At 32.8% G+C, this 132,965-nt stretch overlaps 8 protein-coding genes and 4 long non-coding RNA genes across 39 annotated transcripts; 8 read left to right on the top strand and 4 right to left on the bottom strand.

Moving 5' to 3' along the window:
* Window positions 1-7,991: 7,991 nt before the first annotated feature.
* Window positions 7,992-12,707, top strand: LOC110807294 (ARM repeat superfamily protein). Of its 3 annotated transcripts, none has more exons than XM_022032381.2 (7): window positions 7,992-8,248; window positions 8,835-8,911; window positions 9,188-9,224; window positions 10,698-10,771; window positions 10,894-10,987; window positions 11,132-11,214; window positions 12,286-12,707. In XM_022032381.2, the coding sequence occupies exons 2-7, from the start codon at window positions 8,840-8,842 to the stop codon at window positions 12,460-12,462; spliced, it is 537 nt and encodes a 178-aa protein (XP_021888073.1). In that variant the 5' UTR covers window positions 7,992-8,248; window positions 8,835-8,839; the 3' UTR covers window positions 12,463-12,707. The 3 variants fall into 3 exon arrangements, with proteins under 3 accessions (XP_021888073.1, XP_021888072.1, XP_021888071.1); XM_022032380.2 differs by having other exon boundaries at window positions 8,814-8,911; XM_022032379.2 differs by having other exon boundaries at window positions 7,993-8,248; window positions 8,830-8,911.
* Window positions 12,708-14,729: 2,022 nt separating this feature from the next.
* CICDH (cytosolic NADP+-dependent isocitrate dehydrogenase) lies at window positions 14,730-20,779 on the top strand. The gene is made up of 16 exons (XM_022032377.2): window positions 14,730-14,951; window positions 16,215-16,258; window positions 16,360-16,469; window positions 16,713-16,750; window positions 16,861-16,938; window positions 17,035-17,088; window positions 17,171-17,272; window positions 17,404-17,495; window positions 17,590-17,693; window positions 17,826-17,894; window positions 17,979-18,094; window positions 18,253-18,287; window positions 18,792-18,934; window positions 19,018-19,140; window positions 19,237-19,322; window positions 20,491-20,779. Exons 1-15 carry the CDS (start codon window positions 14,903-14,905, stop codon window positions 19,316-19,318), a joined length of 1,239 nt encoding a protein of 412 aa, XP_021888069.1. The 5' UTR covers window positions 14,730-14,902; the 3' UTR covers window positions 19,319-19,322; window positions 20,491-20,779.
* A 1,164-nt stretch (window positions 20,780-21,943) lies between these two features.
* Window positions 21,944-36,885, bottom strand: LOC110807281 (Protein kinase superfamily protein). 7 transcript variants are annotated; one of them, XM_088213389.1, is made up of 17 exons: window positions 36,241-36,884; window positions 36,078-36,161; window positions 35,691-35,831; window positions 35,515-35,585; window positions 33,444-33,537; window positions 32,621-32,698; window positions 31,705-31,771; window positions 28,810-28,895; window positions 28,623-28,673; window positions 27,651-27,698; window positions 26,393-26,513; window positions 26,108-26,288; window positions 22,882-23,019; window positions 22,695-22,807; window positions 22,372-22,434; window positions 22,216-22,315; window positions 21,944-22,090 (listed from the first exon to the last, which is right to left on the bottom strand). In XM_088213389.1, the coding sequence occupies exons 1-17, from the start codon at window positions 36,439-36,441 to the stop codon at window positions 22,081-22,083; spliced, it is 1,647 nt and encodes a 548-aa protein (XP_088069515.1). In that variant the 5' UTR covers window positions 36,442-36,884; the 3' UTR covers window positions 21,944-22,080. The 7 variants fall into 7 exon arrangements, with proteins under 7 accessions (XP_088069515.1, XP_021888054.2, XP_021888056.2 ...); XM_022032362.2 differs by having other exon boundaries at window positions 22,216-22,312; XM_022032364.2 differs by having other exon boundaries at window positions 22,216-22,297; window positions 36,241-36,881.
* Window positions 36,886-37,059: 174 nt separating this feature from the next.
* On the top strand, window positions 37,060-38,230 carry LOC148269074 (uncharacterized). The gene is made up of 3 exons (XR_015817045.1): window positions 37,060-37,584; window positions 37,682-37,757; window positions 37,974-38,230. It is a non-coding gene; the product is annotated as an uncharacterized LOC148269074 (long non-coding RNA).
* Window positions 38,231-38,545: 315 nt separating this feature from the next.
* On the top strand, window positions 38,546-67,313 carry LOC110807278 (uncharacterized). Of its 9 annotated transcripts, none has more exons than XR_015817023.1 (16): window positions 38,546-43,699; window positions 44,252-44,314; window positions 44,438-44,597; window positions 45,249-50,412; window positions 51,079-51,145; window positions 51,225-51,338; window positions 52,396-52,515; window positions 52,792-52,838; window positions 56,020-56,562; window positions 56,842-56,968; window positions 60,138-60,200; window positions 61,017-61,083; window positions 61,222-64,807; window positions 65,150-65,212; window positions 65,287-66,661; window positions 66,757-67,313. It is a non-coding gene; the product is annotated as an uncharacterized LOC110807278 (long non-coding RNA). The 9 variants fall into 9 exon arrangements; XR_015817024.1 differs by lacking the exon at window positions 38,546-43,699 and having other exon boundaries at window positions 43,706-44,314; window positions 45,249-45,315; window positions 45,490-50,412; XR_015817016.1 differs by lacking the exon at window positions 38,546-43,699 and having other exon boundaries at window positions 43,706-44,314; window positions 56,020-56,081; window positions 56,521-56,562.
* A 271-nt stretch (window positions 67,314-67,584) lies between these two features.
* On the top strand, window positions 67,585-73,518 carry LOC148269073 (uncharacterized). 2 transcript variants are annotated; one of them, XR_015817002.1, is made up of 3 exons: window positions 67,585-70,606; window positions 70,686-70,799; window positions 71,870-73,518. It is a non-coding gene; the product is annotated as an uncharacterized LOC148269073 (long non-coding RNA). The 2 variants fall into 2 exon arrangements; XR_015817001.1 differs by having other exon boundaries at window positions 67,587-70,606; window positions 70,686-70,794.
* Window positions 73,519-73,859: 341 nt separating this feature from the next.
* On the top strand, window positions 73,860-85,544 carry LOC148269072 (uncharacterized). Of its 3 annotated transcripts, none has more exons than XR_015816997.1 (5): window positions 73,860-79,649; window positions 79,724-79,883; window positions 80,535-80,597; window positions 80,776-84,645; window positions 85,369-85,544. It is a non-coding gene; the product is annotated as an uncharacterized LOC148269072 (long non-coding RNA). The 3 variants fall into 3 exon arrangements; XR_015816992.1 differs by having other exon boundaries at window positions 80,535-80,601; XR_015816990.1 differs by having other exon boundaries at window positions 80,535-84,645.
* Window positions 85,545-90,148: 4,604 nt separating this feature from the next.
* Window positions 90,149-100,243, top strand: LOC110825384 (glutamate decarboxylase). The gene is made up of 7 exons (XM_088213340.1): window positions 90,149-90,308; window positions 90,450-90,654; window positions 97,575-97,775; window positions 98,010-98,224; window positions 98,729-98,982; window positions 99,109-99,161; window positions 99,521-100,243. The coding sequence occupies exons 1-7, from the start codon at window positions 90,223-90,225 to the stop codon at window positions 99,986-99,988; spliced, it is 1,482 nt and encodes a 493-aa protein (XP_088069466.1). The 5' UTR covers window positions 90,149-90,222; the 3' UTR covers window positions 99,989-100,243.
* Window positions 100,244-102,120: 1,877 nt separating this feature from the next.
* LOC110807272 (Endomembrane protein 70 protein family) lies at window positions 102,121-106,673 on the top strand. Of its 2 annotated transcripts, none has more exons than XM_022032355.2 (8): window positions 102,121-102,499; window positions 103,261-103,301; window positions 103,377-103,962; window positions 104,055-104,192; window positions 104,294-104,450; window positions 105,036-105,520; window positions 105,940-106,191; window positions 106,429-106,673. In XM_022032355.2, exons 1-7 carry the CDS (start codon window positions 102,345-102,347, stop codon window positions 106,157-106,159), a joined length of 1,782 nt encoding a protein of 593 aa, XP_021888047.1. In that variant the 5' UTR covers window positions 102,121-102,344; the 3' UTR covers window positions 106,160-106,191; window positions 106,429-106,673. The 2 variants fall into 2 exon arrangements, with proteins under 2 accessions (XP_021888047.1, XP_088069423.1); XM_088213297.1 differs by having other exon boundaries at window positions 106,419-106,673.
* A 1,028-nt stretch (window positions 106,674-107,701) lies between these two features.
* LOC110807268 (ZPR1 zinc-finger domain protein) lies at window positions 107,702-121,317 on the bottom strand. Of its 5 annotated transcripts, XR_015816977.1 has the most exons (16): window positions 120,988-121,317; window positions 120,461-120,505; window positions 120,163-120,203; window positions 119,974-120,055; window positions 119,288-119,332; window positions 118,955-119,011; window positions 117,484-117,764; window positions 115,466-115,733; window positions 115,291-115,357; window positions 114,853-114,923; window positions 114,605-114,694; window positions 113,746-113,854; window positions 112,089-112,950; window positions 111,927-112,002; window positions 111,245-111,336; window positions 110,329-110,391 (listed from the first exon to the last, which is right to left on the bottom strand). XR_015816977.1 is itself a non-coding variant. In XM_088213304.1 (15 exons), exons 1-15 carry the CDS (start codon window positions 121,111-121,113, stop codon window positions 107,965-107,967), a joined length of 1,605 nt encoding a protein of 534 aa, XP_088069430.1. In that variant the 5' UTR covers window positions 121,114-121,317; the 3' UTR covers window positions 107,702-107,964. The 5 variants fall into 5 exon arrangements, 1 of the variants encoding a protein (XP_088069430.1); XM_088213304.1 differs by lacking the exons at window positions 111,927-112,002; window positions 112,089-112,950 and adding an exon at window positions 107,702-108,089 and having other exon boundaries at window positions 110,286-110,391; XR_015816975.1 differs by having other exon boundaries at window positions 111,828-112,950.
* A 665-nt stretch (window positions 121,318-121,982) lies between these two features.
* On the bottom strand, window positions 121,983-128,781 carry ATSRL1 (PRP38 family protein). Of its 4 annotated transcripts, XM_088213325.1 has the most exons (6): window positions 128,625-128,780; window positions 128,238-128,468; window positions 127,588-127,942; window positions 126,401-126,481; window positions 124,236-124,307; window positions 121,983-123,195 (listed from the first exon to the last, which is right to left on the bottom strand). In XM_088213325.1, the coding sequence occupies exons 3-6, from the start codon at window positions 127,873-127,875 to the stop codon at window positions 122,269-122,271; spliced, it is 1,368 nt and encodes a 455-aa protein (XP_088069451.1). In that variant the 5' UTR covers window positions 127,876-127,942; window positions 128,238-128,468; window positions 128,625-128,780; the 3' UTR covers window positions 121,983-122,268. The 4 variants fall into 4 exon arrangements, with proteins under 4 accessions (XP_088069451.1, XP_021888042.2, XP_088069458.1 ...); XM_022032350.2 differs by lacking the exon at window positions 128,238-128,468 and having other exon boundaries at window positions 128,625-128,781; XM_088213332.1 differs by lacking the exons at window positions 127,588-127,942; window positions 128,238-128,468; window positions 128,625-128,780 and adding an exon at window positions 125,151-125,212.
* A 1,159-nt stretch (window positions 128,782-129,940) lies between these two features.
* LOC110807295 (TPX2 (targeting protein for Xklp2) protein family) lies at window positions 129,941-132,495 on the bottom strand. The gene is made up of 7 exons (XM_022032383.2): window positions 132,377-132,495; window positions 132,117-132,176; window positions 131,557-131,607; window positions 131,276-131,377; window positions 131,064-131,123; window positions 130,579-130,673; window positions 129,941-130,302 (listed from the first exon to the last, which is right to left on the bottom strand). The coding sequence occupies exons 1-7, from the start codon at window positions 132,407-132,409 to the stop codon at window positions 130,185-130,187; spliced, it is 519 nt and encodes a 172-aa protein (XP_021888075.1). The 5' UTR covers window positions 132,410-132,495; the 3' UTR covers window positions 129,941-130,184.
* Window positions 132,496-132,965: the final 470 nt, after the last annotated feature.

Here is a 132,965-nt window from a genome sequence, read left to right as displayed (position 1 = left end):
GTTTGAGTCCTCTTGTTTTGAAACCAGAACTTGACTTGTTTAAGTTCTAGTCCAAGTTCCCTACTGAGTTGACGTCTTTGGTTTTCATCAGGGTGAGGACAATCCTTGTAAAATCTTCAAAGACCCAACAAGTTAGATGAGTTAGAATTTCCCATTATAGACTGAATGACATATGTATGTATATGAATTACAAAAAAAATCAATCACAATGATCCATCATTCGACATAAATTAAGATCAAAGTACCGAAAAAAACTAATAAAAGGAAACCCATGAGTTGCAATTAACATAATCATTATAAAATTAAGATCGTACCTAACTGATTTAATTAAAAATTCATAAATGAGAATTTTCCATTATAAACTGAATGAGATATGTACGTATATAAGCTAGAAATCCATTGATAACATCAACATAAATTAAGATCGAATTACCTAAAAAAAAACTAGTAAAAAAAATCTATGAATTACGATCAAATTTATCAATATAACCTAAAATCGTACGTAAAATTAAAAAATTACCAAATCATGTCGATCCGAGTAAAAATTAATTTTAAAATACATTCATCGTTACTTTTATAAAATAGGTACTTACAATTCGAGTTGTTCTATTTGGCTATTGGTATGACGATGGTAAGGCCTCTTCTCTGAACTACTGCGATTCGAATTTTCTTGTTGATCATTTGAATTGTTAGTACCACTGCTTCCTATCACAATATCCATTGTCGCACTCTAACTCTCAACAAGTAAAATGTCTATGAACTTGAATATGTGAATTGGATACTCTTAATAATGACTTTATACCCAAAAGAAGAGAGAGAGAGAGAGAAAGAGAAAGAGAGGGAGATAGAGAGAGAGGGGGAGATGCATCACATGTATATGATGACTAATCTTCTTATTTGGTCAAATTCAAAAAAGGATAAAATCAAAACTAGCGTTACAAAAAAGATTTGTCTGAATCCGTTTCATGTTTGTGATATGATTTTTGGATTTTCTTTTAATTTATTCTAACATTCCTTTTTATAAAATTTTCCCCTTTTTTATTTTAAATGTTTAGCCAAATTAAGATTTTGATTTTAAAATAAAAATACATATAAAGAATGTGACACTGAAAATCAACATAAATCTGAGCAAAAAAAAGCTATAAAATATTCCTTATATATACAAAAAAAAAAAAAAAAGATCGTTTATGGATTTTTGAAAATATTTGAGAAGGTATTAATGGGTTGAAGAAATTAAATGTCTATGACCACATTCAAATTATTTCCTTCCAAGTATAAGGAAATAAAAATGTTAATGCTTATCTGAAAAATATAATTTTTTATTGAAAAATGGTAAATTTGAATTGTAACCGTTGGATAAATTCACCATTGCGGACCCCACTGTAATGAGTGCTTCAATTCAGAAAAAAACAAATAACTATTCAAAATTTGGTAAAAATAATAATTTTTTAATTTAATTTCTTCATATATTTTCAATAGTGTTAAGGATAAAATAATATACTAAATTTCGAACAATGTGTCATTTTGTCATTTATAATTATGTAAATAAATATTATATAATATTTGACATAATATAAATAATTAATATAAATTAATTCAACATGTCTACATATTAAAAAAATAAAAAATAAATTAATGTAGACTTTCTCCCTCTCTTTTTCCTATTTTAAAAACTAAAATTTTTATTTAAATTTTTTTATTTTATTTAACTTCTTCTTTCGAATTCTAACCTCTCAATGTTTATAAAAATCTCATAAGACCTCTCTTTTATCTCACGAAAATATGCAATATTCTTTTCATTTACATTTCAAGGCCTCAACCTCCTTTGCTTTGATTTCACCATCTACAATTGTCTCATCGTCTTTTTCTTCAGTCCTATCTTTTCACTATGTTCTCTATGTTCTTTATCGCTTCTCAGCAGTTGTTGCAATCATTTATATGCATCTTCTTTACAGTGTTAACCTATATCTAATGAAAAGAGGCAACTAAACAACAAAGAAGAAAGATAAGAGAGAGGAAGTGAGAATAGAAGAAGAATTTAGAACTTGTAGGTATTTTTTTTTATTATGTAGACCAATTTGGACATGCCAACATTAATTTTTTTTATGCCATATGTAACGACCCCGGAAATATTAAAATGGAATGAGTATTTAAATATATCAAATGCGGAAGCGAGATCAAAATTTCAGTTAACATCCCTTACACGAAAACCAAAAACGTACTTAAAATATAAAAGATTAAACTAACTAAAAGAGAAACTCGAAAATAAAGCTATGAGTATGACTACAGAGTCTCTAGGCATCCCTTTCGTCGTCCTCCTGCGTCTTCCTGATCTGAAATGGTTAAATAAGGAGTGAGCTACACTAGCCCAGTAAGAACATCACGATATCTCACCGTCACGGAGGTAAAGGTGGGTAGAAAACGCAAAGGACCCATGGAGCATGTTTTACAACAAATCCTTTTATTTATGATAAAACCTTTACCATCCACTTACCTCGGTGGAATTTATGAAACAATATAAGAAAAACAATAACATTATCATAATCATGGAATAATATAAGCTGTAAAACATAACACTTATCACGCCTCTTGTAATTCAATCATTATACAACATATCTTTTTCTCATTTACCAGCCTACTAGTATCCGTGGGGGTCCATAGGGGTCCCGCTACCCGTTAACCTTTAACGTTCATAATCAGTTTCCAGGGCCGTCCCCATACCCCGTCCGGTATGGGCGCCAAAACCATAAACCTCAATACCCCGTCCGATACGAGGGTGAAACGGGCCGTCCCCATACCCCGTCCGGTATGGGCGCCAAAACCATAAGATCTCCATACCCCGTCCGGCATGTGAGACCACAATCCCGGTAGGGTTCCCTACGGACCCAGTCCGTCCACCATCTCCCAGGATATCTAGTCAGGCTGACCCCATAATACAATTATCAGTCTACACAATCTTTTATTTTTCTTTTCCTCAGTCAGCATCATCAATTCACATTTAAACAAGCAAATCGTAATTCATGCCAAACAGACAACATACAGTATCAGTTTTTCAGTCATTCAACCCATAATTAATAAAAACGTAGTATATGCACACAAATCTGTAAAATGAACACATCAAACCTTATTTTGCATTTAAAGCTGTAAACAGGCCAAATAACAGTAAATCACTAATCACACTAGACTCGGGCTCCATTAGCCACCTTAAGCAATTTCACACATTCGTTAATTCAAGAAATACCGTTTTATCATTTTGAACTTTAATACCGTGATAGGAAATAGGGTGAGGGGTCCTTACCTGTTTTCGGGATTCGAATACGATTCACAGTGCGCCTACAGGCTGTTCCTAATTTTCTCTGAATTTTTTCCGGGGAACTGAAACGCACTAACGGTACCTGCACGTGTTCCAAAAAATCTCAAATTAGGCTCAGGGCCCATTTTTGGCCAATATCGCAACTCCGGCACGGCGGCTCCGCCGTGCTCCGGCGACGGCGCCGCCGCTTGCAGCGGCGATTCGCCTCGGGTTGGCTGTTTTCGGCCGAATTCGGCCACACTCGCATCGGTCCCTACGAGAAAACAACCCTAGGGCCCTCGGGGGGCCAAAAAATCACGGAAAAACGGAGCTTACCGGCGGCGGCGCTCTCGGGTGCGGCGGCTCTCCGGCAAGGTTCGTGTTTTGGTGATTCGGCTCTGGTCAACCTGTAGAGAAAAGAATGGTGATCACGGTGATATAAAAATTGCATCAAACGGAGGCCGGGAAGGGCCTCGTCGGAGGCAAAAACCGAGAAGGGGCGCGGCGGCGCCGCTGGTCTTCGGCCGCGTATTCCGGCCGTTTGGCCGGGATTTTGGCTCTGATTTGGCCACAAGAGGAATCAGCGTGGAAAAACGAGTCGGGGGTATGAAATTTACCTCGATCGGCGGTCGGAAATTTCCCCGGCGGGTGGCGGCGGCGGGTGGCGGCGGCCGGCTTCTGGTTTGTCTTCTCCGGCGAGCGGCAGGCGGCTAGGGTTTGTGGTCTGGTGTGGGGGTTCTATTTATAACCCCTTGCCTTTTGATCTCAGCCGTCCATTTTGTTTTAATCTGGGCCGTTCGTTTTTTATTGAATCTGAGCCGTTCGTGCGATTGCATCTGGGCCGTCCGATCGCGCTCACGCGGATCGCCAACGTGGCCCGTTCTGGAGTGACGTGGTCTTGCCACGTGGCAGGCCCCGGTTGGCCGGGATTGCTGACCGGGCCTGCTGATGTGGCTGCCGACGTGGCTTTTTTTTTTTTGGCTCCTTTTCTCCGGGCGCTACACCATACCTGACATAGTATTTAATTATACAATTCAAATGTGAAGATACATCGTGTTTTAGATTTGATATCTGATACAATCTTTAATATATTTAATATAAAGTTGAGAAAAGAAATTACGTCAGAAAATTTTTAGAAATATAAGGATTTATTTGATCAAAATTTAAGAGTTGAATTAATTTAAATAAAAAAATTACATGGAGTATTTGTTATTTTTGCCTCCAAAATTTTAAATACCTTAGCTTTGGTGGTGTATTTTTTTGTTTAATCGATTGAAGATTTGAGTTTTTTGAGATGTGTCTTTGATATAATGTACAATTTATTAAAAAAATTATCTAAAAATTTTAATTAAAATTTGTCCGATTAATTTTTTTTTTTAAATTAATCCATTATTATAAATTAAAAATAAAATTAATTATTATAAAATATTTATATATTTCAAAAACGTAATTAATTCACTGCATAAACCTAAATTAATTCATCCATTATAAAATATTACTAGTCTATCATCTCATCATTATTTAAGAATTCATACTATTTTACTTTATAAATATTACAAAAAAAGGTAACAAACTTGCATTCCGAAAAAAAAAAATAATAATTTAACTAATTTTTAGTATTTAGTATAAGAGCAAAATATTATACTTTCAATTATGCAAACTAATATTAGGACCACTATAATTTATGTTATAAATTTTAAAAATATTATTAAAATAATTAATTATTATTATTTTTAAAATATATTTAATAAAAATAATTGTAGTATATATTTAAAAAAATTGAATTGAGTATTTAATGAAATTGACTTTTAAAAATTGTTTAGATATAAATTTTTAATAAGAGTCTTTTGGCTTTGACTTTTGCTAAAAATACCATATATTTATCTGTCTTCATGTACAAATATTTTTGAAACGTCTAGGTTAAAACTAAAAACTAACTCAAACGTATCTAAGAATGACTAATTACTGGTTGAATGTAACACCCCGTTTTTTTTTTTCTTAATGGCATAAGATAAAGTACTCCTACGACTCAACATGCAAATCTCATGTCATTCCAATTATGCATAAGAGAAACTTGTCAACAGCTCATTATTCCAAACCAAATGTACATACAATTCCACCTCTACATCACATGGCAATACAATATCATACATTTCCAGAAATTAATATCCATACTAAGACACTTTTTACAAACTACTTTACGCCACAAATAAAACTTGTGCCCTATGGCACTACAGACTGGGCTTCGTTACCAGCAGCTCGGATCCCGGCTCCGTTCTTACTCCATCTGTAAATGATGAGAAATGAGTTCACATAACTCAATACGATAAAAATCAAGTTGCAGGTGTAGTATGCAGTGACCAAAAATTCAGAAATGTATATATGCAATTATCCTACCCAACCCAAAACAAATTATAGAACTACCCTACAACTAGCCATCAAGATCCCACCCCAAAGGAACAATTCGGGCAATCAATAGCACACACACAACAACAATCCAACACCTCACATCATCAACATCGGCTACCCCCACTCACCACGCTACTTCACAACCTTATTAGGCCACCCACACACACAAGTATCATTAGCTCACGTCACCAACATCGGCAACTCATACTCTCTCCTCCATCGCTCGACCTCATGAGGCCACGCACACACATAAGTACCTTCATTTCACGTCACCAATATCGGCGACTCATATTCTCTCCTCCACCTCTCGATCTAAGTAGGCCACGCACACACACAAGTATCATCATCTCACGTCACTAACATCGGCGACTCATACTCACTCCTTCACTTCTCGACCTCATTAGGCCACACACACACACAAGTACCATCATCTCACGTCACCAACATCGGCGATTCATACTCACTCCTCCACCTCTCGACCTCATTACGCCACACATACACGCAAGTATCATCATCTCACATCACCAACATCGGTGACTCATACTCTTTCCTCCACCTCTCGACCTCATTAGACCACGCACACACACAAGTGCTATCATCTCACGTCATTAACATCGGCGACTCATACTCTCTCCTCCACCTATTGACCTCATCAGGCCACGCACTCACACAAGTACCACCATCTCACATCACCAACATCGGCGACTCACACTACACCTCACCAACATGCCCCTACTCTCCCATCCTAAACCACACGTTACCATCTACTCTTGCGCCATTCTAATTCCAAGCAACTACACTCTCCGCCCCCCTGCAACTTACCTCCCTCTACTGTTATGTTACACCTCCTCCCTCATCCGAACCTCATCACTCCCCGATTCCTATATAGTAGTCCTCTCCACCGTACAATCCAGTACTCTTCTCTCACCCACCACCCTCACGCTCCACTTCCCCTATCCTTCTGCCTCCTCCCGCTTCCTTTATACTTTTGCCTCCCTAGGGCGGTTAGAAACCTCTCGACTCACTCTGTCTCAATCCGTACACTCACCCCTTCCACTGTACGCTCACTAAATACGTCGCCTTCCCCTCGCGACTCCCTCCGCGCCTCCACCTACGCACACACCTCTTTCTATTATCTCAGATTTCCCCCCCTACACTCACTAGATTTCTCACTCACTCTTCCTCCCATTGGTCCTCCCTATGTGCTACTCGCACAACCTCCATTTTCCCCCACGGTTCCCCGTACGCCCCAAACATCGCCATCCTCTCGCTTCCCCCTGCCTCCTCCGCGAACGTGCGGAATAATCCCACACTCTATCGCCTACCTCCACCTCTCAGCTCCGTCACACCACCTACGGACTCCGCAACCTGCAAAAAGTTCATAACTCACACCACACCAAAGCAATTGAAATTTTCACCGTACCTCCCGTTTCCATCTTCCTTCCTTCTGCCGGTATCGTCGTCCGTCCACGGCCTTCTTCTCTCTCCCTTCTCGCTCCCCTCCGCTCCGACTCTCTTTTCTCTCCTTCTAGAACCTTCATTCCCTTCTTCTTTTCCTCCTTCCCGCTCTCTTCCTTCTCTCATTTTCTCTTTTTTTTTTCTTCCCTCTTCTCCCTTTCCCGACCTCTCTTTATACCCTACCAGCTTACTCAAAACGTTGTCGTTTTCCTCCATCCCAAAACGACGTCGTTTTTTTCCCCTCTTTAAAACGGCGTCGTTTCCTACCTATATTTTTTTTATATTTTTTTATTTTTATTTTTTATTTCTAGTCACTACATTGAAAGTCAACTCTTTATGTTTTCAATATAAGTAATGATTGATGCATATGATTTAATAAAATATAATTATTTGCAAGTCAACGAAGCAAAACTGTGTTTGGGATATATAAATTCAAATGCAATGTAATTTATAATTACATAAACACTTATGTTATTTAATGTTTTATTTTATGTTCTAAAGTTAAGATTTATAAAATTAATTATATTTTTTAATTGACTACGTAAACTTAATTATTCATTATCATTGGTAAATAAAATTTGTAGAAAATACAAGAGCTGTTAACGTAGAAATAAAAAATAAACAAAAGCAAATTATTTACTTGTTAATACTGTTGGATATTTTAATTTTTTGTGAGGTGATAATCTGACCAATAAGAGTTTGACACGAATCTAATTTGTCCTCAAAATTTTTGAATTTCTTAAAAAAAATTAAAAAGATAAAAAATAAGAGCGCCTAAGGAAAGTACAATGAATTTTTATTTTTTAGTTTTTTTTTTAATAAAAAAATATTGGGCTTAATTCAAATCGGGCTTAATTCGTGAATATCATTGACTCTAGCAACGCTCACCGCCGCCGCTACCCGCCGCCCGGTTTCTCATTTTCGCGCCAAGTCAATCCAGCCATCAGCCATAGTCACCGGAACTTCTGCCTTCTCCTCTTTCTATCCTCGCCGTATCCTCGTCTTTCGGTTTTCCTTTTTCCGGTCCTTTAATATTCGCGCAGTTTAGGTCTTTCCTTGGGTTGCGTGGAAGGATACGGCGGACACCAGGTATTTCTCTTCTCTATCTCATGGCATTTATTTGTGTAATTGAACTTGCCAATGAATCTTCTTGCTAGTTAATTTTCTTGTGGTTAGTGAAGGTGGAGTAGATTGATTGCTGGTATGTGATCCATTTTTCGCATAAAATTTTCAAAAAATGTAGCATTGGTTCATTGTGTTGTCGAGATTGAAGGCGGAATGCGCTGTTTTAACTGGATTTTTGTGGGTGGAAATGAAGTATTGAATTTTGGTGGGAGTTAGATAAATGATAATAGAAGTTTTTTTAGTGCTAGTTGAAATTTTGTTTAGGCACATATTTTGAAATTTTAGTACAATTAGGGTAATTGGATACCATGCTGAAAATAGGTTTGTGATGTTTATCACCGAAGCAAAATTGTCCCTTCGATTTTTTCTTTTCTTATTTAGTAGGATATTTTTTCTCCCTAAAGATAGAAATTAGGAATGCTTTTATTAGATTAAGTAGTTGCTTAGTATATATGTTTCTACACTCTGCAATGGGCAATATAAATTTGTAATGATGGCAGATTTGTTGGATGGTTCTTTATGTTTCTAGTTCAATTTTTTACTAGAAAAGCCTACATGTTTACCAATCATCGAAGGCAAGAAGAACGTACTGGGAAATATGGAACCCCTAGGATGCAATATCTGCAGGTACTACACTCTGTTTCTGATTTTATTGCTTTAACGAGGAGTCCTTTTAGCTTTGTTGGACTATAAGTTAGATAAAGAGCTACAACAAACGTAAAAATGCCAGCAAAATGAATGTTTCCTTCTTTCTCTTTATTTGACCAAGAAGGCTATTTTTATCCTTATTTTTGCAATACAAATTTTAAGACCTTGCAAAAAGCTGGTTGATGTGTCTTTTGTGTCAAATTGCAAAGATACTCCACTTAAGGATACTGAGGTCTATTTCCTGTTTGGTTCTAGGAATTGGTGAGTCAGTTTCAGAATGCAACTGATGAAGGTATGCTGCTCTTAAATTAGAGTATTATATCTTTAACTGTTAAATTATGCTCCAAACATTTTTCTTTCCATTGCATAAATTTCTACTTTGTTGCTGGTTTGGTACAAGGAACTCACACCAGCGGTAACCTATTTCTCTGAATTGTGGACAAAAATTTTAGTAGTTTCAGCTATTCTCATTTTTCTTATTGTGTTGTCTTAGCTTGCTATGTGGACATGTTATTTCCAGCAAACACCAAACGTTGCTGTGTTTTTAGTGTTTTATTTTCATTTGTTTTTAGTGTCTTGAATCAGAGTATGGGCCGAGATAAACACTGAATTCTAATCTGGAAGGAAATGCTTGGAACAAGTGATATAAGGAAAAAGTTCTTTTTGAAGGACAATGACTTAAACTGAAGAGAGTCAATCTTGTTGGACGTTAGGTTCTATAATGGAGTGGAATTTTAGTTTTTAATCATTGAGTTAACCATACTCTTGTTATTGGGGCAAGTGCTTTTCATGGCCTCTGTATGGGTTAAGGCACTTGAGTTCTTTCAGGCATTACCTTTATGCACTTTGCAAAGAAAATGGTAGGCTATATTACCAGTGCCTTTTCCTCTTTTGTTCTTTCTTGATTTTTTTTTCTTTCTGTGTGAGGTCATCTTATCCTCATTCTTTCTATTGTCTTTCCTTGATAATATAGACATGTTTGTGTGTGTGTCTATTTTTCTATTAAAAAAATGAAAATTGCAAGGAGAGAGCATGTATCCTAATTGTTGAGCTGTGGCTCATTTTCAGAGAATTTACTACTTACTAAGAACTTATTGTTGAGTTGTTGGGGCCTGGTGTGCAATATGTTCCCTCTTCCTCCCTCAGATTTGACTTTAATATATCTGTGTTGCTTTGCAACAGCAATAATTCCCTGTTAAGAAAGAAGCTAGATTTTGTTTGAGTTTCCTTTTCTTCTTCTTGATGGTTGTGCCTATTTGGCCAAGCCTCAAGATGATGGCACTTACTGAAACCAAAAGGTGTCAACAGGGGACCATTACTCGTTTGGAAATTTGTAGATGTTACATAATTTCTATAGATAATGTAAAAGTGCGAATAATAATCTAATTGAGAAAAAGGATTTCTAGATTACTGCTTACCTTTTTTTGCTTATAAAATGAGTTAATGGTATATCATGTTACTATTTCAATATGTTTTCCATGTCATGTCACTATATATATCTATATTTTTTTTTCTTGTTGCTTTGGCTGGAAAACAAATTCATATCTGCATAAGATGTTTGATTAGATGATAGCTTTTGCCATTTCAAATGGTAGAATTCCCGCAATTGAAACATTGTAGCTTCAAATCTGGGTTCTGCTCGATGTACAACTGACAATGGGCAGAGACACAATTTCATTTATTTTTGCTTTCTTTTTTTTTGTGGTATTAAAGTATTCGTCCTGATTCCATGTTATTAATAAACTAATTGATTTTCTATTTGCAGAAACAAAAGACAAGATTGTTGCAAATCTAGCAAACTTTGCTTATGATCCCTACAACTATTCATTCTTACGGCAGGTTGAAAACATTTATTTTGTGTTATTTGCAGAGCCGAACGTTTTTCGTGAAATTTTGTGTAGTCTTTGAAGTGCTAAACTTATGTGCATGTTTGTATCTTCTTTTCTTTTATTTTTAAACAGCTAAATGTTTTGGAACTTTTCCTAGACTGCATAACAGAACCAAATGAGAAACTAGTTGAATTTGGGATTGGAGGCATCTGCAACTCTTGTGCTGGTAAGTCCACCTAGTTCTTGTAGACTTCAAGGTTAGTGTATATATACAAAATTCTTTTTTGGCATTTTTCCATTTTAATTATGAGCAACTAGTCTCCATTGCATCAATATATTCTTATTCCTTCTCTGTTTCCCATTATTTCAGATCCAGTGAATGTCGCGGTTGTCATCCAGTGTGGTGGAATTCCTCTAGTTATAAATTGTTTGTCAAGCCCAGTTAGAAACACTGTAAGTGGTGTTGTTTTGGTCTTTCTTTTAGCCCTAGATTTTGGTTCTTGGGGATTTAACTTTATCAACTTCAATATTTGACAGAAACTATAGGTTGACTTCTTGTACTAGAGGCATTTCTATCAAAGAAAATGAGCAAGATTATTATAACCAGAAGTATAATTCTATATGAGCGTTGGCTTGTTAGTGAGAATATGACCACTAAACCCCAAACCTAGGGTCAACATCCCTAGCACTCGCTTGTTAGTGAGACTATGACCAATAAACCCCCAAACTTAAGGTCAACATCCCTATGACAAGGGGTGTCCTGAGTTGTTCCTTCTAAAGCTCTCTGTTAAGGATGGAAATGAGCCAAGTTGATTTGAATATCCAATCACTTGAGTTTATTTTTTCAAGTATCAACCTTGACTTAAACTGGAAGAGTAATTGGAACTTTAAAATTGGTTTTCTTCTAAAGAAGCAAAGAGTTCGAACTTGCCTCAAAAATAGTTAGGTAAGAAGTCTAGCCTAAATGAGCTCGACTTTGAGTTCAAATAATATTAAACCTTACAAAATCAAACTTGACAAACTTTTGTTTAATATCTATATCTTTTATCATGTAAAATATTAGTAAATTTTTATGAAACTGTACATAATATATTTAACTTATTAGTTGGATAACAAGCACTTTCATGGGCTTTTGAACAAAATATCTTCGTGCTCAAGTTCATCTTATTTAGTTAATTGAAAATTTCACGCTCGAATTCAGTTTTGATTGAACTCGAACTGAGTTTGACTGGCCAAATTCAGAAGAATTCAAGGAAGTGTTTTTGGCCTGTTGCTGTGGCTACTCTTTGCTTCATCTCCTTCTAGTTGACTTAAACAATGGACTAAGCACTCTTGCTGGAATCTTGTTTTTGGCCAGCTCGACAAACTAAAACTACTTGCATGCATGTGCTAAAACTATCTCATGTTTGCTAGGTAAATTATGCTCGTGGTGTTATTTGTGTAACAAATCAAGCAAAGAGGATATTCTGAACAGACAGAAATAATACATATGTGTACATTTTAAATTTTTTTCGTGATTGCTAGGTAAACTATGCTCTTGGGGCTCTTTATTATCTGTGTAACGAATCGAGCAGAGAGGATATTTTGAAGCAGGAAGTGGTCGATGTTATTGAAAAATATGCTGCTGCTGAATCCGTAAGTGTGAGCTTCAGTAATCTGGCCAAAGCATTTCTGGACAAGTACGTCTACGGAAAGGACTGAGATCAGATAAGGTCTACTTCCTAGTAAGAGTTTATTAAACTGATATTTCCTTCTCCCGGCTATCTCTATTACTTCTCACTTTAATCCATCTTTAATCTGGTAATAATTCGGATCAGTAAGTATACAGAAAGAGGCAACTGTGTTGAATTTTTGCCCCTTCGTTTTCACACACACAGATTTTCTGGGTATAGAGATTGTCAAAATGTATAGGCTAGGAATCAATGAAAATATTTGGACTTATCGAACTGAGTCATCAATACGAAAATGTCGATCTCCTTTCTTTATTTAAAAAAAATATATCATTTCATATGCTCTAGTATATATATATATGTAAATACGAAAAAGAATCTTATGTAATAACACAATTGATTTGATATGAAGATGTTAATTCACATACAAGATTTTTACGCATCTATCACTAACTTTTATATAGAGTACAAAGTATGATCTAATAACAAAAAATCAAAGAGTAATCAAAATCATTATCCTCTTTAATTTTACCCTTTGGAAGGCTTTTACATTTCTCTCCTTTCAAAACACCGAAAAAATTGTGATCAATAATTTTTTTTACATATAATATATATTCAGAATATGAGGAGGGGATACTTTTGGATTGGGGATATTTTTGTTAATGGATAGAGCATGTGAACCCATAACCACTGACGAGGACGGGTGGGAAGCAGAGATTTGAATGTAGTTTTCCCCTGGGTTAGTCGGACAAGAAATGCCAGTTCCCAAATTTGATTGTGCAGCCCTCTATGCCCTGGGGTAATATAATAAGGAACCTTCTAGAAAACTCCGACTTGTCTTCATCAATTTCGGCGGCTACTTCCTTTGTAGAAAGTCTTTTAAAATATATATATATATAATTAAATATTTTAAAATCTATTTTTCATAATTTTTAATAAAAGTTTAAAGTGAAGATGCTTATCTAGGATCTAATATTTGGTTGAATTTATTAATAATTTTTGAAAAATATTTAATTAATAAATTTATTTATTATCCACTATTTGATGGATGATATTCTCAAGAGATCCAATTATTATCGAACATAATGGTTCGTAAAACTTCTCTACTACTTAAAAAAAAAGCAGTCATATGTTTGTCAAAAAAAATAATTATTATTTTTAAGAATATGAAAAATTAATATACTTAACAAAAAAAATATTTTATTATTGATCCGATAAATTAGAATATAATATCTAAATTTAATTTATAATAAAAATAAATAAATCTCAATAATGGATCTAATTTATTCTAAAAAACTGTTATATTTTTTATTTTAAAAACAGAATAAGACTTTTTTTAATTTTAAATTTTTTTTTTAACAGTATGTTAATTTTACACTGAGTTAAAAGTAAAAAACTTAAAGTTTTAATATAAAATAAAATGAATAATCATTGAAATAAAATTTATTACTCAAACAACTTATTTAACTAAAAGATTAAAACAAAATATCATAAACAATCCAATTAAAAAAACTCAGTCACCACGTGATTTTGTATAACGTCAAAAATTGCAAACAAGGCTCGGTGAATTGGAGATATTTTTTAAAGGGGGTAGTTGGAGGGATTTTCTTCCAAATGCTACCATATAATTTCATGCGGAGTTAGGTGAGGGGGCCCGGGTTGGCGAACATGAACGCGAACACGATCCGGTTATGATCTCACCTTTGACCAAAATTCTTTGACCTCCAAATTTTAACTTAATTACAATATTGCCATTATAGACCGGAATGAATATTTTTAATATTTTAATATTTAAAAACATGCAATTTCAAACTCATTATATCAAACTTTTCTTAATAAATTATTTTTTTTTTCAGTTGATGTTTGTTAAAATTAACTGAAATTTTTGCATTCTCACTATATTATACAAAATTAAATTACAAAATATAACAATAAATTTTTTATATAATAGTTATGCATTAATGTTTATAATAATTTTATTAGTAGCTTTCTAAAAATATAAATATTGAGTATTTTTAAGTCAATTTGTACTAAATTATTTAATATTATATATTTATTTTAAAATATAATTTATTCTTAGGGAAACATAAAAACAATTTATTAATTTAATTTTTTTAGATATTATCTTATTTTAATTCTAACTTACATATATTATAAATAAACAAGTTACTAAATGCTGGAGGTTGTGTTGGCATTTTCGTAAATTTTATGAAATCCGTGGATAAAAAGTAAAGGGGTGTAATGGCAATATGCAAATGTACAATATACCGTACACAATCAATATAAAAAGGGAAGATTCAATCCTCAACTCTCTTCTCGACAGTCAGCCAATTTCCCTATCGCCTGATTTGCGCAAATCGGCGGAGAACTTCGCACCATCTCTGACTATCTCTTTTTCTTTCTGCTAACCTACAGAGGCTACTCAAATTAGTAGCAGCAGAAACAGATAGTTAGAGAGATATCCCGCGAAAATGGCATTTGAGAAGATCAAGGTTGCCAATCCCATCGTCGAGATGGACGGTGAGACTATTTCTCTCTGTATCTTCCAATAACAGTTTCATGAATCCGGTCTCATCGTTTTAACTCATCGATTCACAGATCTGTACTTGTTTTTTTTAATCGCCGATAACATTTCAAAACTCACAAGATCCTGATCGGTCTGTAACGTGGAAAAGTGAGAATAGCTTTTTAAGATCCTAGGATCGAAACAGAATATCTCTGTTTGTATATTGAATTGGATTTTTTTTTTGGTTAGAGGACCTATTTACTTCAACGAATTTATTACTTTGTCGTCGATTTGCCGCATGAGATCTGTTTGATAATTTATTTTTTGGTTCCAGTTTGACCTTGGTTCTCCATACGAATTCATAGGTTTGACTTGTTTAATCTTATAGTTAGTGAGTTTTTTTATGAAATCTGGATTTGGAGCAAAGTTTCTCGAAAGGTATTATTTTAAGATCAATATGATTACTTCGCCGTTCGTAGTTGTATTAACAGAATGTATAAGCATTTCGTTTACAAATCTTAAACATGCTCTCCAATGGAATATATACTTTCATTGACCAGTTCAATGGACCATTTTTTAATCATTTAATACTAGGAAGCTGTCTCTCTAATGAAGCTGACTTAAGCTTTTTATTTTAAATTGGATAAAACTAACTTGCAGATGGTGTCTTATTGTTCTATTTTTGAAATCTCTTCTCTCATGCTAAAAGTAATGTTTTATTGTCTCTCTCAAAAAGTAGTTTTGATTTAATACTAGGAAGCTTTCTCTCTGATGAAGCTGACTAGAGCTTTTTATTTTAAATTGGATAAAACTAACTTGCAGATGGTGCCTTATTGTTTTATTTTTAAAATCTCTTTTCTCGTACTACAAATAATTTTTAATTTCTATCAAAAGGTAGTTTGGTTCTGATGCACCTCAAGATTGAATTTTAAAGTTCCATATCGATTGTGCTAGCTTTCCTTTTTTTTTTTTAAATTTCATGTGATTCTAATATTTTTCCAGTTTAACTTTGTTTTAAGATGTAGAACATATACAAATTTTGTTTGCTCTCAGTGAAACTGGAAATAGGTCTTTTGTTGGCAGCACTCATTTTTTGTTGGACCACAATGGATATGAAAGAGGATCATTATGCAAGGCCTAACTCATTGTAGTGGGGTTTTCCTAGCAATGCTAGCATCTTAAATGGAACTATTGTGCTTTGTACTGAGACTGTTAGCCAAATGCATCTTTTAGTGGAATGCTTTTTCTCATAATGTAATTCTTTGTTCATGTAACAGGAGATGAAATGACTCGAGTTTTCTGGAAATCAATCAAAGATAAGGTGATGTGGGAAATAAATCATCTGCAATCAAATGTGCTCTTTTTTGTCAAAAGTTTTGACACTGTTGCTTATATGCATAAATGGCCTTGATATTTCTACAGCTTATTTTCCCCTTTTTGGAGTTGGACATTAAGTACTTTGATCTTGGCCTTCCAAATCGTGATGCAACTGATGACAAAGTCACAATTGAAAGTGCAGAAGCTACTCGCAAGTATGTGTTTTACGCTTACCGATCATGCATCTGTGCTTGTTGAACCTTTTCACTTGACAATTACTATTTTTGCATTTTGATTATGCTGAAATAATTTGGTTTGCCATGCTTTTCTTCCTTTTTAGCGGAGATCTTATTCTTAGTTTGAATATGGTGTTTCTTATACATTGCAGTCTTTTGCTTATCTGGTTACTGAAGAAGTTTGCGTTGTATTTAACTATGGCAATCCAATTCTTCTTTTAGGTACAATGTTGCAATCAAGTGTGCTACAATTACTCCAGGTATATATGGATGAATTTGATCTCAAAGTACTTCTTGAGTTGGTTGAAGATTTATATTTTTGCTGCTACAATAAACTTCTCAATAACAGTACAAATTTGGTGATAAACAGATGAAGCTCGTGTGAAGGAGTTTAATTTGAAGTACATGTGGAAAAGTCCAAATGGGACCATTAGGAATATTCTAAATGGTCAGTAACAACTTCACCTTATCATTTTCATCTAACCCTGTTGCATGCATTACAAGCTGGTTCATGATGAGGTTTGGTGGTTGGTATTATTCCCAGGTACTGTCTTTAGAGAACCAATTATTTGCAAAAATGTTCCCCGGCTTGTCCCAGGTACTTTTTTTTGGTGACATTATTGCTGTTCATTCCTTTGTGCCGGTCTGAAGTTATACCATGCTGATAATTATATTGTCAGGTTGGACAAAGCCCATATGCATTGGAAGACATGCTTTTGGAGATCAGTATCGTGCCACTGATACAGTCATCAAAGGGGCTGGGAAACTTAAGTTGGTTTTTGGTAAATTTTTATGGTTTCAGAGATTTGCTTTTAGTATTCTATTTTAATATTTAAAAATGCCACTTCTTGACCTTCTTTGTCTGTGGAATGGGTTATAACTTATAGGACTTCAATATGTAAATTGCTTGCAGTTCCAGAAGGACAAGATGAGAAGACAGAGTTGGAGGTTTTCAACTTTACTGGTGCTGGGGGAGTAGCGTTGTCCATGTATAACACTGATGAGGTTTGGTTCTGCTACTTTCTTGTCCCTTAGCATTGGATTCAGTGTTGTTGCAACTGACTGATTTTGTTAAATTATATCTGAAACATGAATGCAGTCTATCTGTTCTTTTGCCGAGGCTTCAATGGCAACTGCTTACCAGAAAAAGTGGCCACTTTATCTTAGCACCAAAAATACTATTCTTAAGAAATATGATGGAAGGTGTGTTTACTTGGTTGACCTGGCTTCTAAACTCATTCTTTTACTGTATTGCTCTTCTGGTACTTCGTTGAAAATATGCTTTTAGCCTCGTGCTTCAATATATTTTAAGTTATATCTGTTTGTATGATGAAGATTTAAGGATATATTTCAAGAAGTTTATGAGGCTGAATGGAAATCTAAGTTTGAGGCTGCCGGGATATGGTGAGTTCTTGCCTACTTTTGTCAGAATTGTAATTACTGCTGCTTCACTGTGTTTTTCTCTAACCTGTATGATTAAATTTGAAGGTATGAACACCGTCTTATTGACGATATGGTGGCTTATGCTCTCAAGAGTGAAGGGGGATATGTGTGGGCTTGCAAGAACTATGATGGGGATGTACAAAGTGATTTCTTAGCCCAAGGTATGCATAACAAGCTGCTGGTGAATGTAAAATTTAACATAAGGATTAGAGACTTGTTTTTTGTGTTTTAACTTTGAAGGTTTCTGAAGAAAGTAGATGAAACATCCATTTCCCTCTAGTGAAAGCTGAATCACTAACTTATAATTGTTTTCATGTAGGTTTCGGATCTCTTGGATTGATGACATCTGTCCTGGTACATCTCAAATCAATTTGTGAAGTTTTCAATTTACTATGGGTGGTGGCATGTTTTTCTCTCTCTCAGTAGTTAATATAAATTTCAATAAAATATGTATAATTACTATTTAATAAAGGCATGTAACCGTATTAGCTTAGTGGCTTTACTAAAAAAAAAAAAAAAAAATTCATATTAGCTTTGCAGAAGATTTCGATTATTAGTATTTTCCAGGTATTCTTCCTTAACCTAACATATTGCATGAGATGACCTTTTTATCTTGTGATAGTTGCAACTTATTAAATTTCTATTATTATTACCAAACAGAAAAGAGTATTCCACACTTCACAATAGGAATAGCAAAGTGAAATAAAAAATAGTAATGCTATATGTGCTAATACTTCCAGTGGAACCTCTATTGAAGCTTTAATGACATTTCTCTCAACCCTTGCATGCATGATCATTTCAGCTAATTCCACTGTGTTTATTTACTTTTGACTTGCTAATTTGTGAAATTTGGTTCAGGTCTGCCCTGATGGGAAGACAATAGAAGCAGAAGCAGCCCATGGTACAGTTACGAGACATTACAGGGTTCATCAGAAAGGTGGTGAAACTAGCACAAACAGCATAGCATCTATCTTTGCATGGTCACGAGGACTTGCACACAGGTACCTTGAAGTTACAGCTTTTGATCTGTTGATTATTTGAAAGTTCATATTGGGTGCTAATTTGGTATACTCTTTTCTGGCAGGGCAAAGTTGGATGAGAATGCCAGACTGTTGGATTTTACCGAGAAACTAGAAGCTGCTTGTATTGGAGTTGTAGAATCTGGGAAGATGACAAAAGATCTTGCACTTCTTATCCATGGACCAAAGTGAGTACCTCGAAAAAAACCTCAAATGTGTTTGGTCTTGGCCTCTATGTGATTTCTTTTATTGATGTTTTATTCATCACATATTCGCTATTTAAGGGTTACACGGGACCAATATCTGAACACCGAGGGGTTCATTGATGCCGTGGCAGAGGAGCTGAGAGCAAGACTGAAAGCTTAACTTTGTAAGTTGACTCTAACTAGTTCAAGTTTTAAGATGTTTGCTAATTTTTTAGAAAATTTCTGAATATATAGTGTGGAGCTTTCCTGGTGTTTGGAAGTCTTCTGCTCTCTCTTGTTTCCCTCTTTAAAAAATTGGTAGACTGTTTTTCGAACAATGGAACCTACTGTATATGGTATCCAATTTTCCAAATGGTAGAATTCAGTCCAAATTACCCATTTAATTCTAGAAGTATGAGTTATGTTGCAATTGCATTGTAAAACTTTTTCCCTCTTATAAATTAGTTATTGAACTTTACAAAGTTGTTTGGAAATATTATAATTTTTTACAAAAATAGCAGAAGTTCCTTATCACTTGGGTTAACATAAAAGATGACTTCAAAAACATAATTTTTTTTTGAATATTTATTATTATCATCTGTATAACTTTAATAAAATTAATTAATTGTTTTTCTTAAAGATAATTTTTAGTTATGATTTTCAAACTAACAAAAAGGGACAAAATAGATAATATTTCTGTTATTTTCTGATAAAGCTTTTGCAAGTGTATAAAACTATCATGAATTTGAAACAATTCATAAAATATTTTTAGAGCTAACACAGTAACTTCTCCTAGAATTTACTTAAAAATGAATTATATTTATGTTTGAATCTTATTAAGTTTGATGATCAAAAATGAACTTCAAAGTTTGGTGCAAAAAGCTTTAAAAAAATCTTTTGTACCTTACTTTAACCCTCTTCCTGTTTCTCTAAACATCACTGTTCAGTTGAATTTATAAAATGTTTAGAAGTTCGTGATTGTTTAAATTCAAAGAATTCATTTTTCAATTTATTTACAAACACAGAACTTCATCCTTCATATGTTCTAAACTTTAATCTAAGAATTATTACATAGCTACATGAGTGTATGTGCTAATTAAAATTTTGAGTGGTATAAAGATTGGATCATGACCGCGTTTCTTCAGTTTAAAGATTCATTGCAAACATGCTTTCGTTGGTTTAGGTGTGAACCCGTCATCCCATGTACTTTTCATTTTTTTCATCCATTGTAGATTTCATATTGATGAGTTTTAACCCGAACACTCCCGTAAACTCATGTATTGTTTTTAGTCAGTTCTTAAGAGCACAAGTTCTGCCGCATGATACTAACATGGTTTTTATGTTTGTTGGCAGATATTCTGTGATCCAGTTATATGATCGGACGCAATAAAAGAAAGTGAGAAAGATTAAGGGAGGGTGTCTTCTGAAGGTCATTGTAGACCGTATACATCTCATTTTTCAATCATATTGTTGGGACACCATTTTAGCTTTGTTTAATTTATGCTGATTCTGATAATATTGCGGCGCCCTGAACAAATTTGTTGCGGTGAAAAAAATGTTTCATTGACATGCTTAAAAATTTTAAGTTAAATTACCAAATTAAAATTTGAAATTTAAGTAGTCATTATAATTTAATTTTTAATATTTCTTATTATAATATAGTATCTAGTTTTTAATGTTTTGTATTATAATCTAGTATTTAAGATTTTTCGTTCGATTTAAATATTGAGTTTCTTTCATCTCCTCTAAAGGATTAAAAATTGTCATTTTTGACCATTTAGAAAGACGTTGAGAATGATTTTAATTAATTTAAATTAATAAATTAATAAAACAAAATATAAATATTATTATTAATTTATTAATTTAAATAAGTTAATTAGAATTTTTTTGAAATGATTTCTTAGCGTAACTAATCATATTGTAATTATTTTAATTTTTTATATTAAAAAATAAAAAAACTAAACTTTTGAATTAATAAAAAGATACTTCAGAAGTTAATATTTAAAAAATATATTAGAAGTTAAATTGTAATGTATCAATATTAATATAATAATTTATCAAAAAAGTTGGGAAGTGAAACCGCATAGAAAGTCTTTGAAAAAATAGGAGCGACGTGAAAGCTGAGAAGAAGTTTGCTTGGTTTTCTACTAGGCTGGGCCTGGAATGCTCACAATCTACATAGGTCCTTCGCCAAAAATAAAATCTTACTTCTTAACGAACCTAGTTTAGCTGAACACCATCTGTCCTAGAGTGTTTGATCTTAGTACGAATGTGGTAATTTTTGATGATGCTGTATGTCACACTAAGAGAGTTTGACACTTTTTACAATTAAAAAATCTTCAAGTAAATATAATTAAAAATATCAACTTTGAAATTAGAAAAATATCAGTTTATTTCACAAAATGTATTTCCGAAAAACAGTTTATTCTACAAAATAAAATAATAGATTTTTAACTGAATTTCAAATGAATATCCATGCCCAAAGTGGCATGGGTTATTCCTCCCATTCTCACCTCGTAAGTAAACCTCTCATCCCTTATCCCGTCCTCTACCATGGGCTTCCAAACAAATGGAGTTGGACTAATCATTTCGTAATTGAAAAAAAAAAAAAAACTTACACCTAAATGGATTTAAATTTAATTATTCATCCTTAATCTGCAGGTAAATTTTTATATCCTCCATTTAACTCAATACCTTCTATTTACTTATTCTACCCTTTCACCGGTCAAACTCACTATCTTTATCGGCTTTTACATAAACAATATTTTTAAAAATAATTATGTAATATAACTCAACAATATTTAAATTAATAGTTACCAAAAAAATATTAAGTCATGTACTATTCATCAATATAACTTGATTAAAATTAATCACATGTGCTAATACAGCATATTAAATATAAGATATATTGCTCACCTTTCCTTCTAATTGCTGAATAAAATACTAACTGCTCCTGCATCCACAACAGTGGTAGAAACAATAGTGAGCCGTCCTCCCAGCGAGAATTTGCTGATAAACAAACTAGTATAGAGCATCCAAGCCGAAGTATTGATAACTCAATAAAGGGTCACAAGGCACCTGATATTGCATTTTATTCTTTCATATAAGGCATATAGAGATTGTTTGAACTTCCGCATCCTATGCAATAGCTCTAATACACCTGGAACACAATATGCTACTTTATTTTTTCATTGCTAGATGTTGTTAACATATGTGAAAAGAAATCATTCTTACCAAGAACAAGTCTTAATTGAAGGTAACTAACAGCTATTTTCAATCTGGAGAGAACTGCTTTCACTGCAAGACAAAGAAGAGTCAAATAATTACCAGCTTGATTTGTAATTTCTGATGAAACTAATGTCACAGGACATTGGGGGTTGGGCGGATTGGGAAACCTTAGCATAGACAGTCTTGATAGGACGAAGCTCTCAATGCACCTATGTCCGCATTTTATTGCAAAAGATGCCGACTTTATTTTCTAAAAGAGGCTTTATGTTCTCTATGTCTAGTATTAGAATGGTTTCCCGGACAGCAAGACAAATTACCATCAAACTTACCAGATTTATGATCTGACTTTGGAGAGAGACCATATAAGGCATATTTGGCATAGGCTAGCAGCCTCACCTGCTGTGAAGCACCCAACTTGCTAATAACAGACCTTAGTAGTCCACTGGAATAAGAAAAAAGAAATTTAAGGCTGGGAAAGCTAGCGTAGAATATCAATTGACAACTCAAAAATCTTACTCTGTACGCAATATCGTGAGGAAGTCAGGCGGCAGAGACTCCATGAATGAGGATATGTCCTCCATCTTTAATAACTTCAACTCCTGCTTCAGTTTATTTTTCTCTTCAGTTGACATCCCCTTTCCCAGTGCTGATTTACTGTTGAATACTGAAGAACACTATAATAACTCAATTTTTATTAAAAAATTGATGATTCGGAAATGCACCGAGCCAAAAGGGAAAGATTTAATTATATTAACAGTTAGAAAATCTAGTTACGTGATTAATATGAATGTTCTAACATGCAACAAATGCAGACTATTTTATCCATACCCACCCTCCCAATGACCAAGGGATAATGTTATTTTAATATAAAATAGAAACTATAAAATATTTTCATGTACCAAATGGAGCCTAATATTCTGCAATTTTTTTACTAATAAAAGAAGAACTCATTAAAAAGCATCAAGAGAGTGCAGCCCAAACATAAAAGAAAGTAAAGGAAGAATCTACAAGTTAATTAGGATCTTAATGGTGAACCCTAGATCTTCCGCTGAATTGAGCAGATCACACCCTTAAACAAAAAGTAAAGGGGCTGAAACCAAGCATCCTGCACTCTATCCAAAGAATAGTAAACATCTCAAAAGTTCTTCTATTTCTTTCTATCCAAATAACTCACAAGTAACTAGAAGGATAAGAGAAATAATTCTTTTCCTTCCTCATCATCTAAGATACCTTGCCATACCCGCAGTTCATCTGCCATTGAACCAACCATGACAAACTGCACTCTTAGAAGGTTCAAAGTCATCAATAGTGAAAATATGACTCCTTGCAGCTTGCCAAGGGAAAACAACAGCTATCCTAAGAGAGGCATTTTGTCTCCAAATCTGCTTCCAAAGAAATGAGATGGACTAGCAGAAGTCAGGTTGACAAATAGGAAAACTTCAGGAGAATTAGCTTTTTGAACAAAGCTTCAACACAGGTTCATCCTTCCTTGAGGAAGAAGTTTGCTTGGTTTCAATTTTGTGCAATAAAGAAATGGAGTCATCTTCCTCCTAGTCAATCAAGTTCCTCAACCTCCACCTTTCCCACACCACTTGACCACCAACCATTGTGAAACAGCCGCCCACAAAAGCAACTTTTCTTCAGGCAAATGGAAACAAATACGGGAATTCTGTGAAAAGCTGAGAAGAGCAAAACCAAATGTCATCATGACCTTTGATCTGGAGAAAAACGTCAAAAACCCTCCTAATCCATGCTAATTCACCTTCAATTACTAGTGCCATAAGGACCCTCACTCTTTTAGTCATCCAATCTGCTCTCCCTCAACACATAATAAATGGCTTTGATACCAAATGTTGTGGTCCCTAAGATTTGGACTTGTTATGAGTCGATGAAGAGAAAAGTCTGAGTAGGAACTTGCATTCTTGCTGTTTCTTCTCTTCCACCTATAAATTTGTTTTAGTAAGGGCTCATTAGAGGAAACCCTTGAATCTCATGAACACTAAATAAAATTTGAAATTTTTCCTACATATTATTCCTTCCATGATTTGATTGTTATGTTACAAATCTTCCTAAAGAATAGCACTCCTATTTTACAGGAATAACTACCCTTTCAACTACCATAATTATCTTTTACCCTTATCTAACTTCAAGCATCTTTCTTACGCAACATTCATCCAACTAGTTAAAACTTAATTGTTATGTTTTATTACACTTCAAATACAAATTACTAAATTATACAACTAAAACAATATTTTAAATAAGTAATTCAAAAATTAGCCCTTAGATTCTTTTATTTAAATGTTGATAAAGTAATTTGTAATGTCACGAATCCAAACACCACAACCCAACAACTTTTTGAATCTAAGCCACTGACACTCAAAAGGTCAAACTTAAGATCTTGGAGTATGTGACTTCAACTTTGATATAGATCTCAACAATCAAATATTTTTCCAATGTAGGATTGGGTTATTACAACCTCCACGATTCAAATCCTTCATATAATCATTAAGATCACACATCAGAATCACAAAATTTAATTGAAAGGTTTAAGATTGTATCACCTTAGGGTCCCCAAGCGAGCACATACTCTGATATTATTTGTAATGCCACGAGCCTAAATACCACTATCTCAACAACCTTTTGGACCAATACCACCAGTCATTAAAAAATAAAAACTCAAGTAATTGGCAATATATGACGTGAACTCTTTTATGGAGTTCAACAATCACATATCTTCTCGAATTTATAACATTATTCTTCACTTCCTAGCACCCTCCCCCGAAAAAAAAGTGTAGATATATGTGTGTGTGTGTGTGTGTGTAAAAGAAGTGTATTCATTAAGAACTTCAACAAGAGATAAGCTTGCCCAATGAATGAGAAATTCATGCTAGCCATCACGGGAGCATGCATCCAAGATTTCCTAAGGAAGTTGTGCGAGAGTACTATCACACATAACGAAGAGGAAGATCCATAGAAATAATGTTAAGAGGAGACTACAGAAAAGAATCATGAAAAACAGGATTGAAATGTGTCTCTAGATGAAGATCCAACTTGTAAGTCATGGATCCAACACACCAACACGCCCCAAGATAGCGAAAGGACCATGGGTTTATTATTATCATTATTTCGATGGAAAAGGATTTTAGGAGCTAATTTCAAATTCATGCAATGACAACAATGGTTTAGCTTGAAAAGGACCAAATCCTCAACTGCAGAAGTAACATTGCAATGTCTTAGCAGTACCTTTCTCACAGTTGTTAAGGTTTCTGTTCATTTTTCAAATCCTGCATTGTCTTAAATTTTTTAATTTATCTTCTTGTACTTTCGTGTTTTCGAGGATACTTCATCCTTTTGCTCTTGTTTCTAACATCTCTCTCCCTCTTTCTAATTAATTTCTTATATTTAAGAAAAAGAAAATATATTCTGCATTCTTTCCACAACTTGTGACAGTACATCTTATGTTTTAGTGCATGGGTTCATGTACAACCCTAAACAAAACTTAAAACAATACCCAATTGATATGTGACTGATGTAAATGATATGTAACACTACATTGTACAAGTGTCTGAATGCATACTAAATCTGACATAAACCTATATGCGCTGAGCATTTTGGTTATCAATACCTTGTGTTGTAAACTAGGAGCTCTACTTGAAAGTTTTGGGAAAAAAATGCTAATGTGCATCAATTGGCAAATATATCTATTACTGAGAAAACTAACAGGGTGGCGCATAACAAATACCTGTCAATAGTTCTTCCTGTAAAAATAAGGGGAAAGAATCTTGAGTACTTCCCAACACCAAATGTTTCGCCGAGATTCTCTATTTTATCGGAGTCTAATAGAATTAGAGCCTTCCAGAGCTCGCAATAGTCCAGTCTAAATCTTTCGTCCAACTTTTTGCAGATTCCATAGTCTAAAAGAACTGCATAGTTTGAAACAGAACACAAGACATGGCAAGTGATCTTAATCGTATAAAACATTTTCTCCTAAATCCAAATGGGTACGGTGTCATCAACATGGACGTACCTAAAATAAAGCCATTTTGACCTTCTGGGGAAACTAGTAGATTACCAGGATGTGGATCTCCATGCAGGAAGCCATGAAGAAATATCATTTCAGCAAACACTTCTGCCAACACTTTGGCAACCTAATGACCAAAAGACAACACAACATTGGAAAAATATTTGCTTCACCGAACAGGAATATATTGCCAGAAGCTTATCAATTCAAGAATTTTTTTGAGACGACATAAATTCAGTGATTAAGGCTTTGAGAACTCCTTAATTTGCCAATGGTGTATAATAGAGCCAATCATCATATCTGCATTCGTAGAAAAACTATATCCATCCAGTTTCTGAAATGGATATTGAAGAATAGAAAAGGATTTCAATTGCCAAAAATACAGATTCGCAAAGAAGACCATGATGCAGCATTCCAAAAGCCTCTCTGGCTGTCTTGTATCTGAGACCCTCAACACTTTAATTGATTGCAATCAACAATATCCCTATATCCATCGATTTTGACCAACACAATCAAATTCAACACTTATTGAAAGATAATTTCACACCTAAGTATCAATCCAAAAATAGGTAAGAACTGAAAACTTTAATGACTATTGGGGAGCAAATTCATTTTTTTCAATATGTTGAATTTCACAATAAGTCAAAACTAGTGGAAGTAAAAGTAGTGTCAACTGCGAATAATTGGAAATTTTAAGCCATGATTGCTACTTTCTAGTTTTGGAAAAGGATAAAAGTCCATATGATGGAGATGAACATGAACTAAATCTTCTAAATAGATTAGAAATTGTATTTCTTAACCATTCTTTAATAGTATGGCTAACATTAGGACTTTATTCATACTATGGTTCTATTCTATTTAGAAATTTAATTATTTCGGATTTGATTTATATTGTACTTGGATTAGTATTTCCTAATCATATTACTAACAAATATTTCTTAGCCTAATCCTATTTGGGAAAGATTACTTAGGAGGCACTATAAATACAATTATAATTCCATTTTTGAGACAAGTCCGGCTATTTGATAAAGAGTTCTTAAGATTTTCTCAACATTTCTTGTTGAGATGCAATTAAATCTTAAAAGTAATGCTAAGAATCCTTAGGTGTTATTCTAAGAGAGTGACGTCTAGGTTTTTCCCCAAATTATTGAAAAGACAAATTAACCTTAATTTGTCCTGCACATCCACACTTCAAGGACTGCTCCTGTAATAAACCCTTCATATACTAACAAATGTTAATCCCTAGTAAATAAAAGAGACAAACCTTAACCGGATTTATTCCCATTTTCTTCATAAACTCTACATCATCAACCTGAAATTCTAAGGAAGATTCCATTAGCAGCACATTGCAAAGTCAAAGCATAACATAAATACTGTGTAACCTGACATTCTAAGGAACATCCCATCAGTGGTACAATAAAATCAAGTCAAAAGCATGCATGATAGTTTTTTACATACCTAATAGAGATGAGAAAGAGTTAACATAATACTCAGTCCTACACACATAGAAAAATGATTCTTCAAGAATTTTAAGATGAGGATATAACATCTGTCTCCTCCTCTCTCCCCCCCGCCCCCAACAACAAAAAAAAAAAACAAAAGAAAACGCTTGCTCAAAAGAGTTATTATAGAAGGTTAGGTGATGGGACAAAATCAAATAGCATAAAATTTGAAGCCAAAGCACACATAGACGCACCAATAAACTCACTCTCAAAAATAAACAACAATGTGATGAAGCTTCAAACTTTTGGTTTAAATTTTTCTATCGCAAAAAGATCTTATAGAGCTTTGAAATTTTATCTTGTGAAAAGCGTAATCTGTATGTTAGCATACAGTGCCTCTGAACTGCACATATTTTTAACCCTAAAAAAATGAAAACAAAAGACAGACAATTACTTTTACATCCCTTTTCCAGATTGAGAAATGCTAGTTTTGACTCCAGTTACTGGCAAATGAAGATGAGAAATACGATTTGCGATTGAATGTTAGCTTAACAGAGAGAATCACATCATTAAATCACAAGATAGCAAGCCAACTAAACCAAAAAGGGGTAAGCGGCTTTACTGTTAAATTAAAATGCCTTTGTAGGTAACACCTAACTAGTTCCTATCACTCTCTTTCTTCACATAGTCCAGAAATTAGTTGAACCCTGGTACCAGCAAAGCCAGTCAAAAGTTTTAGGGTTCAGAGAATCATTTGTCCTATTCATGATATGAAGAAGGTCCACGAATCATACCTTGTGTCCCGAACAAAACTGCATCGTTAATACATGACTTGTTGTTAAATCCTGGACAATATGCATGTCTGTAAGTTTGATATAACACAACGCATTTTAATGCTGCTATTCAAGTATGTAATTTCTACCAAAAACGAACACTTGTTAGATAGCAAATAAAGATGAGGAAGGAACTTTGATATCATACCCAAAATACACTAGGAACCCTGACCATTTTGTTTTTCGCAAAGTTTTTAGCCATTGTCTCTGAATTTTTAGCCTCCTGAATGAAATCTGCGTCGACAGAAAAGAAAAAAAGAAATTCATTGCTACTTCATTTCTATTAACAAATACTAAGGAGAGGAAAAATAATAATGATATCATTCCATCAGAATCTTATAAACAGCATAAATAAGTAGTTATACTTGGTTTTTTCAATTGTATTCAATCATGCTTAATCATAGAAAGTTAACAAAAAGATAACCATAAAAAGACAGAACATCATAATATACAATATAAAAGTGTTATTTCAAAAAAAAAAAAAAAATACAATATGAGAGTGAAAGAATTTAGAATTCATTCAACTAATCATGCTCAATCATAGAAAGTCTACAAAAAGATAACCACAAAAAAGACAGAACACTGTTATATACACTAGGGAAGTGAAAGGACTAACAATTCATTCATAATTCACAGAGAACCAAATATGCAAACAAATGCACGGAATATCATTTATTCTTTACCTTGAGATAGAAATTCACTAAGAAGACTGGGTTGCTTTTCTGAGGGGATAACAGATTGGAAGAAGTAGAAGGGGCAGTAAGGGATTGTGAAGAACAATCCACTTTTTCCGAATGTCAATAGAGGAAGAAGAAGAAGAATATGAAGACAAGCTTGGGCAAGAGAGGACATAAACGGAATAAGGGAAGGATTACAATTTATGCTCGCAGATAAAACAAGCAGAGATGGGGCAACGTAAGGGCATGGGTGAAAAGTATCAAGGACATGTTGACCTAGAGAGGTATGGTGATCCATGTGAGAATGCAGAATGCCAAAAATGGAAAAGGAATGCAATCTTAACATTGAGGCAATTACCATTCAGACTCTTGGTAAGCATCATACTCTGAATACTTGCTCTAACTTACTTTTTCATTGAGGCAATTACCATTCAGACTCTTGGTAAGCATCATACTCTGAATACTTGCTCTAACTTACTTTTTCCCCATGCATGGTTTATCAGCGAACAATGAGGATATACCATCACCAGCAAAGATATTCTACCTGTTCCAGATCTCAAGCATGGATATGAACATCAACCTATGCCTCGGAAAAGCAAGGTACTGCTGAAAAGTGCCATTACCATAAAGGCAATTTTCATAGATGGACAACCCAAACAAACTCATTGAAAACTTAAAACCTAGGTTAATGCGCGAATTGGGGAGTGAAGGGTAGTGGCATCACAAAAGACCTGCGTACAAAGAAAAAACAATGTGGCACGGGGATTAGGAAATTAGCACAAAGAGGAGTAGGTGGGAAACAGAGGTCCTTAAATTGTCCATGAGAGTGATAAGCAGGAACATTGATTAGGTAGTGTACTTAAAGGGAAAAAGATCAAAGATGTTATAGCGAGAGTGAATCCATAGTGACGCTACAGGAAATGAAAACAGAAGTTGACACTATTCTAGTCCGAAGCGTGTGGGAAAGTTGGTTTAAGCAGTGGGCATTCTTATTATCTCTAGGGGCTTTGGGGGCTATCTAATTCTTTGGGACACTGGATTTGCTCCCAAATAGACACAGTTGAGGGAATCTATTTTTTGTTAGTGCTTTTGATGTTAAGGGGAAGGGGTGTTGGTGGTTCACCAATGTATATAAGCCGACAAGATAAAGATTTCAGGATGTACTATGCAAGGAGTGGTTCACCCAGTTTCCTTTCTCCCTCACAGAAGCTTCTTCTGGCCCTCATTCCGCAGCTTGTGGGCTTAGGGGCCTGAAGAATTTGGGCTCCACCTAGGTTGGTTTCAAAGTCAGGATCAGGCTTAAATTTGAAATTTGCCTGACATAAAAGCTGACTGAGGTTTGCTTCGCTACCTGTCTCTCAGCCTTCAATCTTCCACTATCCCTCCCACCCTTCTTCTCTTCAGCCTTCCTTGCTATCTCAGCATAAGAGCTCTCCTTTGCACTCGCCACTGACATAAAGTTGCATGCTGCAGCTAGGGCAACAGATGAATCCAACCTAGATTCTTTGGGCATGAACCAATTCAGGAGCGGCAGAAGATTGAAACCTTTGACAAACAAAGCCCATCTTCATAGGTTTGATCGGCTTCCTAGCAAGGTCGCATATGTACAGAAGTGTTTTCCACCACCCTCCAATTTGATGGCCTTCTAGGATAACCACTCTTCTTTTATCCTTCTTTCACCTTTCCATCAATGCCACAAAACAACCTCCAGCAATCAAGGCCAAATCCACCTACAGGGTGTGATAAGAACTCAGCTAACTTTTGACCCATGAGCCTCTTCCTTCCTCCCAGTAGAATTCTTGCAAACATCTCATGAGCAAACTCACTCCCCCCTTCCCCAATCCCCCTCAACAGAACACTATCGACATGCAGAAGCTTTTTCGATTCTCACAACTGCTTTTCCTGCAAGTCCAAAGTCAAAGGACTTCCTTTCTACAACCAGGGACCTTCTAGTTGTCGAAGATGACATAGATGCCCCCCCTCTTCTCAAACTGGTGGAAAAATGCCTAAACTTTCTCTCTCTAGAATTTCCTCTAACTAGAACTAAGTTGATCTTCTTGCACAAACAAATAGATATGTCTTGGCAAATAATTCTCTTCAATTTTCCAAAACTATAAACACAAAATTCAATGAAGATTATTGATGACATACTTCTGAAATGACTATGTACACATGCCACATGCACAAATATATAGGTATATAGTATATCGTTTATTGTAAACAATTTCTTCAATATTTCAAAACTTGAAATACAAAACAAAGATTGCAGACGACATTCTCGCACGATGACAATGTGCACATGCCATATGCAAAAATACATATTACAAATCATATACAACAAAAATCACAAGACCTGCAGAACTAACCAAGTTCCAAAGAAATTGCCATTACAAATTCTGATACCAGCCATCCGAACCTATATTCAGGAAACAACTGTGGGACAAATGCGTGGAGAGAGAAATAATTAGAGAGTGAGAATAATACTGTATCATATCATTATCTTAAAAATTTCTATGTAATTGGGAGGTACTCCCTTAGTACCTTTGTGAATAATAATATTTTCATCTTTTATTTTTTAAAAAAATATCATTATCTTAAAAAATGATATAAATACATGCCATAGCTAATGATATCAAATTAGCAAATCCAGTTTCAATACCATGGGCACCATGTCCATTTTCAATATACAGATTATATAATTATTATCAGATCCTAAGTGGAGTCTCTTGACACAGTTCAGGCCAAATTTCACTGCTTTATGGATATAAAGCAAGCCACCATGCTTTGCTGATATTCCACCCCCTTCAAGGGTGCTGGTTCAGCCCCTTTACAATATGCAGCAATTCCATAATGTTCTTGAAAAGATTTCAGGCCTTCGAGTCCAACCCTTCCCCATTTGCCCATATTTGACAAACTTTGAAATAAAATGTAGTAAAGCCCATAAAACCAGCATCCCCCATTTGATCCTCAGCAATCAACGTAGACGACGTAGAATGATTCCAAGGGCTATCACTTAAGATAACTACCCAGAAATGCAACCATAAAGAAGAAAATTATGATCTGAGTTAAAGACACTAAAGATAAATTGTTTCAAAATATTAACCGGAGATGGTACCAGTCTAACAAGTAGTTTCTTAGTAAAAGGAAAAAAAAAACATTTCATTGTAAATATTTTAATTCAGCACACAGTTGAATGATTGGCACATAAACTTTAATTTAGAAAAATAATATCATATCAACCAAAAAAATAATAAAATAATCGCCAGGAAATTATGTGCGCACCCATGCAACCCATTTAGAAAGGAAAGACATGATAGTTGTATCTAATTTCATCTTCTGCTCCAAGCCAGGGTACTGCACCTATTCTCCATCAAAGAAAGCACTTGTCAAACATAAAAATATAATTTAAAAAAATATTTTGTCTAATATATTCATATTTCCTCGTGCCCTTCCAAGTTAAAGATGAGGAACAACTAACATAATAGAAGAAGAAAATGAAAACAATTCAGAACAAAAGGGGAGTGTACAATCACAATAACATTGTGGATTGACCAAAGAGCTGGCTGGTGGAAGCATTCTGATATCCATAAACATGACACTTTGCACTTGGATGGAAGGTATAATAATTTCATGGATCATAATGTACTCTTATGAGCCAAAAGAGTATTTGAATGAATAACAGGGGAAACATCCAACCATAAGTTGAAAAAATTGTCTTTTTAAGTCCTCAATATCGTTACTACAACCCTTCCTTTTCAGACAATTTTCTGTGAACCACAAGTTGATACTGGAATCTCATGATATTAACTACCCAAACCTTTATCATATGCAAGCAAGTTATAGACTAACATAATAGAAAAAAAGTCAGTACCATAAATTTTGGGAGCAGGTTTAAGTCTAGATTGTCTATGAATGTTATTTTGCAAGACCAAACTTAAGGAACTTCACATTCTAATTATCAAAGAGAAAATGAATAAATATTAAAGGGCCACGCAAGATGGAACCGGGACATTGACCAAATCAAGAACCAATAATCCCTAAAGAGTAAAAATATCATGAAGACAACAAAAAAAGAATTGCTATGCACATTAGTTTTCCGGCTAACCTTGATAGCTACTTCTTGATGATCTTTCAAGACTGCATGATGTACTTGAGCAATAGAAGCAGCTGCTATTGGTTCTTCATCAAGAAACAAAAATCTGAAGATTTAAAAATACAGCCCAAAGTCAACAAAAACAAGTAAAAGAACCTGGCTAGGGATGGCATTTTATTTTGTTTGGAGACTGGCGATTCATTTTATGGGTCATAGACAGGTTGTGTCAACTTAAACACATGAGACAATTGTACCTGACCTGAATAAAACATGATTGATTAATTATGTTGATACTCAATTATCTCACTCTAACCGAAAAAGGCATAAATAACCAATTTTATTGATCTCATCAAAATCCTAACATGAAGTAACATGATTAACCTATTTAATTAAAAACTTCATCTTAACCTGTACAATGATATGACACAGTCAACTTGTTTAATTATTTAACTGATGTCAATGCACAGCAGAATTAAACTAAACATGTGAATGTAGGTAAATTCCTATTCTACCTTTTCCGAACTCATAACTTAATTGATGTGACTTCCTAATTAAACATAAACCAAAACATATTGAACTAAAAGAACAATTGACAAAAAAATAGTTTCCCTCTTCCTCTAACGAGTCCAGCTCCCGGCTCCCTATTTATTTTCTTATTTCAAGTGAGTTTCTTCTTTTTCTTTGCAAATAGTTAGGCATCACATTTCCTTCTAAAACCTGGCTTTTCATTGATTTTATTTTCATAGGCTTTGTCTTACTCGGAAAAGAACCAGGAAGCAATTCTTGGTCATTGAATGTTTTAATGAATGGCATGACTGCAAAAATTCTAAAATGGTATAATTTAGAAGTATACTCCCGATAGCACATAGGCAGAGTAGTAACTAACTATTTAGGAATTATATTATTTAGGTTATTTTTATATTTTCCAATTTATTTATGTTTTATTTTCCTAATTTTGATTGTATTGATATTTCCTAGCTAGTATTCTTAGGCTAATCTTGGCTCTCTACAGATAAGTCTTAATTTTCTTTTAAGAGCATTACTCAGTGAACACAACCTCTCTCTGATAATTTTCACATTAGTTGGTTGTGCGATTCAATCAAATTTTAGGTGTGCTACCTACACAAAAAGTGTAATATCTATTTTTTTTTTCAAAACCTCAAGTAGGCAAATGAACATAGTTTGCCATATATAACCTCCTAACCTACTTCATTTTATCCCTAAACATCCAAAATAGCACGCAACAATATATCCATATCAAATACAGGTTTGTCAAGATTCATCAACTTTTGTTTGTTCAAAAAGGGCAGTAAACATAAGCGTATCGAGCCAAATAATTGAGTATTTAATGTCTGTTTAGTCAAATATTATATAGATTGAGTTTTCAAGAAGCTTGATTTGAGGTTTTCTTTGGGTCCTAATTCAGTTTATGTAAAAATTTAGAGAACTCAACTTTAACTCAATTTATGCTCAATATTTAAAGAGGCTTGAACTTAAGCTTGAATTGTCTCAACTTTGAATGTCATTTTTAATAAATTAAATAAATTATATATAATAAACATAAGATATAAAGATCAAAAAAATAAAAATAAACAGTAGATATATAGTCAGAATAAAAGTATATGTACATAAAAACATATATTGATATATAGGTATAAATTTAAAATATGTTAATATATAATCAACATGTCCACAATTCACAAATTTTTAACCAAACATGGATTTGTATTCAATTCATTAAGACAAATGAAGCTATAAAAACTTTAACTCTGTTCAAGCTCAGCCAAAGCAAACTTTGATTAAGGCAGGCCCAAGCTATTTGTCAATATGCGAAATATGAAACACTTAATTTCAATATACATTTGACAAATTTACATAAATGTAGAATCTTCCTTTCAATAGCGGTCTTCCTATATGTAAAAGAATAGGAGAGGTTAACATAGCCTTTTTTTGTTCTATATCAGTATTTGATAGGAACAAGTTATACAAATTAAACGTCATCTCAAACATTTCAAATCAGTCACTGAAAATTTCAAGCCTAATTGAGACAAACATCACATCGAAATAAAGAAGAAAGACTTACATCTTGGACAAATTCTGCCCTAAATTGTTGATCAACACTTCTTTTATAACTTTGAAACGACAAGGAGCTGCCTTCAGAATTATTAACCAGCAAAATAGCAGTAAAGACCAATCAGACGCAAAAACCATCTCTGTCTATAGAAATACATCTTCACACAGACTAAATATGAACCAAACCTTGTCTTGTAAGGACGAAAGAGTAGAGGAGTATTCTCGTGGAACCTGCCTCAAGGCAGCCACAAACTGTCCAGCTTTCACATAGAAACCTTTGTTGGCATCACATAACTTTAGTATTCTTTTGGCGGAACGTAGATGAACCTAAAACCGACACGACAAATTTTCACTACAGCTGGAGCACAATAATATGATTTTCATGCTTATAAATTCCATCTAAAAAAAAATGAGTATATCTTGGATTTAATAACTCCTTTTTAAATTGAATAATCAATTCTTCCAATTTCCAGGGATAAATACATGCCTTCTGATATGAGTTGAAGATACAAATGACGTTGAAGCTCATAAAACATGTAAAAAAGCATATTGGCAGAGAAAAGAAAGGCAAACCTCAGATAATTTGCGATGATACTCGTGAGAATCCTCAGGAATTCCACGTAAAGAAAATTTGTAATCAGCAACAGTGCAACCAAACTGCAACACAACCAAAGATGGCGAGTTGAACAAAAGGAAAAAGAAAAAAAAAAAGAGAAGAGTGAGAGAAGAAACGGACAGTGGAGATCGCGCGAGAGGAGCGAATGACGCAATCGAAACCAGTCCTAACTTTCTCGGGAAAATGAGGGGAAAAGAGGGGAGAATCTTGGGAAGATGAGAGGAGATTTGAGGCGTTAGCAGCTTGAAAAGTGAGGCCAGTAGCCGTTAGTAGGTAAATTGTGGTCTTGGCTCTAGCGGGAAACTTGAACGTTTTGTTCATTCTCAATTTGGGGGTGCTTTTGGCGGTGGCTCGTTACTCAGCGGGTACAAGACGCAATTCCGACCGCCTTTTATTTCTTCTAAGAATCATGCTCGGGTCGGATCCAACTCGGCGTGTAGAAGATGCAACTCCAGACAGCGTTTTATTCTCCTAGGAATTCCTTATCGGGTCGGATCCAACTAAAGATTGACCCGCCCGAAAAGTTTCATTTCTTTATGGTCCCACTTTCGTTTACATGAGCTAAAAGTCCTTAAATTTAATTAGTCAAGACCCAAAATTTGGGGTTTGTTCCAAATTTAGCCTGCATCTTACTTTTGTTTACATTTTAAACAATAAATTATTGCATTTCTTACTTTTTAACATTATAAATCGTAATTTTTCCAACAAAACAAAAAAACTCTCTCCCTTCTGTGTCTCGACCAAAAGCAGAAAATCTCCAATACCCAGCAACAGAGAAAGCAGAGAAGATGGGTGTATCAGCCTCAAAGCGAGAGAAGAACTCACTAGCCAACTCGCGCTCGTTTGACTCAACTTGTGACTCTCACAGCACGCTTTTGAAGGAGTCCTCACTTACCAGCTCCTCACCGCCTCCGTCCCTCTACCCCGAGTCGCGCTCAGGTTGACTCAGTTCTGCAAGCTGTTACACGTAAGAGGCACAAAAACGACGGCAAAAGCAGCGTTTCGGGTCCGGATCGAGAGCCACGAAAATCCTTGTGTTGTATGCCGGCACGTGCGTAAATATAATACGTACGTATATAACGGACATATCCGCTGGTTTGATAGGGCAACGGGTAGGTGACCTGAAGTTTCATCGACTGGTTGCCACGTGCGCGATTATGTAACAGGCCTATATATACTGCCGGTCTCGTCAATTTTACGCAGATTCTGGTCTCCTCTCAATAAGACAGTTTTCCTTTCTTGGCTTTGCTTTGCTTTCAAGAAGACAGACTCTGGTCTTCTTTTCTTTCTTTCTTCTTTTCAAGAAACAGACTTTTCCTTTCTCTGAGTGGTAGAAAGGTTTCTTTCTTTCTTTCTTTCTTTTCTTTGTTTATTTCTCTTAATTAAATTTGCAGTGACAAATGAGATTTTTTGCTTTGAATCCGATCTTGCATGAAGAGAAGCGGATGATGTTGGTAAGAAGAGGTAAAGAATTCTTTTTGCTTTTCTTTTCTTTGTTTTGATTTTCTTTCGTTCTTTCTTTCTTTATTTCTTTGCTTCATCAGATGTATTTCCTATGCAGATAAAACATAATCTACATATTCCCCAGACGTTGTGCGACACTCATATTGATGCATTAGAGGTGGAATCTGAGTTTGGTAGAAAGTTTCTTCCTTTCTTTCTTCTTTTCTTTGTTTATTTCTTTTTTTTTTCCTATTCAGAAATAGAAGATCCATTTTTTTTCTCGGGAAACAAACAAGACCCAGAAAGAAAAATCTCGTGACATCCCTCTCCCAAGCACGTGCAACGACATTTATCATTTCTCCCTTCTCTGTCTTTGCTCATTTCTTTTCTTTTTCATTTTAAAATCGCAGGAATCGGAGCAATCGCTCGGTCTGGTAAGGATCTAATGATAACCCAGGAAACAAATAATGATATGTTGCAAGGAAAAGTCACAAGTAGATGTTTGTGTTTTGTTGTAACCCAGTCACTTGGTCCGACTGGTAGAAGAAGTTTTTGTTGTAAACTAATAAAAATATTTTTGAAATGGTTGTCGGTAAAATAAGTTTAAAGGTGAAAACTCGTGTAGTATTTGGTAAAACTTACTGTAAGAGTGTTTTGAATACAGTATGATATTATATTTAGCTAATTATGTTATAAAATTAATAATATATGTTAAAATGATAAAAAATTATATAAAAATAAAAAAATATTTTTTTAATTATTTAAATAAAATTATTTTGAAAAACTATTCTAATAATTTGATCATATTAAAATATTTATTTTAGTTAATTTATTTATTTATTTTATTGAATATAAATAGTAATTTTAAATTATTGTTTAATTTTAAAATAAATGGTATTCTAATAAATATAAAAATTTATTAGTAATAAAGTAATATTACATTTTTGAAAAATATTTAATTTATTAATTAATACAATATAAAAACAAATATGTTCATTAGATATATTATTTACCTGTTACATCACTGGTCAAATTCCCAGCTTTTGATTCATCTTTATTAAAAGTCAAAACAACTTATGCTTTTACCTAAAAGAACTTCTGTTTTTAACATTTCAGAGTTTTGCTAGGTTTCTGCTTTTTGGAAAGCAGTTATAGGGCCTTGTTTCAGGCCTCAATTGGTTATTTTTAGCAAGTCTTGATTTTTACTTTCATATTTTTTTTGTCAAAAAGTTTCTGGGTATTTTTGTGTTTATTTTTCTTTGATTAAAGGAATTTCTGGTTTCCATTTAGGTTTTTCAATTGAATTTTTGCAGTTTCCAATAGCTTTGTTACTTTTTTGTCTTAGAAATTTAGACATATTTTTGGAATTGTAATGTATTTTCTTGAGTTAATAAGTTCTTGTTGGACTTTTTACACTCAGTATATCCTTAGATGTTTTCCACACATCAATGCACATGTATACCATTTGAGACAATGAGATAAATTGGATATATGTTTATGGATATTGCAACACTCATTAAAAGTAGCTGAAGTATTCTAGAGACAGAATCCGAGATATGGAAGAATAGTTTCTTTATTTTCTTTATGTTTTTTTTTCTTTTTTCTATGTTTGTTTCTAAATTTAAATTGATCATTTAAATACATAGTTATCCATGCATTTGGCAAGTCATCCCTGCACTGTTTGATTCCCTCAGAGAACAATGTTTCTTTCCTTTTTTTGGCTTTGCATTTCTTTCTTTCCTTCCTTCCTTCTTTCTGTCTTTGTTGCATGCTAACAATGACACTATCGATGTAGCAACCAGTGCTATATATAATAGTGGGGGCTTGATATGGGATTTAACTGAAGGGCACAAAATGGAGAAACACTTCTTTTTTGGATTGACTTTAATAATTTATCATTTGCAAATGTTGTACTGACATTTAATGATTGCAACATAGGTGGGTAAACTATCTAGTACGATCTCAAACATTAATCTTTAATATGGTCTCACGCACGCATTGTTGCTCGTCTACATCTTTGGATGAATTTGAAATTAGTTGATCAAATAAGAAAGTTGTGCATTTTCCTAGCAAAAGGATGGGAGAAAGGGAAAGAAGTGTTTGTTTCTTTCTGTTTAGTCGAATTAACTATTTATTATCAATTTTTTCAATTTATTATAAACCTATAAGTAGCTTTTGTATTTGATTACTTTACAGTGTGTAGGTGTTGGATAACCTTAGTTCTCACTGCTGCAGGCAATTTGATCTCTAAATGCTTAATTTACAGTATTTGGTATCTCATCCTTTCTAGTTAACAGAACCAATAAAATATTGAGTTTTAAGATTCTAAAAAAATTGAATGATTTTTCGTGGCGACATTTATACAACAGCAACATGAATTAAGTTGTAGTTGCTTCAATCTAATCAGATATTTTTCTGAGTCGTGTGCTTTGGAAAAATATATCACAAAATTAAAATATTATTGCTTGATATGTATTAGATGTCATTAGTTTGTTAAACTAGATTATATATTAAAGAAACATGGTACGATATTCTTGTTCCTTTGTTATGGTATTTATCTTTTTTTAATTACTTTTTTTTTTTTAATTCTATTGTTGGTTTTAGTTAGGTACGAGATAACAGAAGATCATTTGGTGACACACTTTTCTCAACAGAAACAGATTCTTAAGTGTAGATATTATTTTCAATACAGTAAACCTTGTCTGCTTCTCTTGATTTTTATTCACAATTTTTGAAGTTTATATTCTATTTTTTGCATGTTAAATCATCTATTTTCCTCGACCTTATGTACCGTTGATGTTCCTTATATACCATTGTTAGATTTTTGTGAGTAACAATTCATGTAGATATTACCTAATAGAGAAGGCAAAAGATGTTCACATCATTGGGATTTTGATTGGAACTCTTGGTCTAGGCATATGCTTCTTAAATGGTTGTATTGTGCATTCAAGTTTTTCTCTTTGGTAGTATACCATTGCATCATAAATGAATCGGGATCTATAGAATTCTATGTTTTTTGTATATTATTTTTTTCATAAGAATAGAACTTATTACATATTAGTAAGATCTCTTTTAATAAGCCAAAAGACAGGGATGAGCAAAAGAATTATTGCCAATAAGAGGTAAAGATTTAACTTTTGCTTTTTTTACTTAGTTCACTGCCTTTGTTATTTGGTGCTATAAAACCTATGATACTTACTATAAACATATATGTGTGTGTGTTCTATGATTTGGTTCTTTAATTTAGTTTCCTGTTTATAATTATTAAATTTGCAGTCACATTAGGCGGCTTTAAATCCAAGCTTCCATAGAAAACTTTCATTGTACCTTTTTTCCTTCCTCATCTCTTTCCTTTTTTATATAAATTTATGAAAAAAATAGTTACAAATATGAGTTTACAAGAGAAGTTCGTCAATGAGAAAGTTGTACCTTGTCAAGTTTCACAATCACATAGTTGCATATTGAAGTTGTCTTTTAGGCGGGACAAGTGAAGTAGTATGATGTGGGCATGATTAAGAGGTAAAGCAATCTCTTTTCTTTTCATAGTTATTGAATGGAGCATCTGTTGTTATTGGGCTACTGATCTATGTATTGATCACTGATTGCATATTCAGTTTGGATGGTATTCCTTGTTAGGGGTGTTAGTTTGTCTCATTTTTTTAATTTGTTTCTTTTTTTCTTTCTCTGGGAGTGTGTCTAATTTCCATCTCTTTTTCGTATGTTCTCGTTTTCTCTTAAATATTATTTTTTCTATAGGAAAAGAACTTATTGCATATTAGTATGATTTCTTTTAGGCACGACAAGAGACAGGGATGAGTAAAGGACGTGTAAAGATTCAACTCTTGCTTCTTTTTATTAAGTTCCCTGCATTTGCTATTTTTGTGCTGTAAAACCTATGATTTGGTTCCTTGATTTAGTTTACTGTTCATAATTATCAATTGATGCATTTGCCAATCATATACTACATAACTTATGTATCCCTAAGAGCAAGCGATGCATTTATAGGCAAAACACCTGGCAAACTAACTCGATACAGATCTCGCCAAATCTTGGTTAGGTGTTTTTTGACCATATCTTATCCTAACAAATTTTTGACCTGTATGTTCTAAGATAAATTTTAGATCAGAAGTGACTTGACTAACTAGTCTTTATGGTGCTGAAGGTTATGATATGGGCTAACTCAAGTGAATCATCATTCCTAGTTTCCTTTTTAGCCATCATCTCTCGAACTCTTCGTTTCTTCTAACTCTCAATAGTAATTCTTATTCCATTATCTCCTGAATTATCATACTTTGCTTTACTTACATGTGCCGAAGAAATCTAGTGCTTTATCAAAGTCTTATAAAAAATGAAATGAATAGAGTAGAACTACGTGTGACTTGATGTTCAAAAAGAAGGTACGTAGGCAGTTCGGCGTACCACACCAAGTTCAGTCAAAATTAAACATTTCAATCTATTATTAGAATTTGCGGATCGAGTAGAATTACGTATAATTTGATCCTCAAAAAGAATGTACATTGGCAGCTTGGAGTACTACTCTAAGTCTTAAGCACTTCAAATTCTTATTAGCCTTACATGGATAATAAAGTATTGAATATAATTTCCTCCAATCACTAATGAATTTCAAGTCAATTAAATATAAAACACAGTTCTTTCCAATTCTATTGGATTTCAAAAAAGAAAGAAAAATTGAAAATATAGTAGCCTTTAATTAAAGACTTCCATATATCAAAGAAAATAAAAGATGAAATTTAACTTGTTTCGCTTACCCGTGTAATGTTTTACTACTACAAAAAAGATTGTGTTCGCAGAAAGGCAAATGAAGAAAATCTATCCCAATGACTTTCGAATGCACTGGGTATATTTGGAAATTTTGGAAAAGAAAATTACATCGCTTTGTTCAGCACAAGTAACCTTCAACAATGATGTATGTGGCTTTTTAGAATTTGAAGGGATAGAATCAGTACTTTGTTAGCATTTGACAGTAACTTAGTTTTGTTCTGTCGATCTTTAAACTTAATTATGCTAAGAATGTACCGACTCTTTATTTTCTTATTGCCTTCAAAACCCAAAAAGCAACAAAAGCCACTCTTCAAGTCTGCTTGTACTACGAAAGCGATTTTTTCAACTTTTTCAAAAATTATCCGGTGGAGCAAAAGTCATTGTCTTCGATTCTTCATTTGTATTGCTATATACTCCATTTTATTTTTCAATCTTTCTTGAAACAATCGAAAATTACACAAATGAGCAAAAGACATTGAGTTTCATCTTTCATTTCACTTGAAATATATAACTATTTAAAAGGTCCCATATTTTCGTTTAAATAAAAAAATGTCCTATATCTTTAATTTCTCGTTCATCTCGAAATCTGCAAACCCGAATAGCAGTGCATTTCGTTTTAACTTTTCTTGAAATCCAATACTTTATTATCTACGAGTTCGTATCAAAAAAATGAAACGGATGGAGCAGAACTACGTATGACTTGATCCTCAAAAAGAAGGTACGTAGGCAGCTTGGTGTACTACACTAAGTTCAGTCAAATTAATTGTTTTAATTTTTTATTAGAATTCGCGGATTGAGCATAATTACGCATGACTTAATTCTCAAAAATATTGTACGCAGGCCGCTTGGCGTACCACTTCAAGTTCAGTAAAACTGAAGCATTGAAATTTTTTATTTGACTTCATGGATTAAACATAACTACGTATTACTTGATTCTAAAAAAGAAGGTACGTAGACAACTTTGAGTACTACTCCAAATCCAGTCAGATTTAAATATTTCAATCTTTTATTAGAGTTCATGAATAATAAAGAATTGAATGTGAATCGAGCAAAAATTACGTATGACTTGATCTTCTTGCACTATTTAATTCCTGAGGAGACTGACTTTTCTTTTCTTTCCTTCCTTCTATCTATTTCACTCATTCTTTGTTTTATTATTTGTATGATGGATTTTCTATTCGAATATTCTGTATAATCTCCTTGCATTAGAGGTAGAATATGAGGTTTGGTAGAAAAGTTCCTTTCCGTCTTTCTTCTTAGCTTTGTTTCTTTCTTTTAATTAAATTTGCAATGGTTGATGAGATTGTTTGCTCTGAATTCGCGATTTGCATGGATGGTGGTTAGTGGGAAAGAGGTATATTAACTACCTATGATCATTTATAGAATATTGATTTGGCTTTTGATAATTTGGCACAGTTATTGTTGAGGATATGTTAACATTCATTTTGTTTTTCGCAGTTATTATTTGTTATTGTACACTACATAACCTGTATACGTTCACAGATATTGCTGCACTCACTAACAACGACGGAAGCATTCTAGAGGCAGAATTCGAGATATGATTGAATAGTTTCTTTATTTTCTTTCCTTTCTTTGTATTTTTTGCTTTTTTTCTATGTTTGTTTCTAAACTTAAATTATCATTTAAATATGCAGTTATTCATGCGTTTGGTAAGTCATCGCTGCATTGTTTGATTCCCTCGGAGAAAGACGTTTCTTTCTTCTTCTTTTTTTGGCTTTGCTTTTCTTTCCTTCTTTCTTTCTTTGCTTTATTGTTTGCGTGATATATTTTCCATGCGAATACTACATAATCTCTTTCTATTTGAGGTAGAATTTGAGCTTTTGTAGAAAAGTCTCTTTCTTTCTCGCTTCGTTTATTTGCTTCTTTCTTTTAACAACATTTGCAGTGATAGGTGGAATTGTTTGCTCTGAATCTGCCCTTGCATGGACGGTTGGTCAGTGGCAAACAGGTATATTAAGTACCCATGATCATTTAATTAAATTTTCAGTGACTCCCTTGACCATTTAGTACCCATGATCATTTAATTAAATTTTCAGTGACTCCCTTGACCATTTAGTTGTCATGCTAACAGTGACAGTATCGGTCCACCAACCAGTGCTATGTATAACATCGGAGACTTGATCTAGGATTTACCTGAATGGCACAATACGAAGGAGCACTTGCTTTTTGGATGGACTCTGATAATTCAGCATTAGCAAATGTTGTAGTGACATTTAATGGTTGCGACATAGGTGGGTAAACTATCTAGTACGATCTCAAACATTAATCCTAAATATGGTCTCACGCATTCGTTGTTGCTCGTCTACATCTTTGGATAAACTTAAAATTGGTTGATCAAATAAGAAAGTTGTGCAGTTTCCTGGCAAATGAATGGGAGAAAGGGAAAGAAATGTCTGTTTATTTCTATTTACTTCGAATTGACTATTTATTATCAATTTTCTTCAATTTATTATGAACTTGTAAGTAGCTTTTGTATTTAATTACTTCACAGTGTGTACGTGTTGCATGAGCGTAGTTCTCACTGCTGCAGGCAATTCGACCCCTAATTGCTTAATTTACAGTGTTTGGTATCTTATCCTTTCTGCTTAACAGAATCCATGAAATATTGAGTTTTGAGATTCTTAAAAAATATGATGATTTTTTGTGCCGACATTTGTACGACGACAACATGAATTGAACTGTAGTTGCTTCAATCTGGTCAGATATTTTTTTGAGTGGTTTGCTTTGGAAAAATAGATCACAAAATCAAATTATTATCGCTTGATATGTATTAGACGTCATTAGTTTGCTAAACTAGGTTATATATTGAAGAAACAGGGTACGATATTCTTGTTCCTATGTTATGGTTTGTTGTCTTTAATTCTATTGTTGGTTTTGGTTAGGTATGATGCAACAGAAGATCATGTGGTGACAGACTTTTTCTTAACATAGACAGATTCTTAAGTGTAGGTATTATTTCCAGCACAGTCATCCTTGTGTGCTTCTCTTCATCTCTATTTACTATTTCTGAAGTTCGTATTCTGTTTTTTGCATGTTAAATCATCTGTCTTTCCTCGACCTTATGTACCGTTGATCTTTCCTTACATGCCATTCTTGGATTTTCGCGAGTAACAATTCATGCAGATGTTACCCGGTGGAGAAGGCGAAAGATGCTCACGTCATTGGTATTTTGATTGGAACTCTTGGTGTAGGTATGCTACGTATAGGGTTGTATTTTGCATTCAAGCTTTTCTCTTCAGCTTACGTGTCTCTAGCATTCTTTGGTAATATACCATTGCATTATAAATGAATCGGGATCTATGGAATTCTATGTTTTTTGTATATTCTCATTTTCTATTTAATATTATTTTTTTCATAAGAATATAAATTATTGCATATTAGTAAGATCTCTTTTAGGTAGGCCAAAAGACAGGGATGAGTAAAGGAACTATTGCCAATAAGAGGTAAAGATTTACCTTTTGCTTCTTTTACTAAGTTCACTGCCTCTGTTATTTGCGTGCTGTAAAACCTGTGACACTTATTACAGATATATATATATATATGTATGTATATATGTATGTTTTATGATTTGGTTCACTGCCAATAAGAGGTAAAGATTTACCTTTTGCTTCTTTTACTAAATTCACTGCCTCTGTTATTTGCGTGCTGTAAAACCTGTGACACTTATTACAGATATATATATATATATATATGTATGTATATATGTATGTTTTATGATTTGGTTCTTTAATTTAGTTTCCTGTTTATAATTATTAAATTTACAGTTACATTAGGTGGCTTTAAATCCAAGCTTCCATAGAAAACTTTCTTTGTACCTTTTTTCCTTCCTCATCTCTTTCCTTTCTTATATAAATTTATGAAAAAAATAGTTATAAATATGAGTTTACAAGAGAAGTTCGTCAATGAGAAAGTTGTACCTTGTCAAGTTTCACAATCACATAGTTGCATATTGAAGTTGTCTTTTAGGCGGGACAAGTGAAGCTGTATGATGTGGGCATAATTATTGGCAAGAAAAGGTAAAGCAATCTCTTTTCTTTTCATAGTTATTGAATGGAGCATCTGTTGTTATTGGGCTACTGACCTATGTATTGATCACTGATTGCATATTCAGTTTGGATGGTATTCCTTGTTAGGGGTGTTAATTTGTCTCATTTTTTTAATTTGTTTCTTTTTTCCTTTCTCTGGGAGTGTGTCTAATTTCCTTCTCTTTTTCGTATGTTCTCATTTTCTCTTAAATATTATTTTTTCTATAGGAAAAGAACTTATTGCATATTAGTATGATTTCTTTTAGGCTGGACAAGAAACAGGGATGAGTAAAGGATATGTAAAGATTCAACTTTTGCTTCTTTTATTGAGTTCCTTGCATTTGCTATTTTTGTGCCGTAAAACCTATGATTTGGTTCCTTGATTTAGTTTATTGTTCATAATTATCAATTGATGCATTTGCCAATCATACACTGCATAACTTACGTATCCCTAGGAGCAAGCGATGCATTTATAGGCAAAACACCTGGCAAACTAACTCAATACAGATCTCGCCAAATCTTGGTTAGGTGTTTTTTGACCATATCTTATCCTAACAAATTTTTGACCTCTATGTTCTGAGATAGATTTTAGATCAGAAGTGATTTGACTAGCTAGTCTTTATGGTGCTGAAGGTTATGATATGGGCTAACTCAAGTGAATCATCATTCCTAGTTTCCTTTTTAGCCATCATCTCTCGAACTCTTCGTTTCTTCTAACTCTCAATAGTAATTCTTATTCCATTATCTCTTGAACTATCATACTTTGCTTTACTTACATGTGCCGAAGAAATCTAGTGCTTTATCAAAGTCTTATAGAAAATGAAATGGATAGAGTAGAACTACGTGTGACTGGATGTTCAAAAAGAAGGTACGTAGGCAGCTCGGCGTACTACACCAAGTTCAGTCAAAATTAAACATTTCAATCTTTTATTAGAATTTGCGGATCGAGTAGAATTACGTATAATTTGATCCTCAAAAAGAAGGTACATCAGCAGCTTGGAGTACTACTCTAAGTCTTAAGCACTTCAAATTCTTATTAGCCTTACATGGATAATAAAGTACTGAATATAATTTCCTCCAATCACTAATGAATTTCAAGTCAATTAAATATAAAACACAGTTCTTTCCAATTCTATTGTATTTCAAAAAAGAAAGAAAATTTCCTCCAATCACTAATGAATTTCAAATCAATTAAATATAAAACACAGTTCTTTCCAATTTTATTGGATTTCAAAAAAGAAAGAAAAAACTGAAAATATAGTAGCCTTTAAAGACTTCCATATATCAAAGAAAATAAAAGATGAAATTTAACTTATTTCGCTTACCCGTGTAATGTTTTACTACTACAAAAAAGATTGAGTAATGAGTGGAGTGTTCGCAGAAAGGCAAATGAAGAAAATCTATCCCAATGACTTTCGAATGCACTGGGTATATTTGGAAATTTTGGAAAAGAAAATTACATCGCTTTGTTCAGCACAAGTAACCTTCAACAATGATGTATGTGGCTTTTTAGAATTTGAAGGGAGAGAATCAGTACTTTGCTAGCATTTGACAGTAACTTAGTTTTGTTCTGTCGATTTTTAAACTTAATTATGCTAAGAATGTACCGACTCTTTATTTTCTTATTGCCTTCAAAACCCAAAAAACAACAAAAGCCACTCTTCAAGTCTGCTTGTACTACGAAAGCGATTTTTTCAACTTTTTCAAAAATTATCCGGTGGAGTAAAAGTCATTATCTTCGATTCTTCATTTGTATTGCTATATACTCCATTTCATTTCCCAATCTTTCTTGAAACAATCGAAAATTACACAAATGAGCAAAAAACATTGAGTTTCATCTTTCATTTCACTTGAAATATATAACTATTTGAAAGGTCCCATATTTTCTTTTAAATAAAAAAACGTCCTATATCTTTAATTTCTCGTTCATCTCGAAATCTGCAAACCCGAATAGCAGTGCATTTCGTTTTAACTTTTCTTGAAATTCAATACTTTATTATCTACGAGTTCTTATCAAAAAAATGAAACGGATGGAGCAGAACTACGTATGACTTGATCCTCAAAAAGAAGGTACGTAGGCAGCTTGGTGTACTACACTAAGTTCAGTCAAATTAATCGTTTTAATTTTTTATTAGAATTCGCGGATTGAGCATAATTATGCATGACTTAATTCTCAAAAAGATTGTACGTAGGCCGCTTGGCGTACCACTTCAAGTTCAATAAAACTGAAGCATTGAAATTTTTTATTAGACTTCATGGATTAAACATAACTACGTATTACTTGATTCTAAAAAAGAAGGTACGTAGACAACTTTGAGTACTACTCCAAGTCCAGTCATATTTGAATATTTCAATCTTTTATTAGAGTTCATGAATAATAAAGAATTGAATGTGAATCGAGCAAAAATTACGTATAACTTGATCTTCTTGCACTATTTAATTCCTGAGGAGACTGACTTTTCTTTTCTTTCCTTCCTTCTATCTATTTCACTCATTCTTTGTTTCATTATTTATAGTATGATGGATTTTCTATTCGAATATTCTGTATAATCTCCTTGCATTAGAGGTAGAAACTGAGGTTTGGTAGAAAAGTTCCTTTCCGTCTTTCTTCTTAGCTTTGTTTCTTTCTTTTAATTAAATTTGCAATGATAGATGGGATTGTTTGCTCTGAATTCGCGCTTTGCATGGATGGTGGTTAGTGGGAAAGATGTATATTAACTACCTATGATCATTTATAGAATATTGATGTGACTTTTGATAATTTGGCACAGTTATTGTTGAGGATATGTTAACATTCATTTTGTTTTTCGCAGTTATTATTTGTTATTGTACACTACATAACCTGTATACATTCACAGATATTGCAGCACTCACTAACAACGACGGAAGCATTCTAGAGGCAGAATTCGAGATATGATAGAATAGTTTCTTTATTTTCTTTCCTTTCTTTGTGTTTTTTGCTTTTTTTCTATGTTTGTTTCTAAACTTAAATTATCATTTAAATATACAGTTATTCATGCATTTGGTAAGTCATCGCTGTACTGTTTGATTCTCTCGGAGAAAGACATTTCTTTCATTTTTTTTTGGCTTTGCTTTTTTTTCCTTCCTTCCTTCTTTCTTTTTTTGTTCCATGCTAAAGATGATAGTATCAGTGCAACAACCAATGGTATGTATAACTTTGGAGGCTTGATCTAGGATTTACCTGAAGGGCGCAAAACGGAGAAACACTTGCTTTTTTTTTTATTGCTCTAATAACTCAGCATTCACAAATGTTGTACTGACATTTAATACTTGTGACATAGGTGGGTAAACTATTTTGTACGATCTCAAACATTAATCATAAATATGGTCTCACGCATGCATTATTATTCGTCTATATCTTTGGATGAACTTGAAATTGATTGATCAAATAAGAAAGTTGTGCATTTTCCTAGCGAAAGAATGGGAGAAAGGGAAAGAAGTTTTTGTTTCTTTCTGTTTACTTTGGATTAACTATTTGTTATCAATTTTTTCAATTTATTATATACCTGTAGATAGCTTTTGTATTTAATTACTTTACAGCATGTACGTATTGGACGAGCTTAGTTCTCACTGCTGCAAGCAATTTGATCTCTAATTGCTCAATTTACATTATTTGGTACCTCATCTTTTCTGGTTAACATAACCCATGAAATATTGAGTTTTGAAATTCTAAAAAAATTGAATGATTTTTCGTGCAGACATTTATACGACAGCAGCATGAATTGAATTGTAGTTGCTTCAATCTGGTCATATATTTTTATGAGTTGTGTGCTTTGGAAAAATAGATCATAAAATTAAATTATTATTGCTTGATATGTATTAGACGTCATTAGTTTGCTAAACAAGATTATATATTAAAGAAACAGGGTAAGATATTATTGTTCCTTTGTTATGGCTATTGTCCATTTTTAATTCTATTATTGGTTTTTGTTAGGTACGAGACAACTAAATATCATTTAGTGACAGACTTTTCTCAAGAGAAACAGATTCTTAAGTGTAGGTATTATTTTTAACACAGTCATCCTTATCTGTTTCTCTTGATTTTTATTCACAATTTTTAAAGTTTGTATTCTATTTTTTGCATATTAAATCATCTGTCTTTCGTCGACCTTATGTAACATTGATCTTCCTTGTATACCATTCTTGAATTTTCGTGAGTAACAATTCATGCAGATATTTCCTGGTATAGAAGGCAAAAGATGCTCGCATTATTGGGATTTTGATTGGAACTCTTGGTCTAGGCATGCTTCTTATATGGTTGTATTGTGCATTCAAGTTTTTCTCTTTAGCTTATGTCTCTAGTATTCTTTGGTAATATACCATTGCATCATAAATGAATCGAGATCTATAGAATTCTATGTGGCACAATGCCGATTAACATGCTTGGTAAATTCGAAATCACCAAACTGCTGAATCTTTAAATTTTTTTTTTTAAAGAAGATAAGATCCATCCCATCAATAGACACCCTTGGTTATGTTTAACAAGTTACAAATTTTTCAAAGACAATCTGATGAGGAGAAAATACAAAAGGTTCTAAACCAATAATACTTTATAGGAGAAATATTTCTTTTATGTAATTTTTTATGTGTAATTTTGCAAATTATTGTTTATTTCTATTGTTTCGAAATCTGGGTCATGATAGAAGGAAACATGATTTTATTTAAGACGAAACAGCTGGCAGTTGTGGAAGAATTACAGTCATGTTGCTGTGGATGTGGGCAAAATTAGCCAGGTAAAGCAGTTTGATGCTGGTTTCTTTTCACAAGCAGTTTGATTTGAATACTCAAATCTTGTATTCTTGTTCAATCTAGAGGGAGACAATGGACTGGAGAATATGTTATGGAATTTCGAGATTTGATTAATTCTAATCCAGTGGAAGTAAGGAATCAGTTAGAAGAAGCACGGTTTTCCTTCTTTCAGGCAGGGTACATAGAAGATTTTGATCTGCATGATATGATCAGCATTTAACAATTAACAAGTTTTGGCAGCTATTATGTACTTGCATTGCATATATTGTTTTCGTCTTAGAAATCTAAGAATGTTAAAAAAATGGGTAAAAGTTCTATCTCTTACACTTCGTAAACCAAGTATTTTTTTTTATAAAAAACCTCCTCTCTCTCTCTCTCTCTCCGACCTTAAAGAAATGTAGTTGTGGAAGGAGTAGTATTGTTTTATATTTATATTAACGTCAAATCAACAGGGAATAAATAGAATCATGTTTTAATTTATTTAGTGTGACTGCCTTCACTTATCATGTTTTAGAATGGTGGTATGTGAACGGAGATAGGATGATTTTTGATGTCTTGTTCTTTGTTCTTAACAGAAAATTGTATGAAAAGCTAATCTAGTTTAGGCTTATTTTACATCAAGGTGGTCTTCTTTATGTGAAGAGCTTAATAAAAGCTTTCTTTTGTCAGGGGGACATTTAATCATTGATAAACCTTGAATTATGCCGAAACAATGATCAAGTAGGAAGATTAGGATGGAATGCTAGCTTTAGTGTACATACTTGGAAAAGGCCTTGCGATTACGTGATGGAAGTCCTAATTCTCTTACTAAGCGAATAGCTAAATCTAGAATAAAAATTTTCCTTTCTAAATCATATCCTAAGAGAAGAGAAGGATGTTGGCATAATTATTGTTGAGGAGATTTAATGATTCATTTTTTTTTTCACAGTTATTTAATGATGCATTTGCTATTGTACACTATATAATCTGTATATTGCGACACTTGCCTAATGCGACTAAAGCATTCTAGAGGGAGAATCCAAGATATGATAGAAAATTTTCTTTAATACCTTCTTTCTTTTCTGTGTTTTTTCTTTCTATCTATGTTTGTTTCTTAATTTAAATTTACATTCACATTATGTAGCTTTAAATCCGAGCTTGCATAGAAAACTTTCTTTGTACCTTCTTTCATACTCATTTCTTTCCTTTTTCATATAAATTTATAATAAAAAGTTCTAAATTTGAATTTACACAGAGTCCATCGATGAGAAAGTGGTACCTCGTCAAGTTTTACAATCACATATTAGCATATTGAAGTGGTCTTTTAGGCGGTAAGAGAAACAGATGATGTTGGCATAGTTATTGGCAAGAAGAGGTAAAGCATTCTCTCTTTTTTTTTCATAGTTTTTGAATGAAGCATTTGTCGTCATCATGCTACTAACCTATGTATTGTCACTAATTGCACATTCAGTCTGGATGGCATTCCTTATTAGGGAGTTAGTCTGTCTTATTTTTTTAGTTTATTTCTTTTTTCCTTTTTTTGGGAGTATGTCTAATTCTCTTTTCTTTTTTGTATATTCTCACTTTCTCTTTAATATTATTTTTCTCATAAAAAAAAGAACTTATTGCATATTAGTATGATCTCGTATAGGCAGGCAAAGAAATAGGGATGGGTGAAGGAATTATTGCTACTAAGAGGTAAAGATTCAACATTTGCTTCTTTTATTAAGTTCTTTGCCTTTGCTATTTGTGCGTTCTAAAACCCGTAATACTTATTTAGTTTCCTATTCATAATTATTAATTGATGCTTTTGCTAATCATATACTGGATAACTTATGTATCCCTAAGAGCAAGTGATGTATTTAGACAAAAAAAAAAAACTTAGCAAACTAACTTAGTACACATCTTGCCAAATCTTCGTTAGGTGTTTTTTGATCCTATCCTAACCTAAGAAATTTTTAACTTCTATGTTCTAAGATAGATTTTGGATTATGAGTGGCTTGACTAACTCGTCTTTATGGTGTTGAAAGTTATGATATGGGCTAACTCAAGTGAATTATCATTCCCCGTTTCCTCTTCAACCATTATCTCTCGAACTTTTCCATTCTTCTAACTCCCAATAATAATTCTAGTTTCATTATCTCTTGAACTATCGAACTCTACTTTACTTACATGTGCTGAAGATGCCTACTGCTTCAGCAAAGTTTAATAAAAAATGACATGAATGGAGTAGAACTTGATCCACAAAAGAAGGCACGTTGGTAGCTTGGCGCATAGTACACCAAGTTCAAGCAAATTTAATCATTTTAATTTTTTATTAGAATTCGTAGATTGAAAAGAATTACATATCACTTGATCCTAAATATAAAGGTACATCGGCAGCTTGAAATATTACTACAACTCCTATCAAATTTAAGCATTCAAATTTTTATTAGACTTACATGGATAATAAAATATTGAATATAACTTTTTCTAATTATTATTAAGTTTCAAGTAAACTGAATATGAAATACAATTCTTTCCAATTCTATTGGATTTCAAGAATAAAGAGAAATTGAAAATATAATAGCCTTTAAAGACTTTTATATCTCAAAGGAAATAAAAGATAAAATTTAACTTATTTTGATTACTCGTGTAATTTTTTATTACTACAAAAAAGAATGAGTAGGGAATGGAGTCTTTAGCAAGGCAAATGAAGAAAATTTAAAACAATGACTTTTGAATGTACTGGGTATATTTGAAAATGTTGAAAAAGAAAATTGTATTGCTTTGTTTCAGCACAAATAACCTTCAACAATGACGTATGTGCTGAAATAGTTGTCGGTAGAATATGTTTTAAGGTAAAAACTCGTGTAGTGTTTGTTAAAACTTACTGTAAGGTAAAAACTCGTGTAGTGTTTGTTAAAACTTACTGTAGGAGTGTTTTGAATATAAAATGAAACTAATTATGTTATAAAATTAATCATATATGTTAAAATTATAAAAAATTATGTAAAAGTAAAAAAAAAAAAAAAATTAATTATTTAAATAATTATTTTAAAAAAATTATTCTAACAATTTCATCATATTAAAATATTTATTTTATTGAATATAAATAGTAATTTTAAATTATTGTTTAATTTTAAAATAAATGTTATTTTAATAATTATAGAATATAAAAATTTATTAGTAATAAATTAATATTATATTTTAAAAAAATATTTAATTTATTAATTAATACAATATAAAAACAAATATGTTCATTAGATATATTATTTACCTCTTGCATCACTGGTCAATTTCTAGCTTTTGATTCATCTTTATTAAAAATCAAAACAACTTCTGCTTTTACCTAAAAGAACTTCTGTTTTTAACATTTCAGAGTTTTGCTAGGTTTCTGCCTTTTGGCCGACTAGCCATAGGGCCTTGTTTCAGGCCTCAATTGGTTATTTTTAGCAAGTCTTGATTTTCACTTCCATATTTTTTTGGTCAAAAAGTTTCTGGGTATTTTTGTGTTTATTTTTCTTTGATTAAAGGAATTTCTGGTTTCCATTTAGGTTTTTCAATTGAATTTTTGCAGTTTCTAGTAGCTTTGTTACTTTTTTTTGTCTTAGAAATTTAGACATATTTTTGGAATTGTAATGTATTTTCTTGAGTTAATAGGTTCTTGTTGGACTTTTTACACTCAGTATATCCTTAGATGTTTTCCACACATCAATGCACATGTATACCATTTGAGACAATGAGATAAATTGGATATATGTTCATGGATATTGCAGCACTCATTAAAAGTGGCTAAAATATTCTAGAGGCAGAATTCAAGATATGGTAGAATAGTTTCTTTATTTTCTCTTTCATTTCTTTATGTTTTTTTTTTCTTTTTTCTGTGTTTGTTTCTAAATTTAAATTGATCATTTAAATACATAATTATCCATGCGTTTGGCAAGTCATCCATGCACTGTTTAATTCCCTCGGAGAACGATATTTCATTTTTTTTTTTTGGCTTTGCTTTTCTTTCCTTCCTTCCTTCCTTCCTTCCTTCCTTCTTTCTTTCTTTGTTGCATGCTAACGATGACACTATCGATGTAGCAACCAGTGCTATATATAACAGTGGGGGCTTGATCTGGGATTTAACTGAAGAGCAAAAAATAAAGAAACACTTGTTTTTTGGATTGACTCTAATAATTCAGCATTTGCAAATGTTGTACTGATATTTAATGATTGCAACATAGGTGGGTAAACTAGCTAGTACGATATCAAACATTAATCCTTAATATGGTCTCACGCATGCATTGTTGCTCGTCTACATCTTTGGATGAATTTGAAATTAGTTGATCAAATAAGAAAGTTGTGCATTTTCCTAGCAAAAGAATGGGAGAAAGGGAAAGAAGTGTTTGTTTCTTTCCGTTTAGTCGAATTAACTATTTATTATCAATTTTTTCAATTTATTATAAACCTATAAGTAGCTCTTGTATTTGATTACTTTACAGTGTGTAGGTGTTGGATAACCTTAGTTCTCACTGCTGCAGGCAATTCGACCTCTAATTGTTTAATTTACAGTATTTGGTATCTTATATTTTCTGGTTAACAGAATCCATAAAATATTGAGTTTTGAGATTCTAAAAAAATATGATGATTTTTTGTGCCGACATTTATACGACGACAACATGAATTGACTTGTAGTTGCTTCAATCTGGTCAGATATTTTTTTGAGTGGTTTGCTTTGGAAAAATAGATCACAAAATCAAATTATTATCGCTTGTTATGTATTAGACGTCATTAGTTTGCTAAACTAGATTATATATTGAAGAAGCAGGGTACGATATTCTTGTTCTTCTGTTATGGCTAGTTGTCCTTTTTTAATTACTTTTTCTTTAATTCTATTGTTGGTTTTGGTTAGGTAGGATGCAACAGAAGATCATTTGGTGACAGACTTTTCTTAACAAAGACAGATTCTTAAGTGTAGGTATTATTTCCAGCACAGTCATCCTTGTGTGCTTCTCTTCATTTCTATTTACAATTTTTGAAGTTTGTATTATGTTTTTTGCATGTTAAATCATCTATCTTTTCTCGACCTTGTGTACCGTTGATCTTTCCTTACATGCCATTCTTGGATTTTTGTGAGTAACAACTCATGCAGATGTTACCTAGTGGAGAAGGCGAAAGATGCTCACATTATTGGTATTTTGATTGGAACTCTTGGTCTAGGCATTTGCTTCTTATATGGTTGTATTGTGCATTCAAGTTTTTCTCTTCAGCTTATGTGTCTCTAGCATTCTTTGGTAATATACCATTGCATCATAAATAAATCGGGATCTATAGAATTCTATATTTTTTGTATATTATTTTTTTTTTCATAAGAATAGAACTTATTACATATTAGTAAGATCTCTTTTAACAGGCCAAAAGACAGGGACGAGCAAAGACATTATTGCAATAAGAGGTAAATATTTAACTTTTGCTTCTTTTACTAAGTTCACTGTCTTTGTTATTTGGTGCTGTAAAACCTATGATACTTACTATAAACATATATGTGTGTGTGTTCTATGATTTGGTTCTTTAATTTAGTTTTCTGTTTATAATTATTAAATTTGCAGTCACATTAAGTGGCTTTAAATCCAAGCTTCCATAGAAAACTTTCTTTGTACCTTTTTTCCTTCCTCATCTCTTTCCTTTTTTATATAAATTTATGAAAAAAATAGTTATAAATATGAGTTTACAGGAAAAGTTCGTCAATGAAAAAATTGTACCTTGTCAAGTTTCACAATCGCACATTTGCATATTGAAGTTGTCTTTTAGGCGGGACAAGTGAAGCAGTATGATGTGGGCATAATTATTGGCAAGAAGAGGTAAAACAATCTCTTTTCTTTTCATAGTTATTGAATGGAGCATATGTTTTTATTGTGCTACTAACATATGTATTAATCACTGATTGCATATTCAGTTTAGATGGTATTCCTTGTTAAGGGTGTTAGTTTGTCTCATTTTTTTAATTTGTTTCTTTTTTCCTTTCTCTGAGAGTGTGTCTAATTTCCTTCTCTTTTTCGTATGTTCTCATTTTCTCTTAAATATTATTTTTTCTATAGGAAAAGAATTTATTGCATATTAGTGTGATTTCTTTTAGGCAGGACAAGAGATAGGGATGAGTAAAGGACATGTAAAGATTCAACTTTTGCTTCTTTTATTAAGTTCCTTGCATTTGCTATTTTTGTGCCGTAAAACCTATGATTTGGTTCCTTGATTTAGTTTACTGTTCATAATTATCAATTGATGCATTTGCCAATCATATACTGCATAACTTATGTCTCCCTAGGAGCAAGCGATGCATTTATAGGCAAAACACCTGGCAAACTAACTCAATACAGATCTCGCCAAATCTTGATTAGGTGTTTTTTGACCATATCTTATCCTAACAAATTTTTGACCTCTATGTTCTGAGATAAATTTTAGATCAGAAGTGACTTGACTAGCTAGTCTTTATGGTGCTGAAGGTTATGATATGGGCTAACTCAAGTGAATCATCATTCCTAGTTTCCTTTTTAGCCATCATCTCTCGAACTCTTCGTTTCTTGTAACTCTCAATAGTAATTCTTATTCCATTATGTCTTAAACTATCATACTTTGCTTTACTTACATGTGCCGAAGAAATCTAGTGCTTTATCAAAGTTTTATAGAAAATGAAATGGATAGAGTAGAACTACGTGTGACTGGATGTTCAAAAAGAAGGTACGTAGGCAGCTCGGCGTACGACACCAAGTTCAGTCAAAATTAAACATTTCAATCTTTTATTAGAATTTGCGGATCGAGTAGAATTACGTATAATTTGATCCTCAAAAAGAAGGTACATCGGCAGCTTGGAGTACTACTCTAAGTCTTAAGCACTTCAAATTCTTATTAGCTTTACATGGATAATAAAGTAGTGAATATAATTTCCTCCAATCACTAATGAATTTCAAGTCAATTAAATATAAAGCATAGTTCTTTCCAATTCTATTGGATTTCAAAAAAGAAAGAAAAACTAAAAATATAATAGCCTTTAAAGACTTCCATATATTAAAGAAAATAAAAGATGAAATTTAACTTGTTTCGCTTACCCGTGTAATGTTTTACTATTACAAAAAAGATTGAGTAATGAATGGAGTGTTCGCAGAAAGGCAAATGAAGAAAATCTATCCCAATGACTCTCGAATGCACTGGGTATATTTGGAAATGTTGGAAAAGAAAATTACATCGCTTTGTTCAGCACAAGTAACCTTTAACAATGATGTATGTGGCTTTTTAGAAATTGAAGGGAAAGAATCAGTACTTTGTTAGCATTTGACAGTAACTTAGTTTTGTTCTGTCGATCTTTAAACTTAATTATGCTAAGAATGTACCGACTCTTTATTTTCTTATTGCCTTCAAAACCCAAATAGCAACAAAAGCCACTCTTCAAGTCTGCTTGTACTACGAAAGCGATTTTTTCAACTTTTTCAAAAATTATCCGGTGGAGAAAAAGTCATTGTCTTTGATTCTTCATTTGTATTGCTATATACTCCATTTCATTTCCCAATCTTTCTTGAAACAATCGAAAATTACACAAATGAGCAAAAGCATTGAGTTTCATCTTTCATTTCTCTTGAAATATATAACTATTTGAAAGGTCCCATATTTTCTTTTAAACAAAAAAACGTCCTATATCTTTAATTTCTCGTTCATCTCGAAATCTGCAAACCCGAATAGCAGTGCATTTTGTTTTAAGTTTTCTTGAAATCTAATACTTTATTATCTACGAGTTCTTATAAAAAAAATGAAACGGATGGAGCAGAACTACGTATGACTTGATCCTCAAAACGAAGGTACGTAGGCAGCTTGGTGTACTACACTAAGTTCAGTCAAATTAATCGTTTTAATTTTTTATTAGAATTCGCGGATTGAGCAGAATTATGCATGACTTAATTCTCAAAAAGATTGTACGCAGGCCGCTTGGCGTACCACTTCAAGTTCAGTAAAACTGAAGCATTGAAATTTTTTATTAGATTTCATGGATTAAACATAACTACGTATTACTTGATTCTAAAAAAGAAGGTACGTAAGCTACTTTGAGTACTACTCCAAGTCCACTCAGATTTAAATATTTCAATCTTTTATTAGAGTTCATGAATAATAAAGAATTGAATGTGAATCGAGCAAAAATTACGTATGACTTGATCTTCTTGCACTATTTAATTCCTGAGGAGACTGACTTTTTTTTTCTTTCCTTCCTTCTATCTATTTTACTCATTCTTTGTTTCATTATTTGTATGATGGATTTTCTATTCGAATATTCTGTATAATCTCCTTGCATTAGAGGTAGAATATGAGGTTTGGTAGAAAAGTTCCTTTCTGTCTTTCTTCTTAGCTTTGTTTCTTTCTTTTAATTAAATTTGCAATGATAGATGGGATTGTTTGCTCTGAATTCGCGATTTGCATGAATGGTGGTTAGTGGGAAAGAGGTATATTAACTACCTATGATCATTTATAGAATATTGATGTAGTTTTTGATAATTTAGCACAGTTATTGTTGAGGATATGTTAACATTCATTTTGTTTTTCGCAGTTTATTATTTGTTATTGTACACTACATAACCTGTATACATTCATAGATATTGCAGCACTCACTAACAATGACGGAAGCATTCTAGAGGCAGAATTCGAGATATGATTGAATAGTTTCTTTATTTTCTTTCCTTTCTTTGTGTTTTTTGCTTTTTTTCTATGTTTGTTTCTAAACTTAAATTATCATTTAAATATGCAGTTATTCATGCGTTTGGTAAGTCATCGCTGCACTGTTTGATTCCCTCGGAGAAAGACGTTTTTTTTTTTTGGCTTTGATTTTCTTTCCTTCCTTCCTTCTTTGCTTTATTATTTGCGTGATGTATTTTCTATGCGAATACTGCATAATCTCTTTGTATTTGAGGTAGAATTTGAGCTTTTGTAGAAAAGTCTCTTTCTTTCTCGCTTCGTTTATTCGCTTCTTTCTTTTAACAACATTTGCAGTGATAGGTGGAATTGTTTGCTCTGAATCCCCCCTTGCATGGACGGTTGGTCAGTGGCAAACAGGTATATTATATATTAAGTACCCATGATCATTTAATTAAATTTTCAGTGACTCCCTTGACCATTTACCTGAATGGCACAATACGGAGGAACACTTGCTTTTTGGATGGACTCCGATAATTCAGCATTAGCAAATGTTGTAGTGACATTTAATGGTTACAACATAGGTGGGTAAACTATCTAGTACGATCTCAAACATTAATCCTAAATGTGGTCTCACGCATTCGTTGTTGCTCGTCTACATTTTTGGATAAACTTAAAATTAGTTGATCAAATAAGAAAGTTGTGCATTTTTCCTGGCAAATGAATGGGAGAAAGGGAAAGAAATGTCTGTTTCTTTCTATTTACTTCGAATTGACTATTTATTATCAATTTTCTTCAATTTATTATGAACTTGTAAGTAGCTTTTGTATTTAATTACTTCACAGTGTGTACGTGTTGCATGAGCGTAGTTCTCACTGCTGCAGGCAATTCGACCCCTAATTGCTTAATTTACAGTGTTTGGTATCTTATCCTTTCTGCTTAACAGAACCCATGAAATATTGAGTTTTGAGATTCTTAAAAAATGTGATGATTTTTTGTGCCGACATTTATACGACGACAACATGAATTGAACTGTAGTTGCTTCAATCTGGTCAGATATTTTTTTGAGTGGTTTGCTTTAGAAAAATAGATCACAAAATCAAATTATTATCGCTTGATATGTATTAGACATCATTAGTTTGCTAAACTAGGTTATATATTGAAGAAACAGGGTACGATATTCTTGTTCCTCTGTTATGGCTTGTTGTCTTTAATTCTATTGTTGGTTTTGGTTAGGTATGATGCAACAGAAGATCGTGTGGTGACAGACTTTTTCTTAACATAGACAGATTCTTAAGTGTAGGTATTATTTCCAGCACAATCATCCTTGTGTGCTTCTCTTCATCTCTATTTACTATTTCTGAAGTTCGTATTCTGTTTTTTGCATGTTAAATCATCTGTCTTTCCTCGACCTTATGTACCGTTGATCTTTCCTTACAAGCCATTCTCGGATTTTCGCGAGTAACAATTCATGCAGATGTTACCCGGTGGAGAAAGCGAAAGATGCTCATGTCATTGGCATTTTGATTGGAACTCTTGGTGTAGGTATGCTACGTATAGGGTTGTATTTTGCATTCAAGCTTTTCTCTTCAGCTTATCTGTCTCAAGCATTCTTTGGTAATATACCATTGCATCATAAATGAATCGGGATCTATGGAATTTTATATTTTTTTTGTATATTCTCCTTTTCTATTTAATATTATTTTTTTCATAAGAATATATTGCATATTAGTAAGATCTCTTTCAGGCAGGCCAAAAGACAGGGATGAGTAAAGGAACTATTGCAAATAAGAGGTAAAGATTTACCTTTTGCTTCTTTTACTAAGTTCACTGCCTCTGTTATTTACGTGCTGTAAAACCTGTGACGCTTATTACAAAGATATATATATATGTATGTATGTATGTATGTTCAGTGATTTGGTTTTTTAATTTAGTTTCCTATTTATAATTATTAAATTTGTAGTCACATTAGGGGGCTTTTAAATCCAAGCTTCCATAGAAAACTTTCTTTTTACCTCTTTTCCTTCCTCATCTCTTTCCTTTTTTATATAAATTTATGAAAAAAATAGTTATAAATATGAGTTTACACGAAAAGTTCGTCAATGAGAAAGTTGTACTTTGTCAAGTTTCACAATCACCTATTTGCATATTGAAGTTGTCTTTTAGGCGGAACAAGTGAAGCAGTATGATGTGGGCATAATTATTGACAAGAAGAGGTAAAGCAATCTCTTTTATTTTCATAGTTATTGAATGGAGCATCTGTTATTATTGTGCTACTGATCTATGTATTGATCGCTGATTGCATATTCAGTTTGGATGATATTCCTTGTTAGGGGTGTTAGTTTATCTCATTTTTTTAATTTTTTTCTCCTTTCATTTCTTTGGGAGTGTATCTAATTTCCTTCTCTTTTTCGTATGTTCTCATTTTCTCTTAAATATTATTTTTTCTATAGGAAAAGAACTTATTACATATTAATATGATTTCTTTTAGGCAGGACAAGAGACAGGGATGAGTAAGGGACATGTAAAGATTCAACTCTTGCTTCTTTTATTAAATTTCCTGCATTTGCTATTTTTAAATTGTAAAACCTATGATTTGGTTCCTTGATTTAGTTTACTGTTCATAATTATTAATTGATGCATTTGCCAATCATATACTGCATAACTTATGTATCCCTAACAGCAAGCGATGCATTTATAGGCAAAACACCTGGCAAACTAATTCAATACAGATCTCGCCAAATCTTGGTTAGGTGTTTTTTGACCATATCTTATCCTAACAAATTTTTGACCTGTATGTTCTAAGATAAATTTTAGATCAGAAGTGACTTGACTAACTAGTCTTTATGGTGCTGAAGGTTATGATATGGGCTAACTCAAGTGAATCATTATTCCTAGTTTCCTTTTTAGCCATCATCTCTCGATCTCTTCGTTTCTTCTAACTCTCTATAGTAATTCTTATTCCATTATCTCTTGAACTATCATACTTTGTTTTACTTACATGTGCCGAAGAAATCTAGTGCTTTATCAAAGTATTACAGAAAATGAAATGGATAGAGTAGAAATATGTGTGACTTGATGTTCAAAAAGAAGGTACGTAGGCAGCTCGATGTACTACACCAAGTTCAGTCAAAATTAAACATTTCAATCTTTTATTAGAATTTGCGGATCGAGTAGAATTACGTATAATTTGATCCTAAAAAAGAAGGTACATCGGCAGCTTGGAGTACTACTCTAAGTCTTAAGCACTTCAAATTCTTATTAGCCTTACATGGATAATAAAGTAGTGAATATAATTTCCTCCAATCACTAATGAATTTCAAGTAAATTAAATATAAAACACAGTTCTTTCCAATTCTATTAGATTTCAAAAAGAAAGAAAAACTAAAAATATAATAGCCTTTAAAGACTTCCATATATCAAAGAAAATAAAAGATGAATTTAAATTGTTTCGATTACCCGTGTAATGTTTTACTACTACAAAAAAGATTGAGTAATGAATGGAGTGTTCGTAGAAAGGCAAATGAAGAAAATCTATCCCAATGACTTTCGAATGTACTGGGTATATTTGAAAATGTTGGAAAAGACAATTGCATTGCTTTGTTCAGCACAAGTAACCTTCAACAATGATGTATGTGGTTTTTTAGAAATTGAAGGGAAAGAATCAGTACTTTGTTAGCATTTGACAGTAACTTATTTTTGTTCTGTCGATCTTTAAACTTAATTATGCTAAGAATATACCGACTCTTTGTTTTCTTATTGCCTTCAAAACCCAAAAAGTAACAAAAGCCACTCTTCAAGTCTGCTTGTACTACGAAAGCGATTTTTTCAACTATTTCAAAGAATATCCGGTAGAGCAAAAGTCATTGTCTTCGATTCTTCATTTACATTGCTATATACTCCATTTCATTTTCCAATCTTTCTTGATACAATCGATTACACAAATGAGAAAAAGACATTGAGTTTCATCTTTCATTTCACTTAAAATATATAACTATTTGAAAGGTCATATATTATCTTTTAAATAAAAAAATGTCCTATATCTTTAGTTTCTCGTTCATCTCGAAATCTGCAAACCCGAATAGCAGTGCATTTCATTTTAAGTTTTCTTGAAATCCAATACTTTATTATCTACGAGTTCTTATCAAAAAATGAAATGGATGGAGCAGAACTACGTATGACTTGATCCTCAAAAAGAAGGTATGTAGGCAGCTTGGTGTACTACACTAAGTTCAGTCAAATTAATCATTTTAATTTTTTATTAGAATTCGCAAATTGAGCATAATTACTCATGACTTAATTCTCAAAAAGATTGTATGTAGGCCGCTTGGCGTACCACTTCAAGTTCAGTAAAATTGAAGCATTGAAATTTTTTATTAGACTTTATGGATTAAACATAAATACGTACTACTTGATTCTAAAAAAGAAGGTACGTAAGCAACTTTGAGTACTACTCCAAGTCCACTCAGATTTAAATATTTCAATCTTTTATTAGAGTTCATGAATAATAAAGAATTGAATGTGAATCGAGGAAAAATTACCTATGACTTGATCTTCTTGCACTATTTAATTCCTGAGGAGACTGACTTTTCTTTTCTTTCATTCCTTCTATCTTTTTCACTCATTCTTTGTTTCATTATTTATAAGATGGATTTTCTATTCGAATATTCTGTATAATCTCCTTGCATTAGAGGTAGAATATGAGGTTTGGTAGAAAAGTTTCTTTCCGTCTTTCTTCTTAGCTTTGTTTCTTTCTTTTAATTAAATTTGCAATGATAGATGAGATTATTTGCTCTTAATTCGCCCTTTGCACGGATGGTGGTTAGTGGGAAAGAGGTATATTAATTACCTATGATCATTTATAGAATATTGATGTGACTTTTGATAATTTGGCACAGTTACTGTTGAGGATATGTTAACATTCATTTTGTTTTTCGCAGTTTATTATTTGTTATTGTACACTACATAACCTGTATACATTCACAGATATTGCAGCACTCACTAACAACGACGGAAGCATTCTAGAGGTATGGTAAAATAGTTTCTTTATTTTCTTTCCTTTGTGTTTTTACTTTTTTTCTATGTTTGTTTCTAAATTTAAATTGATCATTTAAATATGCAGTTATCCATACGTTTCGTAAGTCATCCCTATACTGTTTGATTTCCTCAGAGAATGATGTTTCTTTTTTTTTTTTTGGCTTTCCTTTTCTTTCCTTCTTTCTTTCTTTGCTTTATTATTTGCGTGATGTATTTTTTATGCGAATACTACATAATCTCTTTGTATTTGAGATAGAATTTGAGTTTTTGTAGAAAAGTCTCTTTCTTTCTCGCTTCGTTTATTTGTTTCTTTCTTTTAACAACATTTGCAGTGATAGGTGGAATTGTTTGCTCTGAATCCGCCCTTGCATGGATGGTTGGTCAGTGGCAAACAGGTATATTAAGTACTCATGATCATTTAATTAAATTTTCAGTGACTCTTTTGACCATTTAATTTTTATGCTAACAGTGACAGTATCGGTGCAGCAACCAGTACTATGTCTAACATCGGAGACTTGATCTAGGATTTACCTGAATGGCACAATACGGAGGAACACTTGCTTTTCTCATGGACTCCGATAATTCAGCATTAGCAAATGTTGTAGTGACATTTAATGGTTGCGACATAGGTGGGTAAACTATTTAGTACGATCTCAAACGTTAATCCTAAATATGGTCTCACGCATTCGTTGTTGCTCGTCTACATCTTTAGATAAATTTTGATCTTATTCATTCTCAATTTGGAAAACTTTTGTCGGTTGCTGTTGGTGACTCGTTACTCAACTCACACTGAGTTATATTCTCTTCTAAGAATTTCTGCTCGGGTCGGATCCAATTAAATATTGACCCGTCCGAAAACTTCCACTTCTTTATAGTCCCGCTTTCGTTAACATGGCTAGAGTCCTTAAATTTAATTAGTTAGGACCCAAAAGTCTGGCTTTATTCCAAATTTCTCCTTTCTCTGTCTCGACCAAAAGCAGAACTTCTCAGATACCCAGCAACAGAGAAAGCAGAGAAGATGGATGTATCAGCCTCAAAGCAGAGTGAGGAACTCACTAGCCAACTCGCGCTCTTTTGACTCACTTTGCGACTCTTTTTAACCCAGCACGCTTTTGAAGGAGTCTTCACTTACCAGCTCCTCACTGCCTCCGCCCATCTCCCCCGAGTTGCGCTCAGCTTGACTCCGCTCTGCAAGCTGTTACACGTAAGAGGCACAAAAACGACGGCAAAAGCAGCGTTTCGGGGCCGGCCGAGAGCCACGAAAACCCGTGTGTCGTATTGCGGCACGTGCGTAAATATAATACATGCGTATATAACGGACATATCCGCTGGTTTGATAGAGCCACGGGTGGGTGACCTGAAGTGTTATCGACTGATTGCCACGTGCTTAGCCACGTGCGCGATAATGTATACGGCCTATTTATACTGCCGGTCTCGTTAATTTTACGCAGATTCTGGTCTTCTTTCAAGAAGACAGTTTTCCTTTCTTGGCTTTGCTTTTGCTTTCAAGAAGACGGACTCTGGTCTTCTTTTCTTTCCTTCCTTCTTTTTCTCTTTCTTTGTTTCATCAAATGTATTTCTTATGGGGATACAACATAAAGAAGACATTTTTCCTTTCTTAGCTTTGCTTTGCTTTCAAGAAGACAGACTCTGGTCTTCTTTTCTTTCGTTCTTTTTTTCAAGAAACAGACTTCTCCTTTCTCTGAGTTTGGTAGAACAGTTTCTTTCTTTCTTTCTTTTTTTCTTTGTTTATTTCTCTTAATAAAATTTGAAGTGACAGATGGTATTGTTTGCTTTGAATCCGATCTTGCGTGAAGAGAAGCGGATGATGTTGGTAAGAAGAGGTAAATTCTTTTTGCTTTTCTTTTCAATGCTTTGATTTTCTTTCGTTCCTTCTTTCTTTATTTCTTTTGTTTCATCAAATGTATTTCCTATGCAGATAAAACATAATCTACATATGCCCCATACTTTGTGCGAGACTCATATTGATGCATTAGAGGTGGAATCTGAGTTTGGTAGAAAGTTTCTTCCTTTCTTTCTTCTTTTCTTTGTTTATTTCTTTTTTTTTTTCTATTCAGAAATAGAAGATCCATTTTTTTTTTCTCGGGAAACAAACAAGACCCAGAAAGAAAAATCTCGTGATAACCCTCTCCCAAGCACGTGCAACGACATTTATCATTTCTCCCTTCTCTGTCTTTCCTCATTTCTTTTCTTTTTCATTTTAAAATCACAAGAATCGGCCTGGTAAGGATCTAATGATAACCCAGGAAACAAATGATGATATGTTGCATGGAAAAGTCACAAGTAGATGTTTGTGTTGTGTTGTAACCCAGTCACTTGGTCCGACTGGTAGAAGAAGTTTTTGTTGTAAAGTGATAAAAATATTTTTGAAATGGTTGTTGGTAGAATATGTTTTAAGGTAAAAACTTGCGTAGTGTTTGATAAAATTTACTGTAGGAGTGTTTTGAATAAAAAATAAAACTAATTATGTTATAAAATTAATCATATATTTTAAAATGATAAAAAGTTATATAAAAATAAAAAAAAATATTTTTTTAATTATTTAAATAAAATTATTTTTAAAAAAATTATTCTAATAATTTGATCATATTAAAATATTTATTTTAGTTAATTTATTTATTTATTTTATTGTATATAAATAGTAATTTTAAATTATTGTTTAATTTTAAAATAAATGATATTTTAATAATTATAGAATATAAAAATTTATTAGTAATAAAGTAATATTATATTTTTGAAAAATATTTAATTTATTAATTAATACAATATAAAAAAAAATATGTTTATTAGATATATTATTTACTTCTTGGATCACTGGTAAATTTTTAGCTTTTGATTCATCTTTATTAAAAATCAAAACAATTTATGCTTTTACCTAAAACAACTTCTATTTTTAACATTTGAGAGTTTTGCTAGGTTTCTGCCTTTTGGCGGACCAGGCATAGGCCTTGTTTCAGGCCTCAATTAGTTATTTTTAGCAAGTCTTAATTTTTATTTTTATATTTCTTTAGTCAAAAAATTTCTGGGTATCTTTGTGTTTATTTTTCTTTGATTAAAGGAATTTCTGGTTTCCATTTAGGTTTTTCAATTGAATTTTTGCAGTTTCTAGTAGCTTTGTTACTTTTTTTTTGTCTTAGAAATTTAGACATATTTTTGGAATTGTAATGTATTTTCTTGAGTTAATAAGTTCTTGTTAGACTTTTTACACTCGGTATATCCTTAGATGTTTTTCACACATCAATGCACATGTATACCATTTGAGACAATGAGATAAATTGGATCAAACCTGAGACATGTATATTCTAATGTTTTTCATGCACACGCACACATATAAAGAACTAGATAAATAGAATCAAAGTTGAGACATACAGCCTTGAGAAAGAAGCATCAGTAGTTAGTTAAGTTAGTGGTCACCTTTCTTGATAGTTGTCACAAGAGAGACATGCATATTTTTCATGCTCATTCATGCTTTAGTCTGCTATTTGTTTCTAAGAAGAATCTTTTCATGCTCACAAGACTTGATAGTGCCAAGTCTTTTGCCAAGATTTTTTGGAAGGTTCAGGTAGCATCGAAGGTAAAGGTGTGTGCATGGACTGCTATTTTTCAATGTCTCGATACTAATGACATGTTACAAGTTTGCAGGCCAAATTGCACTTTGTCGCTAGATATCTATATGATGTGCCATCAAGAAGGGGGAGGGATGCTCTCATTTGTTCTTACACTGTGACATGATGTGGAGAATGTGGTCACATTTGTTTAACTTGTTTGGTTTAACATGGATCATTCACCTTTAATGAAATGCTTTGCGAGTACATACATTTATGAAGAGGGGATTCAAGAGGTGGTCACATTCCTGTAAGGATGCGCTATTCTCATCCTTTTATAGCTCTGACTGTGATCCACAGTCAGGATTTGCGGGATCGGATGTGATTTTTGGCTACCTATGTGCAAAAGTTCGTGGGTAGTTTTCTGATATTGCTCTAACTGTGATCCACATGAGTTGAGAAGCAGTGGCCTCTTAGTCCTAAGGGCGAGAGCCTTTTCTTTTATTTGGATCTAGTTCCAGTTCAGTTAGATGTTTTTTACATCTTTTTTATAGAACCTTCCATATGAAGTTTTAGGAGGATGTCTTATTCTCCCAAATACAGTGGCCTCTCTCTTTAATGATATTTCTTTTTCTAGATATAAAAGATAAACTCCACATGGAAATGACTTTTCTGATTTTCTTCTCAAACTTCGCTGAACTATTTGACTAAGTGCAAAATATTAACTTTAGGTGTTCACTTGGTGATGTTACAAACAATGATGCCTGTTATGAAAAAGCATTGGAGGTTTCGGAAAACAAACCTGCCCGTGCTTTGGTATTGTTATTGCTGAAAACTAAAGAGACTAGTTATTGTTTTCCTGACCTTTTCCTTGGTTTGGACTATGTTCTTTATGTCTCAGCGTTCTCTGGCTCGTAGTGCTTACAATAAAGGTGACTATGTGACATCTAAAATCCTATTGTATGTTCATGTCTTTTGCTTGTTTTATAAAGTGTGGCAAATAATCTCTATAGTTCATAGATGACTTGGTTGGGTGGTCCCGTAAAACAGGGAGTCTGCCGTGGCTCTGAATTCTTTATACCCAGATGGTTGGTTTGCTCTTGGAGCAGCTGCATTAAAGATAACTTGATGTGCCCTGTGGTTTTAGGCTTGTCCATTATCAGATTTCTGCACATACATGTTCTTGCTACCAAATAACTTGTTTTGTTACAAATCTTTCTCTCCCTCTCTCAAGAGAAAAAGCTCATTATTGCATATGGTGATGCAGTCTAGGGACACTGAAAAAGCTCTTGATGGGTTTACTCGGGCAGTTCAACTTGATCCTTAAAATGGGGAGGCTTGGAACAATATTGGTTGTTTGTATGCTCTTTTTATTTTATCCGTTCCTTCTATCCTGGTAATCCATATACAAGTTTATCTAATAGCATGTTTTTTTACGAATATCATGCTTCTACTTAAAATAAGCGAGACTTCTCTAAATTTAGCTACTTTGATTTGACACATGACTACTGAACTATTTTTTGTTGTATTTTTAGAGACTTTGATTATTACTTGTTTGATGCAATCCATTTAATAAAAATCTGTTCAATAGGAAGTTGTGGCACAATGCCGATTAACATGCTTGGTAAATTGGAAATCACCAAACTGCTGAATCTTTAAATTTTTTTTTTTTTAAAGAAGATAAGATCCATCCCATCAATAGACACACTGGGTTATGTTTAACAAGTTACAAATTTTTCAAAGACAAAATCTGATGAGGAAGTAAATTAGGTCCATCTTGAAAAGTTTGGCTTTTAAATAAAATACAAAAGGTTCTAAACCAATAATACTTTATAGGAGAAAAGCTTGAAGTTTCTTTTAACCACCGGTAGCATCTCGAGAGATATTGGCTCCGGTAGAAGGGAAACTTGAACTTTCCTTGGATTGTGGGTTCGAAAAGATATTGAGGACTCAATTAATATTTTTATTTAGTTGTAAATATTCCATATTTTGTACTTGGGTGGTCGTGGCACCCCTTGGATTTGGAAAGATAGCATTTATATCATTCTACCGTGCATGACAAATTACAAAACATTTTACCTAACTTGCAAATTATTATTTATTTATATTGTTTCGAAATCTAGGTCATGATAGAAGAAAACATGATTTTATTTAAGCTGAAACAACTGGCAGTTGTGAAAGATTTACAGTCATGTTGCTGTGGATGTGGGCAAAATTAGCCAGGTAAAGCAGTTTGATGCTGGTTTCTTTTCACAAGCAGTTTGATTTGAATACTCAAATCTTGTATTCTTGTTCAATCTAGAGGGAGACAATGGACTGGAGACTATGTTATGGAATTTCGAGATTTGATTAATTCTAATCCCGTGGAAGTAAGGAATCAGTTAGAAGAAGCACAGTTTTCCTTCTTTCAGGCAGGGTACATAGAAGATTTTGATCTGCATGATATGATCATCATTTAACAATTAACAAGTTTTGGCAGTTATTATGTAATTGCATTGCGTATATTGTTTTCGTCTTAGAAATCTAAGAATGTTAAAAAAATGGGTAAAAGTTCTATCTCTTACACTTCGTAAACCAAGTTTTTTTTTTATAAAAAACCTCTTCTCTCTCTCTCTGTCTCCCCGACCTTAAAGAAATGTAGCTGTGGAAGAAGTATTATTGTTTTATATTTAGATTAACGTCAAATCAATAGGGAATAAATAGAATCATGTTTTAATTTATTTAGTGTAACTGCCTTCACTTATCATGTTTTAGAAGGGTGGTATGTGAACGGATATAGGATGATTTTTGATGTCTTGTTCTTTGTTCTTGACAGAAAATTGTATGAAAAGCTAATCTAGTTTAGGCTTATTTTACATCAAGGTGGTCTTCTTTATGTGAAGAGCTTAATAGAAGCTTTCTTTTGTCAGGGGGACATTTAATCATTGATAAACCTTGAATTATGCCGAAACAATGATCAAGTAGGAAGATTAGGATGGAATGCTAGCTTTAGTGTACATACTTGGAAAAGGCCTTGCGATTACGTGATGGAAGTCCTAATTCTCTTACTAAGCGAATAGCTAAATCTAGAATAAAAATTTTCCTTTCTAAATCATATCCTAAGAGAAGAGGAGGATGTTGGCATAATTATTGTTGAGGAGATTTAATGATTCATTTTTTTTTCACAGTTATTTAATGATACATTTGCTATTGTACACTATATAATCTGTATATTATTCATGGATATTGCGACACTTGCCTAAAGCGACTAAAGCATTCTAGAGGGAGAATCCAAGATATGATAGAAAATTTTCTTTAATACCTTCTTTCTTTTTTGTGTTTTTTCTTTCTATCTATGTTTGTTTCTTAATTTAAATTTACATTCACATTATGTAGCTTTAAATCCGAGCTTGCATAGAAAACTTTCTTTGTACCTTCTTTCATACTCATTTCTTTCCTTTTTTATATAAATTTATAATAAAAAGTTCTAAATTTGAATTTACACAGAGTACATCGATGAGAAAGTGGTACCTCGTCAAGTTTTACAATCACATATTAGCATATTGAAGTGGTCTTTTAGGCGGTAAGAGAAACAGATGATGTTGGCATAGTTATTGGCAAGAAGAGGTAAAGCATTCTCTCTTTTTTTTTCATAGTTTTTGAATGAAGCATTTGTCATCATCATTCTACTAACTTATGTATTGTCACTAATTGCACATTCAGTCTGGATGGCATTCTTTATTATGGGAGTTAGTCTGTCTTATTTTTTTAGTTTATTTCTTTTTTCCTTTCTTTGGAAGTATGTCTAATTCTCTTTTTTTTTTTTGTATATTCTCACTTTCTCTTTAATATTATTTTTCTCATAAAAAAAGAACTTATTGCATATTAGTATGATCTCGTATAGGCAGGCAAAGAAACAGGGATGGAATTATTGCTACTAAGAGGTAAAGATTCAACGTTTGCTTCTTTTATTAAGTTCTTTGCCTATGCTATTTGTGCGTTCTAAAACCCGTAATACTTATTTAGTTTCCTATTCATAATTATTAATTGATGCTTTTGCTAATCATATACTGGATAACTTATATATCCCTAAGAGCAAGTGATGGATTTAGACAAAAAAAAACTTAGCAAACTAACTTAGTACACATCTTGCCAAATCTTCGTTAGGTGTTTTTTGATCCTATCCTAACCTAAGAAATTTTTAACTTCTATGTTCTAAGATAGATTTTGGATTATGAGTGGCTTGACTAACTCGTCTTTATGGTGTTGAAAGTTATGATATGGGCTAACTCAAGTGAATTATCATTCCCTGTTTCCTCTCCAACCATTATCTCTCGAACTTTTCCATTCTTCTAACTCCCAATAATAATTCTAGTTTCATTATCTCTTGAACTATCGAACTCTACTTTACTTACATGTGCTGAAGATGCCTACTGCTTCAGCAAAGTTTAATAAAAAATGACATGAATGGAGTAGAACTTGATCCACAAAAGAAGGCACGTTGGTAGCTTGGCATAGTACACCAAGTTCAAGCAAATTTAATCATTTTAATTTTTTATTAGAATTCGTGGATTGAAAAGAATTACATATCACTTGATCCTAAATATAAAGGTACATCGGCAGCTTGAAATATTACTACAACTCCTATCAAATTTAAGCATTCAAATTTTTATTAGACTTACATGGATAATAAAATACTGAATATAACTTTTTCCAATTATTATTTAAGTTTCAAGTAAACTGAATATGAAATACAATTCTTTCCAATTCTATTGGATTTCAAGAAGAAAGAGAAATTGAAAATATAATAGCATTTAAAGACTTTTATATCTCAAAGGAAATAAAAGATAAAATTTAACTTATTTTGATTACTCGTGTAATTTTTTATTACTACAAAAAAGAATGAGTAGGGAATGGAGTCTTTAGCAAGGCAAATGAAGAAAATTTAAAACAACGACTTTTGAATGTACCGGGTATATTTGAAAATGTTGAAAAAGAAAATTGCATTGCTTTGTTTCAGCACAAATAACCTTCAACAATGACGTATGTGCTGAAATAGTTGTCGGTAGAATATGTTTTAAGGTAAAAACTCGTGCAGTGTTTGTTAAAACTTACTGTAGGAGTGTTTTGAATATAAAATGAAACTAATTATGTTATAAAATTAATCATATATGTTAAAATTATAAAAAATTATGTAAAAGTAAAAAAAAATATTTTTTTAATTATTTAAATAATTATTTTAAAAAAATTATTCTAACAATTTGATCATATTAAAATATTTATTTTAGTTAATTTATTTATTTATTTTATTGAATATAAATAGTAATTTTAAATTATTGTTTAATTTTAAAATAAATATTATTTTAATAATTATAGAATATAAAAATTTATTAGTAATAAATTAACATTATATTTTAAAAAAATATTTAATTTATTAATTAATACAATATAAAAACAAATATGTTCATTAGATATATTATTTACCTCTTGCATCACTGGTCAATTTCTAGCTTTTGATTCATCTTTATTAAAAATCAAAACAACTTCTGCTTTTACCTAAAAGAACTTCTGTTTTTAACATTTTAGAGTTTTGCTAGGTTTCTGCCTTTTGGCCGACTAGGCATAGGGCCTTGTTTCAGGCCTCAATTGGTTATTTTTAGCAAGTCTTGATTTTTACTTCCATATTTTTTTGGTCAAAAAGTTTCTGGGTATTTTTGTGTTTATTTTTCTTTGATTAAAGGAATTTCTGGTTTCCATTTAGGTTTTTCAATTGAATTTTTGCAGTTTCTAGTAGCTTTGTTACTTTTTTTTGTCTTAGAAATTTAGACATATTTTTGGAATTGTAATGTATTTTCTTGAGTTAATAAGTTCTTGTTAGACTTTTTACACTCAGTATATCCTTAGATGTTTTCCACACATCAATGCACATGTATACCATTTGAGAAAATGAAATAAATTGGATATATGTTTATGGATATTGCAACACTCATTAAAAGTGGTTAAAATATTCTAGAGACAGAATCCGAGATATGGAAGAATAGTTTCTTTATTTTTTTTCATTTCTTTATGTTTTTTTTCTTTTTTCTATGTTTGTTTATAAATTTAAATTGATCATTTAAATACATAGTTATCCATGCGTTTGGCAAGTCATCCCTGCACTGTTTGATTCCCTCAGAGAACAATGTTTCTTTCTTTTTTTTGGCTTTACATTTCTTTCCTTCCTTCCTTCCTTTCTTCTTTCTTTCTTTGTTGCATGCTAACGATGACACTATCGATGTAGCAGCCAGTGCTATATATAACAGTGGGGGCTTGATATGGGATTTAACTGAAGGGCACAAAATGGAGAAACACTTATTTTTTGGATTGACTCTAATAATTCAGAATTTGCAAATGTTGTACTGACATTTAATGATTGCAACATAGGTGGGTAAACTATTTAGTACCATCTCAAACATTAATCTTTAATATGATCTCACGCACACATTGTTGCTTGTCTACATCTTTGGATGAATTTGAAATTAGTTGATCAAATAAGAAAGTTGTGCATTTTCCTAGCAAAAGAATGGAAGAAAGGGAAAGAAGTGTCTGTTTCTTTCCGTTTAGTCGAATTAACTATTTATTATCAATTTTTTCAATTTATTATAAACCTATAAGTAGCTCTTGTATTTGATTACTTTACAGTGTGTAGGTGTTGGATAACCTTAGTTCTCACTACTGCAGGCAATTTGATCTTTAAATGCTTAATTTTTACAGTATTTGGTATCTCATCCTTTCTGGTTAACAGAACCAATAAAATATTGAGTTTTGAAATTCTGAAAAAATTGAATGATTTTTCGTGGCGACATTTAGACAACAGCAACATGAATTAAATTGTAGTTGCTTCAATCTAATCAGATATTTTTCTGAGTCGTGTGCTTTGGAAAAATATATCACAAAATTAAAATATTATCACTTGATATGTATTAGACGTCATTAGTTTGTTAAACTAGATTATATATCAAAGAAACATGGTACGATATTCTTGTTCCTTTGTTATGGTATTTATCCTTCTTTAATTACTTTCTTTTTAATTCTATTGTTGGTTTTAGTTATGTACGAGATAACAAAAGTTCATTTGGTGACAGACTTTTCTCAACAGAAACATATTATTAAGTGTAGTTATTATTTTCAACACAGTCAATCTTATCTGCTTCTCTTGATTTTTATTCACAATTTTTGAAGTTTGTATTCTATTTTTTGCATGTTAAATCATCTGTTTTCCTCGACCTTATGTACCATTGATCTTTCTTATATACCATTGTTGGATTTTCGTGAGTAATAATTCATGTAGATATTACCTAGTAGAGAAGGCAAAAGATGTTCACATCATTGGGATTTTGATTGGAACTCTTGGTCTAGGCATATGCTTATTATATGGTTATATTGTGCATTCAAGTTTCTCTCTTCAGCTTATGTGTCTCTAGCATTCTTTGGTAATATACCATTGCATCATAAATGAATTGAGATTTATAGAATTCTATGTTTTTTGTATATTATTTTTTTCATAAGAATAGAACTTATTACATATTAGTAATATCTCTTTTAACAGGCCAAAAGACAGGGATGAGCAAATGAATTATTGCCAATAAGAGGTAAAGATTTACCTTTTGCATCTTTTACTAAGTTCACTGCCTTTGTTATTTGGTGCTGTAAAACCTATGATACATACTATAAACATATATGTCTGCGTGTTCTATGATTTAGTTCTTTAATTTAGTTTCCTGTTTATAATTATTAAATTTGCAGTCACATTAGGCGGCTTTAAATCTAAGCTTCCATAGAAAATTTTTTTTGTACCTTTTTTCCTTCCTCATCTCTTTCCTTTTTTATATAAATTTATGAAAAAAATAGTTATAAATATGAGTTTACACAAAAAAAGTTCGTCAATGAGAAAGTTGTACCTTGTCAAGTTTCACAATCACATATTTGCATATTGAAGTTGTCTTTTAGGCGGGACAAGTGAAGCAGTATGATGTGGGCATAATTATTGGCAAGAAGAGGTAAAGCAATCTCTTTTATTTTCATAGTTATTGAATGGAGCATCTGTTGTTATTGGGCTACTGACCTATGTATTGATCACTGATTGCATATTCAGTTTGGATGGTATTCCTTGTTAAGGGTGTTAGTTTGTCTCATTTTTTTAATTTGTTTCTTTTTTCCTTTCTCTGAGAGTGTATCTAATTTCCTTCTCTCTTTCGTATGTTCTCATTTTCTCTTAAATATTATTTTTTCTATAGGAAAAGAACTTATTGCATATTAGTATGGTTTCTTTTAAGCAGGACAAGAGACAGAGATGAGTAAAGGACATGTAAAGATTCAACTTTTGCTTCTTTTATTAAGTTCCCTGCATTTGTTATTTTTGTGCTGTAAAACCTATGATTTGGTTCCTTGATTTAGTTTATTGTTCATAATTATCAATTAATGCATTTGCCAATCATATACTACATAAATTATGTATCCCTAAGAGCAAGCGATGCATTTATAGGCAAAACACTTGGCAAACTAACTAAATACAGATCTCGCCAAATCTTGGTTAGGTGTTTTTTAACCATATCTTATCCTAACAAATTTTAGACCTCTATGTTCTAAGATAGATTTTAGATCAGAAGTGACTTGACTAACTAGTCTTTATGGTGCTGAAGGTTATGATATGGGCTAACTCAAATGAATCATCATTCTTAGTTTCCCTTTTAGCCATCATCTCTCGAACTCTTCGTTTCTTCTAACTCTCAATAGTAATTCTTATTCCATTATCTCTTGAACTATCATACTTTGCTTTACTTACATGTGCCGAAAAAATCTAGTGCTTTATCAAAGTCTTATAGAAAACGAAATGGATAGAGTAGAACTACGTGTGACTTGATGTTCAAAAAGAAGGTACATAGGCAGCTCTGCGTACTGCACCAAGTTTAGTCAAAATTAAACATTTTAATATTTTATTAGAATTTGTTGATCGAGTAGAATTATGTATAATTTGATCCTAAAAAAGAAGGTACATCGGCAGCTTGGAGTACTACTCTAAGTCTTAAGCACTTCAAATTCTTATTAGCCTTACATGGATAATAAAGTACTGGATATAATTTCCTCCAATCACTAATGAATTTCAAGTAAATTAAATATAAAACACAGTTCTTTCCAATTCAATTGGATTTCAAAAAAGAAAAAAAAACTGAAAATATAATAGCTTTTAAAGACTTCTATATATCAAAGAAAATAAAAGATGAAATTTAACTTGTTTCGCTTACCCGTGTAATGTTTTACTACTACAAAAAAGATTGAGTAATGAATGGAGTGTTCGCAGAAAGGCAAATGAAGAAAATCTATCCCAATGACTTTCGAATGCACTGGGTATATTTGGAAATGTTGGAAAAGAAAATTACATCGCTTTGTTCAGCACAAGTAACCTTCTACAATGATATATGTGGCTTTTTAGAATTTGAAGGGAAAGAATCAGTACTTTGTTAGCACTTGACAGTAACTTAGTTTTGTTCTGTCGATCTTTAAACTTAATTATGCTAAGAATGTACCGACTCTTTATTTTCTTATTGCCTTCAAAACCCAAAAAACAACAAAAGCCACTCTTCAAGTCTGCTTGTACTACGAAAGCGATTTTTTCAACTTTTTCAAAAAATATCCGGTGGAGCAAAAGTCATTGTCTTCGATTCTTCATTTGTATTGCTATATACTCCATTTCATTTCCCAATCTTTCTTGAAACAATAGAAAATTACACAAATGAGCAAAAGACATTGAGTTTCATCTTTCATTTCACTTGAAATATATAACTATTTGAAAGGTCTTATATTATCTTTTAAATAAAAAAACGTCCTATATCTTTAATTTCTCGTTCATCTCGAAATCTACAAACCCAAATAGCAGTGCATTTCGTCATAAGTTTTCTTGAAATTCAATATTTTATTATCTACGAGTTCTTATTAAAAAATAAAACGGATGGAGCAGAACTACGTATGACTTGATCCTAAAAAAGAAGGTACGTAGGCAACTTGGTGTACTACACTAAGTTTAGTCAAATTAATCGTTTTAATTTTTTATTAGAATTATGCATGACTTAATTCTCAAAATGGTTATACGTAGGCCGCTTGGCGTACCACTTCAAGTTGATTAAAACTAAAGCATTAAAATTTTTTATTAGAATTCATGGATTAAACATAACTACGTATTACTTGATTCTAAAAATGATTCTAAAAAAGAATGTACATATGCAACTTTGAGTACTACTCCAAGTGCAGTCAGATTTAAATATTTCAATATTTTATTAGAGTTCATGAATAATAAAGAATTGAATGTGAATCGAACAAAAATTACGTATGACTTGATCTTCTTGCACTATTTAATTCCTGAGGAGGCTGACTTTTCTTTTCTTTCCTTCCTTCTATCTTTTTCACTCATTCTTTGTTTCATTATTTGTATGATGGATTTTCTAGTTGAATATTCTGTATAATCTCTTTGCATTAGAGGTAGAATCTGAGGTTTGGTGGAAAAGTTTCTTTCCGTCTTTCTTCTTAGCTTTGTTTCTTTTTTTTTTAATTAAATTTGCAATGATAGATGGGATTGTTTGTTCTGAATTCGCCCTTTGCATGAATGGTGGTTAGTAGGAAAGAGGTGTATTAACTACCTATGATCATTTAGAGAATATTAATGTGGCTTTTGATAATTTGGCACAGTTATTGCTGATGATATTTTAACATTCATTTTGTTTTTCGCAGTTATTATTTGTTATTGCACACTACATAACCTGTATACATTCACAGATATTGCAGCACTCACTAACAACGACGGAAGCATTCTAGAGGCAGAATTCGAGATATGATAGAATAATTTCTTTATTTTCTTTCCGTTCTTTGTGTTTTTTTCTTTTTTTCTATGTTTGTTTCTAAATTTAAATTATCATTTAAATATGCAGTTATTCATGCGTTTGGTAAATCATCTCTGCGTTGTTTGATTCCCTCGGAGAAAGATGTTAGAAAGACGTTTCTTTCTTTTTTTTTTTTTTGGCTTTGCTTTTCTTTCCTTCTTTCTTTCTTTGCTTTATTGTTTGCGTGATGTATTTTCTATGCGAATACTACATAATCTCTTTGTATTTGAGGTAGAATTTGAGCTTTTGTAGAAAAGTCTCTTTCTTTCTCGCTTCGTTTATTCGCTTCTTTCTTTTAACGACATTTGCAGTGATAGGTGGAATTGTTTGCTCTGAATCCGCCCTTGCATGGACGGTTGGTCAGTGGCAAACAGGTATATTAAGTACCCATGATCATTTAATTAAATTTTCAGTGACTCCCTTGACCATTTAGTTGTCATGCTAACAGTGACAGTATCGGTCCACCAACCAGTGCCATGTATAACATCGGAGACTTGATCTAGGATTTACCTGAATGGCACAATACGGAGGAACCCTTGCTTTTTGGATGGACTCTGATAATTCAGCATTAGCAAATGTTGTAGTGACATTTAATGGTTGCGACATAGGTGGGTAAACTATCTAGTACGATATCAAACATTAATCCTAAATATGGTCTCGCGCATTCGTTGTTGCTCGTCTACATCTTTGGATAAACTTAAAATTTGTTGATCAAATAAGAAAGTTGTGCAGTTTCCTGGCAAATGAATGGGAGAAAGGGAAAGAAATGTCTGTTTATTTCTATTTACTTCGAATTGACCATTTATTATCAATTTTCTTCAATTTATTATGAACCTGTAAGTAGCTTTTGTATTTAATTACTTCACAGTGTGTACGTGTTGCATGAGCGTAGTTCTCACTGCTGCAGGCAATTCGACCCCTAATTGCTTAATTTACAGTGTTTGGTATCTTATCCTTTCTGCTTAACAGAACCCATGAAATATTGAGTTTTGATATTCTTAAAAAATATGATGATTTTTTGTGCCGACATTTATACGACGACAACATGAATTGAACTGTAGTTGCTTCAATCTGGTCAGATATTTTTTTGAGTGGTTTGCTTTGGAAAAATAGATCACAAAATCAAATTATTATCGCTTGATATGTATTAGACGTCATTAGTTTGCTAAACTAGGTTATATATTGAAGAAACAGGGTACGATATTCTTGTTCCTATGTTATGGTTTGTTGTCTTTAATTCTATTGTTGGTTTTGGTTAGGTATGATGCAACAGAAGATCATGTGGTGACAGACTTTTTCTTAACATAGACAGATTCTTAAGTGTAGGTATTATTTCCAGCACAGTCATCCTTGTGTGCTTCTCTTCATCTCTATTTACTATTTCTGAAGTTCGTATTCTGTTTTTTGCATTTTAAATCATCTGTCTTTCCTCGACCTTATGTACCGTTGATCTTTCCTTACATGCCATTCTTGGATTTTCGCGAGTAACAATTCATGCAGATGTTACCCGGTGGAGAAGGCGAAAGATGCTCACGTCATTGGTATTTTGATTGGAACTCTTGGTGTAGGTATGCTACGTATAGGGTTGTATTTTGCATTCAAGCTTTTCTCTTCAGCTTACGTGTCTCTAGCATTCTTTGGTAATATACCATTGCATCATAAATGAATCGGGATCTATGGAATTCTATGTTTTTTGTATATTCTCCTTTTCTATTTAATATTATTTTTTTCATAAGAATATAAATTATTGCATATTAGTAAGATCTCTTTTAGGCAGGCCAAAATACAGGGATGAGTAAAGGAACTATTGCCAATAAGAGGTAAAGATTTACCTTTTGCTTCTTTTACTAAGTTCACTGCCTCTGTTATTTGCGTATTGTAAAACCTGTGACGCTTATTACAGATATATATATATATATATATATGTATGTATGTATGTTCTATGATTTGGTTCTTTAATTTAGTTTCCAGTCACATTAGGTGGCTTTAAATCCAAGCTTCCATAGAAAACTTTCTTTGTACCTTTTTTCCTTCCTCATCTCTTTCCTTTCCTGTATAAATTTATGAAAAAAATAGTTATAAATATGAGTTTACACGAGAAGTTCGTCAATGAGAAAGTTGTACCTTGTCAAGTTTCACAATCACATAGTTGCATATTGAAGTTGTCTTTTAGGCGGGACAAGTGAAGCTGTATGATGTGGGCATAATTATTGGCAAGAAAAGGTAAAGCAATCTCTTTTCTTTTCATAGTTATTGAATGGAGCATCTGTTGTTATTGGGCTACTGACCTATGTATTGATCACTGATTGCATATTCAGTTTGAATGGTATTCCTTGTTAGGGTTGTTAGTTGGTCTCATTTTTTTAATTTGTTTCTTTTTTCCTTTCTCTGGGAGTGTGTCTAATTTCCTTCTCTTTTTCGTATGTTCTCATTTTCTCTTAAATATTATTTTTTCTATAGGAAAAGAACTTATTGCATATTGTATGATTTCTTTTAGGCACGACAAGTGACAGGGATGAGTAAAGGACATGTAAAGATTCAACTTTTGCTTCTTTTATTAAGTTCCTTGCATTTGCTATTTTTGTGCCGTAAAACCTGTGATTTGGTTCCTTGATTTAGTTTACTGTTCATAATTATCAATTGATGCATTTGCCAATCATATACTGCATAACTTATGTATCCCTAGGAGCAAGCGATGCATTTATGTACCTGGCAAACTAACTCAATACAGATCTCGCCAAATCTTGGTTAGGTGTTTTTTAACCATATCTTATCCTAACAAATTTTTGACCTCTATGTTCTGAGATAGATTTTAGATCAGAAGTGACTTGACTAGCTAGTCTTTATGGTGCTGAAGGTTATGATATGGGCTAACTCAAGTGAATCATCATTCCTAGTTTCCTTTTTAGCCATCATCTCTCGAACTCTTCGTTTCTTCTAACTCTCAATAGTAATTCTTATTCCATTATCTCTTGAACTATCATACTTTGCTTTACTTACATGTGCCGAAGAAATCTAGTGTTTTATCAAAGTCTTATAGAAAATGAAATGGATAGAGTAAAACTACGTGTGACTGGATGTTCAAAAAGAAGGTACGTAGGCAGCTCGGCGTACGACACCAAGTTCAGTCAAAATTAAACATTTCAATCTTTTATTAGAATTTGCGAATCGAGTAGAATTACGTATAATTTGATCCTCGAAAAGAAGGTACATCGGCAGCTTGGAGTACTACTCTAAGTCTTAAGCACTTCAAATTCTTATTAGCCTTACATGGATAATAAAGTACTGAATATAATTTCCTCCAATCACTAATGAATTTCAAGTCAATTAAATATAAAACACAGTTCTTTCCAATTCTATTGGATTTCAAAAAAGAAAGAAAATTTCCTCCAACCACTAATGAATTTCAAGTCAATTAAATATAAAACACAGTTCTTTCCAATTCTATTGGATTTCAAAAAAGAAAGAAAAACTGAAAATATAGTAGCCTTTAAAGACTTCCATATATCAAAGGAAATAAAAGATGAAATTTAACTTGTTTCGCTTACCCGTGTAATGTTTTACTACTACAAAAAAGATTGAGTAATGAATGGAGTGTTCGCAGAAAGGCAAATGAAGAAAATCTATCCCAATGACTTTCGAATGCACTGGGTATATTTGGAAATGTTGGAAAAGAAAATTACACCGCTTTGTTCAGCACAAGTAACCTTCAACAATGATGTATGTGGCTTTTTAGAATTTGAAGGGAAAGAATCAGTACTTTGTTAGCATTTGACAGTAACTTAGTTTTGTTCTGTCGATCTTTAAACTTAATTATGCTAAGAATGTACCGACTCTTTATTTTCTTATTGCCTTCAAAACCCAAAAAGCAACAAAAGCCACTCTTCAAGTCTGCTTGTACTACGAAAGCGATTTTTTCAACTTTTTCAAAAATTATCCGGTGGAGCAAAAGTCATTGTCTACGATTCTTCATTTGTATTGCTATATACTCCATTTCATTTCCCAATCTTTCTTGAAACAATCGAAAATTACACAAATGAGCAAAAGACATTGAGTTTCATCTTTCATTTCACTTGAAATATATAACTATTTGAAAGCTCCCATATTTTCTTTTAAATAAAAAAACGTCCTATATCTTTAATTTCTCGTTCAACTCGAAATCTGCAAACCCGAATAGCAGTGCATTTCGTTTTAAGTTTTCTTGAAATCCAATACTTTATTATCTACGAGTTCTTATCAAAAAAATGAAACGGATGGAACAAAACTACGTATGACTTGATCCTCAAAAAGAATGTACGTAGGCAGCTTTGTGTACTACACTAAGTTCAGTCAAATTAATCATTTTAATTTTTTATTAGAATTCGCGGATTGAGCATAATTACGCATGACGTAATTCTCAAAAAGATTGTACGTAGGTCGCTTGGCGTACCACTTCAAGTTCAGCAAAACTGAAGCATTGAAATTTTTTATTAGACTTCATGGATTAAACATAACTACGTATTACTTGATTCTAAAAAAGAAGGTACGTAGGCAACTTTGAGTACTACTCCAAGTCCAGTCAGATTTAAATATTTCAATCTTTTATTAGAGTTCATGAATAATAAAGAATTGAATGTGAATCGAGCAAAAATTACGTATGACTTGATCTTCTTGCACTATTTAATTCCTGAGGAGACTGGCTTTTCTTTTCTTTCCTTCTTTCTATCTATTTCACTCATTCTTTGTTTCATTATTTGTATGATGGATTTTCTATTCGAATATTCTGTATAATCTCCTTGCATTAGAGGTAGATTCTGAGGTTTGGTAGAAAAGTTCCTTTCCGTCTTTCTTTTTAGCTTTGTTTCTTTCTTTTAATTAAATCTGCAATGATAGATGGGATTGTTTGCTCTGAATTCGCGCTTTGCATGGATGGTGGTTAGTGGGAAAGAGGTATATTAACTAATTATGATCATTTATAGAATATTGATGTGGCTTTTGATAATTTGGCACAGTTATTGTTGAGGATATGTTAACATTCATTTTGTTTTTCGCAGTTATTATTTTTTATTGTACACTACATAACCTGTATACATTCACAGATATTGCAGCACTCACTAACAACGACGAAAGCATTCTAGAGGCAGAATTCGAGATATGATAGAATAGTTTCTTTATTTTCTTTCCTTTCTTTGTGTTTTTTTCTTTTTTTCTATGTTTGTTTCTAAACTTAAATTATCATTTAAATATGTAGTTATTCATGCGTTTGGTAAGTCATCGTTGCACTGTTTGATTCCCTCGGAGAAAGACGTTTGATTCCCACGGATTGCTAATGGAGCCCGAACCGGACATTGTTCTCTGTTGATTTTTGTTAATTGATCTTACAGTTTAAAAGTATGATGGTTTGTAATTTATCTATTTTAGAGTTCAAATACATGTATTATTGTCTTACTTGACCACTGTTTGATTTTGATATTTGAGACATGATTGCATTACTTGATGCATGTTTATTTCTTTACGTGATTATATTTGATTTGGTAACGGAGACTAAGTGAAAACAGGAAAGGGGTGTGATCAAATAAACAGATAAGACAACAGCCTTACTAGATATCCTGGGAGATGGTGGACGGATCGGGTTCATAGGGAACCCTACTGTGAACGTTGTCTCATACGGGACGGAGTATTGAGACTCGGTAATTTGGCGCTCATATCGGACGGGGTATGGGGACGGCTCTACAATTAAGATTGTTAAGGAAATGGGTTCACGTGTAGTGGGGACATCCCTATGGATCCCCATGGATATTAGTAGGCTGGTGAAACGAGAAACGGTTATGATTTAGTTATTGTTGATGAATATGAATTTATGATATGTTCTATATTATTGATTGTGCATGAAGTTATGATCTGCATGATGTTATTATCTTTATAGGTTGTTTTCATAAATATCTCGCTACGGTAAGTGGACGGTAAATAGTTTTGTTATTAATAAATGCAATTGTTTAATTAAATGCTCCATTGGTTGTTTTGATTTTCTACCAACCTTTACTTCTGTGCCGGTGATATAATGTGATGTCTTTACTGGACTAGTGTAGTTCACCTCTTATTTAATCATTTCAGATCAAGAGAATCCGGTTCCCGAGCCCGATCCGCAAGAAGACTGCGAGTAGATGTTAGATACTTTATATTTTTTTTTACTTTTCTCATTTCTCGTGTTTCTTTCAGAGAATTCATTTCGTAATGTTTGTTTAATACTTTTAAGTTATTGTGTAAGAGATATAAATCTTAACTTTTTATTTCGCTTCTGCACATAAATTATTATATATTTTCTTTTGGATTTTTGGGTCATTATATTAACTATGAGCATAATGGGCTGCACCTCACTCAAACCAAATATATACATGATCTCCTCTCAAGAACAGGCCTTGAAGATGCAAAATCGTGTCCAACACCAATGAGTGGCTCTCTTATAATATCTAAATCTATGGGTACTCTGCTTTTGGATGACTCTATGTATCGTCAGGTAGATGGGGCCCTTCAGTATGTAACCATCACCAGGCTAGACATTAGCTACTTGGTTAATAAATTATGCTAGTTTATGCATGTTCCAACAGATATACACTTGAAAGCCATTAAACGAGTCCTACGATATCTCAAGTACACAGCCTCCCTTAGTTTACTTCTCTCTCGTGATACATCCCTTGATTTCCACTGCTTCAATAATAGTGATTGGGGCGGGTGCCCGGATGATCGACGTTCTACCTGTGGATATGCATTTTATTTTAGCAAAAATCTTATATCTTGAGTTGCTAAGAAACAATTGACAATAGCTCGTTCTTCCACTGAAAGTGAATACAAAGCTATTGTTAATGCCATTTTTGAGTTTATGTGGCTTCAGAGTCTGATGCGTGAACTAGAATTTCCTTCCCCAAACAAATCAACCTTATGGTGCGACAATATTGGTATCATCTACCTATCTACAAATTTTGTCCGTCATGCTCGCACTAAGCACATTGTACTTGATTATCATTTTTTCCGAGAACAGGGAGTAAAGGACAATCTTTTTGTTCATTTTCTGACAACTAAAGATCAAATTGCAGATTTCTTCACCAAGCCCCTCCTTCGAAATTGATTTTTATTCATTAGAGATAAACTTCGCCTACAATCCTTGAAGGATGGGCTTGCTGGAGGGATATTAAGGATATCCATTCGAAATCATCTCCAAATCAACCTCATCTGTTATTTTCTCTCCAGCAAACATCTGTACTAGCTCACATCTGCGATGCTATCTCCTCTAGGTTGTCTATCTCCTCAAGACTTCATCTTTATCTCAATAACTCCAACATATTTATCTTAATCTATTCTGCACATATCTCATACTGTTTTCTAGCTTCAATATTATCCAACAATATTCTATTTAAACAACAATATCTTCAATAAGAACATAACACAATTTCTGCTTTAGTTCTGGGTTCATAACACGTATGATTCGTCAGATAAATGAACTGATCATTGTAGTAGGGATAAAAGCTCACACACTTGTCACAAGCAAACCAAATCCTCAAAACTTGCCAACTTTCCTGCGATAGGCTTGTTATATATAGATTATTCTCTTCTGTGTCGGTGTGATATGTTCATCTATGTATCTTACGCTCAAAGTGCTCTTTTGGGATAACAAAGAGTTCCTAGCTCGAGCTGTTACTCTATTTGAAGCCATGCAAGCTTTCAACAAGTATAAGGAATTCAATACTAAGATCGCACCTTTAGCAACCTCCTAAGTATTCTTTTTTTAATAGTGCTCTCATAAAAAAGATTATGATTATTTGGTAGGTTTTTGTTATATCTAATTATTATTTGATTTGAAAAGAGATTTTTATGTTCATAATTCTATTTGATTTAAGTAGAGATTTTAAGTTCATGATATTTAGCTGTCATATAAAACGAATGAAAGCTTTCGTTGGAAGAGAGAGGACGATTTTATCTTACTCCGAAAAAGAACCAGAAAGCAATTATTGACGATTGAATATTTTAATTAGTGGTATGGTTGCAAAAGTTTTCAAATAATATGATTTAGAAGTATCCTCTCGATGGTGTATAGGCATAGTAATAATTAACTATATAAGAATTCTGCTCGGGTCGAATCCGATTAAAAGAATGACCCGCATAAAAAGTTACAATTCTTTATGGTCTCACTCTCGTTTACAATGGCTCTAAGTCCTTAAATTTAATTAGTCAATACTAAAAATTTTGGGTTTATTCCAAATTCACCTTGCATTTTACCTTGCATTTTACCTTTATTTACATTTTAAATCGTAAAGTGTTACATTTCGAAATGTATTTTATTTCAAAAAAATATATAAAAATTACTGTTGGAAATTGCAAGGCATATAATATCAAAGATATTGGGCTGATCAAACCCAGGCCTGAAAACGGAACCGAGAGTTGCACACACGTGTGTGCAGCCGTGTGTATGTATGCGTGATGTGTATATATTAGGTTAAAACAACTATTGATTTGGTGTTTGATTTTGATTTTCTCCTGCAGATTTGTGAAGAATGGGAGGCATTTTTTTCTTGCAGGAGACATAAATATTATTTGAAATTTCAAATAAACTTTTTAAATACCTTTTTTTTTTTTTTTTTGCAATATTAAAATATTAAATTTAATATTTTAATACTTTAATATTAAAATATTAAAATGGATGGCTTGACTTTTCTGTTAATTTGCTTTTGTCGTTATGTGCTTATTATTATTATTATTATTTTTTTTTTTTTTTTTTTTTTGTTGGTGGAAATGCTGGACCACCAAGCTTGAAATTCATCATTTATAAGTTTTGATATTTTCAAACTTCATTTAACGTTATTTCTTGGTAAATAAATAAATAAACAGTGTTTTTTAAAAAAATATATAATTATAATTAAAGTAGATCTTGGTAAATATATTTAACCATTTGGATTAGACCTCGACTGTAACGTTTTAATATTTATAAATATATCGTTCATGTGTGTAAAAATTAATATAAATTATGAGCAAATGGACAAGAATGCCTCGACCAACGGAATATTGACCGCTAGATTAGTATGGGGGAAATACCCAGTATTTTGCACTTATTTGTTGGGATACCCACTCTTTGTTTTTCTCATGTTTTAAATGTGTGCTCCTAATAATTTTATATAAGAAATAAAATCAAATTTTTTTTATTATGATTTAATTCATATTTTACTCTTAAAAATAATGCAAAAAATATTTTAATTAAATTAATAATCCTTATTTTTAATAAAAAAAATTAAAAACAAATTTATGGTCCAAATTTAAAAATTAAATTATAATAAGTGGTAATTTGTATGACTAATTTAATAATTATTCCAGCAGTATTGAATAAAAGTAAAATGATTGAACGGGTATATAAAATTTTTTGTTGTTTTATTCAATTATCACATCTGTTAGTTAGTTAATGTATTAATTAACAATGTATTAAGATAATAATAATAATAATAATAATAATAATAATTGCGGACAGCTATAAAGTCATTTGTTATATTATTTTATCCAATGTTTGCACAGAAAAATACGTACATATACTTTTACTATGGGATATGTACTTTAAGATTTCTTTTTTATTAAAAAATTAAATTTCATTTAGTAAATAAAAATATTTCAAATTCTGTGCTGCTGTATGTATTTATTTGTTCTTTTATCCAAAAATATATATATATCAGAATTTTACATAATAATTAAAACATAAACAATAAAGAACACTAAAAATAAATTAGGTAAATTAACTGTGTAATATTCTAACACGAAGGTCATTTTTTTATCGGAATTGTAATAATAAAAAATGCATATCTTAAGAATAAATTCAGTTAATTACATAAATTATTTAATTCTACTTATAAATTGATAAATACAAGACGAGTTTAGGTTAAAAAAATAATTTTAAAAAGTAACAAAGGACAAACTATCGATGTTCTACTCTACATGATAGAAATAATAACTCGTTTTACTTAGTACTATATTGTTGATGATATTAAAATTGAATTGAGTAATTTTTAGATCACGTAATAAGCAAATTCATTGTCGGGCCAGATTATTTAAATTTACTTTTGTTTTATAAAGGAATATTACTTGATATAAGATTATTATATGGTGCACTTAGTACAATTTAAATGTTCATGAAAAGTACAAATTTAAATTATTAGACGTAATAAAGAGAAACAGTTTTTACCAATTACCCCTGCACAAAAGTAAATATAATATAGCATAATCATGTTTGCCGGTTTAACTTTAAAAAATATTTTATATTAATGGTGTATTTAAAGTAAGATTTGTTATATTTACTTTAAATTTGTTTTGATATTTAAAGTATTTAAATATATTATATTTAATTCAAATTATATTTAGAATTAACAATTGTATATCTATAATTAATCTGTAAAAAAAAGTAAAGAAAATTAGATCATTGTCATTTAAACTAATTGAGATTTTATAAGTATAGATGGGCTTAAAATTCTTAAATTATTTTAATTAATTATAATTTTTGTTAAATTTTTTTTTTTACTAAGAATAAATTTATAGGATCTATTAATTTACTTAATAGATGAATGATGATAATTAAAAAATAATAATTATTCTAAAAACTATATTTAAAAAATGGTAGCCAAAAATGTAATGATGGCCGTGCCATGGAAGGACGGTAGCATTTAGGGCCAGAGCGGAGGAATCATCCGTCTAGTTATGGATCAAGAACATAATACTACATTAAATAATAATAATAATTAATTATTAACTTAATTAATTAATAATTAGTAGCTTATTAACCTCAAGAACAAAATTAATATTTAATTCTAGAAACAGCCACACAACCTTTTCTTTCCCCTATATAAACCACGCCAAGGTCTATTAATCTTCCAATCTTCGTCGTTCAATAAAAGTCCTCTCTCTTTCGTCTTGGTTTTCAAATCTCAGGCAGCCACCATGGTTCTCTCCAAGACTGCTTCTGAAGCTGATCTGTCTCTCCACTCCACTTTCGCCTCCCGATATGTTCGAACTTCACTTCCGAGGTAACCTTCACCCTCCTCAAAGTCATGTTTGACTAATTCTATCTCTTAATCAATCTCCGATCTGGATTAATTACAGTCGTTAGTTAAATTAAGGTTGGATTTGATGAAGTGATGAGTAAATGAGTGAGTTGATCTGTTCAGATTCAAGATGCCGGAGAACTCGATCCCGAAAGAAGCTGCGTACCAGATCATAAACGACGAGCTGATGTTGGACGGAAATCCGAGGTTGAACCTGGCGTCATTTGTGACGACATGGATGGAACCGGAGTGCGATAAGCTCATGATGGCCTCTATTAACAAGAACTACGTTGACATGGATGAGTATCCTGTCACCACCGAGTTACAGGTAAGTCTTCTTTCAAATTTACAAATACACAATTCAGTTCAGATTTACATATAATTTAGCTGCATTTTCATAGTGATGAACTAATCGCATGGACTTTAACTGACTGCTAACGCTAATCTCGGTAATTAGACTGTAGTTGATTTAAGCTTTTTTCTGGATTTGGATTGGGGGCTCGTTAGCGTTAGTCTTAAGACTTAAATAGACCATGTCAAATGGTCCAAGTCTCCAATACTACCGTCAACATTTCCGTTTTCTTCTTCTAGAAGATCATGGCGAGTAATTTAGCATCCCTTAGACTAGATCTACGAGTGTGAGTTGGTACAGTTACCGCTTTCTTTCTAGTGAACACAGTAACGCGTTTTCAGATAATATTAAGAAAATTATAGTTAGATACCGTTTTTTAAAAAATAAATTAATACTTAAAATTTCAAAATTATTTAATTTCATTATTATTTTTAAAATTCATAGCAACTAAATATTTTATTATTATTTTATTTTCTACCGAATTTGAAAATTATATAATAAGTAAATATTAATTTTAATGAACTTAACAAAAATAATTAATCTATTTCATTTAACCTAAATAATAATGATAATAATAATAATAATAATAAATACCAGGAAAGAAAAGAAAAAGGTATGCAATAATCATTACTAAAATCTTTATTCTGATTCCCAAATACCATTTATAAAAAAAAAAATAGTGCAAGCAACAATGACTTTATAAACATTGCATAAAAAGGGCTTGAATTTTCAATTCCCTAAAATTTAAAGTCAATTAATATATATTTAGTGCAAATAGCCTGCCCGAATAAGTTTCATAAAATTCTAATTTTGATCCAATTTTAAATATATAAAATTCAAAAATGCCTTAAATTGGAGTAAATTCATCATTTTTTGTTTCAGTCTTACTGGATTTCTGGTAAAACTCGATTCAAATTCAGTTTACATATATATATATATATGCGTGTGTGTGTAAATATAATATATAAATTCAATTAAAAAAATTATACGTAAACAAGTTAAGTTTAGATAAAGTTTGTATTCCTACAGTCAAAATTAACTGGATCCAAAATAATTTAACCAAAAATTAATGTAACTTGACTTAATTTTTTCAAATCGAAATGGATCACAGTAGGTCATTTCATCAGGTGAACAATAGATTTTGTCTTTCCTAAGGCAAATTTTTGTACGAATATAACACACAAAAACGTGACAATAATATTGTTAGTTTTTTTTTTTTAATATAACACTGAAAAGATAAATAACTTTAAAATTCGTAAAAAAAATAAAGTAATTAAATAGTAAAAAAGTAAAGGGGCTTGAAGTGCAGACCCCACACTTAGCGAAGATAACTGACTCTTATTTTATAAGTTTCACTAGTTTAATAGAGCTAAATTATTTATTATCAGATATATTTATTTTTATAAAGAACTATATTATGAGGCAATAAAATTAATAATCATAGTAAAAATTAACAAATTAAAAAATTTTAATTGTGTATTTGTGTAAATGTTATGCTAGTAGTGTTCATTTGTCAATTGTTCTTCCCCCTCCTTGAAATTAGCAGAGTCCATAATTATATACAGAACATTAGTGGGTCTGTAAAGCATTCAACAGACAATATATACAATCTATTACATTAGGAAGAAAAGTCTTCTTAATCCCTTTAAAAGAGAGAGAGACAGAGAGAGAAGCGCAATTAAAGGCTGATGAAAGCGGTTAAATTGTGGTCCCAGAAAGCCGTGGCCGTAATCCCACTAAAATTCTAGCTAACAAAACGGGCTCCCAAGATATTTTGGCTTCGAAAAGACATGTAAAAGAAAAAAGAAAATAAAAATAATATTTATATGTATTGGTTAACCTTAAATCAAATGTTTTATAGCACTTGACTTTTTGTATTCAGTAAATTTAAACATGTAACAGTTATCAAATCAATCTTTGGTTTCATTGTTCAAAAGTTAAATAAAATTATGTGACACTTTCCAAAAAACTCACAATTAATTTTTTAAATCTCTTTTTAAAAAATATTTATTTTTTATTTTTTCATAAATTATTTAAAATAAATCTTAAATTCAGGTAATTTCCATGAAAGGGACCTAAATTACTACCTGATAAATTATATCTCACTCACTTTCGGAGTACATTAGAATTGCACCACTTGCAATCCTACGAAATTATTGTATTGTGTCCTATTAATGGAGTGTGACTGTGTGAAATGAAAATGACAACATTTAATTTAGAAAAGCTGGACCAATCAAACACCTAGATATTTATGTCATCACATCATCAAAATAATTAATATTTTTCATAAATTCGCAAGACAACTCTTTTTTTAAAAAACATAAAATATTCTCTTTTCAAGGAAGCTAAAATACATGGCGGAAAGAGAACGAAACATTTTTCCTTTTTGTTCTAGGTAGTTTTTAAGTAAACATGTAGTTGTAATTGACAAAGAAAATTAGATTAATAAAGTAAAATGTCTATATAATATAGGGTTTCCTGATAATTATTTTAATGCGCAAGGATACATAAAATAATCAATAAGTCTTACTTCATATAGATTTATATACAAACACACATACAAACATATAGATATAATATATATTTTTTATGTTATTTCTTTAGCTAATATATTAGTTTTATCTATAAGTTGAATGGGACCGGTTTCTGACATCGGACTTCTGGGATCTTTTGACTTATTAAAGGTAGCTTTAAGCTCATTAGTTGTAACGGCCCGTTTTTTTTTCTTCAGCGATGTTGTCTTAAATATATTAGTATACAGAACACCCCTATGTTATTCGAAATCAATTATATATATAAAGTCAAGTATTGCAACTAAGTATTCAATTTCTAATAGAAATTTTTAACTACAAACGCATTACTAGAGTGGCTTACGAATTTCATAAATCTTTGTTTTTACATATGATTTACATTGCTACCAAATACGTAATTATTCCGTTCTACCAATAGTAAACCCTGCTCCGTTTCTTCTATATACTAGGTTTGGGAAACCTGCAACTCCGATCCCATTTGCAGTCCTACATCATTTGTAATTAAAAGAGAATGAGTACATATAACTCAGTACAGTAAATTTAAATCACAAATATAGCATAAAATCCCAATTAAAAGGCTATTCTTTTATGTTTTTCCTTCCCGCTACCTTGGTCATGCTTTCTTCCTACCCACCACCCCCACTACTACTCATCTAACTCTATTATACTACCACGTCTCTTCGATGATCAATTGTCAATAATACTAGGTGTGGTCACCCCCTGACGGCCTTGACTCAACCACTCACCCATACTGTTACCCTCATCCGTTACCAGTATCGACGACCACTCTTTACTTTTCCACCACTCGATCTTTACCTGGACACCCACACACACACCATTATTCGTCACTAGTATCGGCGACCACTTTTTACTTTTCCACTACTCAACCCCTAACTTGCCACCCACACACACACACCATTACTATTTTCTTTCGTTACTAACATCGACGACTTAACTCGTTACCAATCTGACAACCCTCATGCATCACCACTATCGGCGATCAACTTACCATTTTTAAGTGACGACAACCAATATTGGCATCCCTACCTCAACTACCACTAATGCAACCTCACCCCGTCCCTACTCAATATGTCCCACATACACGCATACTTAACCGACACGCCAGTCATTCCAACTTCAGTTATTACCAAACAATCAACATTGACTTACAATTCTCAAATTTACAAGCATATTTACATAATATACACCAATACACATCCACACAAAACACATCTATACAAATACACCTTTACACCAAATACTCACACACACAACCTCTACATGCCTATGCTCACTGTTTCCTAACTTTTATCCTAATCCCCTTCTCTTCCACTCAATTCATCCCGTATTCCACCTACCACTGTCACTCTTTCTAACCGTTCCACTCTCAGTTCCTCTCTTCCCTCCACTTGCTCCCAGCATTCTCCTCTCTATCATTATCAAATTCTCACAACACTTCGCCTCTCTCTCTCTCTCAGCATTTCGCCTCCCATTCTCCTGTATGTGTGCTACTTCTCCCGACTCATCCTTCCTGCACCAATTCATCTCTCCTTCCCAAGGATTCTCTTACACCTATTCACTTACTGTCCTCCTTCCCCTAACCGTAACCGAAACCTTACCTTCACTCTCTCATTCCTCACTTCCTCTACTTCCTTTTCTAGTTCCTCATACTGTCTAGACGATAACTCTCCGTACTTATCGATCTCTTCTCCCGTGGCTTCCTCAACTTCTCTTCACTCACAACTCCAACTGAACCGTTCCGCCACTCACGATCTCTCTCCGCTCTCCTATTCTATCAATCACTATTTCCTAATTCCATTTCCTTTGTTGTTTCTATATTCCTTCAATATTTGTAGAAACAAATTCACATTTCATCATCATCTTATATTCGGTATTTAAATTCCCCATACCTCCGGTCTCTATCTTTTTCCGCACCTTCTTAGCTCGCACTGTCGCCTTCCTCCCTCTCTCGCTCTCTCTTCTTGTTCCTTTCCTCTCCAACTTCCCTCTCTCTCGAATCTTCTATCATCAGTTTACTCATTTCCTTTCCCGTTCTTCCTTTTTTTTTTCCTCTGTTTTTTTTCCTTTTCTCTTTTTTTTTTTTCTTTTTCTTTCTTTCTTTTTTTCTTTTTTTTCCTCTTATTTATACTCTGCCTACCACGCATCCCATCTCATCTCCTGACCGTCCATCCCATCTCCCCATCTACACGCATCCTAACCGTCCATCCCATCTCCCCATCTACACGCATCCTAACCGTCCATCCCATCTCACCATCTACCCTCCTCCTAAACGACGCCATTCACTCCTCTCTCTCTTCCCTATATATTTATATTATTATTATTATTACCATGTATATATACATTAGTAAATTATGAAATATTGTTGAGAAACATACTTTTTTTTGTGAGGTTCATTTGGGATGGTTTTGGCTCCTACTAGTGTAAGGTTCCTTGTTGGCTGTTTTGATTATGGCGTTAATAATCTTTTTTAAAAAATTAGACCAATATAAAAATATAGTTGAATAACAGTAGTAAAATAGGTAAAATTTTATTTTAATGAAAGAATGAGATTAATTTAATTTTTAGAAGATACATAAACTTTTCTAATTTCATTTTACTTATTATTTCTGAAATACTTTTTAGGTATTTTAAAAGCACAGTTAAATTAAATAGATTCTACAGCCGTAGAAGGTTTGCTTCAAATTTAATGAATTTTATTCTTATTATCAAAACCAATGGAAATTTCTTCCAGAAAAACTGAGTATTTTTAAAATTTTGGACATTATTCTCGATCCATTTTTAGTTCTAACAATAAATAATTACCCAAAAAAAATTAAAATATATTTCTGTTTAGTTTTTTCTGTTCCCATTCCAACTCCACTATATATATATATATGTACACACAATACGAGGAGAAGAACACAATTTAGATTTTTGTATCAGGCACTCAAAAGATAGAAGTCAAAACCCGGGAAGATGGTTTCCAAGTATTGGATATTTTAGAAGAATAAATTTTATTTGAAAATAAATTAACGTGGGGATTAGTAGTTGGCAGTCCCTATAAAAAAAACACATATTTTCGTCCTGTTTAAGCATACATGGGCCCCAGGAATCGACATCATCTTCAAGTTAAATCCAACTTTCTTCTCTCCAATAACTTAAGTGTCGGTCGGTTGGTGGATTGCTCCTGATAAAATAAAAGAGAATAAAGAAAAGAAAGGAGAACTGCAATGTAAATACATTGTTTTCAATTCACATGTCAGATAGTAGTAGAAACAGTATGAAAACGTAAAAGTTTTGTTGGTCTCCTTTCTTATTTAATTTTTAGTTAACTATAAGTTTAATTTTAATTTTAAATATACCACTAAAATGTAGTTCACTAAGTTTGATTCTTCACCGTTTTAAGATTTTTCTTTCATAGATACAACTCAGACATAATTTATTGTGGCTGAACTTTTATTATAAAAATATGAAGTGTGAATTGTTTTTTTTTTTTTTTTTTGAAAGTAAGTGTAAATAGTTGTAACTTGAACATGATATTTTTGGATGACATGATATCAAAATTATATGAAAAAAATCAGTGTTGATAATTGAATACAAAATAAAGTAAACATAACTCTCGGAACTAAAAACACCAAAAGATAAAAGACAAAATAATTGGGAAAAAGTATAAACTAGAATAATAAGTAGTTATTTTGACGACGAAGAATTGGAATATAATGGACATGATTTGTACCTGATCCTTTTTTATCGTGGACATGATTTATACCTGACCCTTTTCTATAGAGCAATTATGGTAGTAATCCACTGGCCGAATGGGCTCGATTTGATAAAGAGTAAATGTCAATGGCCCCGTGAGCTTAAAGAATAGTCACCTCGATGTTCTTGACTTGGGGATTTTAAGAAATATTTCTAGTTATTAAGCTTTGATAAACTCAGAAGTATTAATATTATGGAAAAAAAAACAATATAACACGATGGAAATTAAATTAAATAGAACGAAAATGATTTATTTATTATTCTATTTCAACATAAGTTGGGTGAATTTTTTATTTCTTGGACCAATATATTTGACATGTGTGCCATGGCTTAAGTTGAACATTTATCTTTTTATAGTTCTACTTGAGTAGTCACATTATGGGAATGTGAAACTGTATGAACTTCTCCATATTTTTTTCTTTTTTGATTTATTAATTGAATTTATGATGCATTAAAATGATAAAATTTTTCTTGGCCTCTGATAAGATAAAGGATTTGATCCTGTGGTTTCTTGCTTTAATACATATTCACCATACACATGCATACATGTATGGAGTTTATTATTTTTTATTTTTTATTTTTATTGTTTATTTTTTGGCGAAACAGAACCGTTGTGTAAACATGATAGCTCACCTCTTCAATGCGCCACTTGGAGACTCCGAGGCAGCAGTTGGCGTAGGGACAGTGGGATCATCCGAAGCAATCATGCTTGCTGGATTAGCCTTCAAGCGAAAGTGGCAGAACAGGAGAAAAGCCGAGGGAAAACCCTATGATAAGCCCAACATTGTTACAGGTGCAAACGTTCAGGTATACCCCTGAGATTAGCAAGTTACTGCCTTGTGATCTGGGTTGATTTCTTTTCATGCTATATTTATTAAAAGTAAATATAGTTTTCGTACTGTAATTTCCTTCTTTTCTTAATCAAATGTAAAAAGTAGTAGTATACGTCCTACACCAGGATTCTATACTCTTCTTTATTCTTGTAAGTTATTACGAGTTTTAACACGTTCTCTACTTGGTTTGTTGAATAATTTTATGAAGGTGTGCTGGGAGAAATTTGCAAGGTACTTTGAAGTGGAGCTGAAGGAAGTGAAGCTAAGAGAAGGATACTACGTTATGGACCCTGCCAAGGCAGTTGAGATGGTTGATGAGAACACGATCTGTGTGGCTGCAATTCTGGGCTCCACACTTAATGGAGAATTTGAAGATGTAAAACTTTTGAACGATCTCCTTATCGAGAAGAACAAAGAAACTGGGTATTCATCTCATCATTATCTCCTTGCATGTGAATCTAAACACCTTCTGAGAGAAGTTTCTTTATTTACTCAAGATCATTTTAGATTTAGGAAGAATTGGGTACCAGAGACACGTTCTCACATAAGCTGGTTAAAGAATTAACAAATAATTAATTATATCACATGCTATCATAATGGACTCTCTTCTCCCTTGTTCTATCTTAATTAAGGTTTGATGCAAGCCTATGAAGCTGATCAATCTCTAACCTGTGTTCTGATTTGCACCTGGTCTTTATTGAGGCTTATATTAGAAAATTCATGCAAAAGCTCATCCAATTTCTGACTTGCATTTTTCTGTATCTTAAGTTCTGTCCATATGCTGTGCTATAAACATTCTAATTGTACATAAAGGAGTTTATGAGTATTATTAAGGGTATACCTATGGGTTATGCACGCATTTGTTTACAAAAACGTCATCAAGCAATCATGCAGAAACTTATAGAGACTAGCATTTTGTTTTTGTAGATGGGACACTCCAATTCATGTTGACGCAGCAAGTGGAGGCTTTATTGCTCCATTCCTGTACCCAGAACTGGAATGGGATTTCCGGGTGCCATTAGTGAAGAGTATTAATGTCAGTGGCCACAAGTATGGACTTGTCTACGCTGGGATTGGTTGGGTCATCTGGAGGAGCAAAGACGACTTGCCTGACGAGCTAATCTTCCATATCAACTATCTGGGAGCTGATCAACCCACCTTCACCCTCAACTTCTCTAAAGGCATCTATCCAACTTCAGAATTCTCTTAGTTTCTAAACCGATCATCTCCTGCCTGCTTCCGTAAATAATATGTATATAATTAACTAATTACTTAATAATTAAGCCTTGTGATTTTTAATGTTGCAGGTTCCAGTCAAGTCATTGCCCAGTACTACCAACTCATTCGCTTGGGTCATGAGGTGAGTGCAACAGTATTACCTAATCAACAATATAGATATTTCTTAGAATCTCATCATGAACCTTGATTCAAGTTAATTGTGCCCGAAACATCAAAAGGATAAGGACTTGCAATGACTTATATAGGAACTGCGCGAACCATTATTGGGTATTAGAGTCAATTGTATTATAACCTCGTAGCTTAATCTCGCTTGGCCTTTTCTGTTCACGTACATTCTCTAACTGTATGATTTTGTTTTAGAATCTAAATATTTATAATAAAATAGGATAAATAGAACCTCATGCACAATTATGTCCTAAATGAGCAACTCACATTAATTTTTCTTCGGAATAACAAAAGATTTATTTGTGTTAAACCCAGGGGTACAAGAATGTCATGGAAAACTGCCGGGACAACATGATAGTCCTCAAGGAAGGATTGGAGAAAACAGGACGCTTCGACATTGTCTCCAAGGACAATGGAGTCCCATTAGTAGCCTTCTCATTGAAAGACAACGGCCGCCACGATGAGTTCGAGGTGTCTGACCTATTGCGAAGGTTCGGTTGGATCGTGCCTGCCTACACCATGCCTCCGGATGCCCAACATATAACAGTTTTGCGCGTGGTTATCAGAGAGGACTTCTCCCGCACACTTGCTGAGCGCCTTGTCACGGACATCGAGAAAGTCTTGCACGAGCTTGATATTCTGCCGGCCAAGATCAGCGCCAAGCTGGCTCTTGAGGCCGAGGAAAATGGAAAGAAGAAGACTGATAAACAGAGACAGCTGGAGGTCACCCTTGCTTGGAGGAAGTTTGTGCAGGACAAGAAGAAGATGAATGGTGTCTGTTAGACATATATATATATATATATATATATCCGTCTTCATGAAGGATGCCTCGTCTTTTTCGCGATCTAGGTGTGGGTAATTAATACGAATTTTATGTTTTCGTCTTACATATTACTGAGATTTTAATTATGTAAAAGAAAACTTTAGTTAATTTCTGTCAAATAAGTGATATTTTATGTGTATGCTTGATTAGATTAGTAATTGTTGTTACCTTAAAAATAATTATCCTTTCACTAAATTATCAGTTTTGTCTATGAATTATGGATTACTTTGCAATTGAATTTTAAATTTTTTTATATTATAACTTAATTTTCAAATTTAGAAAATTATTTCATTATACATTTTCTATTAATTTTTTTTTTTTTACAAAAATAACAAAATTTCTTCTTTTGTTATTTGAGTAATTAAAAAAATTATTTTTACTCAAAAAATATATATAAATGATTTAAAATCAATATATTGTTAGAGTTTAAACTTTTTTAATTCTATTACCTTCGTTTGTATTAATTAAATAAAATAAATTATTTATTTTTATTAAATTTAATCTTTAGTTGCTACTTCCAAACTCAAGTAAAAACAAGATTCGGACAAAATTTTTGTTCCTTAAATTTATTTGTATAAAATATTATGGATTCGGAAAAAAATTATAAAATAAGAATTAAACTATAATAACTTTTTTAACTTAATTATAACGTGAAGAATAATTCAAAGAATTTAGCCATTTTCCACATTGTCTTGTGATATTGCATTTTCATTGACTCAATTACACATCACAATGACATTCTTATTCACTCATTCACTCCCATGTAGCTTTTCCCCCCCAAATAGGATATGTTGTATTAAAAATTAAGCAATACGTTTGTCAACTTACAATATATGAGGAAATCAAAAGGACACTAAATCCTAAAGGCTACAACTTTATAATTTTGTTAAACAAATGATAAAATTGGCAATTATTACATTATTATTTTTCATAATACTTCACAATTATTCTAATGTTTATAAAGATAATATATAATCACCATTACATAATATTAGTAGACACCAATTTGTTCTTATAAGTAGATAATGGGTAATGAGAGATATAATAACTCTACATTTTTTATAGTGATATTTTGTTATTAATCTCATTAAATTTAAAATAATTTAAATATTTAAATGACTTCTTGAAATATAATTTAAATTTATAATTTATTTTTATCTAAATTTTACTTATGAAAATGAAATAAATAATTACGCTAATAAAAATAAGTTACTTTTATCTTATTAGAAGAAGAAAAAAAATTAAATGGCAGAAGAAGAAGGATTAGTCTCATTACCATGTGACTAAAAAAAGTAAGATTGCTTTTGTTAAGGTTGTCAAGGAGAAATTTCTAGCAATAAAATTTGCTTAAAATTATATTTATATTTTATAAGCACACAAATATATTATTTTTGGTGTGAGACTAAAAAAGCACACACAAAAATATTGGAAGGGGACAAAATTACTCAAAAATTTCTAATATATCAAATTTCTATGGCAATAATATCAGTTTTAATTAAATGTACAAAAAAAAAAAAAAATTCAAAGACAACCTACACTTTCTTAGGTAGGGTTTGGAAAGACAACTCCAAATTAAATAACAAGAGGAGAATTTTAACCTTACCTAATTGGGTGGGGAAAGCAACATTTTGATTAAGAAAAAAAATATTACCTCATAGGTATAAAAAAAATATATTTAATCTTATAACTAAATTATTTAAAAAAATATTAATTATACTAAAACGAAAAAAGATTTACTTATCTTATAAAATAAAATTGTCCGTTTAAAATAATAGGTAACAAATTTAATTATTATTGACTATGCACGCGAATATATTAAATATTTTTCTATATATTTTTGTTGAAAATAATTTAATACAATATGAAAATTTTATATTTTACTTTTTTATAATTATGTAAATTAAATTTTTTAAATTATAGTTTAAAACAAAAAATTTAACTGTATAGAGTAAAATCGAAATGTAATAACATGTAATAAAAACAAAAATTCATACTTACATATTAAAATTTGAACTCTAATTTTTCTTTTTATCGTAAATTAAATTAAATATTGGAGCCGAGTAGTCATTAGGCTTGGCATTTAAGCATACACATGTCGGTTATGAGAGTGTTTCTCACTCTTACTACTTTGCTTTCTCTCTCCATAAATTCTTTTTTTTCTATTCATCGAACTTCAATCACTCTCCCTCTCTCGTTAAATCGCGTTTCCATTGATGAACCCTCTGTAAATTCTCTCTTCTCTTCCTTTTCCTCTCTAACAATTCTCTCGTCGTAGCTGTGGCCGGCTGGTGGCTGCGGCAGTGAGCGAGCCTGAGTATGGAGAAGATATCGCCGTGCTTGCTTGCGGTGGCTGTAGTATTTCTCTGCTGCGGCGTCACCTGCGTGAGATCTGACGAATCTGATCATCGGTACAAGTCCGGTGATGATGTTCCTCTCTACGTCAACAAAGTCGGCCCCTTCCACAACCCCAGGTGCTCTCAGTCTCTATTTCTATCTTCGTGAGATCCGAATTGATTTTTCAATTATTTCGCGCGTTTGTTTTGGAGAGAGAGGGGGAGTCAGTTTAAATTAGGGCGTGGAAAGTTCTTGCTCTTACTGTTTCTTTGTTTGGATCTGGGGAAGTTGGGATATCATTTTGCAATTCGAGAAAATGAGATGTGAGCTGAAAATACCAGGGATTTGACTTTCATGGGCTTTAGTTTTTAACGACTGTAATTTGGATTCTGATTTTTTGAAATTGGTAAAATCTTTTATGTAATGTGGAATTGATCGGATCATAGGGATTATGAGTATAGCAAGCTAGGCTCTAAATCTCAATTGGTCTTAGAGAAGCCCGAATTTGAACTAGCCTATTTGATTTGCTCTGTAACCGTTATGCTTCCGTGGAAGTAGTTTGCTAGTTTTCCTGGCGAAATGCGAGCCTTTTTTTTTTAACTTCAAATGCTTGAATCATTAGGATTTGATCTTTCCTCAAAGAAAGCTAAGCTTCTTGGATTTTGCTGTTTATGCCAAACTTGGATCTTGATTTCTACAAGAAACGTAAGAATGTACTGAATTCACCATGTTGTATATGTCAGTAAGATTTGATGGTTATTATATCTGTGTATTCTCTAGCTTCTTAGTTTTAATTGTTATTGCTAATGAGTAGTAGTAACCTAGTTGTTTAGTCCTTGAATGCAAAGTCATTAATCATAATAATGGGCTAACGTGGTTCTTTGAAATGATTCAACAGCGAAACATACCGCTATTATGATCTTCCCTTCTGTTCAGCAGGTTTGTGTGCATTAAAAATTATTTTCTTCTAAGAGTTTGTATTCCAATTTCATTTAGTAAGATATGTCATTACAGCTCCTCCCAAGGAAAAAAAGGAAGCCCTCGGTGAAGTTTTGAATGGAGATCGATTAGTCAGTGCACCTTACAAACTAGAGTTTCTGAATGACAAAGATTCAGAAGTTGCTTGCAAGGCAAAGTTGAAAAAGGAAGATATTGCTAAGTTCAGAAAGGCAATTTCAAGAGACTATTACTTCCAAATGTACTATGATGACTTACCAATATGGGGTTTCTTGGGAAAGGTTGACAGGGAAGGCAAAACTGACCCCATTGACTACAAGTACTACCTCTTTAACCATCTTCACTTTGAAATCTTTTACAATAAAGATCGCGTTATTGAAATTAATGTACAATCTGATCCACACGCCCTAGTGGACTTGACTGAGAATAAAGAAGTCAAAGTGGATTTCTTGTACACGGTTAAATGGAAGGAAACTGATACTCCTTTTGAGAAGAGGATGGAGAAGTACTCACATTCTTCCTCTTTGCCGCATCACTTGGAAATCCATTGGTTCTCAATAATTAATTCGTGTGTGACAGTTCTTCTCTTGACTGGTTTCCTTGCTACAATTCTCATGCGAGTTCTAAAGAATGATTTTGTGAAGTAAGAATCTACTAACCTTCTACATTTTAAGTATATCATGTAAGTCGTAATTTTGCCTAGTCCTTCATATTTAAACTTTTACTTTCCATTAGGTATGCGCATGATGAAGAAACCGCTGATGATCAGGAGGAGACTGGGTGGAAATACATTCATGGTGATGTTTTTAGGTATCCAAAGCACAAATCTTTGATAGCTGCAGCACTGGGTTCTGGCACCCAGCTATTTGCTCTGTAAGCATCCTTGGGAAGAAATACTTTTACATCTGTCTAGTTTACTTCTTACCTTCAGTTGTTATCATTTTGCTAATATGTCTGCTTGCGTACATTTGCAGTGCAATTTTCATTTTCATGCTTGCTTTAGTTGGTGTCTTTTATCCATATAACCGAGGAGCTCTGTTTACTGCACTAGTTGTCATATATGCACTTACTTCAGGGATAGCAGGCTATACAGCTGCCTCCTTCTATTGCCAGCTAGAAGGAACTAACTGGGTATGCAATTCTTTTTTGTGCTGGTATTGATTTATTCTTGAGTGTTTTCTCATCAGATTCTAGTTAGAGTCACCTGTCTTTGATTCACCTTGCATGTATCCAAGTACTGTTTTCAAGTTTTACAATGGCATGAATGTATTTGGAATCACAACCTAAGTTTCATTGCTGAAGAAACCTGTTTCTAGTACTGTAATTAGTGCAAGGAATATTTGGCATGTGCCAGGGATGCTCCCAAGTGCCCTTGGCTGTGGACAAGTGGTTTGGATTTGGAAGGAGTTTAAGAATTGAACAATCAAGTCATATTCTCTCTATTAACGTGCAGTGGACCAATAATGGATTCCTCAAACGTGAATGTAAACTATAATTTCCTAGCTTTGGTAAAACTCAATCAATTTAAAAGTTTGCTTGGTGATAAAGCCTTTTAGTTAGCATGATGCAGTGTTAAGTGCTGGTCCGTGTGTTCTTTCTATTATGATGTTATGCCAAATTGCAGCGGGGCAATTCCTTTTCCAATACAAACTTCTTCCCTGTCAAATCCTTATAATCATGAGTGGATACTGAGAAAAAATTTTGTTTGCTTGGCAGGTGAGGAATTTGTTATTGACTGGAAGCCTTTTCTGTGGACCTCTTTTTCTCACATTTTGCTTTCTCAACACTGTCGCAATTGCGTATAATGCCACTGCTGCATTGCCATTTGGAACAATTGTGGTCATTTTTCTTATATGGACTTTGGTAACATCACCTTTACTAGTGTTGGGTGGGATTGCTGGGAAGAATAGTAAGGCAGAGTTTCAAGCTCCTTGTCGCACCACAAAATATCCTAGAGAAATTCCACCTTTGCCTTGGTACCGGAAGACTCTGCCTCAGATGGCGATGGCTGGTTTTCTGCCATTTAGTGCTATTTATATTGAGCTCTACTACATATTTGCCAGCATTTGGGGTCACAGAATCTACACCATATATAGCATTCTGTTCATAGTTTTCATTATCCTATTGATTGTCACTGCTTTCATCACAGTTGCATTGACATATTTTCAACTTGCTGCTGAAGATCATGAATGGTGGTGGAGGTATGATCCTTTCTTTTCTCATTTTCTCGAAACAGATGAGCAATAGTGCATATATATTGAACTCTACCCATATTCTGTGGCTTGTCATTTTTGTTCTATTTTTTTCTTTTAAAAATCTGATTTTGTCATGGTTCTTGCTGGTCCTATTGACTCCACATTTCCAAACGTCGTCAGTTTTTCTTACTATTGTTTTACTTGCATAGCCCATTGTCAATCGTCGTGCCATTTTTCCCTTTTAAAATCTAAATCTTGATGTGATTTCTTTGCAATGAAAACTTCCTGGCGTGGAGTAAGCTCCAATGGTAAATCTTTGTATACTCAAGTGAATTCTTGTGAAGCTCCTATATTTGATCTCAGGACCTAGTGAAGATTGACAGCATTGATTTCGACATGTTTTTTTTTTTTTTCCAATCAAATAGGTCTTTCTTATGTGGTGGGTCAACCGGCTTGTTCATATATGCGTACTGCTTGTACTACTATTATGCACGATCAGATATGTCAGGCTTCATGCAGACCTCGTTCTTCTTCGGGTACATGGCCTGCATTTGCTATGGTTTCTTTCTCATGCTTGGGGCAGTTGGTTTCTGTGCTGCTTTGTTCTTTGTTCGTCACATTTATCACTCCATCAAGTGTGAGTAGGTAACTGCAGATCTCCAACAAGGTTCCAACAGGTATGAATGTCTTTTCTCCTTCAGTTGTCAGAGAAATTACAATGTAATGGGCAAAAAGCTGGTTTTTTTAACTATTCCTTGAAGAAAAATCTAGAGTGACCATCCAAGGCATTTAAGATTTACTAACAAGAACAAAAGGGAATCTGGTCATTGTACAAAATAATTTTCTTCCATTTATCAATAGTCAGTCCTAAAATTCATGATGGCAATTTTGGTGGATTCTTGAGTTTATTACAGGGATGTTGGCATTTCTTGAAGGCAAGTGAACTGTTGTTCTTCACCCTGGTTGCCAATCTTTGCGTAGAGAAAAATGGTTGGGGACACTACAGGAAGCCACTGAAGACCATCCATGTGATCAAGGTCAATACATGATTCATCTAATGATACTATGTTTCACCTGTATGACAGTACTCTAGGATGTTCTAATACAAACTTGGATCTTGTTAATGTTAAATGCGGGAACGATAATTTTTTCTCTTTAATATTTTGGATTTCCCCTTTCCATTCTCCTTCAAAGTGCCTTAACATTCTGTATCAATTGTGTCTGAAAATTTTGGGATTTCGTCTTGTATTATTATTATTATTTTGTTTTTGGCTTAGTCCTTAGAAGAGCTCAGAAAAGGCTTGAATTCACCACTTGGATAGCCCAGTGACATACCAAGCTTACGTCAGCTAGAGATTTGGGTTATTGGCAATTTGTATCTGATACTTATCAACCAAGTTTTTTTTTTTCTACATAAAAAAGTTATGTTTTGAAAAGAAAAAATCTTGGGAGGTCCATACAATTATTTCTTGTAGCTTTATGCCGGTTTTTAAGCTGTATTTCGTTAGGCAACATTGATTTTCTTCGTAATAAATTATTATAAGCATACTAAGACAAGTATATGTTTAACTTTCACCCTTTCATAACCACAAACTAAATCGAGAAATTGCTGTTCTTTACTTCCTATTACCATTCGAGCAGTCCATAGAAAGAGTAAGGCGAGAGACAAGCAACAGAAGAAGTGCCTGAAGGTATCTAGATTCAAAATGTTTGATTTTTCTTTTTCCAGTTGGTCAAATTCGAAAATATTTTCAACTTCTTTACAATACAAGCATGGGGCTTCTATCTTCATAGCCCTTTTTTTTTTTTTTTTTTTTTTTTTTTTTTGAGAAAAGCGAATGCCCATTTGGGGGAATGGGGAAAGGGGGAGGGAGGGAAGGGGATTTAATACCCCTCCACATCGAAATGACAGTGCTGCTGGCCACCTTGGCCCATTAAAAAAAAGTGAAAATTAAGTGCTGCTAGCCTGCTATTATTTCCCAGTTGAAGCAAGCAAGCAAATAAGGGAGCAGGCAAGAAAATCAATTATTTCATTTAGGAAGAATAAGTAACTTGAAAACAATCACACTGTAAGTTATAACAACAATAAAATGGAATGGAATGGCATGACGAAATTATATGCCTGCTAATTTATGTAATTGATGAAATTATTAGCTACTCCAATGATAGGACTTAAAACAGTTCAGCTAATGACAACTCTTGTCTGGTTTAAAGGGCAGTGATTATATTTACATGGTATTTCGAATTAAGTGCAACTGAAAAACCATGCAGAGCGGAGTTGTTGACAGAAGTTCACCTCTTTAAAAAATTTTGTATTTTACAACACAAGTGCAAAATGTGTTCTTTTCCCAACAATAACTAACGTGCTCCTCCTTCCTAGTTTACAAAAATTTAAATAAAGAGGAAAAACAAATGCGTATTTTGCAAGAATAAATATACCTTGCTGTAATCTAAGCTTCCCTTATCTCGTTTTTGGTTGTATCTTTTGGCTCATAAGCAACATCTGCTGAAGATGTGTCGATATCATTTAGACCCAACTCCTCGTTTTGCTCCCATGACCTCTCATATTCCTCGACTGCATAGCACCAATAACTTAATCTATTAGCGAGTAGCAATAAGTACTAGAATCCCTGAAGTGCCAATTTAAACCTCCTTTCTTTAATACAGAAAAATAATCTAGGAAAGAAAAAATGATGGAAACTAGGAATTTGCCCTCCCAATTCTTATATAGAATAAAGAACAGCACAAAAAATATCTGGGAAAAAACATGAGCTAGATCGTTTTGGTCCCTAATCTTAGATCTAGTCACAGATCTTGTTAGGGAGAGGTCCTGCACTTTTCAGATGCCTTTAATCAAAAACAGATTACTTATGGAGCAATGGCTCTTACAACCTACGATTTGCTGTCCTAACAATCCAAACCTTAAGTTCCTGCCCAGTGTAAAAATAAAAAGAACAAATTAGCATTTTAGCCCGCGAACTTTGAGACAAATTACAATTTAGTCTTAAAATATTTTCTATTACAAAATAGTCTCTCCAAACTTTCTGCATTGTTTCAAATTGGTAACGTTGTTTAGAAACTTGGAACAAAAAAGCAGAACCAAGATCAGACTTAGGGTCCACGGCAAATATGAAAATCTACAAGATTTATAGTGTTTAGGGCACAAATATCCAGAGATTTTTTGGAGATTAAGAGGAGTCTGGAAAGAATTTTCAGAAAAGTGACAACTCTAGGCAATAGAAAACAAACTGAAACTTTTTCATCGTTTTTACTCATTGAATCCAAAATCATGATCAAGACACCGATTCCTCTTTCCTTTCTCTTCACTATTCCTAGATGTTTCTCCTCTCTGCTTTCACAGAAACCCAAAACAACCTCTTCCTCGGTTCCTTTTCTCACTTGCAGAAAAATGACTCAGGAGAGGAATCCCAACCCTAAACACTCTCCTTTTCTTTCCTCTCTCACTACAGATCATTGCGGACTTTCCTCAAAGAAGAAGAAGACTCAGAATAAAAAGCACCCCCTCTCCTCCTTCCCTTCAACTCCCACTGTTCTCAGTCAACCTCAAGAAACCTCCAAGAAGAAGCCCTCCCTTCCCTGATTCCCAGCAATTTTCCATCAAATCCTCTACTATCTCTGCATTATTCAAAGGCTCTCTTCGAATCAAGCTCCTCAATGAACCCTAAATCCCATTTTATTTTTTCTTTCTCACTCTCACAACGCCCCCCTCCCCAAATGGAAAAAAAAAACATTTCCTGTGATGAGACTATATTCCTCCACAATCAATCCAATCTGTTCCTTTGAAACCACCTGGTCTGCGTCAACTCTTTCCTTCACACATGTGGCTCTCTCCTTTCACACACTTTTCCCCTCTCCTCCACTAAAAGTAGAGCCCCCTTTGCTTTGCTGCTGGGCAATTCCACATGCTCCTACCTTCGATGTGATCATCACTGGTCGTGTTCCTCTGCTTTTCTGGATTTTCTGTTTAATGATTCACATAATACTCTTCTCTCCCTCATCTTGACCTAATTCATGTTTTCATATGTAAATTCATGTGTAAAAGATCATTTTCTACTTACCGTAAGCACTGCCTAACGAGTTAACATTCTCCTGGTTAGAAAAATAAAAAACTTAAATGATTGTTCGAAATAAAATCAGAAGTTCAGACATGGAATTGTAACAGAAAATCCTTTATGATTAAATATATTAAAGATCAAGAAGAAAAATGGTAGTTTGTCCAAAGAAAAAAAAAACTAACATGAAATATATAAATACTAAGATACGTGAGATATATCACAAAATTTTTTGTACATCTTACTAGATTAGAATCCTAACGCGAAACCAAATCAGTGGTTGGAACCAATTCTGCCTCTATTTTATATGAAAGTCTGGCCTTGTCTTCTGTGTGTCCTATGATGGTAAACAGGACTGGTAAACCTATCCTCTCTTACAGTTGTAACACAGGTTGTCAGATGAAATACTGATAAGTGACAGGCTAGAAGAAGAAAATTAAGTCAACAACCAACTTAAAAGGCGGTCCACCCTGACCCCACCATTGTTTCAACTTGAGATAGAAGAGAAACCAATGCAATGCCACATTCTCATAAAAAGGAAAAGACAGTAAATTGAATGCAGCTGACCTGTATCAGAGCCGAAGTAAACCAACAACAAACACCTTCCCAACAACATGGTAAAAGATATGCACTCTTGCTCTCACATCACATTTTCCCAAATTTGCTACAACAAGCAGAAAGAGAAAAGAGAAGCTTACATGTTAATTGATGATCATCTTTGATGTCATCAGTTGCCGGGGCAATAAAAGAGTTTGCTAATGCATCATCAAGGATCAAAGTCCAAGGTTCTTCCAAACTCAGAAGCTACAAAACAACAAAAAGATTGGGTTAAACTAGAACAGGAGTACACCAGGATGACAGCACTTTTTATGGCTCATATCTGTACAGAAAAACTCCTGCAACAATTTTATCAGTAGCAACCAAACATGGTAATCAAATTAGAGAAACAATTTGCAGTTTGTTACTTGACAAAAGATGACATGATCATTACTTCAGAAAATGGGAAGATCTCGAATAATTGCTCAAAGGTCTTTTATCTTGCACAATGCTCTTAGAAAAGACATATAAGAGTAAAATGAGGATAGCATATTCGTCAATATGCATCTAAAAGACCTACGGAATGCAGATTCAATTTGTTAATATGCCTTTGACACCATTTGAATTAAGCACAAAGGTGGTCCGCATTTATACTAGAGACTTGTAGGAACCAGATTACCCATGATTACCATCAGTGTTCCAGATCAAATCTTATATGAAGGTCAGTGCATATTACACATTAGCTGATTGTGCTGTTGAAAATGAACCACCAATAAAACGGAGCTAAACAAGGTCCAATGATATTATCTAATCAATGTAAGATTGCAGCCCACATTTTGGAGAAACACAGAAGAGCTCAACCACAAATGTTTGGGTCATAGCATGCAGTCCCCTACACAAAATACTTAAGAGAGATGGGCCAGAACCACAGCCTATGGTTACCCCATTTCATTACCAAGACTATCAATACAGTCTTTAAGGTGTTTAGACAGACTTTTTTCTTTTTTCTTTCTTTTTTGAAATAGTTTTTAGGCAGACTTATACACCGTAAAATGGAATTAAGAAAGCTAAGAGCTAATGCTTACAAAATTTGATTGATTCTCCAATCAATCATGTATACCTTTTGTAATCTTGTTTTGAATTCTTGCCACTTGTTCTTTTTATGTTCATCAAGACTATCTCCAAAAGTGAATCCGTGCACTCTCTCAAGGCCTGTGGTCATAGAAACGAGAAAAGAAAAAGTTTTGTATGCAAATTAAAATAATTGAGTCAACACCATCTAACCTCAGGAATTCAAATTATCTTTTCTTTTCTTTTCAAATGTACTAACTCCATCTGGACTCATATCTAAATGATATTTTCTCATCAATTATAAATGAAAAACTGATAGCACCATCTAAACTCAGAAAAGCAATTGATTTCCAAAATCAGAAAAGCCAGAACCTTTGGACATCACATCTCCTGGATGCATGTAGGATTTGAAAAAGAAAAATGAAATAAATAATGTAGAAGCAAAAGATAAAATGAGGAAAAAAAGAAAAAGGTTTTGTCAGTTTCCTGCCTAAACTCCAATCAAGTACCACCCCTTACAATTTCATAAAAGAAGATATTCTTTTTGTTTCTTGAAAAAAAAGTATAAAGACCTTGGCGTCCAATTAGCCCGGATATTAAATTGCAAAGTATCACAGCTCCCCATTAAATACCTTGGCATCCCGCTCGGTGCTAATTAAAAACATGGGGTGTCGTGGGATCCGATCATCAATATCTTCGAGAAAAAACTTGCAATATGGAAGAGGAAATACCTGTCCAAGGATGGGAGACTCACTCTCATAAAAAGCACACTTTCCAATCTCCCAACATACTACCTCTCGGTCCTCACTATTCCGGCCAGCATTGCAAACAAATTAGAAAAAATTCAACGCAACTTTCTGTGGGGCACTGAGGAAAATAGAAGGAAATTTAACCTTGTTAATTGGGAGGACATAAAACTGCCCAAAAACCATGGTGGACTTGGCCTTAGATCGCTTATCAACATGAATAAAGCCCTACATGGCAAATGGATTTGGAGATACTGGAATGAAGGTGACACCTTGTGGAAAAGAATTGTTGACTGCAAATGGAACATCAGTGGAAACCACCCTCGAAGCAGAGGAAAACATACTACTCATGGTAAAAGCTTATGGAGTGGCATCTCTTCCATTAACAAGCTGGTAATGGATTGCTCTTCTTGGGCAGTTGGCAGAGGGAACAAATGCAAATTCTGGACTGATAAATGGTGTGGCGGTTCAAACTTCCAACATTAATTTCCTCTCATTTATGCCATTGCCAAAGACAAGAAAATGTTGGTCGAAAATGCTTTTGACAAGGAAAATGGTGGTGCCTGGAATATAGCGGTTTCTAGAAATCTGAAAGATTGAGAAATCGCTGAATATGAAAGCTTATTAACTCTCTTATCCACAATCAAACTCACCAATACTGAAGACAAGCTTCTCTGGAATATTGACGGCAAGGGCATTTTCTCGGTAAAAGCTTTCTACCATCACTTGACTCAACACAACAGATTTAGAAGCCTGGACTTCCCCACTAAATTGATATGGAACAGTATGGCCCCTCCGCGGGTCTCTTTTTTCACATGGGAAGCCACCAAGGAAAGGATTCTCACTCTGGATAACCTCATGAAAAAAGGTATTATCCTGGCCAACAGATGTTTTCTATGTAAAGCTGATGCCGAATCCTGCAATCACCTCCTATTACACTGTACTTTCTCCAGCCAGCTTTGGTCCATGGTCTTGGGGCTCCTTGGCATTCTCTGGAGCTCTGTAGATTCTATACAAAAGGAGTTAAATGCTTGGGAATTTTTATGCAAACGCAACAAGACTTACCGACTAATCCCTCTTACAATTTTTTGAATACTTTGGAAAGAAAGAAACAACCGCGCTTTTGAAGACAAGGAGGATTCTTTTGGAAACATTAAGGACAAATGGTTCCACTTTTTTGGGTCTACGTTATTGGGACATCACCTTTGTAACCTTGATGATTTTGGTTTCATTGTAGATATACTCTTAGATTTGTAAATCTTTTGTACATGGGTGACACCCCTTTGGTGCCTACTCTAATATATTTTTCTACTTTCTATCTCAAAAAAAAAAAAAGAGTATAAAGAATTATATTGCTATGGGCACCAAGGGGATCGTGACCCATGCGCAAAAATATTTACAAATCTATCAACTTATCAAAAAAGTTCCTTAAATCCTACATTTACTGTGGAGAGTAACCCACCAACAAAAAATCAAAAGTCTAAAACTATCTATTCTTATTATTCAATACAAGTAGCAGTTATAATTAATTATGCTAAAATGAACAAAGCAAAACCCTCCCGTTGTTTTTTTTTTTTTCAGAAAATTACGAATTTTAAGCTCAACATCAATATATATATAAATAAATCAATAAATATTTTTTTTTTGAACATATCAACGTCAGTATATTTTTTATGTCAAAAAAAATATATTGAAAGCTAATTAAACTATTCATCACAACTACTGAGAGCATAAACTGTTGGATCACATTTCCAATTAGCTGATAGAAAATACAAAACAAAAGATGTGAAATGTTTATACTCACTTTCGCTGATTTTTGTAATCAACCCTTCCACTGTGGTGACAATTCCACCCAGAGTGCCACTTGCCAGCTCCAACTCAAGTTCTGGGACTTTTACACTTGCTGTATCCGACTGATACACAAGATTAAATCAGATGTGTAAGCTCAAGGAAACTTGACAAATTTAGGAATCCTAACTGATATCAGATAAACAAATCATTATGTGCACTATCCACAAGATACCAAGATAACAGCAATGATACATAGAAAATAAATAAATAATAGATTAAAAAAATAAATAGATTCGAAACCTTCCATCCAGCTTTTGTTTTTGAGAGGCTAATTCATTCAGCTGTATAATACAAAATCCAGGAACAAGTAACCTAACCTTAAACCAAAATCTACTCAAGTTGGGTAGTTTTAACTAAATCTCGCTTCCAAATGATAAAAGCCACTTCACTAAAAATGTCCCTTAAATTTATTAAAGGAAAAAAAATGGCATGCTAATGCATTTAACTACATCTTACAACTAAAGATTGGTCCTAAACTGCCTGGAGCCAGCACAATGAATAAATTACTCAAAGCTAACAACCTTGGCCCAAGACTTCAAAATGATCCTGTGAGATCAAAGTTGTTCCAGTTTTCTCATTACACTTTTTGTCTTTGAGAATAATGTTGTCCAGTTCTTCACTTAAACTTTACATAACACAATCCAAGCTCCTTAAAATATTATGAGAAATCATAAAAATAGTACAAGGAAAAGAAGACAAATCCATAAAATTGGCTGAGTTCATAACCCAATATAACCCAATATCATTATAGTTAAAGACAGTTGGTAATTAGCAAGGTAGCGAAGGAAATTCAATCAAATATGACAACTAACCTTGATTACATCACGGCTAAGGTCATCAATGTTCCTAACACATAGAGTGATCTTTTTACCCTTTTCAGGGATTCGTCCACCAGGCTTCAACTGCTCAAGATAGCTAACAATTACTTATGACCCATGAAGTCCTTAAACACAGTGAAAAGCTTTAACCATGTGAACCATATTACCTCTGCCAAAAAAAGACACAAAAAAAAGACAGAAAACGTGAACCCAATATCCAGAAAGTCCAAATAAGAACTAACCTCAGAATTACGGTAGCCACAAGCGTCGCATGTGGATGCCATGACAATGACTTCCTGAAAGTAAGGAATGTCTGTATATGGTTAACCAGAAAACATATATGTTATGGTCCATAAAAGTATTCGCTCATCCTACCCAAACACGTTATGCGTAACAAAAACAACTTCTGATGACAACAACTAACATATTAGCATCAATCCAATAAGAGGCATCCCCTTGGGTGCTCTTTAATGAATTTGATATTTTCCTCCTCAAAAAAGAAAAACTAACATGCTGGACAGCTTCAACCTAATGAGAAGCAATATCCAATCGTATGGCCCGGAAACACCAGGGCATGGGGATGAAACAGTTTAAAAGAAAAAACTAACACTTATCAAAATAAAAACAAAGCAGAAAGTATAAGATTCAAATTAACCAGAAAAGATAATTGTTAAGGATACTGGTCACAAACATCCGTGTCTCACATCTCACAGCACATACTCCACAAGTCGATGGGAATGTCATCACCTGTTTTGAGAAAAGAAACCAATACAGAATAAAAATAGAGATAACAATTGCAATTGATGGCTATCAGAAACTATAAATACAGAGAAAGAACATTTGCAATTCCTTTACCTCTTCTGGTGCAGTGTACCGAAACAAAGCTTCTGCAATTTCAGCACTATTACTTTGTGCAATGGCTCGATGACCAGCTGCTGCTCCAACTGATCCATGTGGTTGCGTCTTTGTTTGATCGGTTACATTGCTTATAGCTTCTCCTGATGATCCGTCAGCCGGTGTTTCCACTTGTGATGAGTCAACAAGGTAGCCCAACGCTGCTTGTTGCTCCGGAGTTCGCTCATAGAACCTGATACTCAAAGATGGGTCTGGAGATGGAGCAAACCTGTTGCACAATAGAGCATCACTGACTGAAAGAAAATGTAACTGAGACCTAATTCATATGATCAGTGTTCAATTAACTTGATTTTATATTCCTGGAAAGAAGATTTCCACGTACACAAACAACAAATGAATGGTATTTTATTCGTATCATACTTGTCTTCTTGTTTCATATTATACCTAATTCCCCTAAATCAATTAGGCACAAAGTAATTCAAATAGTTTAGTGTCATTTCAAAAATAAAAGTTACATGAACTATAAGCTTAAGCCATTCCAGTTAGGAGCCCAAATTCAGTAAAACCTGGACATGCATTTTTCAACCCATACCATTTACTTCCCATCATCTGCCATACTGAAAAACCATGAAGTCATAACCAGCAGGTTTTACATTATCAAGTGCTCCAAGCATAAACTCATTTTCAAGACAGAATATCCAAGAAGAGAAGTTAATGAAATAGCCAAAAATATTTTACACTTTTATTTGTTAACTAAGTTCATAGGATTTTTCCCTATTTTTCAGTTCTTCACTTTCTTCAAATACAAAATACTCTCCAGAGCAGAATTCTTCTGGTGTCCAAAAACTCAAAAAATCAGGGTTATACTTTCTTTAAATGAAAAATAAAGGTTATAGTTATGTGGCACCTTCAAAAGATAGGAGCAAAAGAACCACAATGAATCCAAATTGACTCCATGTTTTTCCCTTTCGTATATAGAAAAAAAATTTGGTCCCTGTGAGCATAGAGATCCCTTTTATCTTAAAGATTTGCCACTTTTAACAAATAACTTCATAAAATCTCCAGGAAGTGGCAAAAACTGTCATTCCTAAACATCCATCATGCAATAATGATCAGGAAATTTTTTCCCCACTTCAATTAATTTATTGAAAATTTTCTATGTTATGCTAATCAGAAAAATCTCAATAAATGTAACCCTACCCATCACTTAATTACTTAGAATGGAAATGCAAGAGATAGTGAAAATGTGATATATCTCAACAGTAAAGTGAGAGGGAGAAACATGTCTCAAAATCATACCCAACAAAGTATCATTAACACAAGATGAGCTTTAAAATGTCTATAGTGTCAGTACAGCTTCCTTGGGGAGGAGAGGACAAGTATCTGATTCTTTGTCAATTTCATAAAATGAACATTGGATACACGACCAGAAGCAAATTAAAAAACTTGAACCATGTGAAAGCAGGAAAAGTAAGAATTTGATCAATGAATGTCGTAGGAGAGCTCCACTTTAGTTAGATTGGCTCAAAGAGAATACTTTAAACGGCACCTATAAATTCAAGTTTAATGACCTTCCGCACATTGACAGCTTTCAAATGTTCACCATTTACCTGCTAGCTTTTGTTTCAAGATATTGAATATTCCAGAAACAAAGAAAACAGAAAGGAAACTCCTAAAAAGTTGAATAAGGACAAAGGAAGTACACAAGGGGATGTGCATTATGGAACTTCACCTATGGAACAGATCTTGGCGGCTGAGGGGGTTGGTTTATGACTCAACTAGCTCTGTCATTTGGGATATAACTAACCATTTTTGAAAGGGAAACTAAAAGTGTACTTGCAATGTAAACTATGGAGAAGTTATTCATGCACAAAAGAGCTGGCACAACAATAGGACGAGCAAAGAAGTAATTTATGCAGCACGCAGCATCTTACTTCAATTTAACCCAAGCATTACATACCAAACCAAACAGAAGTTAAGAAAAGTAATCCACTTCTCTTGTTTAAATCATCACTTACGGGTTCTCTATGAAGCTGTTTCCTGCTGGATCATCCAAGATGAAGGTAAAGGATGCCTCTGCTGCTGCACAAGCTCTCAATCTCACCAAAAACTGGTCTATTCGTTCAGCAGTTTGAGGATCCACTTTCTGGACATCACAAAGGATATACTCGAAAGTAATGCAAAACATATAGAAAAAGGTACTATTTTTTGTTAAGTGGTCCATGAAATTGAAACTTGCCTTGCGTTCTTCTTGAAGGGCCTGTAATTCATCTGCAGCTCGTACCATCATCCCTTCCACCTAAAAAATTAAATGTGAGACCAACCAATACAAAGAGGCGTACAGTAAATATGCAGTGAACATTTAACAGTGTTTCAACCTCACAGTTTCAATTGTAAATTTTTAGGGCCTGTAACTTTTACAACCCAAATTAAGACCGTCCAGTTCCTTTTCTGCTGAGAGACAATATGAATCAACTCTCATACATTTCTGACATTTCTGACATTTCATTAGCTTGTTCACTGATTTTCTAAATAGAAGATTACTGAATTAGCGCATATGTGAAGTGGATGAGAATTAATATCTAGCAGTTTTTTAGAAGGAATCTAATTAGATTAATCACGAGTGTTCTATCTAAATACTTTGGGAGTCAATTTTCATGTATGTTACCAAAAGCCAATCAAAAGTTTACGTCCTAATTTAAGACAGATAATAATTACAAGGTATTTTGTATGAATTACCTGAAGAAAAATATAGAACATATGGTAAAATATTTAACGTCCAACTCTATCATTCCATGAAAGCCAAAGGGACTCAATGTGCTCTAAATAGTACAAACTCGCAAGTGGTATAGAGCAACTAAAAAATCTATAAAATATGATTTTAGAAGCTCATAAAACTCATCAATAGATTACCAAAACCTTCAATCTATCAATTTTTAAGTGGAATCAAATCTGATTTGTCCTCCATTAAAAGTTCATTTGTTATTAAAAGAATTAAGAATGACAAGATACATGAACGTCCCCATGCCAAACTAAAACAGAAAGAAGCAATCCCGAATTGGATCTCCTACACCCCTTCCTATTTTGTCCCAAAGGAAAGGATGTGGACAATTTATTTTGCTTTGCTTTTTAAAGGGGGAAAAAAGAAAATCTAGAAGCACCAATGGGATGCCAGCTTAGTAACTAAATTAATTATACCAGTTAGGAACAATCCAAACATCCACAGTCAACTTCTCCTAAGTTCTCAGTGAAGTAACTGTTTAAAGTTTACCATAGGTTGACTATTCTACAAAATCAATGCCAATTTTTTCACGTGAATAAAAGAAGAAATATAATCACTGTTTACTAGACTACATGTTGCTGCTACACTTTCATACTAGTTTTTTGCAGTAATTCTCAAGTCCTGGCTCTTCAAAATCTAACATTCGAGGGATAGCATAATGTTAAACTCTAAAAGATAAAGTGGGTGAGCAAATTGCTAGGACTCACAGTTGACAAACTTCCACGTTGAGCCTCCGGAGGGATCTCAAATTCAAGTTGGGGAATCTGCATGCATAAATAGACAAAACCAACATAAAACTCAACATCTTTTATATGAGAACCACACAGCAAGAAGAAAACTAGAATGAAACATCGAGTTTAACTTCAACAGGCAAGAATGAGGCATATTCATCTTCTATTTAGAAAATAAAAAAGTGACATATCATCTTGCGAAGAAAAGACTTAGCGAAATTAACAGAGGAAACAATTCATACCACACATAAGAATCTAGAAATAAGAAACAGAATGGATAATTCATTCCCTTCCTTTGTGAAGAGGTACCTTAATTGTGGCAGATTCAGATTTCACTACTTGGCGGTTAAACATCTGCACTAGAGAAACCCAAAAACACATCAATTTGGCACCATCAATGGAACTATTTATTCTCCACCTTCAAGAGGGAAGTAAGAAATTATCCAAGTAAATGAAAATTGGAAAACATTCAAAGGCAAATTCTTTTAGTAGCACCAAGGAAATATTAGGCCCATGCAGTTACATCACTGAATATATTTGTTTACAAGTAATGATTTTTCTTTAAGAAAAAAAGATAGTATTAAAAGGCACCAAGGATTGCAAACCCCAATACAAGCAAGAACCCAGAATATAATTACGAACTCCTAAAGGAGAGAAGATAAAAAGATCCAAACCGTCAGAGATAGTATCATGTGGATACCAATGGATCCAATGACTTTTTCTTCTAAAAGGATGAATCCTCTATTTCAATAGAAAAGAAGTATACTATAAATAAGGTATCAACGAATTCCTTGTCTCATCAATCTATTAAATGATATGAAGTTTCCTCCCAGCAGTAATATTAAATGCTTTTGCGCAAAAAAGAAAAAAAGAATATCCAATTAACCAATGGTCATGTGGTCCATGAGGCTTAAGTTCTTCACAAGCCAGTGGCAATGCAATATTATGGATAAAACAATAATCTCATGAACACTAAATTCCAGTTGAGACACAACCTTCTGATCGCCTGATGGGACCTCCAAACGGTACTGACAACCTCTAGGTTGGATCTCACCAGCAAACTGAACTTCATTGTTCCTATTAAAAAATCATTGAAAAAATAGAATTTAAGACTCTAGGAAAAATCAATTTCTATCAGTATTGTTTACAATTTTGGCATCTTGAGGAGACAAAACATAGATCACCTTTCACCACAATGTGGACATTCAAAGGCTGACAACAAGATCTGCATGTAAAAGAGATATTAGTGAGATTTAATTCACTTGTTTACTCCCATAAATTGAAAAGAGAATAAGGGCACTCTACTCAGTCAAAAGCAAACACTACTACTGGGGAAAGTACTGGTGAAACATCCAGCCAGCATTTCTGGATTCCCGGAGAAAGATCCATATATAACAGTTGCTTGTGGAGTAGCAAAAATCAGAAAAAGAAAAGCAATAAACAAAGGAGAAGACCAGATAAAATACCAAGCATAATGTATACCTTCCTAAAGTGAGGAATTAACGTCAACAGAAATCTTGTAATTCCCTGCCAACAACATTCAACTTGGTATTAGAGAAAGTTCAAAGTACTGGGAGCAATATTTAGCAAATTCAAGTAAATTAGGATTTGCAAAGCTGAACAAATAATAAGAATTCCGAAGAATGCCAAACGCAAGCAGGAAAAAGAGGCATATAAAGCTCACAATTCAGAATCACTAACCATATGTATGCACTTGAAATGCAAAAAAGAGAAAGAAAATCTTATCAATATCAAACTCAGAAAATATACTTCAATTCCACTTAAGTTCAGTTCACCTACATTAACTTTTCCGTCGGCCATTACAGGAAATGATTAAGTTAGCAGATTTTAACATCCGTCAGGAGAAAACCTCCGACAAATTCGTCAGCAAACCTAAAACTAGAACGATCAAGTAACTCATTTTACTCCACTCCTTGACTTCAATTTATACAAAATATGAGCAGGTCGAGCGGCAAAGAGAAGGAAGAAGCGAGGGAGAAGAAAATTACGTTTTCGCCGCAACGCATGCAGAGACTCTCGACCTGGTATAGAGGAGTGTCGATAGAGTCGTCGTCGGCGGAAATAGCTTCAACCACTGACCTCACGTCCACTATTTCATCTTTACTGCTTTCCATCTTCTCCTGTTAACTTCCAGAAAACTCTCTCTTTCCTCTACTTTTCTTTTCAAGCGAGAATCGAACAGGAGAGTTCAGGTTACCTAGATATGTATGTTGGTGGCGATGGAAGAAGGTGCTAGAAGAATCATGTGCATGCGAGAGGAAGACGAAGGAAGTTAAAAACGTGACTGTGCATATTGGGTTAGGGTTGAAAGGTTCCCGGGCTCATAAATTTATATTTATATTTTTTGGACAAATTTTAATTTTTTTTTTTTTTCGAAAAAAAGCTGTAAGGTATCTTTGAGTTTAGCTTTTAAGTATTAAGATTAAATTTTCTAAAAATAATTTAAAAAATGCACTCTCTATATGGATTTATAATTTTAGCTATAAATAAAATTACGAAAATGGTATTGCTTACTGGATTTTTTTGAAAAGATTAAATCAAACTTACAATACACTTAAATAAATAAATGAGTTTTGTAATCATTTACATATATATATATATACACACATTTTTGTTTGAAAATTGAAAAAAAAAATGTGTTTACAAATAATTCTTTTAAAAGAATTTCAAAATTTCATTTGTTCTAAACACAATTTAAATACAAAAATTCATTCATGAAATAAAAAATGTAACGTGTAAATACTAATATCAACATCATGTACAAAGTAAAATAAATCCTACAACTACTACTACAAGTACCAGTCAAACTATTTGAAGCACGAAACTCAGATCTCTTAAATTTTCAGTGTCTCTCGTAGCAAGCATTTAAATCTCCTATAAGTCCTTAAAAGGCTATTTTGCACATCACCAAGAGGATCTTGAGTAGCTAATGCCTCTGGGAAAACTCATCTGCGAAATCGGAAAATAAAAGGCAAACAACTACTTCAAAAATATGAAAATTCTAACTGGCACAAACAATTATGTACGAGGAAGTTCATATAGCATTCAATAGATTTTAACAAGACACTGAATAAACATCAAGTAGACACGACAGCCATGGAATTACACGGCAAGTGCTTCCGCATGTCTTCAGCCAATCAGTCACCACGTCTTTGGGCGGAAGAAAAGAAAAAAATAAGCATGAATGTATCATGACCTTTGAAAACCCTATCATTTTCAGAATTGAAGATCCAAATGATACATAGGAAGTGGGGAAATTACACGACAAACTATTTCCATTTAGAACCTCCGAGCCTAATCACCTCTTCGCTACTGGTATCCCGCCTAGGAATCCTCTCACTTTCACCATTCCCTTTTGTATCAGTTATATCACCATAGAGATCCTTAAGCTTGGCTAAATTTGTTGCAGCAGAAGTCCTCTCTTTGCCACCATCTCGCTGTGGACTTGAATGATGATCAAAATGCATGTTGCTAGCTTGCAAACTTTGACTCCTGCTTCTGCTCCGGCTACGACTTCTACGGGAATTAGATTCTCTGTATTGCCTATCATCATCGTAATCCCTTCTGCTTTCTCTTTCTGAATACCTTGACCTCCGATCAGACTCATACCTTTTTTCTCTGTCTCTCTCCCTCTCCCTATCCCTGTCTCTATCCCTGATTCTGTCCCAGTCACGATCTCTGCCCCTGTCTCGATCCCTATCCCTGTCTCCATGTCTATCTCGATCCCTCTCTCTGTCTCTATCTCTCTCCCTATCTCGATCTCTCGTTCTATCCCTCTCCCTGTCTCTGTCTCTGTCTCTATCTCTATCTTGGTCTCGGCTCCGTTCCCGATCACGTTCCCGATCACGTTCTGAATTTTCCCTATCAGAATAGTAGTCACGACTCTGGCTCCGACGACTACTTGGAGATTTTCGTTGATCATCCACACTAGTTCTATCATAAGCGGGTGGTGGCAGAGTACGACGAACAGGAGATGAGTCCCTAGTTGATGCACGATGAGGAGCACGCTGTCCAAATGAAACTGAAAGTGCCGCTTTCACAGAGGGTGGTCGACGGGCCGTATCATCAGATCCATGCCTATTGGTATCCCCAGTTACACCAGAATGTTTGGAAGGCAACTTCATCTTTTCAAGATTGGCTACAATCTGCCGCAAGATAGGAACAGGAATACGTGGAAAAAGAGTATCAAAGTAGTACTGCAACAAAGATAAATAATTAGGTCAAACTCTCACTAGTAACATAGTCTTAAAAACCATTACCAAAAAGAGAAGAAGATAATTATGTCTTTGATACAGAACAATAGCTAGAACAATCACCAACTTTCACCAATATTTTCTTTTACGAAAAAAACCAATCCCAAAAGAGGTCAATTCTCGATAGCAGTTCAACATTGTTAAAAAAACTTTACCAAGCAAAATATGCAATCTTAACCCTAGCTTCAAACCAAGCGAAAAAAAAAAGAAATTTAAGTTTTGAGACATTATGGAACGAAGTCTGGATATAGTATGTACCCTGAACATTAAGAATTTGATGGCATCTCTTATACTATTGAACAAAATACCAAAGTAACTAATTAAAAGGCATTATTAGCAAGGAAGAAACCATATGCTAAAGCTTGCATTAATGGGAAACAAAACATTTGTCTGAAAATTAATATATTGCCTGCACTTTTTCCAGACACTTGAAATGGTCTTAATCGAATTAGTGCCTCAAAAAGATATATATTTTTTATTAAAAAAAGAAATACTACTAGAAATGAATTACTTTTTCTTAAATAAACTATAAATGAATTATTATTCTAGATAATATATTTCTTTCTCCACTAAAAAATGGAATTAATCTTGTTTAGTTGTGATGGCCAAGAAACTCTAATATGATGTTCGAGTCCATCCCAACTGCATAGGCAAATTAAGCCTAATTTATCCTACATCAGTAATCCAAGAGCTTTCCACAAAAAGGAATGTCAAATATAAATATAAATGATTCTAAATTTCAAAAAAATAAATAAATATAGATGATTCTGACAGACTTCAATTTCAACATGCATGACATGCAAATCAGAAGAAAATGATATACAAACAACAATAGCTAGTATAAGATAGATGTCAAAGGAAGTTATAAAGCAACATTTACACACAGCAGGAGGAAACTAGTTTATGCTATTGCATTCCAAATCTATAGCCATGGCACAAGTTCAATTGAAATTTAAAACATGCATAAGAGCAGTACAACCAACCTGTCCAAGAAGTAAATCGCGCACATATGCACCCATTGTTGTCATTCGCCCATTTGATCCAGGTGAGAATTCCTGAAACATGAAATCATAATTCACCTATGATGATCAGTTATTTTTTGGGGAAAAAAATGACGATCAATTGATTAAAAATAAAACCCCAAAGATAGTTAGTTAAGGAGCATGGATCGAATAGCAGCAGCCTAAAAGAGAATGATGCTAAATAACATAATTTACAGCTACACCACTATCTCCTGACAAGAATGAGAAAACAAAATACAAAGGGGTAAAAAAGGAATTGCCACCAATCTATGAAAAAGAAAGCAAGTTTGAAATTCTTCTTCCTTATCTTCAACTTGTGGGAAAAAGTACATTTAAATACAAGAACTCAAAATTGAGTAATAAGCAACTAACAAGATAGATTTTCTCTCATGTGCAACTACAGAAGAAGTCCTAAAAACTGAAAAAATGTACTTGGACTAAAAGATGCTTATTTTAAGCAAGAAACCTAGTTATCAATGTGTTACAAAACATAGTAAAGTAACACAACCAGCTACAAGTACTAATGGATTTAAAGCCAATGACAAAAAGCACTTCACTCCAACTCCAACGATTGAATTAAAGAACATAAAAATTTAAATGGTTAAGTTCAGAAAAAACTCAATTCAAATTCTCCCCCACAATTCTTTAAAGGAGAAATATGAAGAAAATCTCGAATCCACAATTCAGCCATAATTTTTGGAGCAAACAGGGCATCATTAAAACTGGAACCAAATCAACTTTCTGGTAAATTTATAGATAGATAATATTTTCAATAATAGACAGCATCTTTACACAATCGTTTAGGGTATTGATCAACATAATACTTTAAATAAATGATAACTCAATAAAGTTTTTCCCTAATACCCAAACACTTACGATTGCAACCATAGCTGTTAAAATTGCAACCCAGATCGTAGGATTGAATGATCCTTCAGTCCCTAATTGAGTAAATGTTCCAAATTGCTCAGAAAATTGTTGTTATGCACAAAGAAAGATCATAGGATCAGAAGGTAAAAACATCAGAACAGACAGAAAAATTGAAATAGAATTGGAACAAAGGTAAAAGAAGTTAGAGTCTATAGTAATCAAAACCAATGCTAAACTAAAATAGACAAAAAGTAAACTAAAATCAGGGGAAAGAAATAAGAACTTAAACAAAAGCAAGAATTTAGTTTTATATGTCGTACACCCTAAAATACGCAAGTTTTTCATGATCCACGAATATGACTTGAGATGCACCCTCTCAAGTCAATTGTCCTACAGCTAGAAATACTTTTTTTAGAAAATCTTAGCAAGTTGTTTTTAGAAAATCTTAGCAAGTCTTATGGGAACTTTGGAAATACTGATGCTGCTTTTATTTGCAATCTTGCCAGTTTCCTGCTGAGATGAACTCATTAAAGTTATGCTCAAGCAAAATAATACATATAATCAGTATGTCCTCTATGGTAGAGTTTGGTATATATTTATAGGATATAACACCGTAGGAAAGAACAAAACTAAATACGACTTAACAACGAAAAATGAATTGTTTGTTGAATATAAAATTAGACCAAGCTCCTAAACCCAGCAATATATACTTCTTGACCAAACCCTGCATTCTGTAATACATACTTATTTCTTGATAAAGGATCAAGCTGTAACATCTTGGATAGACCTCATGGTAGTGACTTCATATGTTTACCAATATATATTTTTTTGGATCCTTTTACCAATATTTAACCAATTATGTTATCTCCTTCCAACTATATAGTTTCCAAAATGCAAATGGACATACTAATTTTATACTGTTCTATGGAAATTTCTCTAGCTTAATAATGCCTATTCTCTCTTAAAGTTGCTATGCTCCAAATCTCACATTGTTCATATGCCACAAACAATTAAAGGCCCAAAGTTCATCACCATAGGTAAAAACATATAAACCATGAAATACAAATGGCATACAAGAGATGGTCTTGGAAGGCCAAAAACATAGATTTGAGGCAAGAAAATAATCGATAACTTTTTTGGAAAGAAAGGAAAGGTGCATTCCTTTACAAGAAGGAAACAAATGCTTCTCCATAATTGGCTGAGGTACCAAATAACTAGGTTAGTCAACTAAAAAGAGTACCAAATCTTTTTTCACATACCTCATCATCTTTAACATATGGCTCAAACCAAGTCCACAAAGTCTTTGGATCTCCAGCATATCTCAAGTAAAGGAATCCAACCTGCAAAAAAATATTTAGGAATCAAGCACATAACTAATCTGTAACCCAAAGCACTACTTTTTTATAGGTAAATAGCACTCCAATCTTTCTTGAATATCAAATAAACCCATACAAAAAGAATACACAAACAAATAGTGGATATGCAGATAGCAAATGCAGATGTCATGGTTAGACACGATGACAATATAAATTCCATCTTGAGCATAGGGAAATTGGAATTTCAAGTATTCTGGTGATTCCAAGACTGTAGTCACTGGTAGAGAAAGCCACTACACAAAAAGGATTAGGGGTCACTATAGCCACCTTGACCAAACAAAAACAAAGGTAACCTAGGGCGAAGATATTCTCAGTGCTCAGAAAAAAGGACGCCTCAAACCTTGATTTTGAAGATATCAGCTAGGGCAGTTTATGTGGTCAGAAACTCAAAGACACAGTGACACTTCAACCTTGTTTGAAGAAATCTGCTATGGAAAACAAGGGAATTATGATATCATGCATGTTTTGTATACCTATATAACAAAATATATCAAAGAATGACAAATTTTTAAAAAGTGCTCCATGAAAGAAAAATCATTATTACCTTCCTAAAATAAGCAAGCTCTGTATATTTCTGAACAAACTCAAGTGGATACCTTTCATTCATTAAGTTATGACAACAATTTAGATTCGAGGAAAGCATATGTTTCTTTCACATTGTTGAACGGAAGGAATAGCTACTGATATCTACCAGATCATATAGTAAAATGAGAAATCTTACAGATTTATCAATATGGATATTAAATATGAATCTTGATTTTCTTTCAAGAAACTGACATTCTGAAATGACTTTATTCAAGCCTCAGGCCCACTTAAATAACCATTCAGATGTTCCTAACAACTTATAATGATATATGCAGAAAATAAAATATAAACCAGAGAAACAATACAACATTGGCAGCATTAATATCTAAAGATACTGTTTTCTTTGAATTCAACACATGGAGAAAGTATTGCAGAGTTGGAGCAACATAAAAACAGATACAAGTACTGACCTCCCAATTTTATTGACTCTAAGACTACTATAAATTGCAGCCATCACAAATAAATAGGTAACGGGTGTAACTTACAGCTCTTATATATGGAGAATCCGGGTGCTTTAGTAGTCCATGCATTTGCTTGACAGTGAGTTTCATGGTAAAAAACTTGTAAAGAAGACAAAATGCTGTTGAAGGACCCCGACAATTTCCAGTCATCCATGGCTCCACATGGTCAACTTGATTGTAAATTTCATCAATCACCTCATGGTAGGTTTTTAGTCGGTAAAGCTCTTTGAAATAATCAGAAGACAAAATATTCATGCACAGAACCTTCTCTAACAGCGAATCAATTGGTTTTCCACACGTCTGTATCTCCATAATCACTCATCAAATATGAGCACCAGCAAGATAATATGAATCTGAAAGGACGTCCAGAATCCCAATCCTACAAATCATAAAGCGCATGAAAACCAGAAAAAACATAAAAATAAATTTAAACAAACCCGAAATCAAAATTTGATAGTAACACTTGAGAATATAGAAATCAAACACATTTCACAAAGCCACAATTTCATTTTGGCTGCAGAAAACTGTTAAAGAAATAAAATAAATATCTAGTTAATATATCCAATCAAAACCCTTAGGAAGACTTTTAGAAAGCACTCTGCAACCTATGTGCAACTATTACAATTGCTTAAACCCCGTTATCGAATAGAGAAAGCTGAGGACGAAAACACTACCGCTTAAAAGTTTGTAAGGCGACTTCTAAATCTAGCTCTTTGCTGTATTGTTGACTTCTTGCAAGCTTCAACTTTCGTCATTTCCAATAAGCTAAGTAAATTTTTCGAAGAACAAACTCAATCCGTTTTCTCAGATCGAAACAACGGCTCATTGGAAATACGAAACCTAGATATCGAAGCTCAAATAAGGTAATTTCAAGACCCTATAAACCCAAAAAGCCTTCGAAGCATCTGAATAAGGTTAAATGTTACAGTTAAAATCATAGAAATCAATCAAATAATCAAAGTAACAAATAATCAAACAAACGAAGCAGAGACAAAGAAATTTTCGAATGAATGATAAAGAAAGCAAAGCGAATTATCTGGCTGCAAAAAGTCAATACCCACCGAATTATTTCTCCAGTACCGGAATTCGACGAAGACGAACAAAAACCTAAAGGTCTCGATAACGATTGAAGTGCTTCGAATAAACCCTAACAGGTGAACCTTGAAATGTATCCAACGTCCTAGTTCTCGGGTCCAATCGAATATCCGACCCGGAATAAAAACGGGCTATCACATTGTATATATTAATTGGTCCAATTGAAATTCCGACCCGGAATACCAACGGGTTATCACGTTGTATATTTTAATTGGCCCTCATATTTTAACTGAAATAATTAACATTTTGTATACTTATAATAATATCAAATTAATAATTAATCTTAATTTAATTTGGATTTGATCCTAACAGTAAAAATGTGAAATATTTATAAATATAATTATCAAAATGCTTTTTATCTCAAACATAAATCCACTTTTTTTTCTGAATTTTTCCTTCGGAAATTTTCCTCGACTTATTCACCAACTATAACATTTGAATTTTACGGCCATCGATCACCAAATCATGTTTATATTAATAAAGTTCTATAATACAACAATAAATATCCTTTTTTTTATGTCTAATTTTGATTATATAGTAAATATTTTTTTAAACATGTTCACGACCCAATATGATAACTTGTTTGCATGTCAATAAATCATCTCAATAAGACCATCTTCAAGTTAGAGCGAATTATTTTTTTATATTCCTTGTATTTTTAAATTTGGTTTATAACTACGTATTGGATACTCACATTTGCCATCGTATATCGTCATACTATTTAGTGCGGTAATATGAATAATACTTACATGGTCTTAAACTATTATATTAGTGTTTAACTTGACATTCGTTTTATTTATAAATAAATTGTCGTCAGACACTTTCAAATTTAATTTATTCTTGCACGAGAGCAATGATTCAACGTAATCATAGTTATACCTACACAATTGCAATCATCAATGTGTAATATATATATATATATATGATCCCATACTTATCAGATAAGTTATATACTTTATATTTAATATTTAATATTGTTATAATGATACTTTATTAATTAGTATTTCAAGTAGGGGGCTGTAGGTTATGTTCAAGATTATTTAAATTTTTTACCCCCTCAATATGGTTGCGATAGTTGATAATAAACTTTCCTAATAACAACAATAATTACGTAAATTGAATACTTTGTTTAGTCAAATAAATTAGATAAAAAAAATATATAAAAAATTATATTATGAAAGAATATATACTCGTTGAATTATTCTTTAATAATACATCTTAAAACAAAATTCAATTTATTTTAACTAAAACTAAAAACATAACAAAAATAGATGCTGATGCATAATAATACATGAATTTCATTCATAATCCACCTATAAAATGAAATGACGCTACTCAAAACTTCTACTATAACATATATCTAATAACAACTATAACATATCTTTTGATATTCAAAATTTTCATAACATTCTATTATCATTTTACTATGATTTTACATATATATCATCATTACCCGTCATATGAAATCAGATGGTCATAACTGATTTTCTACTTAATTCTCATGTATTTTTATTTTTTAATGGCTTCTATTCATGAGCATGGCAAAATCCATATAGTTGATGGTCACCACAGACACAGCTCCAACACTTGCCGTTTAGCATTCGGAAACCAGGCTCTCTTGGAATTGTCAAAGGTTGTGTTGACCTTCCAAATTAATAAATCACAATAAAAAATTAATAAAAAAATATATAATTAAAGTATATAAAAAATTATTTTATTCTTATATCGGTTTTCATAGATCGAAATTAGTTTATTTTCCTATATACTTAAAAGACAACTACTTCAAACGGATATTAAACAATTCACGAAAATGTATTTCTAAATCTCATTCTTAAATGTCAAACTTTAAACTTAGTTCACAAGTCAATACATTTTTACATAAGATTTTTCCGTTAGAGCTTAGGTTTGCTTTATTTTTACCTTTGTGGAAAGAAAGGTCTGTCAAAGAAAGGCATCAACTGAGCTTTTGGAACCATCTCCTTTCGCAGCATTCGAATCTCCTCCTCCTCTATCATCTATTCGAGATTAAAAATATTTTGGTTTAATATAAATATAAATAGTGTAAATTTTTAAAAATAAAATAGACTAAATTCGAATTTTATTTTATTATAAATTTATTTTTATTTTAATTTAAATACGATGATATTTGGATATTTTAGTATCGCCAAAAAATTATGGGATTATTCTGATTTTCATATTTGAAAGACTTTTTTCCTCGTAATCGAATAATTTTTTATACACAAATTAACGTACCAATATTGATAATTAATTAATTATAGATTTTAATATATAAGTAATTGGATAAGCTTTTACTGTTTTAGTAATAATTATATTAATTAAGTCTTTCAAGTACTTTCTAACACACACACACACACACACATATATATATATATATATATATATACCTTCTGCAATTTTTCCACTTGCTTCTTCTGTATTTCCATGACATAAAGCTTAGTTGCAACCTGTAAATTTACACATATGTATATGTGTGTGTGTGTATATATATAAATGTAAGAAAAATATTCATTAATTAATAAAGCAAATTAATTAAGGTATATATATATATATATATACATTTATGTGTGTGTGTGTATATATACATATAGAGGCTCACCGAATAATTGAACATGGCACGCTTGACAGCTCTTTGCTGGGTATGGAGTCTGATGTCTAGTGGCTTCGTGTTTTCTTTTGCGGGAGGCTTTGGGCTTCCAGGCTAAGAACGGCAATTAACAAATTAATCTCATGTCTTAATTTTCAGGCAATAATTATTAACTAATCTTATGCTAATTAATAATTAATTTATATACTTAAGGCAACTCCGTATATATATGTATGTATACTTAAGGAAGATAAGAAAATAGTATACTGCGGGCGTTGATTAATAGTCTGTACCTTCACCATATTAACCTTTGGATTTTGGTCTCTCACTTCATGATCTTTTGCCTGTGAATATATATACACGTGTATGGTACAGATGTCAGAGCCAGGACTTTTTAATAATTGGAACTTTTGAAAATTGAATCAATTAATTTATAATTATATACTAATCTTAATTAGTCATAAATTTTATAATAATATTAATTTTACATATTTATTTAAAATCTCCGTCAAATTTACACTTAATTGAATTAAAAACTAATAAAAGTTTTATATAAAATAATAAAAACTAATTTCATGTAACATTTCGTACAAAATTAGAAGAATATATTTTAAATTATACCAAAATTGAAAATTCTTTGAAATAATTAAATATATATATATTCTGTTAAAAAAAAAATTAGTGAAATTAATATTTCCTATTATGGATAAAAAGGGTTGCAGCTCTTCCTACCGGTCAAAAGTCAATAGCAATATATAACAGCTAGGAATGCCATGTCACTCATGATGTTGACGTGGCAGCAAATGATTGGTCTAAATTATTAAACTAAAATAAATAAATAAATAAATCTCACCATTCCTCTTGCATTAGAACTCCATGACACAGCAGACTGTGAACCAGCCTTCACAAACTTCTAAAGTTCAAAACAGAAGACATCCATACACACAAAAAAGAAGAAAAAAAAATTAATTTAAACAATAAATTAATTAATTAACAAGAATAAACACAACCATTAAATACTTAATAAATTAACTAATCAAAGAAGAATATTATTCGTGTGAGTGTGTATATATATATATGTGTGTGTGTGTGTGTGTGTGTACGTATAACAACCCTTAATGCAGATTTTGTGTGTGTTTTCTCCATGCAAGGCCTGTGATATGATGGGGAAGAAAAACCCACTTGAGAATTAAAATCAAAAAGAAAAATTTGAAGAAGAAGAAGAAGAAGAAGAAGATGGTAATGATGATTAATTAAGGGATTAATAGTTGATTAAGGGATGAGAAGGGAAGGAAGTGAAGTGAATTTATAATGAAAGGGAGAAGATTAATTAAGGGATTGTTTGGAGATTTGTAATTGTCTTTGGGAGTGCTTTCTGTTGATACATCACAAGAATGCAGCAAGGATTTACATGTACTTTTGCACCAAACTTTCTGATTAAATCTCCCTCTCATGCTTCCATTTTTCTTACTCCTTCATTTCTCCTCTTGTTTTTTGTTTTTTTTTTTGTTTTTTAATAGTTCCACAAACAATATGATACTTTATCCAATTTATAAAATTTCAATGATATATATATATATATGTGTGCGTGTGATTTAATTATAATTTACATAATTAAGTTGATTTCGTTTCTAATTTCCTTTTAGAATCACAAAAAAATCAATTTCCATATATCAATTAAGAAATTAGAAAACATTTAACT

This window comes from Carica papaya, chromosome 1 (assembly GCF_054855325.1).
Source record: "Carica papaya isolate Zhongbai chromosome 1, ASM5485532v1, whole genome shotgun sequence".
NCBI lineage: Eukaryota > Viridiplantae > Streptophyta > Magnoliopsida > Brassicales > Caricaceae > Carica > Carica papaya.
The sequence above is the reverse complement of the archived record's forward strand: the minus strand, read 5'-3'. Positions and strand labels throughout refer to the sequence as shown.

Bases quoted from the DNA above. Each gene is read 5' to 3' on its own strand.
- CICDH (XM_022032377.2), top strand. From the start codon at position 14,903: ATGGCATTTGAGAAGATCAAGGTTGCCAATCCCATCGTCGAGATGGAC. The intron at 14,952-16,214 runs GTGAGACTATTT...TTCATGTAACAG, and splicing joins TCCCATCGTCGAGATGGACG to GAGATGAAATGACTCGAGTT. The intron at 16,751-16,860 runs GTATATATGGAT...GGTGATAAACAG, and splicing joins GTGTGCTACAATTACTCCAG to ATGAAGCTCGTGTGAAGGAG.
- LOC110807294 (XM_022032381.2), top strand. From the start codon at position 8,840: ATGTTTACCAATCATCGAAGGCAAGAAGAACGTACTGGGAAATATGGA. The intron at 9,225-10,697 runs GTATGCTGCTCT...TTCTATTTGCAG, and splicing joins TCAGAATGCAACTGATGAAG to AAACAAAAGACAAGATTGTT. The intron at 11,215-12,285 runs GTAAGTGGTGTT...CGTGATTGCTAG, and splicing joins CAAGCCCAGTTAGAAACACT to GTAAACTATGCTCTTGGGGC.
- LOC110825384 (XM_088213340.1), top strand. From the start codon at position 90,223: ATGGTTCTCTCCAAGACTGCTTCTGAAGCTGATCTGTCTCTCCACTCC. The intron at 97,776-98,009 runs GTATACCCCTGA...AATTTTATGAAG, and splicing joins TTACAGGTGCAAACGTTCAG to GTGTGCTGGGAGAAATTTGC. The intron at 98,225-98,728 runs GTATTCATCTCA...TTGTTTTTGTAG, and splicing joins GAGAAGAACAAAGAAACTGG to ATGGGACACTCCAATTCATG.
- LOC110807295 (XM_022032383.2), bottom strand. From the start codon at position 132,409: ATGGAGAAAACACACACAAAATCTGCATTAAGG. The intron at 132,177-132,376 runs GTTGTTATACGT...TTTGAACTTTAG, and splicing joins ACACAAAATCTGCATTAAGG to AAGTTTGTGAAGGCTGGTTC. The intron at 131,124-131,275 runs GTGAGCCTCTAT...GTAAATTTACAG, and splicing joins GTGCCATGTTCAATTATTCG to GTTGCAACTAAGCTTTATGT.
- LOC110807268 (XM_088213304.1), bottom strand. From the start codon at position 121,113: ATGGAAAGCAGTAAAGATGAAATAGTGGACGTGAGGTCAGTGGTTGAA. The intron at 120,506-120,987 runs GTAATTTTCTTC...TGTTGTTGGCAG, and splicing joins GCATGCGTTGCGGCGAAAAC to GGAATTACAAGATTTCTGTT. The intron at 114,924-115,290 runs GTATCCTTAACA...AACCATATACAG, and splicing joins GACACGGATGTTTGTGACCA to ACATTCCTTACTTTCAGGAA.
- LOC110807272 (XM_022032355.2), top strand. From the start codon at position 102,345: ATGGAGAAGATATCGCCGTGCTTGCTTGCGGTGGCTGTAGTATTTCTC. The intron at 103,302-103,376 runs GTTTGTGTGCAT...ATGTCATTACAG, and splicing joins TCTTCCCTTCTGTTCAGCAG to CTCCTCCCAAGGAAAAAAAG. The intron at 105,521-105,939 runs GTATGATCCTTT...CCAATCAAATAG, and splicing joins GATCATGAATGGTGGTGGAG to GTCTTTCTTATGTGGTGGGT.
- ATSRL1 (XM_022032350.2), bottom strand. From the start codon at position 127,875: ATGGAGATACAGACGTGTGGAAAACCAATTGATTCGCTGTTAGAGAAG. The intron at 124,308-126,400 runs GTATGTGAAAAA...TTCATGTTTCAG, and splicing joins CATATGTTAAAGATGATGAG to GAATTCTCACCTGGATCAAA. The intron at 123,196-124,235 runs GTTGGTTGTACT...TCTTTGTTGCAG, and splicing joins GCGATTTACTTCTTGGACAG to TACTACTTTGATACTCTTTT.
- LOC110807281 (XM_088213384.1), bottom strand. From the start codon at position 36,441: ATGAACAAAACGTTCAAGTTTCCCGCTAGAGCCAAGACCACAATTTAC. The intron at 28,896-31,704 runs GTTAGTTCTGCA...CTGTCGACGCAG, and splicing joins GGCAATTTCTTTGGAACTTG to ATTTCATTCAGGAGGCTAAA. The intron at 26,289-26,392 runs GTACGTCCATGT...CAAACTATGCAG, and splicing joins TCAAAATGGCTTTATTTTAG to TTCTTTTAGACTATGGAATC.